Below are 138,614 nucleotides of genomic sequence, written 5' to 3' on the forward strand. Positions count from 1 at the left end.
CTCAGTCATGTTTTTCAATATGTTGCGGTTCATCAAAAGTATAAATAAAGAAGAAGCCCAACAGCCAAATTTTTTATTTATCAATTAAATATTACTCTATGCAACATACATATGTTAAATCCCCTCCCTTTATTTTCTTTTATTATTGTCTCATGAACATTATTTTCATTTATCAATTAAATATTAGTCTATCTAATATTAATAAGTAAATCCACATTTGTTTCAAAAAGAAAAATAATTAGTCTCCTATGGTATTTCTGTCTTCTAAAATTGATGCATCCCACTAGGAAACGTTAACAAAAAGAAAAACAATTAGTCTCCTATTGTATTTCTGTCTTCTAAGATTGATGCATCCCACTATAAAATGTTAATTTATATTTCTCTCAATCCCCATTGAGCCACCAACAATGGAAGAAGCACTCCTTCATCCACCTTACTATGTCTCTTCATTTCTCTCATGTTTGTAACTTGATCATCCAAGCTGTCATTTCCTTAAGTCTCTCTATCAAACAATACACTACCAATACCACCCCTTCCACTTCTCATGATCTGTAGAACCCAACGCTCTATATATTTTGCTTAGTCGAAGCCATCGTAGCGTTACACACACTCTCGACTCCGTTATTCCATTCGGTTCTGGTAGCTCCTTGCCTTCCCCAGCTATTTTTGCTACTCTTAAATTTTGTTTTGCATCACTGTGGCATGCAGTAAGAGCACAGTGAAGGATTGTTCCAGGTCTCTTCTCTTCAATATTACACATTCACTCATTATGTTCTGATATTGACACTATGTTTGGTTCCTCCTTAATATTTTACTGTTTGATACAACTATATTTGTACAACTATATTTCCAATTATCAACATTTCACACACAACTGCATTCCTCACATTTCATTTTAAAAAAATATTTGCATAAATTTCGCTTAGCCAAAGAGTCGATACAAAGTCGAATCACTTCACAAAATGATGCAAACTTTTTCCATTTTCTCCTAGAATAAAATTAAAGCGATTTTACCATATCAATTACGATTCCTCTTTTTATCAGTTTCATCAACTTGAATTCTTTATATGTACTTCAATTTTAGTATTTAAGCATATCTTAGATACAACCATGCCATATATCTCCAATGCTAAAATTGACTACAACTTCATATCTCTATCTTTTCAATACACTCAACTTCAACATTTTTGTCCACAAATCCCGCAGCAACGCGCGGGGTATTCAACTAGTTTGATTCTACATGCGCGCACACACACGCATGCACATGCAATGGAAACGGTCTCTTCCTGACCTCGCTCAGGTCGGGGCGGCATGCCCAGTGCTGGAGCTTGTCCTTGTTCGAAATGTAGAGAGACCCGAGAGCGCACAAATTAAAGCGAGGTCTCTAGAGCCTCTGTTATTTGCAGAACATTGCAGCTGTTGCAGACGAAGGAAGCTACTAGCTAGCACTACTGAGCAAGCTCCTGCAAGAAATATTTTTTGAGCCAGCAATCAATACTCCCACCGTCCAAAAAAAAATGTAATTCTCGCTTCCTGAAAGAATTTATACAAAATAGTATTAATATTTGTGTTACAACATAAGTAGCTTTAGATTAATCATGTAATATATTTTTGTACTACGTCTATTCAGAGACACAAATGTTAGAAATATTTTAAATAAATTTGGTCAAAATTAAAATTATTTGACTCCTCGAGAAGCGAAATTTGCATTCTTTTTTAGAGGGAGGGAGTATGTTTTCTTTTGGGGGTGGGCATGCAAATTAAAATTACAGAAATAATGGCAGAGCAGATTTGCAGGCTGCGGCTGGAGATTACAGGATGGCAGAGTAGAATGGCTTAAGAGTAGCATCTAGTACCTTGTGATTACATTTTTTCCCCTCTGAAGCCTGAGCAGCCGCATGCAGCATATGCATGTATGCTGCCATGCTGGCCCGGCCTCTGCAACAGCGATGGGCCGATGCCACTGCCGGAGCTAGATTCCATGTCCTTCCGGCCGCGGCCGCTAGCTCCTCGACCACGCAGCTGGTCCCCGTAGCTATACGTGCACGTCGTCCGTGCCACAGTCCACGGCTAGTACCCTCCCCGGCCCTAGCTAGCTCTCTCTTCCTTCAATTGTTCTCGGAGCGGAGGGAAACAGACGAGAAAGAAAAGCTCGGCGCGCCCGATCGATCGAACGAGCCAGCCAGCCACGGCCACGGCGTCGTCGTCGTCCCTGGCGTGGCGTGGCGCCTGCAGGAGGCCGGGAACCAACGCGACTGTTGGAGCTAGTGTGCGCGCATGTGGCGCGCCGCTGCGGCCGCGTGCACTCGTACTGGGGCACCGCGCACCCATGTTCCCAGCGCCATGCAGGGAGGAGACGACGCCGCAGATGCCAGAGGCCGGCCGGCATGGGCGCGTTGCGATGCAATGCGAGAGCGTGGCGCGTGCGTTCAGATGTTCAGTGACGACCACCCCTGCTGCATCTCCATTTGTAGTTGTGATCTCTCTGACGACTTGGAAAAACTACCGGCATCAGTGTGTCGATTTGGAAACCAGATCAACCAATGATACTAGTTGTGCGGGCAGGAACCTGCAGGAAGCATGCATGCACGATGCAGTTCAGCAGTTGGCAGTTGCTTGGCTTGGAGTCTCGTTGCTAGCTGAGAGCTGACCGAAACGGCGTAGTAGGCTGCTGGCAGGCTGCAACAAGCTATGCGCGCGGTGCCTCTCGCTCAGAAGTCAGCGCTCAGCAGAGCGCGGCAGCAAGGGCGTAAAGGCCACAGGCAGAGTGCTAATCGAGTAAACAAACCAAAGGTTGCGCGCGGTAGTAGTTTACTATTATAGGATAGGGATCCAGAAAAGCCACGCGTGCATATGCAGTAGCCGTATGATCGGCTAGATCGCAAGGTCAACTTAGCTGCAACCTACGGATGCAGGAGCCAGGAGCCATTCCTAGCTTGAGCTCGATACATCTCTATATATAGACAGTTAGACAGGGTGTAGCTGACGGGTAGAATTAAGCTACAGATAATTGTAATATTTTTTTAGAGGTACAGATAACTTTATAAGGAGCTTCTATTCGTCATGATCAACGAATGGATCGATCAGACTGCGGGCTGGCCGCCAGAGCCTGACCGGGATTCAGAAATGAGTTGACAGTGGCGCTGGTGTTGGAGCAGACTATGGGGTCAGATTGGAGATTCCAATCCAGAGGTCGACTCCGATCCGGCACTCCGCGAAACACGAATTAAAGCTACCTAGCTAGCTTATTACTCCTACATACAGCTAGCGATCGAAAGCTAGCTCGCGGCGGCCGTCCGTACCTAGGTTATGTGCAGCATCCATCAATCCATCATGTCTGCGTCGTCTAAGGAGACATGCATGTGTGAGGCCACAACAAACACATCTACGAACAAGTGGCTATAGCTGCCCGGCCGTGCAGTGCTCCGATCCAGATCGCAAGTTGCACAACGACACATCAGGTCGGCATCGCCATTCCTCAAGTTGGATGCTTCTGGAGTTGGGCGCTACTCCGTACCCAACAAAACAGAACATATCAGGTGCAAACCTCCAAATGCATACTGCAAATGGTTCTCTCATGCTTTTCCCAACAGACATGATGATTATATTAATTAAATTAATTAATATAACTATAGTAATTTTGAAAATTTAAATATGCAACTTGTGTAATTAAACATTTTGTCACATTTTACAGGCCCCAAGTAACTTAAATATGATTTTCTATAACTGTAACCTTTCTTCGCGCACCACCCGTTAGGACTTTAGGGTTGGGCTTGCACGAGAAGCCCACTAAACTCATGAGAAGCCCACTAAGGCCCAAATGTAACACACCAACAGCAACGGCTCAACGATAAAAAAACAGTAACGGCCCAATATCTGCTGGATTTTTTTTCTCTTTCCGTTCAAAAACTGGCTAAATTCAAATTTCAAACTAAAACGGCAGTTCAAACGGTTTCTATCGATTAGCCGACCGGTTAGGTCGGTAAACCGGTCCGATTTGAATGGTAACCGGTCAAATTTAAAAAAAAATAGTTTAAATTCAAATGCCCGCAAAGTATAGTAAATGAACGAATATTTAAACAAAATTGACACCATTAAAATCGTCACAACTTGAAATATTTTAAAAATCTTTTAGAATTTTTTTATTTTTTAAATTCGAATTTGAATTTTAAATTTAAACCGATTTAAAACCAGCCGGCCGGTAAAAAAATCCTGCCCACCATCCGTCCCATTCCCCCAGTCCCCACCTCACCCAGTCTCTCTCTTCCTCTTCCCCACACTAGCGGCCAAGGGCCACCGCTCCTCGCCTTGAACCCAATCGCCGCCACCGCCATGCCTCTCGCATCCACCTCCCCTCTCGCAGCCGCCCCCGCCCTTCCCACGAAGCTCCCTCCCTTCCCTCGCCGCCCCCCTCGCCGCCTCCTGCGCGTCTCCTGCCAGCAGGCGACGCCCGGGCCCGACCGCCCGGCCCGCGGGGGCGGCAATGCGTCGAGCGCCCCGCCGGCGCCGCGGCAGCCGAGGTGGCGCGCCGCGGTCTCCGCTGCGCTCGCCGCGGCCGTGGTCGCCGCGGCGGCGCCGGCCTACGCGGACCTCAACAGGTTCGAGGCCGAGCAGCGGGGAGAGTTCGGCATCGGCTCCGCCGCGCAGTTCGGCTCCGCCGACCTCAAGTAGGCTGGCGACTCTGCTTCTTTCGAGTCCCTTCGTCATGCTCATTCCATCGATTTTTTTACCGCATTGTGTTGCTGATTTGGTTGTTTTGCGAATGGTTTTGCAGGAAGGCCGTCCATGTTAACGAGAACTTCAGGTGCGGATTCTTAATTTCGCTTGTTCAATATAGAATTCCTCAATTCTTCCATGACAACTTCTGCTGTAGCTGATAGATGTTGCGAATAGTCGATGAAAAGGACTCCTGTTTCTCAACTTCAATATTGAACATAAGTTAGCAACTTTGGCTCTCTGAATTGTAGGCATTAGCATACTCCATACAGCTTCACTAGTTCCCGGATATAATTTTGAAAACTGTGTCTCTATAAATTGCTTGTCACCAAAATTGTTAAGCATGTTAGTAATTGTGCTTTTTTTAGGGCCATGTTAGTAATTGTGACTTTCAGAGCACAATTACTAACTACATGTTAGTAATTGTGCTCGGAAAGTCACAATGTGTCGGTATGCATTTTTGCTATTTTCTGAGTGTTGCTTTAACACATATTTCTTGTTCTATAAAATGACCATGTATGGAGAAAACATGGAAAGAGATATGGTACAAAATTACTGTAAATACACCAAAGTTAAACACTATTTTAGGAGAATAGTTATTTGTGATATGTGGAAACTAAAGAAATAACAGATTTGTTATTCCTCGTCTCTTCTTTACCTAATGCATCATTTATTGGTATAGGCGTGCCAACTTCACATCTGCTGACATGAGAGAGTCAGATTTCAGTGGTTCCACATTCAATGGTGCTTATCTCGAAAAGGCTGTTGCTTACAAAGCAAATTTCACTGGTGAGCAAAATAGCAGCTTTTCATTATGCAGATATGCTGTATTCATTGTCTAATTCTCGTATATGATGTGTGTAGTGTGCTTGATGCACATAATTACCTTTAGTGGTCAGTGGTCCATTTGATGTACCTTATCAGGGAAGCTACTCAACAAGAGATATCATAGAATCCATCTTAACTGCTACTTCAACAAGCACCACACTACCATCACAGTATAAAATCACAACAGGAAGCTAGCTGCATTTTGTTTTTGTTTCAAGTTGATTCATCATAGTACTATTTATTTTTATAGTTTGGTAGTACTTCTGAGCTTATGGCATTCCCTTAATGGGGGAATTGACTCAAATCTGGCTATCTGGGCTCTCATATTTGTGTGCTTAAAATAATGTCTAGGAGATTATTGAATCGTCATTAGAAACCTCTCTTATTGTTAGCCAAAAACAGAGTAAATTACAGAAGTGGGGCTCTGTATCTGAATTTTTGTATCCTAGTCCTAGTGATGTATTTTTTAGTTCATTTGAGGGTATGACCTTAAAATTCAGTTATTTTGTAATTTATTTTTCTCAGCACTATTATTTTCTCCTTTTCAGGTGCTGATTTGAGTGATACATTAATGGACCGCATGGTAAAACCTGAATTAATACTTTTAGTCTATCTTTGTCATATTGTTGCACTGTACCAACATTTTGTCCAAATCAATGTGATATCTTGTGTTTGTTGAAATATATGGTCCATATTTCCATTGATTGTAGGCATAGATGGAGCATACACAGCTAAATTCTAGGTCAGCATTAAACGCTGCCCCTATGCTTTCTCCTTTTTAAACGGAAAAAGTCTATATAACCCCCTAACGTATCAATGGTGGATCACATTACCCCCTGAACTATAAAACCGGGTTTCTAACACCCTCACCTTTGCAAAACCGGACATTTAACCCCCCAGAGTGGTTTTGCAGCCCGGTTGCTACAGTGGCGCGGTTTTGTTTTTTTCCCTTTTTTATTTATTTTCCCTGAATCTTTAAAAAATTATAGTAAATCACATAAAAATTATAAAATAGAAAATCTAATTTTGTTGGACTTCATGTGAGTAGATCTACACAGTGAACATATAATATGGTATGCTTTAGCACAAAGTTTTTATTGTAGTTTTAGATCTATACTTTACTGCAATTAATCGGAATAATCCATAGATGCATTTTTTGTGGTCCAACTGTGGTGAAATTTTTACTGTGAGAGAATTATTGTATTATTGAACTGTAGTAAAAATTTCATACTCATTGGATCATGTATATCTTAGTTATAACTTTATTTAGGTTTATGTTTGTTAAATCTATGCTTTATCTATAACTAAGTTATACATGATCCAATGAGTATGAAATTTTTACTACAGTAAAAGCATACTATAATTAGTCCACCATAAAAAATTCACCACAATTGGATCATAGAAGCTGCATCTATAAATTATTCCATACAGAAAAGCATAGATCTAAAGCTACAACAAAAAAATTGGTACTAAAACATACTATATTATATGCTCATTGTATAGATCTACTCATGTGGAGTCCAACAAAATTAAATTTTCTATTTTATAATTTTTCTGTGATTTATTATAATCTTTTAAAGATTCAGCAAAAATAAATAAAAAATAAAAAAATAAAACCGGGCTACTGTAGCAAAACAGGGGTGTAAAACCACCCTAGGGGGTTAAATATCTGGTTTTGCAAAGGTGAGGGGGTTAGAAATCCGGTTTTGTAGTTCAGGGGGTGATGTGATCCACCATTGATACGTTTGGGGGTTATATAGACTTTTTCCCTTTTTAAACTATAATAGCGATAATTCTGTCTGATTTTTAAGGTAAAAATATATTGGAATAGGACCCAAGTTGGTGCACATGTTATCCACTTTTAGTTCTAATACTAATAACTGTGTGTTGGCTTCCTCTGTTTCTGGTATCATTTCAGCAAATCTTTTAATAGCATGGAGAAACCTACTTCACTGGCAGTTCAGAGTTTCAGGAGTTGTAGAATGAGATAGAAAGTACAGGATGTTAAAAAAAGAATGTAATGAAGCATAATCTTGGTCAGAGTTGGTGTACTTTTTTTATTTTTTCCAGAAATTTATATGTAGCAGTGCTATCCACATAAATATGGCCAGATGAAACCAGGTGTAGTAATAAAATCTTATACTTCTGCTGGTGTTATATAGTTAATGCTTCCATTGTTAGACCTGCAAAATGTCAATTTTCAAGATTTGAAGTGCTTTATACCATGGCACCTAGTGGAGTCTATACTCCTGTTCTGAATTTGTTATAGGAAGTTGTCTAAATACATATTTTCCTGAAAGATTTGCAGTTCAAACAAATTGTGAGACATTGTATACCGCTGACAGGTTCTCAATGAAGCCAACCTTACAAATGCTGTTCTTGTACGGTCAGTCCTCACACGTAGTGACCTTGGAGGAGCGATCATTGAAGGGGCTGACTTCAGTGATGCTGTTATTGACCTACCACAGAAACAGGTATATAATTAATTAAATGGCAATGGAACACGGTCGATTTTTGTGTGAGATCTTAATTTCTGACACTGTTTTTGTAGGCATTGTGCAAATATGCAAGTGGGACCAACCCCATAACAGGGGTAAGCACCCGAAAAAGCTTTGGATGTGGCAATAGCCGTCGAAATGCATATGGGAGCCCTTCATCCCCTCTTCTGAGTGCCCCACCACAGAAACTTCTTGATCGTGATGGTTTCTGTGATGAAGCTACTGGTATGTGTGATGCAAAGTGAGAGATGAATGATCCAGCATGGAAACTGATCATGGATGTTTATATACATTGGAGATCGAGTGAAAGAGCAGAATAGTGCAGAGAACTCGGTCGTTTTTCTTCTCCTCATGCAATTGTTGTAAGTTTGCAGCGGAATCAGGTAAACTTCAGGATGTAGATGAGAATATGAGATACAGGCGCTGAGCACTGAGCGCCATATATAGCATAGTAATTAGTAAGTATATGAAATAGACTATGTCATGTGTTTTCAGAAGCCAGTATATCCAAAACAGAAGTCCAACACAGGAGTGTCTCAGTAAATAAACTTTCCACTCCATTTCACAAATATTGCTGATGCATCGGCAGCGACCAGAGAGCTGCCGTTTTGGACGATGGACCGCACAAATAGAAGTCCATCGACAGCTTGACCATTTTTACAAATTGTCAAGTCAGTTACTGAAGCTCCTTAGCTTCAGCTTTCAGCTAGCTACATACCTTATTAACACCAGATCCTGAGACCTGATGTCAAACAATTTATATAACCACTTTGGTTACTTGTTTATTATGCATAGGTATATCTTCATGAGCCATGACATGTATTGCCTGCTATATATGTTTGTACACTATAAATCAGATTTGGGAGGTATATATGAACTGTATGCGGGTTCATGTACGTTCTTCAGCAGCTATTTCCACATATCAGCCTCGCTGCCGCCGCCACCACCATTGGCAGACGTGGAGGCATAGTCCAGCGCCTCTTCTCTCTGCTTGTTCCTTCCGGCCTGAAACACCTGGGTGGGGTTGGAGTAAGCGGCCTCTTTCGTGGTGCCATCGCCGTGGCTGAACAACTGAGACGCGACGAACTTGTCGAGCACCCTCCAATCGGTGACCGAGTCGTCGTCGCCTGCGGCGGCCATGTAGGCGGCCTCAATGTCTGGTTGCTGCGCGGCGGTGTACCTGATGGAGGCCTCGTCGGAGGACTGGAGGCTGGAGCTCCCTTGGGCGATGTAGGCGGGAGGCTTGGGGCTCTCCAGCTGAGGAAGCTGCTGCAGGAAGGCTGCCTCCTGGCTGGGCAGGAGGTGATGGTACTCCAGCTCCGGCTTGCAGTGGTAGAGCTGCTGCTGGCCGCCGTACGCCGCCGCCGCCGCCGATGTGCTCGGGTGGTGGTGGTGTTGCATCATCAGCTGCCTCGGCGAGCCGAGGTCCGGCATGAAGCCGGCGACGTGGTCGTCGAACCAGCACGGCGCGCCGTCGGCCATCCTCCGCACGGTCGCCACTCGCTTCTTGAACACCCGGCAGACCACCCATCCTTCCTCCTGAACCATTCACGCACGGGCAAGCAGAAATCATCAAGTGCTGTCAGCTGAATGGCGTGCTCGATACGATCGGGTACGCAGGCGAACGTACAGGGGTGGTCCCGTTCTCGGCGGTCTCGAGGCGGTACTCGTGCATGATCCAGTCGGACTTCTGGCCGTTGGGCGCGCGGCCGCGGTAGAAGACGAGCGTCTTCCTCATCCCGACGAGGCAGTTCTTGGTGTAGATGGGCTTGTCCCGCCCCGTCGCCTTCCAGAACCCGGCGGTGGTCGCCCGGTTGGTGCGGGTGCCCGTCGGGTACTTCTTGTCCTTGTGGCTGAAGAAGTACCACTCGTTCTGCTCCTCCATTCCGATCTTGCACTTCTCTGCCCATTCCAAATGTGAATGTTGTGTAAACTGAATGTGCTTTTTTTTATTTAATCTCGATCTGTACGTAGTATGAAGTATTTCTGTCAGAATAATGTATTATTTCTTATTACCTTGGAGATCCCAAGGCTCAATTTTGTACAGATCGATGTCTTTTATGACGTCGAGGTCGATCTTGTTCGACGCCACCTTCTTCCTCAGGTAGTAGTCGACGAGTTCCTCGTCGGTGGGGTGGAAACGGAATCCAGGGGGCACATGGGAGAAAGTGTCCATCCTATTCCACCGAGCTCCTGTAACTGCACGGTATCGCATAACAAAAAGTTCAGTACAAGAGTTCATCAGCAGCAGCAGCAATTTAACGTCCCATTGCCATGCAAAGCCACGTAGTAAAAGGTTGTCTGTCTAGTCATACGCCTTATTAGACACCAGTAATAAGAAGCACGCATACATGTCAGGATCGAGCACAAACCTAAGCATTATTTCAGCTCTGAGCATACTATACAGCAATGGATCAGAAGTCTTCTTTCATTTCCATTTGGACGATATTTTCAGGAAAAGTGAGCAATCATGGCAGTAGATAAAAAGTACCATACTTTCATCCTGCATACGATTACCAGATTAATTCATTGGGCCGTTTGGTTCCTTTTGTGCCAAGGAAGCCAGCCTAGTAGTGCACATGCGGACCTTTCTGCTGAATGAAATATATACTAGCTACTACATGCATGATCTAAACAGCATGGATATGCATCAGAATGGATAGATTATATGTCTAAATATTTCTTAAAAGATCAATTATATATTAATTAGGAATATTCGTTTTACTACATTTTGTACAAAGGAAACTTAAACCAAATGTACCTACTTATTAGCCTCCCCACTGTGCAAAAAACCTACACATTTACAGAAGATGAGAAGATAGAGGGTCTAATCTGGCATAAAATAACTCATTATTACTATGCCATCATAAACTGAAACAGCCTTCATATGAGACAAAATTTCACAACTAAATAAATAAGAAAGAAAGAAAAAGAGTGGGGGCGGGTTTCCTTAAAAAAACTGAAATTGTTCGAATTTCAAACAAGAATTTGGGATATTAAACTTGTGTTCAATTTTCAATTCAAGGTGCATGTCTATACTTGCGTAATTCAGAAATAAGGATCTTAACTGTCTAACCCTAGTCAGTTTTATGCAGAAAACACATTAAACACTAGATCGATCTTATTCAGATGCCCGAGTTCGGATTTTTGGAATACCATATAGCCTTGCCGATGGCTGACGATGTTTCCGAATAAAATTCCTCAAAAGAATGTACCGATACAAATTAAAACCTAGCTCAGTGCCTCAGTGTTACCGGGGCAATGGCAGTGTCTGGCACAAACTTTAGGCAAGCGAAAGAAAGACGAAAAGAGAAGAACGTTACTGAAGGAGTGAAGGGAAGATGAGAAGAGAAGCCTCTCTTACAGTATACCGCAGGAAGAGGGGAAGCCTCGCTCACAAAGCTTTGAGCACCAAATCTCTTGTTCGCCGGCCCAGCTAGCGAGTCCTCCGAGCAAATCACAGACCAATCAGACCTAATAGAGCACAGTCCCAAACGCACAACTCCTCCGATGATGCTGCTTCATCAGCTAGACAACACGCAGCACACCTCGCCGAACTTCCTGTAACCTTCGGCTTCAGCTAAGATGGATCGTCAGGGAGAGAGCTGGAGAAGAAGAGAGGAGAATAGAACATGTATGAGACTACGAGAGAACGGGGCTTACCACCAGTCTGCAGCCCGCGCCTTCACTTTATATACCAGCGGAAGCTGTCTAGGTCAGGGCGGCACGCCCGGTCTCTTTCACCGCCGGAGGGGGAGGAAAGGAAGGCCGGAGAGCGACGACACGGCGGAGCGGGGGTCGACGCGGACCGGTGGGGCGGAGGGTGCGCCCGCGCGCGCGCGGAAAGCGCGGATGGATTGCGGGCAAAGTCTGGGGCGCGCAGAAATCCTGGGATCCCTGGATCCGCCTGTGCTCTTTCCCGATTGCCCCCCCCCCCCCCCCCCCCCCCCGGCGCGCGTCCCCTTTCCCCCACTGTAACCGCCACCACCTCCACCCGCCACCAACAGCGACCGCCCTCGAGCGGACCAGCAGCTGGCTAACCCCGGCTTCTTCCTCGTCCGCGTCGTCGTCACCTCGCCTGCGATCGATAGATCGGCGCGCGTGATCGAGGCGCCGGCCCGGTCGGCCTGCTCGTCTGTGATCTGTGTAACCCTAGCTAGCTAGCTACTAGAAGCCGCGCCGCGTCCCTGTCCCTCTCGCGAGGGGGAGAGAGACTGAGAGAGAGACAGCAGGCAGGGACGCCGGCCGGCCGGGAGCCCGGGACTCCGGGAACGCGGTGGGATAGATGGAGTGGAGTGAAATGTAACGGGGGACGCGCCCACATATATACGGGCCGGGTGGTGCGGCCGCTGGAAGCTTAGCTGGAGAAAGGAGCACCACTACTGCTAGTGCTCTTCCGGCCTCAGCTCGTCAGTAGGGCACACCACACCCTGGCCGATCGAGGCCAGCCAATGCAAGCTTCTGTCTACTAATAGATAATATAATTTTCAATTCCATCCTGATCACGGTCGCTCTGTCGATCTGCCTGGACACGATCGGTCCATTTCCGAGACGACGACCGACCTAGGAGCATTTCGATGGCGACCCTTCTCCAAATGGAAAATCCAGTGTAAAGGAAGCCAAATTAAACACCCTGCTTATCCCTGTCGATCGATTTAGCCTTTTAATTAATCAGATCTGGCGCCGCAATTAATTTTATCATAGTAATCAAGTACCGGGATAATCAGTGTTGCAATAATTATACATACATACAGCTAGCCTCCGGTGCGACAAATTCTAGCAGGTCCACTGTGATGCGCTGCTGCCCCGGCTGGGCATCAGTGCGTGCTGAATAATAGCAATCCAGCCAAGTTGGTGAAAACTCTCGCAGCATGCGCCATGCATGCAGTCACCTACCATGGCAGTCGAGTCGGATCTATCGATGACTAGCTATAGCCAGGGTAGTTAATTATGAACGAGTCGTATGCATGACACAGAACAAAAGAAAGAAGAGAGCTGAATCAGAAGCATGCCCTGAGTCGTATGCATGACACAGAACAAAAGAAAGAAGAGAGCTGAATCAGAAGCATGCCCTCTCAGGGCATGCTTCTGATTCAGCTATATGCGAGGCGAATCGAAGAGGCCGCGCGCGTCGTTCGATCGGGTCGGGCGCGCGCATGCCGAGGCCAGCAGGAGGAGTCAGTCAGGCCGCGGCGGCGGGTGGTCCGGCGTGGGCTCGACCTGATCATGAGCTAACCTTGCTTTCCGTGGATAGCTTCCTTCAGCTTCTCCTACAATACTGCCCTGATCTGCTACTGCTAGTTCTGAGCAGCTGCTGATGAACCCTGGGCTCCACCCGCACGAGGCTGACTCCGATTGTCCCTTTTGCAGAACGGGAAAGATTAGAAGCGGGTCTTTCCGGCCCTACTAATCCGGCGTCGCTAAGTTTGCCAAACTGATCCATCGACCGAGAGCTAGCTTTGGCTTCAGAGATTTGTGATGAGCAAAGGCCAACAAGCATGCATGTGTCGAATGTCGATATGATGATGATCATATCGTACGTTGGGAGGAATGGATGGTCCTGATGATATGAACAGAACAGCAAATCTAGTTTAACATCAAAATTAAATGTATACAGGCGACTAGTAGACGCAGTTCAAGGTGGGAACCCTATAGCGAGATAGCACTCGATGCAAATCTTTGTGGGCATGCATGCAAATATTTAGATCGATCGAAGCATTATAACTGTTGTTTGTGTAGTGTGTGGTCCTCAATGTGGCATGCACGCGCTTTGTTCGCACGCAAATAGGAAACAATTAGGACGTCTAGATGGCTGGAAAGAGAGGTTTTGTTGCACATGCATGTTTCTTTCTATCTCTCAACGATGGATGGGGTGGAACAACTCACACGCGGGGCTTTTTTTTTATTTTGTTATGACTATATGTACTCTCACGTGCACGACTGTTGCTTAATAGTTCAAGCCACAATCCAATGCTTAGATATGCCGCAAGCTCTTTGTGAGACTTAATGGCCTCATAAAAAAGCAGGACTTGATTATGCGCTCTTACATGTGTAATATACTTAGTAAATCTAATTTAATGCTACCTAGTCAACATGCATGACTAGCTCCGCCATATATCTTTAATTTGTTGGGGGTGGGAGGAGATCGACATGTAAACCAGATAACGTATAGGCTCAAATATGCGCACGCACACCCCCTGTGACTTGTTGACCTGAACTTGGAACCTAACCAAGCAAATATTGATTTTGATAAGGTTAACTGAATTATATGAATTTAGTGCACTTTTTAAATAGCTTAGTCACTAAAAAGATCCCATATAGTATTGTAAAAAAGTATATTACACATGTAAAAGAGTAAAATTCATATGAAACTTAATTCCCGTAGACACTATCTAGTTTTAGATGTTAACAAAGTTTCTTGCTAGTTAGTAGGATCCTAGCTACTTACAGAACCCTCACATAATATAGGATCTTGGTACTATATATACGAAACTAGGATATAAGATGGGATCATGGTCATTTCGGCATCATATAAAATCGTTAGATTGAACTTCAAATGATTTGCACACGTCGGGATCCCGATCCAGATAGCCTTGATCATGTTATTAGTACCAAGATTCAAAAATCTTACCGCAGTTTTCTTTTTTAAAAAAAAATCACATGAGTTAGGGATGCAAGTTTTACCCCTCTTGGGTCATTGGTCCATCCAAAACTTGATAAAATAAATCAGAATGGCATGCGGCCTAATTAATTTAGGAGAAAAAATAAACTAAAATGACAAACTCAAAAAACACCAATAATAGCTACCCACTTGCATCCCGACGCATGACCCATGTGTGCTAGTGTGGTGGCTCAAAGGTAGCACACGTAGGATATTTATTGTTACTCTAGAAATCGAAAAAAATATGCAGACACGCATAATGCTGTCATTCATTAATCATCATACATTCCATTATCCTAAACTAGTACCGTGCCAACCGCATGACTATAGCTAGCTAGGGCTATCTATTATTGGGTCCGCTGCAAGTTGACGGATTAAGAACAGACTAAACACTAATGTTAGTGTCCACTCGTGTTCCGTTCGACACGTACGAAGGGGCGCCCGCCTCGACCGTGCGAGGCTCGGCATGATGACGATGTCGGGAGCAGACGACGCTGCCCGCGCGGCCGGGTAGCTTTTCGGAACTCCACGTAGCATTGACGGACAAGGGACCGATCGATCAGTCGACGATCAAATGGATATATATAGATCAGACGACGCATACGCCTGGCTGCTGGTCTGACGGCGACCGAGTGTTCTATCGACCGATCGAAGAGGCACAACATATATATAGATATACATATAATATAGATCACACACACACACACACAAGTTGTATTAATCCTCGGAATCGAAGCATTTGGGTGCACGCTAGCTAGCTATACTATATTGGAAGCATATATGCACTAGTATATATCTATATATATCGATCTCCTTGGAGAGAAGTGAAGCAAAAGGGTCGGATCGTATCTCGGTCTCTGTTGCTGTGTATACGTACGGTGTCAAAATGTCAAATTGCGTCATTATTTTAATTTGGATTATTGATTCGCCAAACTGCCGAAGTATGTCGGCCGTTTGATCTTCCTACGACTCTGTTTTTATATAAAGAGCAACTCCAACAGATTAATCTTCCCCTTTCCACTTTTTCTCAATATAGGGGATTGATGTTGAAAAAACCTACTCCATCAGATTGATTTTCCATCTCCCTCTTTCCTTTATTTTTTCTCAATTCCCAATAATTTCTCTCCAATCCCCAATAGAAAGAGGATACATCGCATCTCCCTTTCCATATAGAAAGGGGAGGAAATCAATCTGCTGGGGCACTTCTTCCATATATGTTGAAATTGAGAAAGGGGATTTCCCTATATGTTGAAAAAAAAGGAAAGGGAAATATCAATCTATTGGAGTTGCTCTTGGAGAAGATCAATCTGTTGGAGTTGCTCTAAGGGCTTGTGATTGTCGAACGGTTAATTAATTAGGAGCTTCGTGCCTTTCAGGAAATAGTAGCACGAGATGTATGTTCGCTGCTGCCCTTCCGGCCGGCGGCCACATGCCCGCGCGCCGTGACAGCGGCGTGCTGTCAGACTGGATTGGAAGAAGCGGCCAGCAGCCAGCAGCAACGGCCGGCGGGTGCCAAAAGTGTGTAGCAGCAACAAGCGTGAGGCGGCGCCGCCCGGCGGCCGGCCAAGAATTCTGCGTCGTGCTATAGCTAGCTACTTCGAAATTTATAGCGGGCTATATATATAGGCTACCGGTAATGATGACTATGTTTCGTCCTGAAAAAAATGCAGGAAATGTTCAGGCTTCGTTTGAAATGCAGTAATTTCATATAAAACTTGCCCAAATTAGTTTAGGAGCAAGGAAGAAGCTTGCGAAATACTACTAATATACTATCATTCTAGATGGGCCTCGTTGAATACATAGGAAGCTTCTAAAGGACGAAGAAGTATATTGCTTGCAACTTCGTAGTACCATATGTTTGCATTGTGATTTGCATGACCGATGGCCATTATTGCATGCTCATCACTAATTTGCCTCGATATATTTGTGATGATCGAGTAGAGTGTAGTGTTTTGTACTGATGTTTTTCAAGGTTGTTCGCGATTTGTATCGTTTGGGCCTATTGTAACAGAGTGCAATACTTCGCCACTTATATAGCTTCATGGCACATAAATTAATTAGATCAGTGCAACCTTCCTATGCTCTTCTAATTGATGGATTGTTTGTGTTGTATATGTTCTAAATCCTTGATAAGTACTCCCTTCATTTTTAGTGGGTGCAATATAATGACTATCCAAATTTATTTTTACAGTAAACTTTTTCTATATATTTATTTAAATATAAAATCACAAACATTGTAAAGTTCTCAATCTACAAATCCAGTGGTTTCAATTTCATGATATACAATTATAATATTGTTATTATTAAACTAATTGTTTGCCAAATTGGCCAAAGTGTGATTTTGATAGTTAATTTAATTTACTGTTGCCGCTAAAAACGGAAATGTGGTTAGAGAATTTTCTCCGAAAAATAATACAGATGGAGATCTTATAGCCATCAAAATATATGTATCATATCACACCATATCATATTAAATACATTATTAATGTGCATGTAACATTTTTTGCTGATGTTATGTATATGATTAGATATCAAATCAAAAGCGTTTCATTAGCTTGAGTGGATGGCTGTCATGCCGATTTATTGATCATCTTGAAGACATTTACATTGCTCCATTGATATGATACATTGTATATATTGGCTCCGTTTGGATTCTCAAATGCTAATTATTTTCTAGAGAAAATGGATCCAAATGCTAATGGGTGATGAAGTACAAAACTTTAGCAATGATCCGTCCATACAGGAGTGCTAATGAGTGGGCTAAACTTTTGGCAAGAATATAAGTGCTAATATGTGCTAAAGTTTAGCACTCAACTTTAGTTCATCTAAACAAACCCATTATTGTCTGCCTTTCTTTTCCATCCTAGAAACGTGGGCCCAGCACAGACACAACATCTTATCCACTTGTATGCAAAATTATAGAAAGGCCGCCCATGAAGAGCACAAGCTGTAACTTTCACTCCCTTTCTTCTACCTCATCAAGTGCCACTCGCTGTAACTTTCGTCATCAGGTAAGAAACGAGATCACACTGCCAAAAGCGTCACACCGCCGGCCAACGCGCAAGGATCACCAGCACCCGATGCAATGCCACGAACCGCCACTCGTTCCGGATCGGAGTAGTAAATCTTCATTTGACGTGGACGTGGTACAACGAAAGATGATCTTAACATTAATTTGCAGCTTCCGCGGTAAAAAAGAGAGACGATCTCCTAGAGTATCATTGTTGGAGGTGGTTAAGCCCAATGATGCTAGGGCATCATGGTAACCCCAGAGCAAGCCGGCTAATGTTGTGGAAGCAGAAAAGCAATCCGGGTAATTACCGTGGGGCAAATCACCCATGGTCGGGCCGCCACAAATCATTAGCCGGTCGACGTGGCGCTCCCCGGTTGGTCGCGGCGGGCCCCCGACGGGCCAATGGGGAACTCGGGAAGGGGACGTTGCGGGCTGGCCAATCCTCCTCGGGCCCCACCCGAGCTGCGCTGCACGCACCCACCACCCACCTGCTCGGCGTACCCCATCATGGCGGCCTACGGCTCTACGCCACCAACTATACATACCGGATACAGTACGTGTACGCACATGTAAAACTGGCGAGGTAAAGCACGCGGAAAAGGTAAAAAAAAAAAGGCTGCGGAACCCGCACCCGCGTGCCCGCAGATATTTACAGATCTATTTCCTGGCCCGCCACGCAGTAACTCTGCGGCCTCCACGGCATCCGGGTCCCACATGTCATCGAGAGAGATCACAGCAGAGCCCAGGGGGGACAGGCGCGTGCAGCGGTGCAGGTGCAGGCGCAGGGCACGCAGGCCAGAGTCAGAGCAGTGTGCTCATGTGGGCTCTGATTTCTGGCGCCGTACGCCTCTGGATAGGGCCGTCTCCAGAATTTGTAGGTCCCTGTGCGAAACGCAAATGGGGGCCTAAAATATAGTCTCCGATGGCGTGGCGTGGCAAGCCAGCGACGGAGCAGCGACGTCACGGCGCGGCAAGCGACGGTGCGGCTAGCGGCGCGGCGACCGGCGACGGCACCTCTCGATCTCGGCACGGACGGGCGTCGGGCTGTCGGCCGTCGAGCGACGCGGTCACCGTGTCAGTATTCACGTGGAAGGAATCGACAATGGGCCACTGCTACTTCATTTCCCTCTAGTCCCAGCAGGCATGCTCCATTGATGCTCTAAACTACCATTTGCTATGAGTCTTGGCAGAACAATTTGGAGGCCCTGTGCGATCGCCCACCTCGCACGTGGGCATCGACGGGCCTATCTCTGGAGCCTGGCACGTATTTCTACAGCCTTTTCTTGCGCCGAGCGTATTTGTACAGCTTGGCACGTACAGGCTTTGCAAACTGTGGTCCTGTACGTATCATGGAGGAACATACAGGCTAGCTGCAGCCTGTGTTCTTATTTCAAAAAAAAGCTGCAGCCTGCAGCCTGGTCGATGGAGCCAGCTAGGTTTTCCTCTTACCACCTGCTAGGCTAGCTGCTACCAGCTGCTGCTGCAAGCCTGCAAGTGTTTCTGTGTGGCTGCCATTGGTCACTTGGGAGAGCAGCGATCGAGCTTGCAAAAAGAAACCCAAAAAAGATGTTTGGTACGAATGTCTGTGGGGGTGCGTACTCATGTAGCTGCTATAGGGTGTGTATGCGTCTAGTGTACAAGGCTTGCTCGATCAGTATACGGCTTGTGCATTTCTCTGTCAGGAATTCAGGATAGATTATTGTATTATTTTTAGTTAATCTGATCTGCCTTTTTGTGGTCCTGTACGTGCCTTAGCTTCCCCATTTGGGCGTGCCATACATTAATACGGTAGACATTGACATGATATGGTCCTCCAATAGGGCAGGCCAATTGAGCTAATGAGTGATCCAACAGCAAGTGATGTGTGCAGCATGGGAGTTGGTTTGGTCTTCAGCTCCAGCAGGTGATGTTTCACTGAAAGATATTTGGCTGCTACTAGATACGATGTGTACACTACTACTAGTATACAGATGGAGAGGTTTTGTCGTCGTCATTGTAAAGGTAAGTTGGTAAGGGTGAAATGTTGACATTCATTATTGCAGGAACGACAGCTGTCGATGACCTACTGAGATCGACGATTGCAAACTTCAATCATAGTTTGGTATCGCTGTCAAAATCATTAGAAGCAACCGGCGAAATCTGCAGGCTTGATGATCAGAAACAACTGGAAACGCCTTTTTTTTTACCTAACAACCTTGTACACTGACCTACTGTATCTAATGTAATGATGAAATTAACTTTAGTTGATCATCATCAGGTGCCATATATTTGGTTTTTCTTTGAAAGGGGATGTTTAGTATTAATAAGCTACAAAAACAGTAGTGCAAAGTATAATGCGTTCAACAAGAAAAGACCCGGCAGGCCGGCTCAATGTCCAGGGCTCCAGGCAAGGGGAATGCACCATCACTCCATCAGGTCTTTAAGGTTATTTCCAGCAGCTACCGTATCTCGTTGCGGATGCGCATTTTGCGTGCTCGCGTGCTACTGTAGCCACTCCAGTAGGTGTCGTATCCCGCATCACATTTTAGGAGAGTATGAGAGAAGCAGCAGAAACTCACGGACTTTCGCTCCTCTGTGCATCTATCTCACCAGGGCTCCAGCTCAGACTGTTGGTTGAGGAGAGAGAGAAACGAGGGAGAAGTTGGTTGATGAGATAAGACTGAGGTAGGGCCCACGGATATTTTCTATTCAGATGCGTATTGGGGTACGCGACTGCTGGATATGACCTCTTTTTGCGTTGCAAGAACGATTCGCATATGGCGGAGAATACGCATCCGCATCCGTTAACCAAATAGCGAGCTGGCAACTGGTAAAATTTTTGAATAAAAAAACGTGGTAAAATTTCAAATGTAAAAGAGAACTAACAATTCGTGGGCCAACATCCCTCAAAGCCTACGTTTGTGCTCCAACAAGAGACGGAACCAAACGAACAAGGCCCAATTGTCTACAGAAAGCCCAAGTTTCTGCCCATCACATTGCATAAAAGCCCATAGTTACTTTTCAAGTTTCTGGCCATCACGTTTTCTAGCGGTTTGTGTGCAAGTAAACTGATCGGCAAGAATCTTTCAAAAAAAATAAAAAGGTCGGCAAGGATGCTGCAAACTGGTTTAACAAAGGATGTAATGCAACTAAACTCAACCTTTACATTCGTGTTTACCCATAACAGTATGTATCCGTATCGCCTGAGAAATTTTCTGCAGCGTAAACAGAAACCTATACAGAAATGGTGACGGAATGAAAATCTCAGTGAGAGCACGTTCAGTCACAATCACACAAAACAAAACCTGATGGAGATGGAGGCGAGGCGCAGACAAAAGATGGGGGGCCAAAACACGCCATGAAGGGCGCTGGTTTACTGGTCTGTTTCGAAATAACTGAGCCGCGACGCCGACGCCGAGTGCGACGGCGACAGAGGAGGAGGCAGGCAGGCAGGCAGCTGACGCGGCATGCCCACCGGCACCGAGCAGAATCACGAGGTCGCGTCGCGGTCAGCAGGTCGCCCCCTGCAGCAACTTGGGACCAGCAAATTGGCAAGGGTCAATGTTGTGTTGACCGCATTATCAGAAACTAATGAGCTCAATAATTGAGGTCTACGTAACTGAAAGGGCAAAGTATGGTACCCTCAGTTCAGACTCCATATGCCTTCAGATATTATTAACTACTCCATCCGTTCCAAATTATAAATTATTTAACTTTTTTATCTTAAATTTGATCATTCGTTTTATTCAAAATCTTGTACAATATATCACTTCTTATGTTGTGACTTGCTTTATCAATACAAGTTTTTCAAAAATAACTAAAATTTGACTATGTATTAATTTTTTGAATAAAATGAATGGTCAAACTTAGAGTTAAAATAGTCAAATGTCCTATAATTTGGAGCGGAGAGAATATATAAGGATGCAAATTATATATATTTCGGTTCATTGTCGATCCAAAAGGTTGACGAAATAAACTAAAATAGCATTCTGTGTAAATAATTTGGAAAAAAATAAATTAGAGCGACATACCATCATAATTAATTAGCTTACCCACAAAAACACTATTAGGCTTGCATCCTTAACAGGAGAGCATAGTCGCATAGAGACCATGAGGAAGCTCCGATGTGAAGGCACGACTGCGATTCGCGCACTGGTTGCCCTTGCCGCGCAGAAAAGACCAGGCAGGAGCACGGCCTGTTACATCCAACAGCCGGCCTGCAGGAAGCATCGCTGACTGAATCCGACCTGAGCAACGCGATCCCAACGGCATTCAGAGGGCAACGAAACGCAAACGCACCGCGGAATAATTTAGCACAAACATGATGTAATTCTTGCACTGCGTGTGGTGGTGCTTCATATCGTGCTGTTGTGTGCGTCCTTTATCAGCCAGCAATCCACCATGGTTAGTCGCCAGAATGGGCCACGAAAGGCCAAATTAAACCCAAGTGCAGCGCTTGAAACGGAGCACAGATCACTGGCCTTCCAAGCTCCATAGAGTCGGGGGGACAAGGATGCCTGACAGGGGAACAGGGCACTAGCCGGCACAGGAAGACTGAACAGAGTATTTGATAATGTTCAGTAGCAGGTTACTAGGGGAGATTTGAGCTGTCCCCGCTAAACAACAGGTCACTGTTGGGAACAGGTGAGTTGGAATCGCCGGTGCGATCTCGGCAGATCTCTGCGATGCAGCTGTGGCATCGTTCTGGCTTGGAATCATTCGGTGGCCGCGACGACCGACTATGCATGGATCCTCGTTGGTCCCGCTCAGATTTTCTTTTTTCAGCTCTGCTCGTTTTACTGTTACTCAAGAGTCAAAGTTCACAGGTACCCATTTTTTATTAAAAAAAAACCTTGGTTGTAATCAAGTACCAATAATGCCTAACCGGTCAGTGCTTCGTTCAAAAAAATTGTCAGGGCATCCGAATGATATAGAGTACCTTCCATAACTGATGGTCCATGATACTTGGTTTTCAGACCTAGTACACTACATTTCTGGAACAAAATAACATACGATCTTTATAGCAAACAACGATATCCTAGATATTTTACTTTATCTTGGAAGAGTAAGAAGCACTGTACATGGTTTGCACTAGTCAAATAATTAGCTTTTTGAGTAAAGTAGTAGTACGGAAGTATTCTGTTTCAGCTTGGCAACTTGAAAATTCAGGAAGACGACACCTGCCTGGCTTATGAAGAAATCAAAGAAGCTGACCGTCTCTTCATTCTCCCATTTCTAGACTTCCTGCCGGTTTTGCTCAGGGAAGGCTGCAGCTGGAGCTAGTTGCTTTGCTTTGACTTTGCATATTTCAGACATCTTCTCCAAGTTCAGGGGCGGTTCTCAGGCCAAAATTTTCTCCTGCAGAGATAGCGCCTCCAAGAGCTTCGTCATTATCTAAGACTATGAAAAATATTTACCAGGGAAGTGACTACTGGTACAGTGAGTTCGTACATGAGGTCCTTTCGAGGTACATAGGGCCAGGCAATTACCTACTAATTTTTCAAGATAACCCATCAATGTCACTTTAGCATGCATCCAAACCAAATATGACAGTGGTGTGCCACGCTTGCACGCATGGTTCGCCCTTGGATCCTAGTGCTGCCACTTTCATTCATCACCTTGCCCTGGGCCCATAGGGAAAGTACGTAGCTGCAACTACAAGTCTTCTCGTATGCTATCATGTTGATTAGAGAACAAATAAACAGATCAGTTTTCGATCACAGCTGTATAATTAATTAGAGGTAACAAAGTCTTTTCTCACTACTAATAATGTATCTGGAATTTTCTAAACAAACACTATTTATAGAACGGAGAGAGTATGTCTCACTCGCAAGGTTTTTTGAGATTACACAGTACAACTCAGACACTCACAATGTACGCACACTCACACTTCTATGAACACACGTACGCAAACCCTACCTTTATGAGCATCTTCGAAGACTGAGTCGGTAAATCCTCGAGATTGACGAAGTCACCACAGACGTATCGCTGTCGACGGGAACGTTGTCTACCACTTAATGCATAACGCCTCGCTGTCTCATTCGTAAGGTAGAGAAGAAAACCTTTAGCGGGCCCTTGATTGCTATTTGTTACTGAAAGTGATCGGGTGCTCTAGCCTAAGAGGGGGAGGGGGTGAATTAGGCACTAATAAAAACTCAGACCTATGGCTCCAACTAGTTTGCACAAAACTTAAACTAAAACAACTATCAAAAAGTGCAACTAGGTTGTTCTAGTGAAAAACCCCTATCCCAAAAGAGTTTAGCAACCTATAGTCTTTCCTACCAAGAAACTATTCTATGAAAGTAAAGGCATACAAATTACTAGAAAGAAATGCGGAAGCTTAAAGAGCGGGATAGGAGATAGCAAACTCTTGACGCGGGTGTTTATCCCGTGGTTCGGTTAGCCACAAAGGCACACCTACATCCACGTTGTTGTAGCACTCACTAAGAGTATTGCTACTCGGCCACCAAGTCTCTTCCGTGAACACAATCACGGTCACCTTGGCCCCGTGTTCCACTAAGGAGCTTCTCCACAAAGGATGGGGGTCTCCACGTCCCCCGCACAAAGGTGTCGTCGCCGCTCCACACCAAGTCGGAGGGTCGATGACGTTGCCGGCGAGCTCCACGCTCCAAGGTGCCGGCGCACCAAGCTCTTGTTTTGGTTCACTAATGAACCACAGCACAAAGGCTCTAAGCCTTGCAAACTCACTCACTAAGAGCTAATCCTTTACACAACACTCTCAAAGTGTGCTAAGGGCTAAGGATATGATCTTGATGCTTTTGTATGGCTTGGAGATGTTCTTGGGTGTGTGTGGGATGTCCAGCAACTCCAGCAATCTTCAAATGGCCGGGGTGAGGCGTATATATAGGCCACCAAGTCTTGTAGCCGTTGCTCCAACGGTTAGCTGAAAATCTGCGTACCACCGGAAGAACCGATGCCTCTTGGCAGGGTAGCGTCGGTTCATCCGGTCACTCATAACACGAAGTAGCCGTTGGACTCCTGATGGCTGACGCAGAGACCACCGGTTGAACCGATGCTTTGCACCGATGCCTCACCGGTTCAACCGGTGCTGAAAGAATCTTCTCCTGGACGCTGACGTCATTACACCGGTGGTATGCACCGATGCACCGTCGGTTGAACCGGTGCTGAAGAAACTTCTTCTGGGCACTTGACATCGTCTCTGGTACAAAGGACGGCCATTGCACCGATGCCCTATTTTAGACCGTCGGTTCAACCGGTGCCTATAGGCTGACTTGGCTTCGATTCCCTTCTGCACCAAAGTATCAAGGCGTCGGTTCTTCCGACTACCATCGGATGCTCCGATGCCCTGGCGTCGGTTCTTCCGGTGCTCCTGAATCGAAGAGCTTTCAGGGCGCTGCCCTGAGACCCGCGAGGGGCGGCTCCCCCTCGACCCCCGTCCGCTAACCGGGTAGCGGAACCCCCGTAGGGGCAGTCCATCGGGCCTTGCTACGCCTATCTTCTCTTTCTCTTTGTCATCACTTGAACCTAAAAGCCTGAGAATGATTATCTTAACAATCATACTAGTCCAAGTGTTGTGTTGTCATTCGATCACCAAAATCACTCGAAATGGCATCAATGGTGCCATGTTCGTTACAGTTACTCTCATAAAGCAACTAATTGTATGCACGGGCCCCTTCAATCTGTTTAGCCCGTAATCCTCGTCAGGTCAACCCAATAATGACTCAGGATAAGCAAGCACTCCAATCAACGCACCTCAGCTTTAAGCCATGACGCGAGCCATTTGCCGGTTGTCTTCTCCCTTGTACGCTTGTTTAATCAAGTCGCGCTTTGTTATCCCGTTTCCACACTCCTTATCTACGCGAAAGCGGCAGAAGCCGCCGCCCGTGACCATCCGTGCTCTTTCCACCGTAAGTACGGCCGGGGTACGGCTCTAAAGTATCGGGGCGAGCTCGGCGCTGTCGCGCCGCCATTGCGTCGCCGCGAGCTGCCACCCACTTGATGATCTGGGCAGTTGGGCTGGGCCACCTCCATCCCCTTTCCGCTATGAGCCTATGATCGATCAGCTAGCTGCTGATGACGATGATGCGGCTGCTCTCGGGTGATTTTTTTGCGCGCGGCGTGTTGGATGGTTGGATGGATCATGGCTGGATGCTGCGTAGGATATCACCACGGGGGCAGGGAGAGGGAGAGGTTTTCTATTGAAGTGGTTGGCTCTCTTAGGTCAGCGGCGAAGCGAGAACTCCGTCGTCGACTCCTCGTCTCCCGTTCGATCTACTCCACACCGGTAGCACTTGCCACCGATCTCGAGTTGTTGAGAGAGAGAGAGAGAGAGAGAGAGAGAGAGAGAGAGAGAGAGAGAGAGAGAGAGAGAGAGAGAGAGAGAGAGAGAGAGAGAGAGAGAGCTGACCTTTTGCTCGGTAGGGCGCCGCACGTGCCGGATCGAGATGCCGTCATGGCGATGCCCACCAACCGACGACGGTTAGCGAAGACGAAGGTAAGCAGAACGCGCCACCGATCATGCTGATCGATCCGTTGTGCATGCAAGGTGCGTGCCGCTCCGCCAGCAGTTGGCACCGAACAGACCGGACCCGCCATTTCTGTTGCGATTCCGCCGCCGAATGATCTCGACGGCGGCTGACCGGCCGGCCGGACGCCGGCGTCCTCACCACGGAGTTTGCATCAATCAAATCGTGTTAAATTAGAAGAAAGATCGCGTGCCGTACGGTTCGTCCTCGGCGACCTTCCTTCTGATTAGCCTTTGACGGATTGCGTCTGCCTTCAGCGGTTGCGTCTTCCACTCTCTTGAGATAAAGAAAGCCTAGTCCGCTGTTGCGTTTCTACGCGGGCACTGCTGGTCCGTGAATTGCTGCTTGTTTTGCTTTGGATAGAAGGAGGAGGCAGAGCAAGCCACGGAATTCCGAGGTCCGTACCGTGCCGTACTGCCAGGCCCCTACTGCCACCCCGTTGATTGGCACACGATGAGGCTTTGTGGACTAGTGGTGGAGCAAAGCAAAGGGAGTGGACACGCAAGTCAAGCTCCACCTCTCTCCGTCCGCTTTAAAGCTGAGCTTTCTTGGACCATCCGAGAGGCTGAATTTTGAGCGCGTTTCGCCGATTTGATCAGTTTTTTGATTGACTCAAATAAAAAGAGAGACCCTATACAAATGAACGTGGAATGTACTTGTCAAGAAAGCGTGGAGAGCTAAAATGTTTGACCAACCAATTGACGCTCCGGTGAGTGGTGTCCATTAGCACCTACCCTACCCCCATTTGTTCTTCCAGTTGATTATCCACCTCACCAACAATATCCATAGCTTCGATGCTGCTCCTACTTCGGACCCTCGGTCAGCTTGTCCCCGGATTTTCCCATCGAATGGCATAACCAGAGGTGGGTGGCAAATCACGAACTCCTTCATGCATCTATTCCTCCAATTCAGTGATCATCTTAAAACTTTTCATCCCCCAAATAAAAACTTCAGCTACGACTAGCTTCCAATAGCACTGATCGCCACGATATCATATTTGATATTCCTGACAGAACCTTTCGATTTTATTTTACATGATCTGTGCAGGGACAACCCCGAGCCGGGCACTGAGAAACTTCCTCGTTTTGGCATGGCCACTTCTCCTCCGAAACGGGGAAAAAATAAAGAGAAAATGCCGTGATCAGAGTACCTGACACGCACTCCCCAGGTGTCCCTGCTGCCATCGCTGCTCTCAAAATGTGCTCGGAGCTGTAACATCCAAAGCGAATCCACATTTGACGCGCGGAAACCGAATCAATAACGGATCCACCCACAGCCTTCTCTTTTTTTAAAAAAAAAATCCACCACAACCGGAGGCAAGCAGCAGGCAGCAGAACGGTGGAAATCTTTCGTGCCAGCCGCTGCGCACGAGCCCGGCGGACACGGCGGCGCTGCTGGGATCTCCATGTCGATCGCCGGCAAGGTTGGTGATCACGGGTCCTGTTTGGTTTAGTTTGTGCTAATAAATAGTGTTACTTTGATCATTAATTACGAATATTAATGAAATCTAATTACAAAATCACTTTCAGAACCATGTACTACTTCGCGAGACGAACCTAACGAGGTCTTTGACTGCATGATTAGAGGTCGGTTACTGCAGCATTACTGTAGCCAATCATGGATTAATTACCGTCGTTAGATTCGTCGCGAAAAGTTACACCCATCCGTGAAAAAAATTTACAAATAAATTTCGTTTAATACTCCATACATACAAGATTCTGTCGTTGCGCTAGACGCAACCAAACAGGGCCACGGAGGCGCGCTGGAGGCCGCGCCGAGAATCAAGCACGCCCGCCGCCCGGTGTCCCCGGCCGGCCAGTGGCCTTTAGCTTTTAGCCGGGCAACATTTTTGTCCCGGCATGCACGATACACGCCCGGTTCCGTGCGCCAAGTCGGGGGTTGGGAAATCCTGGAGCGGCGGCGTACGGGCACGCCCTTGTCCGGTGGCTGCCGGTCTTGGTAGGGGTGCTGCTGCAGGCCGGTCTGCGCGCGTGTTAGAATAGCCTCGTGCTCATCCCTTTGTGCCGACCTTCCCCAGGCGTCCCTGTCCGCCGCTTGCATAGATGCTGACGTGCAGCGGACTTGTATAGTCGTACGTACGTACACGCGCAGGCGCAGGCGCAGGCCGTAGCTGAAGCTCGCAAGACGTTTTCCTTGAGAGTTACAGGTTACCCCTCCTGTGATCTGTGCTGTTCAAGACTTCAAGTCAAGAGGTTACACGTTACAGGCTTACAGCACCACTGTACAACAGAAACAAAATAGTTTTTTTTGGGGGGGGGGGGGGGGGGGGGTTAGGAGGTGTTAAGAAATCGGACAGCTGGGGCCAGCCTGCTGCCTGCATCTCAGAACGGTCTTCCAGGAAAGGCATTGGCCCAAACGAAGCCAGCCAAAGTCAGTTTGCGCAATGCAATGCAGCAGCAGCAGCCACTTGCGGGGATGGTGCCGAGGTGGGACCGGATCCGCGTCCTGCGCTCGCTCCGTTTCGCATTTTCGATGGGGCCAACGCAATTTCACCAAGGACTAGTGTGTATATTCTAAAAAAAAGATCCGACGAAATGTGCTTGGAAGATTCATTCGGGGCCTGCAACTTGCCTGCTCGCGAGCCGAATATATTTATCCTCGCTTTTCGAATTTTAGGCTCCAAGTTGCTCTCGCCTTTGGTGACGATCGAGCAGCCAGTCGCGTGCTTTACTGCTGCACGCTCTCCTCCTCCTTTGTTGTCAGTGGCTTGTTCTATCGTCCGCCCATCAACTGTGCTTTTGCATCCACCGGTAAGGTTGTGGTTGTCATTAATTTTCTAAAGTGAACTGAGGAAAAGAATCTTTAATTTCGAAATAGACGGTGAGACAGGACACCAAAACATACATGCGGTGTCTGTCGTCCGTTTTGTGAACAAGCTTTTCAATGCACTCTCAAAGATATGGTAGAGTTGAGGTCGGTATTATACAAGGGCACCATATACATGTCAAAGTCAATCAAAGAAAAAACATTCAATCAGAATTTCTTTAAGTACGCGTGAAATTTGGCAAATGCTCACTGGAACACGTTAGCCTTACTGATTTCCCCTGGCGAGAAAACAAAACCCCCCAACCGACTAGGTTGACCCGTCCCGCTTGGTCGCACGCGGTGCGCATCCCACCGTCCAAAACCACCAACCGGGGAGGAGCCCCCGGAGGTCGCCACCTCGAGGCGAATCTCGCCATGTTCCGCCCAGCGCCCAAAACCCCGCTGGAATCACGCCCGGGACGATCAAAATCCCGCACGGGCCCGGCCCGAGCGCGCAGCGCGGTCGGCTCGCGCGCCCATGCGGCCCCGGCGCCGCCCGCGTCGCGCCCACACGCTCGCTCTCAGGCGGGGCGCCCAGGCCGCGCGGGCTCCTCTCCTGCTTCCCTATAAGACAACCCGCGCTGTCGCGCTCCCTTCGCCACTAGCCATCAGGATTCAGGGCGTCGCTTCCACTCGTCGTAACGGCACGACACGAGCAAAGGAGGCAGCAAAGCGGAGGCGGCCTTTGCGCGAGTGCGCTCTCTTTTCTTAGCTCGGCCTAGAGGTGGGATGCCGACGAGGCGGCGCGGGGGGTTCAGGCTCGGCCGGAAGCTGCTCAGCGTCTGGCGCTGGGCGCTCTGCCACCGCCGGCGCGGCCGCGGCCGTGGGTACCTCCGCCTGCGGCCGTGCCAGGGAGGCGGTGGCAGCGACGGCGGCAGGTCGCCCCTGCTGGCGGCCGCCACGGTGTGCGCCGCCAGGAAGCACCAGCAGCAGTTGGTGGCGGGGGCGCGCGACGACGGGTACGCCTCCTCGCCGCGGATGCTGACGTGGGGGCGGTCGCTGGCGCGGCGGATGAGGCTCCTGCGGCGGGGTGGCGGCGGGAGGGAGGACCGGCTGCTGGAGGACGCGGCGGCGGAGGCCACCACGCCCAAGGGGCAGGTGGCGGTGTACGTGGGCGGCGCCGAACCCGGGGGCGAGTCGATGCGGTACGTGGTCCCCGTGGTGTACTTCAACCACCCGCTGTTCGGGGAGCTGCTGCGCGAGGCCGAGGAGGAGTTCGGCTTCGAGCACCCCGGCGGGATCACCATCCCGTGCGCGGCCTCGCGGTTCGAGCGCGCCGCCGCCGTGGCCGCCGCGGGCGGCGGCGGCAAGAAGGTTCCCTGCTGGTGGTAGCAGCAGCAGCGGCAGCAGCACGTGGCCGCCCCAGTGGCCGGTGTACATACACACATGCCCCTCAGGAGAGGAGGATCCCGATCCAGGCATCCAGCCCATGGCCATGGGGATCATTGATCCTTTTTTAGATCTTCTTCTTCTCAACTTAGTTTTGACCTTTTTTTTTTGGTTCCTTGCGCCCCGAGCGACGCCCCGTTTCCTTGTGTGGATTGAGCATGTGCATGGGATGCGAGGAGGCATAGCTAGTCTGATGAGAGATGAACAAAGGATATTATTTAGCTGTTAGGGTCAGCATGCAAAAACATGTCCTGATTCCCCCCAACTTGCAAGTCCATGTTAGAAAGCATCAAAATTTGTACGTCAGGTGTGTGATGATATGGTGACTCTCTTGCTTGTTGGAACTAACCCACACCCACACCTCCATCTCTAATTTCTTTTCTTTCTTTATTTACATATGTTGAAGTGAGGTTAGTTTGCACTGAAAAGGGAACAAACAACTGGAGCCCATGAAATATCTTCTTGTTGCTATTCAGCTGCTGCCCTGGTGTTCAATCGATCAGTTAGACCTGCTGTTCTCTACTGTCCCCAAAATCTATGCTCCACCTAAAGGGAACTAGGGGTCTTTTCGAAAAAAAAAGGAACTAGGGAAGCTGAGACTAGTAGTAGGCTAGTGTACCAAGTCGTCCGTACAAGGTATTGCAAGCAACCACGGCGGATCACCTGTCCCTCCAGAGTCCAGAGCCTTAGCTAAAACAGTTCGCTGCCTTTGTCTGATGCTGCAACGCAGCGGGCCCGTATCCGAGCCTGAGCTGCTGCACCCCGGTATGGGATCACCCGTCGTGTATATGGGGAGGGGTTGGTATCCGTAGCAGGGGTCCTCAAGCAAAGCGGCCATACCGTGCCATGGGCTCAAATATAAAAAGATGTTGGAGAGAGCTGTCAGAGCTGAGGTTCTGATGAGATGGCCCCATCCATGATCCATCCTAGCTAGGGTATTTCCGTGTATCCCCAATGCGTGTTTTGCATCGAACTAGGACGGGTTCTCGGATTAGCTATTTGTTCACATGTTGGAATGCCAAGACTGAAAATTCCAAGTGGGGCATGCAATCAATCAAGCACGCCGGTGTCCATCTCTGAATGAATGAGTGAATGAAGGAGACACCGGGGGGTCCTTTCTGTGGCTCTCGCTAGTTTCCACTGAAGCTGACTTCGCCGTGCGCTATTCCTATTCTCCTCCCCCGTGGCCGGGGGGGGGCTCCACGACGGCGCCACGCAACCGGAGGAGGAGGAGGCTGGGGCGCCGGCGGCGGCTAAGGTGTCACCTATCTTCTACTTGGACCGCATCAATGGGATGCTGGATGAACGGAGCGGAGTGGCGTCGCATACCGTCCACAGAGGCCGCCAGAGAGGGCTTCCAAATTCCAATGGCTTGTCTCTTCAAAAAAAAAAAAAATCCAACGCTTTGTTCTCTTTTACTAGCAGCTTAGCGGTAGGTAGGTTCGCTCGCTCCGCCCTGGATCGTGGTACTTGTGTACTTGTACTTCGTTGGACTGATCGAATTGCCGTGAAAGGTACGGGGAAAGCGAGCGATCGGTCGAGCGCGACCGCAGGCGGCAGTGGGAAAATATCGTAGTACACGGCTGGGGCTTGCCAAGCTGCAACTGCATAGTTGTGTGGCGAAGGGTGAGCGGACTGCCAGAGAATCATATGTGGAGCAACTTTCCAGCGGCATTACTTGCTCTTGTTTCAGAACGGAACAGGGGATGGAAGATTCTTCAGGAATCTGGAACTCTGTCCACAGTTACAACGAGTGGCTAGCTCATTTGCCAGCATTCATGGAGTAGGTGGTTGATATTTGTAATTTATGGAGTAAGATAGGGCACATGGTCCTAACAAGATCGGCTAATTGAAGAGGTAGGACAGCGGTCATTCTCGGTTTCCTTTCCATCTCGCCGAGAGCTGGTGAAGCCAAGTCTCTGCTCACACCTGCAACTCTGCAATTCATGCAGCGAGGACGTAGGATTAGTTGGGCCTCGAAGCAGACTGAGCAACGACGCTTCTTGACTTAGCTGTCGACATGTACTCTTAGTCTCTTATTACTATGCGCCCTCGAGGGAGAGCCACGGGAGCAGTCGGGCGCTCCCTGCGCGACACGTGTCGGGGAGAGGAAGCCCGACGCGGCTCCTCGATTCCTCGTTCGCTCGTTTCGCGGAAGCCGCGCGGTGCCTTCTGCGTGTGGTCCTCGCTGCTCATGCCCGACGCGGCTCATCGATTCGGCGTTCGACTGCGTGTGGGCTTCGCTGCTGCTGCCGCGCCTCTCCTGCGCGCCGGCCCCCCAGCTCGCCTCGCCCTCTGCGTGCGAGCCTGCCTGCTGCCGCACCGCCTCCCACTGTGCGCGGGCCCCGCCGGGCTCTCTTCTCCCTGCCTCCGCGGGACAGCGCCCGTTCCCACTGCGTCTCCTTCTCGTTTTCGTTTTCCTCTCGTGGAGGCGGCGTAGGGTTTAGGGAAGGTTTGGGGGAGGGCGGAGTCTTGGCGCCGTGCGAGGAGGGCAGCGGCGGAGGAGTCCGGCCGCTGTGCGTCGGCGCGCCGGGGCCGGCCGACGCCGCCGTGCTCCCGGTGCGGTTCCGCCGGCCCGCAGTTCTTCTCCTGCATTGCCTTTGTCTTCAGGCCATTGGTGAGTTCCAGATCCACTCGATTGTCCGGCTCCCTCCCAGTTCCTGATGATGCTTGTCCTCCTGTTTTGTGTCCTCCCTATGCGTCTTCCTCTGCTCGCCGGCGGCCGCTGCCTTCCCGTGGTCTCCACGCCGCCGCTGTTTCCTCCGTCGTTAGCTTCTTCCCTGGGTCTCCCAAACGAGTTCGTGTTGCTGCTTCCACCACTTTGGTCGCCGTTCCCCGCCTGCCTGTGCTGTCTGGATTGGGTTGGTCCTGTTTCTTTGACTATTTTGTTCTGCGTTTCTTATTTTCTGTTCATTTACTGTTTGTTACTGATGGTGCGTCTGCTATCTCCAGATGCTCTGGTTGTGGGGCGCATTGTCAGCGGTGAACTCCTACTGCTGCTTGTCAGGTGACTACTCTACGCGTTGTTTAATTTGGGTGTGTGCAGCTTATAGATCCTTGGTTCTTTAGAATTTGCTCTTATGTGCATATGTGCACTGCGTCTGTCATTGCAATGTTGTCTGTGCTTCCACCTGCTCTGTCTGTTGTTTAGTTTCAGGGTATGTAGATTGTAAATCTTTGCTGCACTAGGCTTCCTGCTTTTTTGTGTAGAAGCATGGGCTGTGCTGAGAAGAGCTTCAACGACTTAGAATCATCACATTTTGCAGGTTTACCAAGCGCAAAATGTTGATATGTTTGTGTAGAAGCATGGGCTCTCCCTCTCCACGGTGTATGTTGATCCAATGATCCTTAAGATTCTAAAATCAGTTTCCCTTTTTACAGCAGTTTTAAAATCAGTTGAGAATATAGCAGTTCTGAAATGAGTTGAGAAGTATCATGCTTGAATAAATGTTAAGGTATCTGGCAGATGGACCTGGGACAAGCAACATATACATAGGACAAAGTTGCAATTATATCTGTAGCTTAAGCTTTATGAGAAAATCCACTTACTCTTTTCTTTACTTCAAGAAAATATTGCAAAGTATGCTTGGATATATCTTGCTGCCCTCTGTGATACATGGTGTTCTAGGTTTGCCAGGATAGGAATAAGAATGACATTCAATTTAGTTGCTACTAGACATGCTGACCACATGCCATGGAATGAACAATTCGCTTGCAGGGACCTTGCTTGTGTTAAATACCACTTTATTTCAAAAGTGTGTTACAAAACAATAGTTTTTTTTAGAAAAAGGATTACAAATCCGGCCTCTACGTTCGTGAACGTACAAAACAATAGTTAATACATCATATAAATATGTAGCTGTCGGTCTGGATAGTTCTACTATGATCATCTTATAGTGTTGCACAGTATACTGAATTGTTGTATAGGATACCCCTTTCAAACCAACGTGGAGCCTTCCATTTTCTCTTTTTCCCTTCTCTCTATTTTCGTCCAAAAGAACACTCATGTGCATATACTTCCAATATTACTCACTGATGTACAACTGAGTCAAAAATGTATTGTCGATGCACTTAGAAAAAAAACAGAGACAAGAACAAAAGAATTTTCAGCAGGAAATAATCATGATTCAGCAATGCTTGCAAGCATGTCTACATATGCACTCAAAAAAACAAAATTAGCAGAAAGACTACTGGGTGATTATTGCTAACTCATTATATCATAATATGTCAAGATATTATCCTTCTTTCATTTCTTTTACATGTTGAAGGGAGCATCAGTTGGAACTATTTTTGGAAATTGCAGCTTTCATGACAGATCAGGTAGTAGAAATTATGTACTTGCTTCGTCAATAACTTATTTCTCAATACTTCTCTCATTTTACTCAAACCTGATCACCTGGGTCAAGATGGGATGTCAATTGGTCACTACACCTTTAGGGACTCCATAATTTGAACTACAAAACTGTAGAGCTCCAATATGGGTTTCTATCACAAGTTAATAGTTATGTTCTACATCTTCTCTTGATATACTTGAGATGGAGATCCTATCCAATATTGATTTGCATACATCTCAAACCTGTGCTGCTGTGCACATTCAGATATATGGGTTCCAATATGTGTCGTGTCTCAGATTAATACGACTTTTTTTTTGCGAGGAGATTAATACGGCTTATTTTAGTACAATAGTAGAATTTTAGAAGATATGAAGGTGAAGTCACTTCAGCCTAAGCATAATAGACCTCTCATTTTAAGCCATAATAAGTTTGGTCTATTTTTATTTCCTCTTTTTTTTGCAGCATTTTCTTCCCCTGGCAATAGCGGATTATTTGTTCCATTGGATTTTGAATCGATTCCTACTTACTTACAGTTATGTTGTTTCTAATGTGCATTGCCAATCACAGATTGTCTGATTAGGCACATACTAATATCCTTTGTTCATTGACAGCTTCAACTAGGGAAGTAAGCACGCAACTTTGTACTAATGGACTTTGAGATGATCAGTATAAAGAGGAGACAATAATATATCATCGCAGCTGGCATCATTTTTGCTTAAGTGAACCTCCAGTGTAGATGTACTTTTACTTCATGCCTATAGTGCCGTTCCTGCTTATGCTTATTTTTTTCCTTCAATTATTTTGGTTGACATTCCTCATAGGATATTCATGATCTGTGTACAAGAATCCATGATCTTAATGCCAAAAGGTAGATATGGAAATCATGTTTCCTTATAGTTAATTTTTTTGGTCATGTTTCCTTATAGTTAATTGATATGACGATGATACACTGATTCGCTCGCCCAAATTAATCAGCATACTACCAATCATTTGTTTGCACAGCGGAGCATTTAGCATCATCTCGACGGGCGCGGCGAAGCGCGCTGATCGTCCTAGTAACCATATATATAGCCTGCGTATTTAGCTGCCTCCAGGATAGCAAGATGACCAGGAGAAAGGTGCACTGCGTCAGAAACTGAGGATATTACTCTTACCCCAGCTGTTTGTCTTGATCCTTTTTCTTCGTTCTTCGTTCACGGTTTCGTCATTACAATTTGGAAATCTCATCTCTTTCTTGGTACCCTAGTTTTCAGCAACTACTACAGTATTTCAGTTGAGTTAACCTCCAAGCACAATGATTTGGTTTGGGTCCTGACGAACATTTATGCCCCTTGTACCCCGGCTGGAAAACATCTTTTTCTAGGTTGGCTTAAAAATATTCAGATGCCACAAGAGGTTAATTGGCGACTTGCAGGCGATTTTAATCTAGTAAGAAAGCCAGAAGATAGAAATAAGCCAGGGGGTGACATAGCAGAAATGTTCTCTTTCAATGAAGCACACAACACTTTAGGAGTAGTGGAATTGCCTCTGCATGTTAAAAGATTCACTTGGTCTAACAAACAGTTTTCGCCTCTCCTGGTCGGATTAGACTGGTTTTTCACTTCACAGGTCTGGACCAATGTTTTCCCAAACAGTTCGGTCACCTCCCTAGCCATGGAAACCTCAGATCATTCTCCCTGCCTGATTTCCATTGGTACTACTATTCCAAAAGGGAAAAATTTTCATTTTGAGAATTATCTTATGGAGCATGAGCACTTCTTCAGTATAGTTCAACATGGATGGTCTTTGCCAACCCCATAGACTGATGCAGCCAAAATTATCACATAAAATTTAAGAATTTAAGAAGAGTGATTAAGTCCTGGCAATCTCAGCTTTCAAGTTTAAAATCAAACATTGCCAATGTTAAGCTCATTCTCTCTCTCTTGGGTTTGCCGGAGGAATTTAGGGATTTGACTTTAATGGAATGGAACTTCAAAGCCCTTCTGGAGGCAAAATTACTATCCCTTCTCAAACAGCAAAAAATATATTGGAAGCAAAAAGGTACTATTGGATGGGTAACTAAAGGGGATGCAGGCACAAATTTTTTTTTCATGCTAATGCTACTATTAGACATGGAAAAAACTTGATTACATCACTGGAAGACTCATCAGGAGTCAATCATACTGATCATCATGCAAAAGCAAGCATCCTTCTTGAATCATATAAAGATAGATTGGGCCAAACTGAATATGGGGCCATGCTTTTAGATTTGGAGACACTCCTGTCTCAATCACCTCCAGTGGACCTGTCATTCCTTGAGGAGCCCTTCACTAATGAAGAAATTGATCAAGTCATTGCCTCCCTCCCTACAGATAAGTCACCAGGACCAGATAGTTTCAATACAGACTTCATCAAGAAATGTTGGCCAATTATAAAGCATGATTTTTATGCTCTCTGTCATGCCTTTCATGGAGGAAGAATCTGCTTACAGAGTTTGAATGGATCATATATCACCTTGATACCCAAGATTGATGGGCCAAGCAAACTGAATGATTACAGGCCTATCTCCTTGCTCAATATCTCCATGAAAATTATCACCAAGTTACTTGCTAATAGATTGCAGAGAGTAATTCAGCAATTGATCCATAAAAATTAGTATGGTTTTATTCAAACAAGGACAATTCAAGATTGTCTTGCATGGGCCCTAGAATACTTGCATATGTGTCACCACTCAGGAAAGGAACTCATCATTTTAAAATTAGACTTTGAAAAGGCTTTTGATAAAGTAGAACATCATGCAATGAAAAGTATTATGCAGCATAAAGGATTTGGCTCTAAATGGCTTTCTTGGATGGATCTCATTTTCTCCTCTGGCACCTCTTCAGTTCTCTTGAACGGGGTACCTGACAAAGTTTTTCATTGTAAAAGAGGAGTTAGATAGGGTGATCCACTCTCACCACTCTTGTATGTGCTAGTTTCAGATCTTCTGCAAAGCACGATCAATTCTGCTAGAATTCAGGGCCTGCTGAATCTGCTAGTTTCTCTCCAACATAATCAAGATTTCCCTGTATTGCAGTATGCAGATGATACTTTGATAATAATAGAGGCTTGCTTACAACAACTCTTAGCACTTAAGTCCATCCTACAGGACTTCTCTCTCTCTACTGGGCTTAAAGTCAATTACTTAAAGTCAATGTTAGTGCCAATCAATCTTGAAACAGATAGAACCACTTCACTTGCTCAACTATTTGGGTGTATGGTTTGGTCTCTCCCATTCACCTATTTAGGCCTACCCCTAGGGCTAACAAAGCCTAAGGTGATAAAATTCCTTCCTATGGTGACAAAATGTGAAAGGCGTTTGGCATATACATCTGCATTTCTTTCACAAGCTGGTCGGGAAGTCACAAATTCGATTTTCTCTACTCTCCCAATGTTTTTTCATGAGTACTTTTCGGCTTCATAAGTCTGTCATCAAGCAAGTAGACCTTTATAGAAAGCATAGCCTCTGGAGAGGAGCTGATTTGCATGACAAAACTCCTCCAAAGGCAGCATGGGAACTAGTTTGCTTGCCTAAATCTGAAGGTGGCCTTGGTGTGCTCAATCTTCAAACTCAAAATGAGGCTTTGCTTCTGAAATATCTCCATAAATTTTTTAACAGGCAGGATATTCCTTGGGTTAATCTTATTTGGGAAAAGCATTATGCAAATGGCTCACTGCTTGCTTCATCAAGTTTGAAAGGCTCTTTCTGATGGAAAGATATACTTAAATTGCTTGATTCTTTTAAGGGTTTGGCTGCGGCAGAGATTAAAGATGGCAAGACCTGCCTTTTTTGGGATGACCTTTGGCTCAATAAGGTTCCCCGTATTCATTATCTAGAGCTCTATTCATTTGCAAGGGTGAAAGATATGACTGTTCATATGGCATTAAATGCAGAAGAACCTGAATTCATCTTTCATTTTCCACTCTCACCAATTGCTGCGCAACAACTTGTAGAAATTGCAGAAAGTCTTGAATCTCTACCTGCTTCGGATGATACAGATATATGGACATATATTTGGGGGTCACCATTGTTTTCCACTTCCAAATCCTATGACTGTGCTTGTTGCACACTTGACGTGGAGGAAACGCTATCACACTTATTGCTTTCATGTCCATTTGCTCAAGTTTGTTGGTTCAAGCTAAATGTGATTTTCGTGGAAACCGACCCCTTCGCAGCGTTAGAAGAAATCAAGACTCAACTTCATGTGCCTTTTTACATGGACATTATCATTCTTTTCTGCTGGAGCATTTGGATGCAACGAAATGACTTTATTTTTAAAGGAATTCCGCCTTCATCAGACAGATGTCTTCAACACTTCAGAAAAGAGTTTGCTCTTGTTTTGCACAGAGCAAAGACAAGATGGAAAACATTGATGTCTGAATGGATAGATACAATAATGTAACTACCTTTATTTTCCATGTCTCCTTTTTTGTTTCCTGAATACTGGTTGTAAACTCATTTTCTTCCCCTTTTTTATTTTTAATTAATATAATCAGTAGGGGTTAACTCCTCCAATTTCATAAAAAAAAATTAAGCATACTCCAGTGCTTCATCGACCTAGCTGCTCCTACGGCTATATCGTCAGTGCATACATTCAGGAATTTTTATTTTTTTAATACAAAATTATAATGTAATTATGGAATAATATTGTGGATTTGTGGAATTTCAAAACTATACCCCTTTCGTCTGCCCAGCAGACGAAATCTAAATTTCGTCTACCCGGAGGATGAAAGTACAATATTTTCGTCCTATCGTCAGACGAAATCTAATTTCGTCGAACCAGTAAACGAAAATGGATGAAAAGAACAATTTTTGTGGGGCCTGCTAATTTTCATCTATCCGTTGGACGAAATTTATAAATTACAAAATTTATAAATTTTGAAATTTATAAATTTCGTCCAACGGGTAGACGAAATCCAATTTTCGTCTACCCATTGGAAGCTCTGAGTTCCTGTTTTTGAATAGATATTTAAACACATTTTTTATGTTTTGCACAAAAATAAATCATACATTTTTGTAGTCCAATGTTCCATGTACTTAGTGGTAATTTTTTTCTCAAATTTTTTGCATAAAGTAATTTTTTATATACTTCCAAAATGAGTCATTTGTAATGACATAACATAGACTTAGAATTTTGCCTAGTCTATGTTCTGCCATTACAAGTGGCTCATTTTGGACATATATAAAAAATTATTTTATGCAAAATTTTGGGAAATTTTTTTACCACTAAGTACAGGGAACATTGGACTACAAAAGTGCATGATTTATTTTTGTGCAAAACATCGTTAAGGTGTTCAAACATCTATTCAAAAATAAGAACTCAAAGCATCCAATGACAACTAAATTTTGTCCAATGGGTAGACGAAAATTAGATTTCGTCTATCCATTGGACGAAATTTATAAATTTCATCCAATGGGTAGACGAAAATTAGCAGCCCCCCACGAAAATTGTTTTTTTCATGCATTTTCGTCTAGTGGTTCGCCAAAATTATATTTTGTCTAACGATCGGACGAAAATACCGTATTTTCATCCTCTGGGTAGACGAAATTGCTGGGCAGACGAAAGGGGTATAGTTTTGAAATTCCACAGATCCAGGGTATTATTTCGTAATTACAGTATAATTTTGTATTAAAAAATATAAAAATTCCATACATTCAGAGGAGCGGTCCACACATGCGTGCAAGTCAGTAAGTCCTAACCTGAATGGATGCGAACAAATGGCATGAGAGGCCTCATGGGGACCTTCAGGCTAGGAAAATGATTGGACAGGAATTCCTCACAGAATGAGCGTAGATTGAGGAGCGACGCCAGCAAACTTGCTCTGTTGCAGTGGCTCGCAGTAGTGCACTCCTAACATGGTGATGAGGAGGAATATCCTAGCTTGCTGTCATATGGTCATGTGATTAGTGAGAAGCAAATCAAAGCTGACACTACAGGGGCAAATCCTGCGCTGCTCGTTGGCGGATGGAAACATTTTCATCATTGAATCTGATAGGTGTTTATTTAAAAAAAAAATCTGATTGGCGCATCGATTGGCTACGGAGACATTTGCACTGAATCAGTTGCAGACTGTTCTCTTACACTCTAAATACTATACACCCTGGAGGCGAGGCGCTGGGAACGACTGGCTGCCGACAGAACGCCGCGTGTCCCTGCTGGGTGAGAGCCGCCCGACGCGGGGCGTGGAATCGTCCTCTCCTCTCCCCTCCCATTCTCTCTCTCGCGCGCGCGCCAGGGGGCCTCCGCCCTCCGCTCCGCGCTCGCCGGCGGCGCACGCGCAGACCGTGGCAGCGGCGCGCGTAGGCCAGCAGCCGCCTCCGCGAGCTCCTCCTACTCCTCCAGCTCCGCTGCCTCCCCGAGCACCTCCTCCTCCTCTAGCCCCGCCTCCACGAGATCCACCGCCCTCGACGGAGCAAGGCCCCGCCCCCAGCAGCCGCGGTGGGGCGGCTCGTGCACGGCGGTGCGGCGGAGCGGCTGCGGCGAGCCGGCCCACGCGCGGCGTGTTGGGGCAAGGCCCCGCCCCCAGTGGCGGCACGATGGAGCGAACGCGAAGCAGCGGCGGTTCGGCGCGCGGCGGTGCGGCGGAGCGGCCTCGGCGGGCATCCTGGCAGCCTCCGGCGTCGGGTTGGGCGCAGCGGGGGGTCCCGTCTTCTCCTTCCCTCCCTCCCCTGCCCCGGCAGCGGCGCGCGGGCGGCCGCCCCTCCCTGCCCCGGTGGGTGGATCTGGCGCTGGCGAGGAGCTCGAAGACGGGGCCCATCGAAGGCGCGGGGAGAGTTCCTACGGCATGGCACGGGCGGTGACGACAAGGTTGCCGAGCTCGGGGTTCTGGTGGGCCCAGAGGCGGAGATGACGGAGAGGACGAGGACCGTCCCAGCAGCCAGCGCAACTCAGCTCCTCCCTGCCGGCCGCGCCGCGTGCGTCGGCCATGGGCGTGGCCGTGCGGGCCAAATCCGTCGGTTGTGCATCCTCTTCTGTGCTTCGTGCTCGCCTCTGCACCTCAAACGCCGGCGGGATCCAGACTGAATGGACATTGGTAGCTTGCGGCCCATGAATTCCGCAATTCGAACTGGGCGCAGCGGAGCGCGCTGTTGTTTCCTCTTATACGTGGAAACGCGGAATGTACAGTGGGTCAGCAGCAACGTTACCAACGCCATTTTTGAGCAGCTAATGCGTCCAGCCCAGCCCAGCAGAGTCTTCACCTATCAGCAAGCCCGTTAGGCCCATGTACTAGTGTCACCAAATACAGCCCAGAGTCTTCTTCGATTATGATCAGTAAGCGGGCTAGGCCTGTTAATCCCACATACAACAAATGTCTCCAACATAGCCCATGATATATGTGACGCATAAAGCCCAAATATAGGCTACTTTTTTTTTTCCGGATCGAGGTTTTATCCCATTCCCATTAAAAAACGGAAATACAACTATACAAGAGTTCAAGTACCACCCGAACGGACACAGAAATAGAGGGAAGACAAAAGGGGAAAACCATCATCCCCTCCCCTCCCTCGCGGCCTAACTTGATTCAAGGTAGGCATCCAGGGGTTAGAGCAACAGACTTAGGCTTCCTAAGAGAGTGCCCATAAAGGAGTCAGAAACAGTCGCCAAAAAAAACCCAAGCCATTATAAGTTCAAAACGACCATCTACTTAACGCTCCTTTTTCTTTCTTTCTTTCTTTTTTTGCGAGAAGGCTACTTAACGCTCCTCCTGGCGTCTGTCCGCAGTCCGCGAACTCGTCAAAACGGGCAACTGTTGCTCGCTTGCTCTGGCTGCCTGGCTCACACCAAAGTTGCCACACCCACGAGGCCACGAGCGCGCGCCCACCAGCTCGCCCCCGGTAGGCCAGTACCCTACCCGAAGATGGAGTTGCTTTTCGTCGTGACGGTGTACAAGAATCTCTGATGCGAGCACCACTGCACCAACCGTCCTCAGATCGACGATCTATGTATGTACAGTTGTGCACCCAGTCACCCAGAGCACGCCATGAGCCGCACAAACTTCCAGAGAAAGAGCTCGCCGTAGAAGCCCACACGTTACACGTACCTACGCCGCAGCAATCGAGAACCGAATCAAAAGCTCACACGAGTTCGCATTTTCCTAGCCTCGCCTTGTCCAAGAACAAGCAGCTTCTCCCATGTATCCGATGATCAGCAGCCTCCCGGCAGTCCTCCTCCTCCTGCACGTCTGCGTCGCGCCGGCGGCCAACGCCGCGCCGGGCACGTTCGTGTACGCCGGGTGCTCGCCGTCCAGGTACGCGCCCAACACGGCCTTCGAGAGCAACCTCAACTCCCTCCTCGCCTCCATGGCTTCCGCCGCGTCCTCCGGCGCCACCTACAGCAGCTTCACCTCTGGCGACGGACGGGAGGAGGCAGTGGCCGCCGCGGCCGATGGCGCGGCGGGCCCCGCGCCGGCGGCGTCGTCTGCCGCCTACGGCCTGTACCAGTGCCGCGGCGGCCTGCGCCCCGGCGAGTGCGTGTCGTGCGTGCGCGACACGGTGGCGCGGCTCGGCGCCGTGTGCGCCAACGCGCGCGCGGCGTCGCTGCAGTCGGACGGGTGCCTCGTGCGGTACGGCGCCCGCGACCTCGCCGGCCGCGCCGTCGACACCTCCGTGGCGCCGTACCGCCGGTGCAGCGCCGGCGAGAGCGGCGACGCCGGGTTCCTGAGCGCCCGCGGCGCCGTCCTGGCGGAGCTGCAGCGGGGCGTGGAGGCCACCACGGGCGCGTACAAGGTGAGCGCGTCGGGCCCCGTGCGCGGCGTCGCGCAGTGCGTCGGCGGCATCCCGGCGGGCCAATGCGCCGCGTGCGTGTCGCAGGCGGTGGCGCAGCTCGGGGGCACGTGCGGCGCCGCGCTCGCCGCCGACGTGTACCTGGCGCAGTGCTCCGTGAGGTACTGGGCGGCGGACAGCAACAACTACCGATCGTCGCAAGGTACGTGGATGCAAAAATGCGATGATCACACATTCACACTGTTACTAACCAGCAACCTGACTGTGAAAAAATGGAAGAGACAAACTGCACTACATTTTCTATTAAGCTGAAAAGGACAAAGTTTGGCAATTTTTATCATTCTTTTACTGTTTTTTAATACAAAAGATGCTATTATCGCATTCTTTGATTACTAAATTTGGAGGCGCACGGACTCGAATCTGTAGGACTGAAACATGTTTGACGTCAAAAGTTCAGATCTTAAAAATGGAACGAGAGAGTAGGGGTCCAATAGGCGTGCGCATTAGTCGCTGGCAGCAACTAGTATGAGTGAGGCGATAAGGAACTGAGAATAGATTCCGAACTGGTAAATTTCCAAAGCTGCAAAAGAGGACAGGGAGAATATATGCCAAGGACATAAACTTTGCGGCCTTTTGGTCGATGTTGCTAGCAAGCACACTGTGCCACTACTCCTGACGAGCTTCATTATTTGTTTAGCTTAGCTGGCACTTGCGAGTCTTTTATATATTTTGACCTGCCATCTTAGAGCTATCTAGATGTTAGTTTTGATTGCGTGCATTCTCCTGATGCAGAGGCCAGGAATCCTAGCTTAGTTGAAATACTAAAACATATTTTTTTCTTTATTTATTAAAAGAATTAGGAAGATAGCAACATCATCGGAAAAGTAAATGATGGGGCGCTAGCTGATCAAGGTTGGTAATTGGTATTGTCCCGTGGCTCGGTGGGAAAAAAATATTCTGGGTGCTTTTTTCTAACGAATACAAACTCCGAATTTTTAAGGGCGTCCAGAATGTATAAAAATTTAAAATTAGTCTACATAGCATTGCATATAGATACTAATAAATACTGTTAAATTACTCCATATCACAGTCCATATACTTAGCTACGCAGGTGCATATGGACGCACCACAAAGACTAAAAAGAATATGTACCCCACCCTCCCCCTGGCAGGCAGTTCCTTTTATTTTATTTTAGGAAATGACTTAAATACTGTCGCAATTGCAACGAGCACTAATACAGAACTCATCTGATCCATACATGCCTGAGGATTTTTCTCGGTGGAATTTTATGAGAAGTTTTATGGGCATTAAATTTTACGCCACAACAACAAATTTACTGACATGACAGAATTATTATGAGAAAAAAAAGTTCTATGGGATGTGAGAGAAGTTTTATTGTCATAACATTCATCTGGCTTGGTTACAAAGTTTGTAGTCTTGATAACAGTACAATAAAATAATACACCAAGACTGGTCTAAGAGGAACAAATGCTTTCTCGATGGGTTGGTAGAGGCCCGTGGAGCAGCGTAAACAAAGAGGGCACTTCATTGATATGTTCCGCTTAATTTGTACGCAGTTATGTGCTAGTCCAGTTTTCTTTTGCTATGATATGAGACTTACATTTTCGCTTCTGTTTGGTGACAGATAATTCGGGAGATGACGTTGGGAGGACCGTGGCAATAATAATCGGTATCATGGCTGGGCTAGCGCTCCTCGTGGTGTTCATCTCCTTCCTCAGAAAAGCTTGTAGTTGAACCCCCTCTGATTAAACTCTCTCTTCTTGCCTTGCTCTGGGCCTTGCTAACCATGGAGCTCGTAACTAGCCACCACGCATTTTGTCGGTCCCTGACATGGATTCAACATCTTAGATTCTTCAAATTGTTTGGACAGCAGTTATGTTCTGTTTGATCTTAAACCTGGCCTGCGGATTTCAGCCTTGCAGGTTGCATCAGCATTCATCCGTTCCGTCTACTTTCATATTCTCACTGTCGCACCGACGAAATATAGACACACATCATTAGACACTACAGCTTATGGTACAGGCACAATAAGGTAGGTTTTGCAGTGCTTTACCGACGAACTAGTCCTACATACACTGATACACATACGTATTATACACACATCCATATAAGTTGGGCCTGGGCAGACTAAGCAAGGTAAGCAGTAATAGTCCTTCACGCATAGCTTCCCAGAACTTGTGTAGAAGATCATCAAGCGCTGTAGCCCTGGACCAACGGGCTCCATCTCGCCGAGTTGTAGCTGCCGCAAGCACTGATGCTCGCTTGCTTCATCGAGGTGGCAGGAGTACCGCTGTTGCAAATGTTCGCGAAGGCCCGCATGTGCTTCATACCGTACTGAGTGAGCGAGCCACAATGGGATTCGAAGATCCGTACCTGTAGAAGCTCGTCAGAAAGAGTTAGTTCACTTCAGCACAAGCAACGACAGCCAAGATAGCTCTCATATAAAAACGAGGATGATTCGAGTTTTAGAAGAGAACTTACCATTCGCTTCAAACAGTCCCAATCATCAACGAGTGGCTGACCAGGAGCTCTAACGGCTCCAAGCGTGGAAGGCCCATTTTCAACCCCAAAGAGAAGCTTTCCGATAAAATCAATGCTGCTGTCGAGATGCTTCCTATGCGTTACAGTCCCAGTGATCTCCCTCAGAACTTCCAGCTTCTCTCTAGATTTTTCATGTAACAGCTCGTACTGAAACCAAAGCAAGAAACTGTAATCATTCACCGGCTGCATGATGTGAACCCACTATGTGATCCCACCGACTGCAAGATGTCAATGTTAGGGTGGTCCAATGCAAACAAATTTTTTTAACTAGTTGTGAGGCTGAAAATATAGTTAATTTCTTTTTTTAAAAAAGACAAAATACAATAAATGAGTTTGTTGGGCTGGATCTTAGGGTGGGCCGCGGCCCACCCGGTCCACCCTCTAGATACGCCACTGCTGCTAAGTGCTAACAGAACACCAATAATCAAAAAATCCAGAGTGTAAAAAAATCCTAATGCAGTGTGTCCACAAAATAAGCACAAAAACGATATGACATTGTCAGGCTTAGTTGTTTTGTCAGTTGGGTAAGAGCTGAGTCGAGGAGCTGTTTTCAGTCATGTTTTAGCCTTTCTTTGTAGGGTGCTTTGTACTTGACCCTTTTTTTATTTTGCTCGTCTCATAAAACCTGCAGCAAATCTTTTTTTGCCGTCCTTTTGGAAAAGAAAGGATATGACTGCCCTGCTACAAGACCATCCAGAACTACCCAGATAATCCATGCAAGTAGCAACTTCAATCAGAGAAAAGTGGTAGGATGTAAACAACAATCATTTGAAGATATAGATGATTATAAACACGCCCCTTATTTTTGTCTGTGAAAATATTTGTCGCACGAGGGGAAAATGCGAATGTAACAAACAGGAGCAAACACATTGTCAGAGTACTAGATAAAGTACATTCATATTTCAGTAAGGAATGGAACAGGCTAATTGAGTTACTGGTATAGCAAAAGAACTTACCCTCTTCCAAAGGAATAGAATATCTGCATCTCGTTGGTTGACGACAGCCTTTTGGCCTCGCCAAAGTAGCTTATTTGTGGTGTTGGCATTTGCAGGATCGAAACCTTGATAAAGGTAAAGCTTCTCACCCTTGAAGGTCTTGTCTCCATACTCCATGACATGAGAGCCTGCGCCATAGCTGTTTGAACCCGAAGTACGCTCCTTCACCTGCGTGTGCTGTGACTAAGTTCGGTTTCATCAATGCAAATAAAATGCCTAGAAGGCAATTTGAGACTCACCGCTTCATACTGTTCCTTTATTGTTTCCTTCTTCAGATTGTGAGTCTCACTGTCATGTAATATCACGGTTATGCGTCATGATACCCAGTGAAGACTTCCAGACTAACAAAATATGCTTCCAAACTAACATAAATATGCTTCATGAATCATGGCTAAGCAATTAACACATGGAAAGTTCTACATTTATCCAGAATTGGTACCATATTTTGATCCGGAGAAAAGTTTCAATGTTTTTAAAATAGTTATTCTAATGTACCAGTTCCATACTGTACTCAGCAATTGTAGTATTGTACTGATTCTATTTGCAGACATACAATATAACCGCAAATGCACAGCATGCCATACAGCCATAGTATTTCCTACATGGACTTTGCCAGTGACTCCCAAACTATGAAACTAAATTTCAGGTAAGATTGCCCAACTAAAACACTAATTGCTAACAAACGGCTACCAAAGACAGCACCCATATTATACCTACCTGTCTTCCATCCAAGAGACGCTATAAAGATCACCAAGGCAGGTAATGTACTCAGAAGGAGGTGATGGTTCCATTCCTGGGCAGTATGTACCCCAGCTACTTTCTTCTGCATTGGATGCCGTCGTGACATAAATATTCAGGTCCTCTGGCATTAAGCCCTCAAAAATACTGCCACTTTCACACGCTTCGACATATATAACCTGTCCACATGATTATGTTCAGAGAGGCCAAATTTCCTGACAACAAATAAATGAGAAAAATCTTACCATTTTTGCATAGCTGTTGGAAGCATGTTTTTCTCTTAACACCTTTATGAAGTCGCCAGCATAAAGATATGGTAGATTGGGCATACCTGCCAATTACAAACGTCAATCTATATTACAACAAAATTGATTGGATACAACAAATCAATTAAGTAATGTACATACCAAGAACACCAGGGCCCCCGTGATCTGAGTAATAGATAAAAATATGGTCATTCGGTTTGCTATCGATAACCTTCCTGCTACCTCCGGTGACTGCAGCTTTGTCACCCAAGAGAACCGCATAGAAGTTTTTAGTGGTGACTTGCTCCCCAGTGTAGTCCTGGTATTAGAAGCTATGTTAACAGACCAAGATAATATTTATGCATGAACCCTAGTCTAGCAAGTCCTACGCAGCTAAGCGAGAAATTGTGTTGAACCACTAGAAATAGAACACCTTAAAACACATGGTAAAACAATAGGGCCTCATGCCATGGTTTCTGTCTAGAGCACTTGCATATTTATTAATTGAAAAGATACTCAACCAGGTTTGAAACATGCTAAAACTTGGTTGGAATAAAATGTTACAATCCAAGTACATCACAGTAGTCTAAAAGTATGGCAAGCAATTACGCAGGAAGATTCCCTTGTAGAGGGTGAGCATCAACGTTCAAACTTTCTTTATAAGAATATGCATACTGCGCACACGACTGCAATTTGAACTACTTTAACTTATGCTGTGTTATGTTGATTGCCTATGCAACACAATCGTAAGGAATATGCATGAATCCTACAATGTTTTCATTGTGCCCACCCAGAAAGATGCTGTACAATCCTAGTTAACGCATCTACAGCTAGAAACTAGTAGAAAAGTAAGTTTGGCCACAGAATGATCCCAATGGTCCCATCTTACAGTTGAGAAAAATCCACAAATACCTTCGGCACACCAGCATAAACATCTTCACCCTCTGGATGGTTGATGATAACCCCTCGCCTTGGGTTGAGTGCACTATTGGCAACATCATCATACATAAACACTACAATGTTCTCCTCTTTTAGCCCTCCGTTCTGCAGTATCTGGTATGCATGGCATATATCAGCCTGCAATACAACAAAATCACATCAACCCGTAAGCAAATGCACCATGGAAAACAATTGGTTGCTGATATCTGCTTCCAGCTACTAATGAGACAAAACAATGTGAAAATAGTGAAACATCTGCTGAATCAGCACGCATATTCTGACAGTTTATAGGTACAGGCGCATAATCATAGTAGAAGTCACAGTGTGAAAGTACAAGTACCAGCCAGCAAATATGTTGGCTGTTCTTTCAACTCTTAGCTCAAATTTTTGTAACACTTCAACCTTGGTTTAGAAATTTAGAAGCAAAACTTGCGAAATTCCAGATCTCTTCCTGTTTCCAAATCATATCGCTGCTTATACATTTTTGCTTTCATGAAAACGACTACTTGACAAAGACTACTTCCTAAAGAAGCAGGCAACCTAGCTTGATGGTGATGTGTCATTAGACCCTGAACCATCAGTTGTCACAACTCGCTGCACAGTCACATGATCCTTAAACCCATCGAAAACCTTTGAGCCGAGCACGAGCAGTTCTGCCCCCCAACTCCGCTGAACCGACAACTAAACCAGTACAAAGGACCCGAGATGCAGTACTAATTCGAAGCAACCTTTAGCTCAGAACCCCACAATTTGAGCACCTAAAATCCCAATTTCACGGTTCCAGAATAGTTTCCGAAGCGCCTTCTGAACCACGCAACAAACTGACAAACAAGCATAGCAATAAAATCTCGCACCGTCCTTTGAATCCAAGCTAACGAACCCACACGCGCACCGCGCACGGAAGTGAAGTAGTGAACGGCCTCGATACCGCGCTCACCTGGTGCCTGTAGTTGCCGTAGCCTGAGGAGCCGGCGACGAGCACCGCCCACCTCGTCCCGCCGCCGCCATCCTCTTCGCCTCCTCCCCAAGCCGCGGCCGGCTCCTTGTCCCCTGGCATCCGAATCACGGGGTCCCACTCCACCTCCTCCGCGCCGGCCCCCGCCGCGGCCAGCGCCACCACGAGCAACGCCACGCAGCACCACCGGGCCGCCATCGCCACTTGCGCGCCTCTCCTCACAGCTACAGTCCAGCGGCGGGCCGGCGGGGAGGAGGGTAGGAGTGCAACGTGAGAGCGGCGCGGGGGTTCGGGAGGGGCGAAGAAGTAGGCGCCGCGCGCATGCCGCCATGCATGGGCGGTGCGCCCTGGAACGCGGACGCGTGGGGCGTGAGCTGGTGCGGCGGCTCGTCGGCTCGCGCGGCCGGCCGGTTGCACGGTGCAGCAGCCGTTTCAATGCTTCGGCGTCAGCCGCCGCCGCGGAGTGGGAGTGTGAGGTGGGCCGGGTTGGGCTGGCTGGGCCATGGAAATTTTTGTCTCTAAAATCCACGACCGTTCTTGGGCTGGACCTCGAGATCTTTACCTATCGCGGCCTTTGGCCCATTTTAGTCGGCCCATCAACTTAGCGAAGCCCACACATTCGGGCTAAGAGCAGCCCATTTATGTGTCCGCTTTCCACTTCAGGAGGCGTAAATTTGTCCGAGTATATTTCGACCGGGTCTTCTCCTACGTTGGCCTAATCCTCCTGCTCGGCCACTCCGTGGCGGCGGAACCTTCGAGAACTCTTGAGAATTAGGGGATCCAACGCCGCGGGGCTCCTCCCAGTTTTATAAAATCTCAACTGGGCTCTCCCCCTTAATCCCCATCAAACCCCCAGACTTTTCCGCCAGCGCCATCCTCAGTCAGCCGCCAAGCCTTCGAGAACCCTCCGGAGCTCGCTAGATCCGATCGGACCCGGCGCGGGCTGCCGCCATGGCGGACGAGGCGAAGGCCAAGGGTAATGCGGCGTTCTCCGCCGGCCGCTTCGAGGAGGCGGCGCGGCACTTCTCGGACGCCATCGCGCTCGCCCCGGGCAACCACGTCCTCTACTCCAATCGCTCCGCCGCGCTCGCCTCGCTCCACCGCTACTCGGACGCGCTCGCCGACGCGCAGAAGACCGTCGAGCTCAAGCCCGACTGGGCCAAGGGCTACTCGCGGCTCGGCGCCGCGCACCTCGGCCTCGGCGACGCCGCCAGCGCCGTCGCCGCCTACGAGAAGGGGCTCGCGCTCGACCCCACCAACGAGGGCCTCAAGGCGGGGCTCGAGGACGCCAGGAAGGCCGCCGCCGCCCCGCCGCGCCGCGGGCCGTCCGGGCCCGACGCCATCGGCCAGATGTTCCAGGGCCCCGAGCTGTGGAGCAAGATCGCGGCCGACCCCACCACTCGCGCCTACCTTGACCAGCCAAACTTTATGCAGATGCTGCGCGAGGTGCAGAGGAACCCAAGCAGCCTCAACATGTACCTCTCCGATCCCCGCATGATGCAGGTGCTCAGCCTCATGCTTAATATCAAGATCCAGAGACCCGAGGCCTCCGAGCCGTCGCAGTCTACCCCGCCGCCGCCGCCGCAGCAGCAGCAGACGACGCCTCCTGAGACGAAGGCGAGGGAGGTTGAGCCGGAGCCAGAGCCAGAGCCGATGGATTTGACTGATGAGGAAAAGGAACGGAAGGAGAGGAAAGCAGCTGCTCAGAAGGAGAAGGAGGCAGGTAACGCAGCTTACAAAAAGAAGGACTTTGAGACGGCGATCCAGCATTACACCAAAGCCTTGGAGCTTGACGACGAGGATATTTCCTATCTGACCAACCGAGCAGCAGTCTACATTGAGATGGGAAAGGTGAGGCTATTCTATTTCACTGGGTTCATCCAAGTTAATTAAGCATCTGATTATGAGCTCCCACCGTTGTTACATTCATTTGCTTAGTTATGCAATGCGCAAATCAGTAGTAGACCAGTAGTTGATCTTTTGAGGGATTAAGTGCTTGGCCTGATACTATTGAGTGGCCATTATGATGATAAATTATTTTATTGTCATGCACACGCATGCTAATTGTACAAAGTCCTTAGTTCAGAAGTAGTTGTATAGAGCACATTGCTAAGTTTTAGGATTATATAAGAGTGCAAGCCTTGAATCCAACTTTGAACTTCTGCCAGGATTTAGCTGTGTGGCTTGTGCATGAAATATGTTGGCATATTTGGTTACTTCATACTGTCTCTAGCCTTGCCGCCTTGCCTCACTTTTGGTAACCAAAGTTATCTTAGGAATGTACTAATATTACTTTTTACTTGCAGTACGATGAATGCATTAAGGACTGTGATCAGGCTGTGGAGAGGGGGAGAGAACTTCGTGCTGATTTCAAGATGATCTCAAGGGCACTGACAAGAAAAGGAACTGCTCTAGTCAAACTTGCTAAGAGCTCTAAGGATTTTGATATTGCCATTGAGACCTTTCAGAAGGCTCTAACTGAGCACCGGAATCCAGACACACTTAAAAAGTTAAATGAGGCTGAGAAGGCAAAGAAAGAGTTGGAGCAACAAGAGTACTATGATCCAAAGTTAGCTGATGAGGAGAGAGAGAAGGGTATGATAAGCATTTTAATGTCATCTCCAGTACCTGCTGGTGGTGATAGTCTTTCTACTATAGTTTTGTAATTTGTCTTATGATTTGTAGGTAACGAGTTCTTCAAGCAGCAAAAATACCCAGAAGCAATAAAACATTACACGGAGGCTCTTAGGAGAAACCCAAAGGATCCTAGGGTAATTTTTCTGCCTCTGTCTCTTAATTATTACTATCTGCCTTTGTTAGAGTAACGTATGAAACATTTGGGATTGATGTTGGGAATTAATGCCTTGTCTTGAAGAGGAGGGAGAGAGTAGAAGGGAGAAATGTTACTGATTGAGAATAAGAATGATGACTAGAAGATAGGTGATTTATTTAATTGATTGATCTTTGTTCTTCTGTGAAGCTACTTAACACCTAGCATTTGGATTTCAATTTGGATTATGCAAGCTGCTGTTACTCTTTTCTTGCTTGTTGAATATTTAATCTTCTTCCTCTCATCTACTTTCCTAGTTTGACTCCCTTGATTCAACGTTTTAACTTTAATGGGATATTTAATTTTTTGACCCCCTCAAATAGTGGTAAAAAAATTAAATATCCCCAGGTTAATCTTGAACCATCTGCTGCTGAAGTTACACTTAATAGCTGAAGTTACACTTAATTTAAACATCAGTGTTTGCAAAATTGGAATGCAGCAAGTTGCAGCACATGAGTTCTCTATGGGTTGCTGTACAGCCTTTCTGTTAATTCTAGGTTACTGTTACTTGTTAGTTGATTCTGAATTAATCAATTAATACCTGATCTATGTAATAATTTAATCCATAAATATGTATCTTAATTGTTCTATACATATTTGATCTGTTGTCACTCTTCGAGTCTTTGTACCTTTGTTTAATCAGCTCATATGTGTGCTACCTGTGGCCTGTAACTGACCTTGAAATGTTATTTATCAGGTATACAGCAATAGAGCTGCGTGCTACACCAAGTTAGGAGCCATGCCTGAAGGTCTTAAAGACGCAGAGAAGTGTCTTGAGCTAGATCCCACCTTCAGCAAAGGGTACACACGGAAAGGTGCAATTCAATTCTTCATGAAGGAATATGACAAGGCCATGGAAACCTACCAGGCTGGCCTAAAGCATGATCCTAATAACCAGGAACTGCTTGATGGTGTTAGGAGGTAATGAAGCTATGCAATACCAGTAGCTGAATTGTTTAGTATATGTTTGCATAAACTTACAAACCAGCATTTTTAACCTTTCTTTTGGTGGAACATTTGCAGGTGTATTGAACAGATCAACAAGGCCAACAGAGGAGAAATAAGCCAGGACGAATTGCAAGAAAGACAGGTACCATATTGGAATATGCTTTCGTGCTCTTTCTGTATCTGCTGCTTCAGATTCAGTGTTGTTAACCAGTCCTCTTGGTGTTTCTGCAGAATAAAGCTATGCAAGACCCAGAAATCCAGAACATCCTTACAGATCCTATCATGCGACAGGTACCATCGAATCCACATGCTTTGTTGGAATCCTGGAGTCAAGCTGATTATATATGTTTGCTAATTGATTTCCTGTTTCGCAGGTGCTAATTGATTTCCAGGAGAACCCCAGGGCCGCTCAGGAGCACCTGAAGAACCCTGGAGTTCTGCAGAAGATTCAGAAACTCGTAAGCGCTGGAATAGTCCAGATGAGATAATGATGCGATTGTACCCACCTGTTTGTGTCTTGTGCTGGGCTTGTTAATTCACATGCCCCCGTTCGTATCTTTCAAAAATGTAGCCGCGGCAAAGGTTCATCAACTTATTGGGGGCTAGTGTCGTCCTCTTCCCATTGGATTGTAAGGGCAGTTGTCATTGGATTATTCATGTTTGTGGTGCTGAGTTATAGGCGACGTCGTTTTTTCTTGATCCTAATCATACATCGCCACCCTACATGAACCGGAGCTGGGTTCCGCAGAATTTGTAACAAACAGCAAGTCCCTGCTTTGATGGCATATTCCAATCCGCCATCCGTATCGTTTTTTCTTGATCCTAATCATACTGTAGCAATTTAGTGTCTAATCATAATCATAATTTAATTAGGCTCATTAAATTCGGATAGTGATTTACAAGCAACCTATACAATGAGTTTTTTATTTCGTATAAATTTAGTGCTCCTGCTAGTTTCGAAATTTGGAATTTGGAATTTTAAGGCCCGAAGCCACTTTTGCGTGCCGTGGATAGCACGGTCTGTGTCGAAACCGGTGGTATGGTTGGTGCTCTGAAAACATCAGAGGGCAAATTTCCCGGCATGGTGGAGGAGGCTGATTTACAAGCAACCTATACAATGAGTTTTTTATTTCGTATAAATTTAGTGCTCCTGCTAGTTTCGAAATTTGGAATTTGGAATTTTAAGGCCCGAAGCCACTTTTGCGTGCCGTGGATAGCACGGTCTGTGTCGAAACCGGTGGTATGGTTGGTGCTCTGAAAACATCAGAGGGCAAATTTCCCGGCATGGTGGAGGAGGCTGCTGGAGTGCCGAGTGCTTGTCTGGATTTCTGTAAATGTTAGGAGTCGTTTGGGCTACTAACAGTTAAATCATCGTACAAGGCTCAATAACTACTATTTGTTCTAGAATAAATTTGGTTATGGACAGTTTGTTGAGTCAATTTAAACCCAACAACATAAAATCTACAGTGGGTGATAAGTCTGTTGGGTCACCCGCGTGACCCCCGCAGCGCCCCCGTTTCCCCAGCGTGGCTGGGTAGTTTTTTATTTTTATATTATTTTTTTTTCGATTTATAAAAAATATATATCAATTTTTTTTGCAAAATTGTCACCATGCCGCCGGTTCATCTGGCGGTAAGCGCCACCTACCGCCGGACCAACCGGCGGTAAGACCCCCATTAATCCGGCCCGGCTCCTCAAGCGCCGCCGCCCACCCGCTCAGTCCCCCGCGCCGCCGCCCGCGCTCGCTCTCCCGCGCCGCCGCCCGCCAAGCGCCGCGGGCCGCCCGCGTCGCGCCAGGTCAGGGCCGCGCCTCGGCCGGAGCGCGGCGGCCTGCGCCCGGCCCCCGCGCGCCGTGGGTTGGCCGGCCGGCGCTCCCCCGGCCGAGCGGTCGCCACCCTTCGCTCGCGCGTCCGGCCGTGCGCGCTGTCAGGTATATTTTACGATTTAGTTTTGTTAAAAATAATTAGTAGATTAGTATTAGTAATATTAGTGATTTAGATATAATTTTAGACGTAGAAATAGTTCTAATAAATATTAGTGATTTAGAAATAATTATTTTTAATATAAAATCGTAGAACAGGAAATTGAAAATATTAGTTTACATATGAATATAATTTCATATATAAATATTAATGAGTTCAAACAGACATATTAGTCTCATAAAAATATTATTAATTGATATTATATTACATAGAAAACCTACGAATATATGTCAGTAATAGAAATTGTAGAGAAACAATTAAGATAGATGTAAAAATAGGAGAAATATTTATTAGCGTTGATTAAATTCTAAGGACGAGTAATTATTGTCGTAAATATTGGCAGGCATGTGAGATGATTTGTATTTTCAAGTGTTTTATGGGTCAGGAGAAGTTAGATATGGTCCTGAAGGGGTAGATTTGTCAGAGTTTAGCTCGATCACAAAAAAGTACCCTGAGCTAGAGAGAGGACTTGGATTTCAATATCCAATTGGCTATTTAAAGCTTTCGGTCTTAGTCGAGATGAACATGAAATCTATGTCATGGTAGTGGTCAGTCGAAGGGAACTAGTATTTTGGGAGCTATTGCCGCTTGAAGGGACGCAAAACTGGAGGAACTTTGTCAATATAAGTAGTAGCTGAGGCTTACCGCTTGTGTTGTTTGTTCAAGCATTCGAGAAGATTAGTTTTAGAACTGAAGCGGGTGGGGATCATGAAGGGCAGGGAGATATAGTATCGGAAGAAACCGAGACGATGCATGAACCTCATGAAGAAGGTGGTGAACTCGAGATTTTAGAAGATGATAGACATGCTGCACACGAACCTCGTCAAGCAACTGGTCAGGCTGATGAAGGGGAAAACATTCCAGAGATAGTTGAAGAGTTTCAGAGGGAGGGTGAACAACAGCACAATGCAATGAATGATGACTCCTCGGATGATGATGATGACGACGACGAAGATTATCATGTCCCACACAACTGGTTCGGGTATGATTTTTCAAAATTAAGTGTAAATGAAGGTGAAGCGGTCCCTTGGGAGTACAGGCAAAATGAGGTATGCATCGGTTCGGTGTATGCCAACAGTGACAACATGAAGGAAGCTATAAAACATTGGTCGACTCTCTCTTTGCAAAGACAGTTCAAAGTTGTCAAGAGCAGTCCGAGAACATATGACGTGCGTTGTGTGAGAAGGCAATGTCCTTTCAGGGTGTATGCTTCTATGGGCAAGTGTGACATTCCGAAAAAAATCAACCAAATTAAAACACGTGCTAAAAATATAATTTTTCAAAACTTTTCGTCGTTGAGCTCAAAACTTCCTAAAACCCTGAACCCTAATTCCCGGAATCTTTTCTTGGTCCCGAACACCCAATTTCCAACACCCGATTCCATTAGTCGATTCCACCTTTTCTTTTTACCGTACCTCACTCTCTCTCTCCTCGCCGTCGTCCCATCCCGTGCACGCGTGACCGCCGACCGCGATTATCGCCGGCCGCACGCGCCGCTGCCTCCCCTGGCCCACGCGTCATGCCGCGCACGCCTCCTCTGGCCCGCGCACCCCGCAATCACCGCCGGCACGCACCTTCTCTCCCTCTCCCCTTTTCTTTTTTTTCGCATTCTTTTTCTTTCATTTTTCCTTTTCTATTTCCTTTCCCCTCTCTCCTTTTCTTTTTCTTTTTTTTTCCATTTTCCTTTTCTTTTTTTTCTCTCCCCCTCCTCCGGTCTCCTTCTCCTTCCTCTGCTCCGGCACGCCCCCGGGCGCCGCGCTCGGCCCGCGCACACGCCCGGCCCGGCTCACCCTCCCCTCTCCCTCTTTCCTTCCTTCCTCCTCCCTTTCCCTTCCCTGTCCCGCTCCCGCTCGGCCCACACTCACAACCAGCCCGGCCCCAGAACGCCGCTCGCCGCCACGCCCAGCTCGCCGCCACACACGCGCGCGCTTCCGGGCCGCACGCGCCGCGCACCCGCCTGCCCAGCCCGCGCTTTCGCGCACCTATGCGCGTGCACCGCCCCGGCCGGCCCGTGCGCACGCGTGCGCGTGCACGCGCTCGCCGCGCCGCGGCGCACCAAGCCGCGCTCGCCCACAGCACTGGCCTGCCTGCGCGCACAGCCGTGCCAAGCCACCCGCGCGCACACACCACCATCGCCTTTCCCCTCCCCTGCGCGCACGCGCACCACGCTGCTCGATGCTGCCGCCCGGTCTTGGCGCCGCTCCCACGTGGGCCGCCCCGCCATCGCTGCCGCGCCGCCCGTCGCTCCGTATGCAGAGCCACGCCGCGACGCTCGCCGGCCCGCGCACGCGCCGCACGCCCTCGCCGCACGCGCCGTCGCCCTGTACCGCACAGCGCCCCCCACGTGCCCGTGTCGTCGCATCACCACAGTGCCACCTCGCCACTAGTGCCGCCGCATCGCGACGCCATTAACGCGGCCGCACCGCTCGCCGGCCTCCGCCCGCGTCCCTCCAAACCCCGCACCGCTCCACCGACCTGCTCTGCCTATAAAAAGGACCTCCCCGCGCCGCTCCTCCGCCCCGCAAACCATTCCGCCGCCGCAAGCCCCTCCCTTCGCCTTGCAGCGCCGCCGCCAGGGCCACCTTCGCCTGTCGCCACCGGCCCGCGTGGCCAGACTGCCCCGCTCCACTTCAGCCCGAGCTAGGTAGGGCACCCGAACCCCCTCATCCCTCTCTCCATTTCCCCTCACTTCCCGGCCGCCACCACGCTCCACAGCGCCACCGCCACAGCGCCGCCGCTCGCCACCCGCTGGCCTCCGTGGCGCCGCCACCTCACCGTGCTCCGATTCAAATCAAGGTGGGGGACAGGATCCCCACGCCACCCTCCTCCTTTCCCCCTCCTTCCCGGCCGCCACAAGCTCCCAGGGCCGCCGGCCCAAGGTCGCCGGCGCCCTGCGCCTCCCCTCCCCTGTTTCCCGGTCGGGAGGAAGGAGAGAAGGGCACTTTTGCCCGGACCCCCTCCCCTCTCTTCTATTTAGTTAAGAGTTCCCCCCTTTTATGCCATTTTTGCGAAATAAACCCCCTCATTTATCATATTTCAAAATAAATCCTCCCCTCATATAAACATATTTCTAAATGAACCCCTGACCCTTTTCAGAATGACCTAGATACTTTCTAAAATGCAAACTAAGCCCTTGCCCCTCAAAAATATTTACAAACAAGTCCCTGGACCCTTATTTAACCCCTAAACCTCTATATAACCTATCATTTCATGCGCCAAACAACCTCGGATCTACCTTAAACTTTACCACGCCTCTCATGACATAGTTTTGGCCATGCCATTAGGAAACCACCCAAAAATATCACTTCTATCTCCATATCTTAATTATTTCCGATTCGAGCTCAATGATAAAACTTTTATTTCTTTTCTTGATTGTGTGTTTGTTTGTGTGCGTCGTAGACCACGGTGTAAACGAAGGAGAGGCCGTTGATGAGCAGTATTGCGAGCCAGCGATCGAGGACCAGTTCCACGACCCCGAGCTCGAAGGACAGTGCTTCGACCAGGACCTCCCCGAAGGCTTCGAAGACGGCAAGTTCAATCCCATCCTTTGATGCATGCTTGTGTCCCAGTTTTTATAAACACAACCCATTGGCCTGTTTTACAAAATTGCATATTTTTTGCTTGCATGAAAACACAGTTGGATAGCCACCCCTTGATTTGTTATAACCATTCCTTGACCACCTAGATTAATGTCTGAATGTGTTTTGTTTGGACGTTAATCACTGCTAGAACGCTACGCTTAGGACCTTAAATTCAATACAACTTGTTTTATAAAGAAAAGGTGTGTGTGTGGGAAGGGATAAAAATGTGAGATTTCGAAAGATGTGTCTAGACGGGATGGATGGCATTTTTGTGTGATTTGCCGATTGGTGTGCTCGTGCCTGTGTGGCAGGGCAAGGAAGGGAGATATCCATCTTGTCACTCCTAAGGACCGAGTTGGTGTTACATCTCACCTAACTCAACTTTCGTGCAAACCACTCGACCGTTATATGGGCAACGGCTTAGCATAAACCCCATTAGTTAGTCTAATAGCCATCAGGAGAGCTGAGAGCAACGTGTGACCAAGGAGAAGGGATATGTTCTGTGTGACTTAGGCCCCAGTTAAACCTCAGAGATAGGTCAATGGCCCCTTGGTGGATCCCGTGGTGGCTAGTCAGGTCTAGCTAAGGTGGGTTAGGGGCGGAGCTACATAGGAAAGAGTGGGTGCGAATGCACCCATGGCAAAACCTATTTCTAGTGCTAACCATCCTCGTTTGACCACATACGCACCCCCCTGGGCCAAGGCCATGAACCCACGAGCTAGGTCGGGTGGCCGGCAAACTAAGCCGCGCCTGAGCAGCAGCCTCATGTTAAGACCCAGCAAACCAGCAAGCTTCGTGTCTCCGGTGACTAAACAGGCCAAGTCTAATTGAGCTGCATTGATCCACACAGTAGGTCACACAACCATTTGTGGCATGTCAGTAAGGCCAGATTTAGTTCGTGAAATTTTTTGGATTTGGATACTGTAGCATTTTCGTTGTTATTTGGCAATTAATGTCCAATTATGAACTAATTAGGATTAAAAGATTCATCTCGTCATTTACAGTTCAACTGTGTAATTAGTTATTTTTTCAACTTCATTTAATGCTTCATGCATGTATTTGAAGATTTGATGTGATAGATACTATAGGAAAATTTTTGGGAAATAAACAGGGCCTAAGTAGGCCTCACGGTGTAACTCATCGTCCATTTAATCCCCCAAAACACCATCTATTCGACCGCTTTCTTTGCTCAACCTCGCTACTTTTTAGTCGCAGCTCTCTCCTCGCAAGCAATTTTTCTAAAGGCCCGTGTAATTTATTGTTATCTCAAAACTTATTAGCACATGATGTATTTTATATTTATGAGGTCACTTGTTAAAAATTCAATCACTTACTCTAAAAATAACTTTTCATGATCTATATATGCTAATTAAATTGATTGGACAATTTTGTTAAAAATCAGAACATTTTGTTTCTCAATAAACCCATGAGAATTTTGGGATCCAATGAGTTATTTTGACCACCCAAACCAACTTTTATTTGTAAATTTGACCTTCTATTCTTCAAACCTCACCAGAATACATTGATAAATATTATTAATTATTTTTTAATTTGGTAAACAATTTTATCACTTCGCAAAATCACAAATTAGGAGTCAATTCACAAATATACGAGAAAAAAAACTATGAGTTGGTTAAGCCACCCATTTTACTTTACCGTAAGTTTCTCCACTACTGTAGCAAGGAGCCAGTTTGAGAGTTCTCTGAAATGTGCCTTAAAGGTGTGCAGCCCCCAAAGTTTTGGTCTAGCTCCGCCCCTGAGGTGGGTAAAGGCTTTGTTGGGATCTGCACCGACACTAAGGTGATCGTGTTGTGGTACCCCACTTGTGGGTAAAGTTGCATACCTCTGCAGAGTTGAAACCTATTTGAATAGTTTGTACCCACGGTACTGGACGAGTTACGGTGTGGTCTCACAACTAGTGTTTACTTTGGGATGGGTTGGCGTGAGTTGTTTAGGAAAAGTGTCCGGCAGTTGTGCCGTGTGCTACGGCGGATGAGGAGTCCGGTAGCAGCTTAAAACTTGGATCCTGTGTGGATCAACCCCTCGTGTTACTCGGTATAAGAAAACTGGTTTTGGAAAATGCTTTCTTTCAAATGAACCCCTGCATAAAATAATGTTTTCCACAAAACAAACCCTAGCCTTATCCTTGATTTACCCTGTGCATTATGTTCTGTTTATACCACCTCCGTGGGTGTGGTTGGACTTGCTGAGTACGTTTGTACTCACCCCTTTCTTAATTTTTTTACAGAGGAAGACCCAGACTTCGTTCCAGAGGACGTTGAGTAGGGTACCGTCCTGCACCCAGCCTTGCCTGTGGATTAGGGTCACCCGCGGGAGATTCCGCATGGCGCAAGACTCTGATGACCTTCTTTTTATATTTAATATCGTTGCGTGTGTGTGCATTGTAATCGTCGCGATAGTGGCGCTTCTCTGCTCACTACCGCGGAGAGTTGTACGGTAATGAACCATCTGATGTAATAAATGTGTCATCAGCCTCATGGGACTGATGTTTGTAACACATTTAAGTCTTCTCTTATGAGGGGACGCTTCAGCAAGTGGCAGGATTTCTGGGAGGTCAAAAAAATTGTGGAGCACACATGCCTACTTGAGCAATTAGAACCACAGCACCGCAACCTCAGTGCAGGTTTCATAGCTAACTACATGTACCCTTTGATCGTGGACAATCCTAGTTATGAACCTAAGTCAATTATTTGTGCTGTTGAGGAGGAGTTTAAATATAAAATTAGCAACAGCAAAGCTTACAGAGAGAAACAGAAAGCGCTGCAGATGAGGTGGGGGACGTATGAAGCTTCATATCACAATATGCCGGCATTGCTGCACACCATATGTCTTAGAAATCCTGGTAGCTACTACGACTTGAAAACGTATCCATGTGCCCAGAAGCCTGGAAAGCAGGTACTCCAACGGTCGTTCTTGGCCTTGGGCGCTTGCATTGAGGTGTTTCTGCACTGCTGGCCAGTCATTTGCATAGATGTGACATTTTTGACAGGCAGGTATAAAGGCACAATTCTCACAGCTGTTGCAGCTGATGGTAACAGACAATTGTTGCCTTTGGCAATTGCCTTTGTGGAGAAAGAATCAGGGGATACTTGGTATTGGTTTTTGCAGAGGGTGAAGCAGATGATTGTCAAAGATGTAGAGAACGTGTATTTGATTCATGATAGGCACAAGGGTATATTACAAGCAATCGATGACATACAGAATGGTTCTACTGAGCGTAGTAGGACTGCACTTTGGCCGGACCTAAAGAGTAGGTGGTGCATGAGGCATATGGGGGCAAAATTTCATAGCCAGTTCAAGAACAAAACCCTTATGAAGCTATTCAAGCGGTTATGCAGCCAGAATCAGGAAAGGAAATTCAACTTCCTATGGAAAAAATTGGATGAGCTAACAAAAAAGCAAACGGCGGAGCTAGCGAAGAGATTTGTCAATACAGAGGAGGACGACCAGGTCTCACTTGAAGACATGGGCTTGGACGGTCCGAATGTCAGGCGCAAAAGGAGAAGGGCAATTAAGACATTCTCGGAGTGGATTGAGCACGAACCAAAAGAGAAATGAGCTTTACTGTTTGATGAAGGAGGTGCTAGGTACGGTTTAATGACTACGAACCTAGCCGAGATATACAATTGGGTGCTGTGTGGTGTAAGATCATTGCTACTTGTTGGGATCGTGGAGTTCTTCTTGTATCGCACTTGCGAGTACTTTAGGGACCGTTACGCTGTGGCATAGAAAGATATGGTCGATAATCGCAAAGTTTAAAGATACAAGGTTACGGAGTATATGGAGGCAACTTTCAAAAAGGCCCGTTTACATCGGGTGACTCCAGTTGGTTCTATGGAACGTCGGTACGAGGTGATATGTAGGGACAAATGCCGAATGGGGGGCCGGCGTGAGAAGCTTGTGGAGGAGTGTGTTCTCCATCCTAATGCTTGTATTTGCTCATGTCATAAGCCAAAGCGCTGTACCTGCCATGCACACATGTCATTGCTGTCTGTTTTGAAGCTGGTGGACTACAGCCTCGTATGTATGTCTCAAATTACTTCATGAAGGAAACTATTTGGATAACTTGGAGGCATAAGATTTATGGATTCCGCATCCTGGGAGACTTCATAACTGATCCTGAACACAATGCAACTTACATTCCGGATCCAGATCCAGAAATGTTTCAAGGGGTGGGCCGACGCAAGAAGAAACGTATTAGAAATAGCATGGATCGATCGGAGGCTGGTCGAGACATCCGCCTCTGCTCGAAGTGCCATGAGACGGGTCATACGTACAAGGATTGTACGGCATTGAGTTATGGTGGCCGTACAGATGGAGCGGGCCCATCAGAAGCTGCTCCAAATCCGGCAACGGGACGTCGTGGCCGCCTTCCGAACAACGATGGCCTTATGTGATCGATGACTATTGTCATCTGTGTCATTCGCTATTGAATCATGTTCGATGTTAAATTATGTAATATTAAGAACTAATATGCCGTAAACTGATTTCGTCTTGGCATACGAATATTTGTTGTAATGTGTGGCGCAAACGTATGTTCAACTTTGTTGCTGTAATTGGAAATTGAAGTTATATGATATGTAATTTATTGTGCATCATTTATTAGTTTATTACGTTATGTTTTATTTAGTATTTTATTAAGTATTTGTTGTATTACTTAATGTTATTATGCTTAATATTGTTATTTATGTTCTGAATTTTTTTTAATAAATCTTATTATACAGGTATGGCGCACGAGGAAGGAGCCACCCCTGAGTTGCTCGATGCTCTCGTCGACAAGCGCCACCGGTCGTACATGTCTGCGGTCCGTGGCATAAGCTTAGGGACGTTTCGGGCTCGTGTGCCCATGTCGACGATGCCGATACACCGTCGCTGGGTTCCTAGGTACGGGTTACATTTGTCACATATTTTAATTGTTTCCGTAACCGTTTGTTCTAACTTGATGTTTCATTTTCGCGATGCAGGCTACGCGTTTCAGGTCTTCTCCCGATTGCGCGACTTGTGGAGGGAGATATGGCCGACCCTGCACGTCGACCTAGGGACAGGGCTCCACGGTTTCAGTTCGACATGTCCCTCCTCACGGCACTTCTCGACCGTTGGCGTCCAGAGACGCACACGTTTCACCTCCCAGTCGGTGAGATGACCCCTACTCTTCAGGACGTGGCGATGCTTCTAGGCTTGCCGTGTGCTGGACGAGCCATGGGTGCAGAGGACGTGGGACTCTCGTGGCGCGACGACCTTTTGGCTCGGTTCGCCGGGGTTCAGCGCAACGAGCTAGCGTTTCCGTACCGGCCCTTGCCTGCGAACCACGCACACGGACCGACAAAGAGGTGGCTCCTACAGTTCAGTGTGAGTACATAAATGTTGAATCTTTCCGTACTTATATTCATACGTATTTGCATTGACGACTCGTACCATTTTGAAGGTGGACTACATGAGGGCAGACGCAGACGACTTTACGGTTGCCAGGCACTTCGAGACCTACTTACTGTGGCTGTTCGGCTGGGTCATGTTCTGCAGCTCCCAGGATGACTCATGCCCCAAATAGCTCATTCCTTTGGTGAGGTCGATAGCTGATGCTCCACTTCACGAGGTCCCATAGTTCAGCTGGGGTTCTACCGTTTTGGCTGCGACTTACAGGGGTCTTTGCACGGGCGTGACGGAGGTCTCAGCAGAGGAGCCCATTTTTGTTGGGTGTCCTCTACTGTTACAGCTCTGGTCGTACGAGCTCTTTCCCGTCGGTAGGCCAGAGATGGACTTCGAGCCATACGTCCAGCTGTCCGCAGACCACGACGACGTCGACAGACCTACGATGGGTTCGTTGTGGTGCCTCAGGAGGGTACGTTATATCGTTTGTTTTACTTATTGTTACATGCCTTCACAACTGTACGATTTAGCGGTTAACATATTTTTTCATTATGCAGCCTTCTTGGGTCGGCGTGCAGACGAGGAAGTCGTACCACGACTTCGTGGGACAGTTTGACGCTCTTGTAGACACGGACGTGAGGTGGACTCCGTACACTGCAGCCGACATTTACGCCCGGGCACCGAGCGGTCTTTCTTCCTTATGCCTGCGAGACCACGAGTACTGGATGATGAGGAAGCCGATCCTTTACGGCATCCACGTCGAGGAGTACCACGTGAACCGGGTCATGAGGCAGTTCGGTCTCTACCAGCAGACCCCGGTCCCGATTGTGCACTCAGTGGAGGCCCACGTCCATAGGTACCGAATAAATAGTTCTGTTAATAATTCATCTTTTTTTATAACCTACCATTTAGCATTGAATCGCTCAAGCTTTGTATTATAGGTGGACAAGGTCCGTCCTTACGTCGACTCTTGGGCCGCGGCCCTCGACGACGTCGTTTTCGAGGATCGGCCGCACAGCGACGAGACGTTCGCGGACTACCTACGGTGGTACCTGCCGAGGACGCGCACACATGTCGTGCACGTTCCACCAGATACTCGGATCGAGGCCGCAAGGGTGTCCGAGACGTACCCCGTAGTTCGAGACCAGAACTTCGCCATAGCGGTACGTTTCTCTGATTGATTTTTGCAGTCTACAAAACTGATTGCATATGATGTTACTACTTTCTCGGTTCAGTACGATGTCATACGAGCGATTGAGTCCGAGGCTTCGTCGAGCATGGACGATGTAGGCAGCCCTGCGTGTATAAAAGACCACCTTGTGGTTGCCGAGAGCACCGACTTGCAATTTAGGTTCCACTTTTTTTAATTAGCCCAAACAAACAGCTATGAGCTCCTCATTCTCCCGGGCAGCTTTCCGTCAGGAAATGGAGGCTAATTTAGGATCCTCTCCTAGCGATCCCAATAGATGTATTACAAATTGCAAGGTATGGCCGAAAGGTGTAGAGCCACCCGATTGCTATTGCCAAATGCGTTGTGTTCCGAACATATCTCGTGATTACGAGACTTTTGGCCAGAGGTATTGGTGTTGCAAGAATATCGAGGAAGTCCAAAAAAGAGGTGCAACATCACAGGTATAGATTAATTTGTAAATATGCTTTTGCTATTTTTAATAATTTTGAATCGTTTCTTGTTTGCAAAAGTATGCTGGTGATGACACGCATACTCATTGGTGTCATTTCCATGAGTGGATTGACACGTGGATCACTCGTCGTGATCAGCAATATATGGAGTGGTTGAAGAAGGTGAATGAAGATTTACGCAAATGCGAGCGTGCAAAAGCAGACATGGCAGGATGTGATAAGGGTACTGCCCGTGAATAATTGATGTTGTACTGCTCCGTCTGAATAAATAATGTAACGTTTGTTCGAATTACCTAAGGCATGTTAGGTTTAGTCTTGGACCTCGTTACCGTAGCTTGCAACAGGTCCTGACATGCCATGTCATGTGTTGTGTGCGTTGAATTGTGTGGATCACTATTTTATTTGTGTTCAATGTATGAACGGTGATTGTTTTGTTTGTTTTTATTGTGTGTACTGGCCGATATATGCCCATGGAGTTGTCATCACGTCGGTCTGAAAAGTTTATTTGTAGAGCAATGCTTCTGAAAAATCTAGTTGTAGCTCATGTTTTATGAAATGTGTACTTGTAGTAGAAAGTACACAATGCAGATTAATTAGACATTGAAATTACAAAAACAATTGCAATGGCATGTACATGGAACACGCTAACGTCGTGTTCCATCTAGACCTAACATGCCTTAGGGAATATGAAATTCGAACATTACATGATAGTCATCTACTGAGTGCACCGAGGATACTTCCCCTTCCTAATAGCCTCGGGTCCCGCCTCCTTCGCACGGCGGGCCCTCTCTCGCTTCCTCTCCCTATCAGCTTCACGCTCCTCCGCCTGCCGACGTTCCACATCTGCGAACCTCTTCTGGATCTCTTCTTTATCTTTCTTGCGTTTCTCCTCCATTTTTTCCTCTTGCAGCATTCGCTGCCACCTTTCCGCAGCCCACCTTGCTTCGCGCTCAACGTGTTCCTGAGCTTCGGTCGATTGCTACGTGTCCAGCCACTGTATGAAATCACAAAGAGGTGGTGGACTCTATTTCCAAACCGAGTTAGAATTAACTTACTGAACTCCGAAGGCGCAAACTAGATAGTGCGAGGTGATACCTTCGGTTTGTCCTTGCCGTAGCGCTTTGGCGGATTGTACTCGTAGTTCTCACACATGAAGAACCTCCTGCCGAAGTCATCGCCCAAAACTTTGGACTCCATCAGCTTGCACAACGAACCGCAGAAGCACATTGGAACCTGCACGCCTTGAGGCACAGGTTCTCTAATCTTGTTCCACGGAATGTAGGTAGAACCAGAGAAAGACATGGTGGTAGTGCGGGGATGGCTAGTGACTTCGTATGAGATGGGGCGATGTCCTATTTATAGATGGAGTTATTTGGTCTATAGACATGGTTCACGCATGTCTATAGTGGGGGTGCAGAAGAATCTGATGCAAGGTGACAGGACATCGAAATCGTAATTGAAACTCATGAATATCTCATAAAAATATATTTTCACATTCTATTAGAGTTAAATCTAATTTGTATTAATTTTTTTAAAAATATTTCCCTAACCTCCGCTATCTCTATTATTTTCTGAAATATCTCTAAACGTAAAGAAAATAATTACAGATAGCCTATAAAATAATTAAACAATTAATTACAGCACTGAGAGCATATAAAATAATTAAAAAATGTGGGAATACCTACCGCCGTTTCAAACGGCGATAAGACACTGGGCGTCTACAGTCCGGCTATAGCCGCGCTGTAGCCCGGCGGTAGCACCTACCGCCAGTTCATCCGGCGGTAGGTAGCTACCGCCGGATGAAACGACGGTATGTTTGATGGGCCGTGGGCCAAGGAACTTACCGCCGGTTCATCCGGCGGTACCTTCCTTCCGCCGGATGAACGGACGGCTGGATGACATATTTGCAAAATAAAAATTACGACATATATTTTTGATAAATAAAAAAATAAAAAAAATAAAAAAAATCGTGGCGGGGTTCCCGGTTCATCTTCTGGCTCCAGAGTACTTGCCGCAGGGGCCGGAGTATCATTGGAGGCTGCTCGTCCCGTGCTTGATGGGCTTTTTAAGTTCCGCAGCCAACCTCTCTTATGGGCCTAATGGCTAGTTCCGCGCTTAGTCCCATAGGCTGGGCCGTACCTAGCCTGCTCTGGCCATGGGCTAGTGACGAGCCATGCTAGGGATGGTAATGGGTCATGACACTAATGATATTTTTACAATCCAATAAATATTTTAAAATTATTTAGTTTAAAATTATATAAAATTTGAGTCCGATTCTTTTAGAGCTTGGTCTTTAAATTTTTTAATTTAAAATTTTAAGCCCTTTACCACCCCATGCATGGTGTGGTGGTCGTTGCATTTGGCATCATCTCGCTGACGATCGTGCGTCGATCAGTTTGTGCATCTAGCTGACGAGCCATGCATGGTGTGGTGGAGAGACAGCCTTGCGCGGATCCGCGCCCGACGCAATCGCTTGTGATGGTAGCTTACCGGTACCACAAGCAGAAACAAGTGTGGACCTGAATATCCGCGCGCGCGACATTAAAAAGGTGGTTTTAACTATTAAAACCAGATAAGTTTAGACTCTTAGTCTCTTTTTTTCTTTTTTCTTTTTGAGATTACACAGTACAACTCAGACACTCACAACGCACGCACACTCACAGCCTATGAACACACGTACTCAAACTCTACCTCTATGAGCATTTTCGAAGACTGAGCCGGCAAATCCTCGAGATTGACGAAGTCACCACAAGCGCCTCGTTGTCGACGGGAATGTCGCCTACCACTTAATGCACAACGCTGTTAAATCCCAGAATATTCGCTCCCATGGAGAGTCGAACCTAGGACCTCAAGTGCTACCGAGACTCTTATAACCACTGTAGGAAAACGGGCGCCGAAAAACAAAATTTTCTACCCATACCCAGGAACTACTGCTGTTATAGATCACGGGATTACCACTAGACGCGCGGGTGCGGAACTTCTGTAGCGCGTCGGTGTAGTGCAGATGGAAGCCGGCAGTGCAGTTGCGAGAACCTCCTCACGTGCGGCTCGTCCTTGTGCAGCAGATGCGGTACCTCCAAGGTATCCACACGTACTGAAAGAAGAGTCGCGCTCCGGACTACTAGATCCGCGAGAGCGACCTAGGTCTTCGGCGCGCAGGAGGGGCGGCAAGCAAGAGGGGGCGGCGACCAAGGAGAGGGGATAGGGTTAGACCCGTTGGTCGTCCTTTAGTGAAGTCTTTATGGACTCAAGCATAGAAATATCATTTACAATCAGCAATATGTCATCCACATACAGGATTAGAAATGTAACAGAGCTCTCACTTTCCTTCTTGTAAACACAAGCCTCTTAAGGTAGTTTCAAAGGTGATTTTATATTTTTTTAAATAAAATTGTACTTAGGTCTAAAATTTTTTAACTAATTTATTTTAAATCAGAAAAATATGAGATAGGTACCAATTTTTTTAAAAATATTATCAAATCTATTATTAATCTATTTTAGTTTTATTTATTCAAAAATAGTAGACATAACAAGAAGCAAATAAATGCTAGAAATATGAAAATAATTGGATCCAAATAACCGAGAAATAGAGTGACAATAGATAGGTTACATTTTTGAAAAAAAAAATTGATACTAGTTTCATATTTTATAATTAAAATGAATTGGTAATGATTTTTTAGTTTTAATTTGAATATTTTTAATTTTTGCAAAATGAAAAAAATTACACCTTTGAAACCATATTCCAAAGAAAATGCTTTCGAACGACAATCTTCACAAGAAGTCTAGATCGAAGTGAAAATAAAAGAATTGGCAACGAGGAATAGGCACGTCTTAGGCCATCCTTGCACGAAGATCGTGATCGATTTTGTTTCTAATAAGTAGCTCAGCGTACAATGTCCACCACCCACATTACGCACAGATCGACATGTGGCATTCGGATTAAGGTATTCCTAATCAGATCAACTGACTGACAAGGCCGCATGCAGCAGTTAGAGCCGTGCTATACTCAAGATCAAGATGACATTCAACGATGCAACATTGCCATCGCATCGATCGAGAGATGCATCTTTGGACCATTGCAGCGTAAAACTTTTTGCACGATAGCGTGTGGTGTGGTATACAGGGGTGGTAAAGTGTTTTGGAATTTGGCTTAAAAAATCTAAAGACCGGGTCTTAAAAGGATCGGACTCTAATACTATATATTTTTGAGCTAAAAAAATTTAAAGATCAATTAGGCTGTAAAGAGGCTATTGGGGTCATGGCCCATTACCACACCCGGATATACTACGTCTGCAGCCAACTGAAGCGACCACCCCCTACTGGTCTAGGGCACTGCAGGCGGGTCATTCCGCCAAACCAAAATTAAAGAGGATGATTATACGGCGTTGATGATTATGGGTCACTTGTCGTGTATGTGCCCTTGACGTCAGAATCCATGCACGTTTCTATTCGATATGATCGAGTCGGTCTGGCTCCAAATACTGTCTTTCAATATCCTTGTGAGACATGTCATTTCGTTCTGTCCTTCACGCCTGCATATGAATCGGATTAATTCGCGCAATTATCCACTTAGTTTAATATAAACCTCAATTATACTTCCATCTGAAGCCAAGTAGTTGGTGGATTAAAATATAGGTAAAACAATTTTGGTTCACTGGATGGATAGTAGTTTAGAAAACATAATAGCTTCGGTCGCCTTTATAGCTACTTTCATAAAAAAAATAGAGGTGGGTAATTTTTCTAAAAGAAACGTAATAAAGATCCAACGACTATATTTATCAATGAACAATGGTAATCTCAGAAGAGAATGTAAGCATCCGTGCCATGTACGAAGACTTATATCAAAAGCGCGTGATTGCTCATCTCACACTCTTTTTCCACTTTAAACGGGCATGTCGTTCCTAATAAACATTGCAAGCCGTCGCAAACAATAACGAGTCATTTTCTACAATTTATTTGAAGTAAGTGTAAGCCGGTAATTATACGTACTCTATCCGTTGCAAATTCTAGTTGCAAATTATAAATTGTTTGGCTTTTTTAACCTCAAATTTGACCACTCGTGTCTTATTAAAAAAATCATGCAAACATAGTCAAATTTAAGTTATTTTTGAAGAATTTATATTTAAAAAAAGAAGTCACAACAAAAAAGTAATATTTTTGCATAATCTTTTGAATAAGACGAGTGATCAAATTTGAAGCGAAAAAAAGTCAAACGACCTATAATTTGAAATGGAGGGAGTAGTTGCCAAGATATTGTGCATTCTCTTAGTTGTTGATGATGGCACGTACTAGGCTGTCTTTCTTGCCCGAGCCGCGCACCTGAGATGCGCGCGCACGCCAGAGATCCATCGAGTCTCATCAGTAATCTCATCCATGAACTCTCTGCTTTGGTCACACACATTTGGGAGATCCACGTTTCCCGGGAGAGGAGGAACTCCATCACGTGCTACCTCCGTCCCCATCCTCTACGATCATCGGTGGTCTCGCCACCCCCAATCTTTTTAATTTATCCGAGTTCTCGTGCTCATCTCTCGCATGGAGTTTTTGTTTTTTCCTTTTTTGATCTCACCTCACACATGGAGCGAGCACCTCGGATGCTGCATGTTCCCCGGCAACCTCGCGCGTTGCGCGGCGGATCCTTCCTCGATCTCGATCATGGTTGCCACGCCACGCTCGAGACGGGCTCGCGTGGTGGCCTTGCTATGGTGTTGCCTGATGCGCCACGCACGGCGCTGGCAAGTTCTAGGCTGATTGAGAGAGATCTCCCCGTTTCGCCGGGGGGCTTCGGTTGCAGCGCTGTTTGTTTGTGCGACGACGACTACACGCGACTGAACAAAGACAAACCCATCGCCGCCGCGCGACGGAGTGGATCGAACGCCCGATGAGGCCGGCGGCGTTGATCCGAGCGCGCGCGGCACCGTCGTCGGCGCGGCTCGCGCGCGTACGCGAGGGGAGGGCGCGGGGCGCCCGCCGGCCGCCGCAGCCGTGGCGTGCGCGCTAGGTGGGTGGTGCTCGGACTCGGAGGGAGCCAGGGCGCGAGGACCGGAGGAGAGGGTACGTGCTCGCTCCAACACACGTCGTGCGTGTGCCGTGTGCGTGCCGGACTGCCTGTGCCGCAGTTCCTCTGCAAGTGCACGTCAATACAGCAACAAAAATGCGATGGCAAAGATTAGACATCACATTCATAGGACAAGTATGTATGCTGATGTTAATCGCACATAAGCTGTCGTCAATTCGTCATATCCTCAGTAGTAGTCAGTTCAGTGCAGCTTGCCAACTACATGTCCCAAGTCAGACCATGGACAATGCAACAAGTTACCACCACAAGTTTTCTACTAGCATCTAACGATGTATTGCAAGGGCGTGACGGGGCCGTACCAGACCAAACCCCGAACGTGCCCATCGTCGACATACGGATCGCTTTATTTACTGACACGGACACGATTGATTTACGCGGCGGACATGACCTGCGTCTTGAACGCCAGGCTGAACATCTTGAGCACCGCGAAGGTGACGGCCATGGCGAGCCACCCTCCCAGGAGCACGCGGGCCCCGGAGCGGACCGGGCTGGCGCCACCCAGGTACGCGCCCGCGGCGCCGAACCCGGCCAGGCCGAGGCTGCTGGAAGCGCACACCGCCGCGACCCTGGCCGCCCTGTGCCGGAGGAACCCGCCCGACAGCAGCGGCAGCGCGGCGCCCGCCGCGAACGCCAGCGCCGACGCGGCCGCGGCCTGCGCCGGGCTCGGCAGGCCCTCCTCGGCTTCCTCGCTGCTGCTGCCGCCGCCGTCGCTGCAGGCCCGGGCGCGCTCCGAGTGCGCCACCTGGATGTCGTACTGCGCGTACACGGACACGAACTCGCCGATGGCCATGCTGCAAGCGCCGGCCACGAGCCCCGCCAGGCCCGACACCAGCATCGCCCGCGCGCCGCCGTTCACGGCGCCCACGCCGATCATGAGGGACGCCACGGAGACGAGCCCGTCGTTGGCGCCGAGGACGGCGGCGCGGAGCCACTGCGCGCGGGCCAGGTAGCCGACGCGCCCGGCCGCCCCGTCGTGGGCCGCCGCCTCGACGTCGACCTCTCCGTGCTGCGGCTTGGAGGGGAGCTGCGAGGCGAGGTCGGAGCCGAGGTTGGGAGCCATGGGATCGGCAGCACGGTCGCGCAGGCGCAATGGGATGGCAAGGAGCAGAGCTGCGAATCGAGAAGAAGGTAGGCGGAATGTGGAGGCCACACGCTCCGATCCGGTAGCGGTATTTATAGGGAGAAGGCGAGGGCGCTCGGGATGGAAGATCCGCTTCACCGCTTGTGCGGGCCACACGCCGGTTCACAACGACGACTGCAAAAGTGGGCGTTTCGATTCGATTTTCCCGGGCCCTGTTGAGCCGGGGTGCATGGCTAGTGGCTTGCAACTCCAGCAAATCCTAGCGCTTTCCTTCATCGCGAGTAAGAAACGAGAGGAAAGAAATGCCCCAAGTTTGTATGGAATAAAGGAGCCACTCCGACGTTCCTCCTTTACTAGCTGGGACTAGGAGACAGGTGTTGGGGCGCTCGGTGCCCGCCGGTGGACCGTGGACGGCGGCGGGTGCTCGGCTGTGTGCGCATCATGCCACCGCCGGCAACGTGCCAAGACCAGCTCGCCACACGCGCACTACGCCATGCGCGGATGCGGTAAGTTTGTAGTAGTGTGTGTTTGCCGTGTGTTCTTGGAGATTGTTTATTTGTGTTACCAAGCAATGCCGAAAATTGTGTCCAAGTCAACCTACTAATGGTCTAGGGTGAAACCAGTTTCAACGGTTTGGACTTCGCTTGGTATGCTATTGGTTTGGTTGGAAATGAGGTAATTTTATAAATAGTTTGGTTGGGTTTGGGTTGCTACAAAATCTGGTTACCGGTTTGGTCTGGGCTTTAGCGAGCTGGAGGCCACGACTAACGTAGACCTCGAGCGTGTACTTCTTATTCCTTGCGTTTCGTTTGTGTTGATCAGAAGCTAACTTGTCTTGTTAAATAGAGATCGATAGGTAAGCATTGGCCTGTTTCGCTTGGCATCTAGATGCAAGAAATATCTACGTTCTGAGTAAAGCAAGCTAGCGCAGTCAGTATCTGTGTGCTATAGAAGTAGAATAGCAAGCAGCTAATGGGTAGTCAGATCATTGTCTCCGGTTGAAACCAGCTAATGTTTATGGTTCGGTTTGGTTTTGGTTTTAAAAGACCGATATATTGGTTTGGTTCAGTTTCCAAGGTATACAGTTTGGTGTAGTGATGTTTGATTGGTGAGCAAAACGGTAAATAATTTGGTGCGGGTATGGTGCGGTTCTTAGACCATTAGCACGTTGATGTCCAAGAAGTGGCACCCGGTTGAAGCAGTGTTATGATTTCGTAGGTTCTGCCTCCTAAAATAACTCACTATTACTACACACGTATAATCCATGGCGCAAGCTATTATTCGTGCCTAGTAGTGTAAGTAGCTATCCAATGGCGTGTGTTTTAAGACTCTCTAGGTACATTAACTTTTACGTGTATCCTACTTGGAGAGGGCTCTCTATCTACGCTTATCGCAAGACCCCTCCTAATCGCCATCCATCATATATCCCACGGGCTGTGCGTTCCATGCGAGCCCCGCGGCCGTGGACGCGAGAGCTGGCCCCAAATTATTTTTGAATTTTTGGGAGTCGCGCCTGGTGTGTCGGTCGCAACAGGGTGGCCCCACCTGGAAGTGGCAACGCACCGCTTCAGCGGCGGACGCGAGCAACGGGTTCCAAAATGATTTGAATCTGGGGAGTCGTGCCGAGGATAGAGAAGATCATTTCTCTTCTCTCCCCATCACTTTTTTCTCCCTCCCCTTTGTTTCTCTGTTCAGTTGCTGCTCTGGTGCTATTGGGGGCGATTTCGGCGGTGAGGGAGGCGAGGCGTGACACCACGGCGGAGGGAAGCGACGCGCGGGCCGGATCCACGGCCGAGGGAGGCGTGGCACTGCCCGGATCCACGGCGGAGGGAGGCGAGCCGCAGCCCGGACCCACGACGGAGGGAGGCGAGCCGCGGCCCGGACCAACGGCGGAGGGAGGCGAGCCGCGGCCCGGATCCACGGCGGATTCAACGCGCCACTGCTACTCGGCGTAGAGATAGGCGAGGCGTCAGCAGCGGAGGCGAGGCGGCCCGCGGATTCGGCGCAGAGGGAGGAGAGAAATCGGCAGCGGAGGCGCGGAATCAGTGCGCCACTGCTCATCGGCAGCGGGATTCCACGGGCCGCCTCGCCGGGGTGAGTCCACGCACTCCGATCCAAGGCGGAGGGAGGGGAAGGTGTGGCCAGCCAAGCCGACGCGCCGCTTCTCGCCTGTTGGGAGCCCACGCGCTGCTCCTCGCCAGCGATCCTCCACGCACCGCTGCTTGCCGTTTGGGAGTCGACGCGCTGCTCCTCGCCAGCGGTCATCCACGCACCACTGCTCGCCGGGGGAGTCCGCGCGCCGCTCCTCGTCAGCTATCTTCCCCCGCGTTCTCGCTTCCTCGGTGAGTCCACGCGCCGCACCTCGCCGACGGAGGGGAGGAGACGCGCCGCAGCACGGGCCAACGGTTCCACGCCCTTCCTGTCTTTGTCACGCCACATCACACGGAGGTGAGGCGAGGCAAGGCACCACGCGCCAACTGTTCTTCTTTCTCTCAGTCTTTCATGTGTTTACAGAGGACATTGTCACAATTGCTTGTAGTAGATTAGTTATACTTGCTTTTTATTTGACTGCACATTAAACATTGTTTCACTAGGCAGGGTGATCCTGAACTGGCGACATTATGTTCTAGTAGTTCAGCACCTAGCACTCATACCTTTTTCATGTGGATTTTAGGTTTAAATTGGACTTTCATGGTCTGTGGGTTTACCTGGGTTTACTATATGGATCTGTTTTGTTTCGTGTCAATTAGTATGAAGTTTCCACTTGGTCTACATAGAGTTATTTTTGTGCTAATCAAACTGGATTGTTTAGTTTAGCTACTAATGCATCGGTTGTTATCTCCTATAGATTTTCTATCATGTGATTCTTATGTAATTTTTTTGATTCATCATCTGATTATGTATGGTTTTAGAATTTACAAAAATCTTATCAAATTGTTTTAGCAATAGACTTTTTTGTTGTTGTGTTTTTTAGTCCCCTGATCTAACTAAAACATCATGTATCTTATTCTTTTATCTATTTTTTTTTCCAAATAGCATGCATTGTGTCACTACAGATCTAGTTTTGGAAGTACCTGGTCATTTATTGACACGAGTTAGAAAGCAAACTTGCCCCTGATTTTGCAGCACATGAGATAGGGAAGTAACTTCTACATGATTTGGAACATGTAGGAAGTAACTAAACATTCATTTTCATCAGATAGGAAGTAACTTGCCCCTTATTTGAAATTGAATAGAAAATAACTTATCAATTAATGTACAAGACAATAAATTAGCTTTTTATAATAACTGATGTTTTTTATTAATATCTATTTTTCAGCAAAGCTGCTTTTTAAAGAAATACTTTTTTGTTCGCACCATGAAGTCGACCTGTAATCCTGCTTGCAATGCGGAAGAGCAGTCCACCAGTAAAAATCAAGATAACAAATTGAAGGGAAAGCTCTGGCCAATCCCTATCAGGATGAAAAAAGTAAATCAAGGTACTTCTACTGTTGGTGATGAACAAATGCCGAAGAAGAAGCTTCAGGTTTGTTCCTATCACATGTTGCCACTTTTGTCTTTTAAACTTCACACCACTACAGCTAGTATCTCATGTTTGTATGGGTTGTTATCCAGTTGTTTTATTTTGCTGGTGTGTTCATTTTTTTAAGTTACTAGTATTCACACTGGTGTTTAACGCTGCTTGTCGTGCACACACACATGTGGCTGCCACACTACTTTTAATATTGAGCAAATTGTCTTACATGATGCAAATGACAATCCAAGTTATATTCTGGTAGCATGATTTCAAAGACCAAATTCAACATATAATTTTTTTACATGGAAATTCAGGACTGTGATGTATTTTTGCTAGTTTTTAGGTGCTTGATTTATTTGTCTGATTGGAAAAGTTTGTGAAACTCACTAACTCAGAGAATCAAAGCATTTTTATTTTCATTTCTACATGCATGTTATTTTTGTTCTGATTTTTGAAGCCATTAGAGATAGACCAAACTTAACATTATCCATTACTTTTTTGTAAATCCATTGCTAGATACACATTCACTCCTTTTTGCTTGTGTTATCATGCTTATTCCTTTATTATATTTTGTAAGTTTAGCATGTAACCTGTCACTACAAATCTGGTTCAGGAAGTAATTTATTATTTATTCACATGAAATAGGATGTACCTTGCCAGACATGTGCAGCACATAGTAAGTAACTTATCCATAATTTGGAACATATCAGAAGTAAACATTAATTTGAGACTCATCACGAAGTAATTTTTTCCAATGAATTCCTTGAGACATAAAGTAGTTTGACCTGATTAGGAAGTACCTTATCAATCAATACATAAGATTGAAAGTAACTTTATCTAGTCTTAGTTTTCAATTATGTGCATTATATTCAGCAAATCAAATGACTCTCCCATCTTTTTCATTTCTAGATACCTTTTTTCATAATCTGCTTTTTATGCCTCTAACTATTTTGTACCATGCATTTTTTCACTCATATGCAGCAAGAGAACAACCGTGGTTCCCCAATGATGCTGGTGAAGCTATACTCTCATATGTCTAATAATCAACGTCGATTGATTGATGATGCCGGCTTTGGGGGTCTACTGAATTGCAGGTGCTCACAACTTTTTCCAGACCTGTGCCAGTGGTTATTGGATTGTTATGACCCTGAATCATCAAAATTGGTGTTACCTGGAAGAGGTAGAATACTTATTACAGAAGCAATTGTGCACGGGTTATGGGCATTCCAAGGGGCAGCAAGTTAATAAAATGTGAAATTGATGCATCTGCAAGCTCTTTCATGCAAAATGAGTTTGGTTTTCCAAAAGGGAATCAACCAAAGATTTCAGAGCTCCTCAACTCACTGAAGATGAATAAGAGTGCCAACCCAAAGTATCTCAAGACATGGGTTTTTTTGCTGCATGCTCGGTTATAACTCCAACTTTCAGTACCAAGGTCAGCCCAAGACTGTATTCAGCTGTCGTTGATTCAAAAAAAAAATCTGTGAACAAAATTGGTGCGAGCTAGTGATCCGGAATTTGAAGCTAAGCCGTTCATCTGATCCCAAGAAGCACACATTCAAACCATGCCTGACATTCCTAATGGTAATATTTTTCTTATATTTTCCTTTCCATCATGTAGCAGTCCAGTTCAGTAGAATTGTATTCTTTTCCAATTATATGCCCGTTGATCTACTGATGTGCCACAGCATTAGTTCTATTTCTTTTGAGTTGGTGTGCTGTATTTTTTTTTATATATATCCTTGCAGGTCCTTTACCTAGATTCATTGGATACTGGATTCAAGAGGATATCAACGAGAGGGTGTCGTGTTTCTGTTTGGACAACCAAGCTTGTGAGAAAAGCGATTGCCAAAGATACTAAACCTGATGGAAGTTTTGGGGCCTTGCAGGTTTGTCATTTTGTCAATTACATTCATTTTCCTTTTTTCTCTTTTTAATATTTTTCATATTGTGTACTAAACCCTTTTATCAGCTGAAATCGGAATTTACTGGGCAAGACAACATCCTTTTCGGCCACCATGTTCCTCTAGAAGATTTTATCAACACTCATGTCCATGAGAGTTTTGGAAACCAGGTATGAAAAGTGTGCTTTCTTATTGTACTCTTTCTAGTTTTTTACCTTTTTTCTTTTTTTTTTCTTATACCAATGCATTTGTAACTGCCTTTGGGTTACATTTTTTCTAGGAACGTATGAGAGCAAAGCGAGCTGTACAACAAATATGCAGTGGCTTTTCAAATCTTGTTAGCAAATTTCTTCTGGAGTTTTACCAGCCACATGGCGAACAATCTGATGACAATGCAAATGAAATGGAAGATGCTGAAATTGTTGAAGAAGTAGAAGATGATGAAGAAGAAGAAGAAGAAGAGGAGGAGGAAGAGGAGGAAGAAGAAGAAGAAGACGAAGAAGGACAAGGAGGAGGAGGAGGAGATATCGATGAAGAAGATTGCGAAATTCATGCTGCTGCAAATGCTAATAGAGATCTTGGCTTGCACTGGGTATCTGAATCTAACAAGCCTACAAACTCTGAGGACACATGTGATTCTTTTTTTGGATTGTTTTTTCTCAATATCTAAACTCATATTTTGCATTCTTTGTGTTTTTTTCAAACATTGATATTATTAGTTTTTTTGGTAGCCAACAAATGACAAGTGTGCAGATGTTATCTGTATAAAAAACAACTCGTTTCTTTTATCCATTTTTGCACCTGCAGGAAGCAGTACATTTTGACTCTTAGCAAAATTCCATATTTTGCCAGATGGTGATGCTTCCATATTTTCTACACCAGAGCTTGTATTAGGGGGAGGGGGGAGGGGGTATGGGGACATGATAGACTTGTGTGTGCGCAGCGTGTGTGCGTGTGTTTGTGTGTTTGTGTGTGTTGCATGATAGGTGTTTGCTCACCAAGTGTGTGTGTGTGTGTGTTGCAGGGTAGTGATATGTATATATTTTGCTGTTTGGATGTGTTATATTAAACTTTTATTATTCCATCAAAAGCATTCGTGTGTCGATGTAAATTGTCTATTTCAGAAATGTTGAACTTTTATTATCACTGCCCCCAACCTTTCTTGCCCAAAGTAACTCCTATTTTAATACGAAGTAACCTTCCTGTTATCTTACTTCATAGCAAGTAACTTTTATGATTTTCATAATTATGAAAAGTAACTTGACATACTCTCCATTCTATTTTTTATATGTGCTAGGTGTTGCACCAACTTTTTTGGACAAGCAGAAGAAATCTGACTTTTGTGTGCCTTTGGACAACGAAGAGCAACAAAATATTAGTGTTCCATTGGACAATGCAAACCAACCAAACATCAATAATCCTTTGGATAATTCAAGTATTTCAGTCAATGATGAAGATCAACATACATGCACTATCTTATATAAGTGTAATAGCACAAATTTTTTGCACCTTCTAATATTTTTTTCTATATGTACCTCTTTTTTTCTTTTCAGGTGTTGATAAAGATCAGTATACTCAAGATGAAGTACCAGAAACACAAGATATTGAAGCTCAACAAGGTAAAAGAAAATTTGTTGCTGTTTTTTTTCTGTAGTGATATGTATCTGTTTGCTGTTTTTTGGATGTGTATCTATTTGCTGTTTGTTGAACTTGTATTATCACTACATAAATAGTAAGCAATTTTTCTTGTCGAAATTAACTCCTACTGATTAGGAAGTAACCTTCCTGTAGTCTTACTTAATAGCAAGTAACTTCTATGAATCTTGAAAATGATGAAAAGTAACTTGACATATTTTTTACCCTCTATTTTTATATGCGCTAGGTCTTGCCCCAACTTTTTTGGACACGTTGAAAAAATCTGACAATTGTGTGCCCATGGACAATGAAGACCAACAAAACATTAGTGCTCCATTGGACAATGCAAACCAACCAAATATCAGTAATTCTTTGGAGAATATAATGGAATTAGGTATTTTTTGTTCACTAATGAAGATCACCATACATGCACTATCTTATATATGTTTACTAGCACAAATTTTTTGTACCTTCTGAAATTTTTTCTATCTGTATCTCTTTTTTCTGTCAGGTGTTGATAAAGATCAGTATACTCAAGATGAAACACCAGCGACACAAGATGCTGAAGCTCGACAAGAAACAGGGGCACATTTTGTTGAAGAAGATCCACTTGTTGAAGATAGCACTCAAACCTCAATTGGTAGTTTTATCAGCTTGGCTGATCCAACATAATTAACTCAACTTGCATCACACTCCATACATGACCTAAGTGCAGGTAATTTACTTTAGTTCTCTCACCCCATTTTTCATCTTTTTCTTGCACTCAACTTCCTTTTTTACATTTTCAAATATTTTTCAATAGGAGTTGGACATCCTGTACTTGAAGTTGCTGCCAGCATTCAGTCAATAGATTTACATACAACCCTTGTCAATAATGTTCTGACCCCAGATTTTGGAAGCCCTCAAGTTGCTGGCATTGATTTAGCAGAAACAATACCTAAGCTATCATTGCACAAGAGAAAAGGAGAGGACACAACAATCATATCATCAGCAGGTACAAGTACTAAGATTAGAAGGGCTCACGGGCAATTTGAAGGATGGACCTCACAGCAACAGGACATGGCCGAGAATGAGCGCAAGAGTGCTGCTGCTTGTACAAACGAGCCAGCATCTACATTTGATGAGAGAGAGGGAAACTGTGGTGATAATTGGGGTCGGATTCTTTCGTTCAACACTTCTTCTGATGACAACACAAATGTCAATGATTCTATTACAGTTCAGCAAAATATTGACACTTTCGATGCAAAGTTCAAGAGTTGTGCAAAATTGTCATTTGATGTGCCTACTTTTGACTTGGGAATTGACGGTTCATCCCAAGAGAATAACAGTCAGCAACTTATCGCCCCAAGTAAAAGGTTTAAAAGGACACTACAGTTACACCCTCGCCCTGGCAGTTCTGCTGATCAAAGAACTAAACCAGTACCTTCTCAGCCTCAACATCAGAATGAAAGTATGTCTGCTGCTGCAGCCAACATTTCAGTTGAAGAGGCAAAATCTGCTGCTGCTTTGGAGGAGATAGTAGAAATTGAATCCTAAAGTCAGGGTAATATAAATGCAGCCGGTCCAATTCCCATTGGTTCTGAAAGTCAAGAAGAGGGCATACAAAAAAATCCAGTCACTGTTGATTCTTAAGCTGAAGATAACCATGAAGGTTACATATCAGATGAATCTTTGCTTCAGTTGGAAAACTCTATCAAACTACAGAAGCAAAACAAAGTAGTGAGCAAGAGGGCAATGCTTCTGGTGCTATTAGTGTGCTGAACAGCAAAAGTACCAAGGAATCCCCCTTCTAGTGCATGATGGTATCACACCAGTTCCTCATGTTCGGCATCAAAGGATCACAAAGCCAGGACTAGCTAAAAGGTCACCATACATTGATTACACAACAAGGCAAGCTTTGATTGTCACCAAACTTGAATGTGACACATATAATCAAATTATTCAGTACAGTTCTACAAAGAGATCAAAGAAAAACACATAAGTGAAAATAATTTTTAATGTTTATTAGTTCTTTACTAGTGCCTACATTTCATGCTTTGTTTCTTTTTTCTTTTTCTTTTTTTTCTAGACGCATGATAGTTAACTATGGGGATGTCAATACCACGCTTGGTGATTTTGCTGATTCGCTCAAACCAAGAGGACGTCTCTCCAATTCAACAGCAGATTGTATATTGCATATTATGAGAGACAACCAAAAGTCAAAAGGAAAACTCGTACTACCGTACAGAATTGCTATAAGTTCTTCATTTACTTCAACTTTTTGTATGAATGTAACTTTCTCCTATCTTAATCTGTACATAATGTAAGTGCAACATGCAAGAAAGTAACTTTCCCCTATCTTAAAATGTAAATAATGTAACTTTTCACCAGTCTTTTACTGCATACAAAGTAACTGCATTTTTTGCACCCATGTAGCTTTTCACCAATCTTGCACTGCACGGAAAGTAACTGCATCTTTGCAACAATGTAACTTTTTTCCTGTTTTGTAGTGTAAAGGAAGTAACTACATTGTTGCAAGAATGTAACTTCACCATTTATCTTGCAGTGCACAAAATGTAACTCTATATTTTTGTGTGATTCTAACTGCTAAATTTTTGAATAGACCTTCGCCATGAGTGGAGAACTAGACAGAACTGAAATGAAAAGCAATTTTAGTTTCTCCAAGCGCCTAGATCACTTCAATCTTGTGAGTATATTCTCTCAAACTTTTTTCCTTGTTCTCTTTTTTGTCCGATACACTTTTTTATAAATTTCTGATCTCTTTATTCTTTTTATCATTAAAAAATATAGATCATGTTTCCAGTGCTTGAAGTTAAGGAATACATTGATGATAGCCACTGGTTCCTGCTGTGTCTGAATTTGCGGGCACAAAGATTTGAAGTTTTTGACTCAATTAGGGGTCAAAGTGACAAGGGCTTACTACAAACTTCAGACAAGATAATTCGGGTCATCAAGACTCTATGGCAGCGTCACCATGCTGAGTCACGGGTTGACATCAGCAAATATGAACCTCTGTACATTGATGCTCCTAAGCAGGAAACAACGTAAGGACAGGCAACTTTTGTTGTTTACTTTTCTTTAACGCAGTTTTTTTATGCCCAAAGTTGAGTTTTATTTCACATTTTCTTTCTTTATCTGCCCTGTCAGCTATGACTGTGGGTTCTTCATGCTGAAATATCTTGAAAGCTGGGATGGAAAAACAATGGCATTGTTCAGTCATGATGATATACCAAATATGAGGATCAAGTATATGCTATCCATGCTGCACTATTCCGCGAACTTCTTAACATGGCATCAAGTACTAAAGGGTTAACAACGTAAGTTTCTTTTACTTTTCAGCAACTAAGGTTGCTCTTTTTTTACATCAAAACTGTTCTTACATGAATCTGCCGATAGAATGTAAGTTCTTTGTGCAATAACAAGCAATAAAATAACATCCACATAGATCCCGTTTTACATGGTTGTCCATCTTACTTTTTGCCCAACCTGTTATCACATTTGTTTGTTGTGTGTTCATTTGAACCACAAATACGACATTTGATATTCTTTGGCTTCCCTTGGAGATTAAAACCTGGCTTGATTCTAGTAGACACTGGCCTTCCTTTTGGTTTAGAAGCAGGGGGGTCATTCACATCTAAACATGATGCTTGGTCTTGATTGGTGTTACCCTGTGTTGCTACGATCTTTTGTCTCTTCGAATTTTTTTCCTTGAATGCAGCCACATCAGTTTTGATCTCAATCAAGTGCTTTCTCACAATTTCTGTAGTCTTCTCATTTGTGCTAGCTTCCTTTGCAATCTTCCCAAACTCATTGCACAGGTCAGCGTATCTGATAGTTTTCAGTGCTTGCTGCTGCTTGGGTTGTGCACTCCCATCCCCTGTTTCATTCTCTGGTTGCTTTTGTGCTTCATTTGTAGCATATGCATTAGGAATCATTCCAACCTCATTAGACCACCTTCGCAGTAGGTATTCTTGTGGAATCTCATCAATATACACGTGTCATAATTTTCAGTATACGACAGCAAACAATCCCATCTCTCTTCATCTTCGAGCATTCACAAACATAGCTTTTGCTGTCCACATCTGCAAAAACTTTGTACTCTCTTGTACCATAACCAAACACAAAACCCTTGGTAGGTACAAGTGTGTAGGTATATCCTGACACATTTGTGATTTTGTAGCTAGTCGAAAGTTTTAGCTCACGTTGGAACTTGAAGTATATTGATCTTGTGTAAAATTTGCACACTTGCTCTTCAAAAGGATATCCACTGAACAACCCACTTGGAACTTTCTCTGATGATGTGAATTCATTTTCATCTTCAGCGCTCGTTATCTTTTCTTGAATATTCACATATTGTTGCACAAAATTCAGAATACTCATTTGAGGATTCACATACCGTTTAAGTACAGCATTAAACCCTTCACTTCGAGCAGTGCTTTGCAAGAATGGGAAGAAGGATTCCATGTAGTATGCTGGTATATACAGCCTCCTCAGTTCATATAGAAACTGCAGATGCTTATTCTCATGTGCTTTGTACTTCTCTATTACAGCTGCCCACCTTGCCTCATACTCAGCCTCGCTCACACTATAATCCATACATTCATTCAGTTATGAAGCAAGCCCAGGTTTGCTAGTTAAGTAAGACCCCAGAGGCCCCTGGACTTTGTTGACTATATGCCACCTACAATTTCTGTGAACTGTATTAGGAAACACTGTAGCAATTGCTGCGCCCATGGCTTGGTCTTGATCTGATATTATTGTGGAAGGAGATACATTTCCCATTGCATCTTGGAAATTGTTGAATAGCCATGTGAAACTCTCTATTGTCTCATCCTTCATGAAGCCACACCCCATCTGAATCGACATCTAATGATTATTTATGCCAATGAATGGAGCAAACGGCATTTTATATCTATTAGTCATGTATGTCGTGTCAAATGATACACAATCTCCAAATTCCTTGTATGCTGCCCTAGCTGCTCCGTCAGCCCAAAACAGATTTCTCACTCGATCATTTGCATCTAGATCGATCTTGTAGTAGAAGTTTGGATCATTCTTCTTCAACTCCTCAAAGTAGCTCAGTGTCTCTGCCATATCTTTGTATTTTGTTCCTCTCCCCAACTTTGCTTTGTAGTTGCTTATATCCTTGCTGTTGAACGAAGCAAACTTATGCCCCCCATAAATCTCTGCCATGATTTTCATGACCCTGCCCGACGAAATGTTTGCATCATGAAGTAACTGCACAAATTTCTTCTCTTCTTCTGGGATGCCTCTATGAGATCTCAGAAACCTCCTCAGCTCAAATTTCTCGCAAAGGGGGTGATTGTGGTCTTCATTGAAAGTTGTAACATGTCATTTCAGCCCTCTCTTTTTCACTGTAAGATGTGCCATGCATCTTGTTTTTTTAGTTTTATTCATTTTCCTTTGTTTGACAACCGGGCCTTCACTGACCTCTTGGTTTGAGCCATTTCTGTTGCACACAAACATAACTTTGTCCTTTTCACCATCCTTGTCATTTTTTGAGCCTCCAATCTTGATCGAGAAACCAGTCTTTTTTGCATACTTGTTGTAGTAACTTCTAGCCTGCTCACATGAATCAAAAATCATTGAGGTCAATTCAAATGCATCCTGGGGGGTACAACTCACTTCTTGAGACTGAATTTCATCTTCATCATCTGTGTCTTCACTTGCAATTGTCTCACCAGTGCCAGCTGTGTGCAACATTGAACTACATGCATTGCTTGATGTGGTAACCGGAATCAATCTTTGCTCAAACATAGCCTCAATAGCATTCTCTCCAAATTCTTGTCTCCCCCATCAAATTCTTGTGCAGCAACATTGAGATCAAAACAAGTTGAGTCCTGCAAATGTTCAATGTAAATGCAAATCAAATTTGTGTGCTACTCATTCTCCTATGTGCTTTTTAGTTACTGTTTTTTATGTTTCATGTGTTTTAAAAGTACTCTTATAATGTTATGCATTACTATCACATTTTCTTACTTTTTGGAAACTGATATTGCTTTTTCTGTTTATCTCCTGTTACAGATCATAAACATTTTGAACGCAAAGAACATCTTTGCTTCGGAGTGGAGAAGACATGCATAGGCATACAGTGCCTCTTTTTTTTTTTGGTGAAATTCTGAAGTACATGGGGCACATGTTAAACAAGTGAATTGCGTGTGTTTTTCTCTTGGAAGAGATGTACAAAGTCAGTCAACTTCGAATGCATCTGAAATAATCCTAATCAACAGAACTGGACAATGAATCTTTTTTCTCTATGGTGCCTGAGTTTTGATTTTTGTACCTTCACATGCTTTTCCCGTTGCTGATGCATGCATCTTGTAAGGATCACCGGGGTGTCCGACCCTAGAGGGGGATGGGTGAATAGGGTCGCTAATCGCTTTTTAACCTAGGGCTCAATCAATTTGCATAAGATAAACTTAACACGTCCTATACATGCTAGTTATGACTACAGTTTATCTATGCTACTCTCTACTTACCCCTAAAAGACTTGCAACCTATAGCCAATCCTATTCAAACTAACTAGGAAAGTAAAGGCACGCAAGATAGAGTAAATGCGGAAACGTAATACGGTAAGTAAAGAGGTAAGGGAGAGGATATGCAAACTCCCGTGAAGACACCAAGACACACGATTTAACGTGATTCGGTTAGGACACCAAGTCCCTTCCTACGTCCACGGCCACTTGTCCAACACGAACAAGTGTGATGCCAAGTCTCTTCGCTTGATCACCGTCTTGCGTTGGCCACCAAGGCACCCGGCAAGCAAAGGCTAAGTGCCATCAAGTCACCAAGACGAGGTCACCGCCACCGTCTATCTCGAAGCGTCACCACGGCACCGTCTTCACTATTGGAGCTTCTCACCAAGAGGGGTCTCCTTCCCCGCACAAAGTGTCGTTGCCGCTCCACACCAAGTCGGAGGGTCACACGACGAGTACACAAGTTGCTTGCCGCAGCAAGACTTTCTCTCAAGTTAGTTCTCTCAAGAACTAAGCCTAAACAAGCACTAAGCACTCTCACAAGTGTGCTTAAGCCTATATGATGTACAATGAAGCTCTATGGTGGTTGGAGATGATCTTTTACTCTTGTATGCTTGTATGGTCTCCAGCACTCTCAAATGACCCGGCCTTGGGGGTATATATAGGCAGCATAAGCAAATATAGCCGTTGGAGAAAAGATGCTAGAAAACTGCGTAACGCCGGTTAATCCGACGTACCCCAAAAGCCATCATCGGTTCAACCGGTGTATGTAAACTGCTATTTGAAAAACTAGCCGTTAGCAATCAACCGGTGTATCGCCGGTTTAACCGATATAATCAACCGGTGTATGTAATATTAGCGTCGGTTTAACCGGTGAGTGTAACTTCTTCACGTTCCTCCAAAAACCACCTCTCTGGACAACTGAACCGATGCAATTGACCGATGCATCATCGGTTCAACCGGTGTAGGTATTTTCCTCGGTCTTCATCTGCCAATGCACCGACGTATATAACTTCCGTAGCGTCGGTTCATCCGGTGGAACCCCCGTAGGGGCGGCCCTTCGGGCCTTGCTACGCCTCTCTTCTCTTTGTCATCACTTGAACCTAAAAGCCCGAGAATAGTCATCTTAACAATCACATTAGTCCAAGTGTTGTGTGTGTCATCAATCGCCAAAACGTTATATTGAAATATGGCATGAGAGGCCATTTTCGCTACACATCTCCCTGTTCTCAACTCTCGTGGCACTTGAGTTGCCCTCTTCTTCTTTATTCTTGGCTAGATGTTCCTCATCCATGGCTGGATCTGCCATGTCCTTTTTTCCCTGTAGCGGCGATTTCTGCAGCGGCGGCGACTGGGAACGTCGACGTCTATTTCTCAAATCAAGGGTTTTGGCTTCATTTTTTTGTGGGCTGGATTTTTTGTTACTTTTTTCCTTTTCTGGGCCTTGTTGGGCTTTTTCTCCCACGCCTTCTCTCCCGCGCTTTTTGCATCTGGCGCCATTTTTGGCGCCCCCCACCCCGCACGCGCGCGATTAGTTATTCGATTTTTTTCCAATTTTGGGCCCCGCGTACAGATCATAAATGAAAATTGTCAGGGCTCTCCGGTTAGCACTAAAACCAGAGGGCTCTCCACGTAGCAGCCTCCTAACTTTTTTTCTCCTTAAAATAATTACACGACAATGTCATTGTAGTTTTTTTTAGAAAATTTCATTGCAGTTTATTTTAGAAAATTTTGGATCCATTCAATGTACCAAACTCTAAAATGTATGAATATTGTATCCCTACTCGGGCTTCTCACTTTCCAAATTAGATAGTAGTGTTTGTGGAACTTACTGGAGCTCACAAAACAGCGTGTCTCATGAACGATCTGTTATGTCATAGCAAAGTGCGTTTTTACTGGCAACACGCGAACGGGATAGAAAATTTCGGGAAGTAAAAAGATGCGTGGTGGCGCTTTATTCTGAGAGATGTTTCTTCGAAGGAAGTCACACGTCTAAAGAGAGAATATAAGAGGATGCTAGTAAGAATTTGCAATGAGCAACAAGCTCTTGGCTGCATCTCGAACCTTCGCCCTGGAATGAAAAAGGAGTAACCTAAACTGCGATTGATCACACGGGATATGAATGTAGAAGGTGAAAGATGGAAATCAACATCCAGAGACAGTTAATAATTTGATGCTTTTCGGGGGCACTCACACGTCCAAAAGGAAAAAAAGTTCACCAAGGCTCCACTCAACCGAAAGGAGAATAAAAAATTGGATAACTGTATGTACGGCTTTTGCATCGGTTCCAATCACAATGAGCAAATCCCAGTGCCACCATGCGCATAGCACAGTCCAAAATTTATCAGCACGACACAAAATTTTTCAGATCAGGTCATCAGAGAGTACGAGAAACAGCTTGATAAATTGATGGAAGAAACACAGAGATTTCCGACAGAATCAATAAACAGTTAAGTCTAGTTATACATGCCAGATGATTTCACACGCCTGAACTCTGTAGCAGTCACAGGTTCCCAGTAACAGGCATCCAATCTGTTCTGCTTGTATACAAACACTATGAACAAAGGTTGGCAGTCGCCATGCTTCAGTTTAGGAATGAGAAGGAATTTCCACAATAGAATCAATGGCTTGGATACTCTACTTCAGAAACAAGCACCAGTTGATTAGTTATTTACATTGACAAGTCGAGAATAAGTTGCCAAACCTCACCATGTAATCAAATTCTACAGTTTGGATTCTTCACCGGTAAAAGAATATGGAATCAAGGGCAGCATTGACGCTAGGGTTTATCCAATGAATCCTGGAGCCTAGATCTACTCCGTGCTAGCAGGTTCTCCTTTATTTCTCTGAAAGATTCAAGTTCCTCGAGCGCATCAGATGTCTTGCGGGACATGACGGAACTTGTGCTTTCTGCTTCAATAGATTCAGCTCTTGATGTATGAGTTGAGTAGCTAGAATCTCGCAGTGGACGTGCAGACTTCAGCAGGTGGACAAGATAACCGACAGCAGCGTCTTGTGATTTATGGGACGAGGAACCTGCCTGATCACCTGCGTCCTTCCCACCACTACTGTAAAGTGCATGCAACAGAATCAGAAAGATTTACTCATGAGGATTGCAAAGGTTCCCAAGCAATATGATCATTGGACATATATTGGCAGCCCATGTTGCTTAAGTGTGACATCGAAAATTTTTAAAATACTAAGCAAGAAATAATAAACACAGAGTCATGCTTAATAAACAAGAACAATTCAAATTATGCATTTCTTTTGGGAAATAATATATGTGTGTGTTTGAATATGCATGTGTAGGTGTGTCTATGTGTATATGAAAACAGATGAAAAAATGACGTTTTGCACATGAAATGACGAGTTCTTCAAATCACAGTTTTTAAATATTTAATTTATCTTTCAAATTGTAACAAATAGGTTTTCAAAATAAATTTTAAACCGATGCTTAAATGGACTTTTGCCCAAAACCAATGTTATAGGTTTTCGAATGACGAACAACTTTCGTGTTCAAAGTTTTTCGAGTTGCCACACAAAAATGGGAGAAAAAGTTGAATTCCGAAGCGTATAGGACATTTTCAAATGCACTCAAGTTTCAAATTTGAAATTTCAAACCATTGCTCAAAGGAACTTTTGACTAAAACGAAAGTTGTAGATCTCAAAATTTTGAGCAAGTTTGGTATTCAAAAGTTTTTCATTTGACCTTTGGAATAGGGAGAAAAATTGAGTTTACAAAATGAAATTTTGAACTTTGCTTTAATTACGAAATTGCCCTCACCACCATCTCCCTTCTCCTCTGTTTCACGTTCACGGCGTCGCCGTCTCGCCGCCTGCGCGGCCACCTGGCCGGCCACGCGCCGAGCCCTCGGCCAAACCCGCCTTCGCGCCCCCGGTTTCGCTGAAAACCAGCCCTCCCTGGCGCTGCGCGAGCGTGCCACGCGCCCTCGACGCCTCCCTGCCCGACATGCCGACGCCGTGCGCCGCTCGTCGACGTGCCTTTGCCGTCGCCCCTGCCCATCGTTCCCCAGCCCAAGTGCACCTCCCCTAGACGCAGCGCAAGCCTCAGCACCCTCCCCTCACCCCTCTCACCGCTAGGAGCCGTGCCCCAGCTTCTCCCTGCGCCAGAGGCACCGCCGCCTCCGCCATGGCCGCCGTTCCCTAGAGCTCGCCGCCGAGCTCACTCCTCCGCCTCTCCTCGGCCCCAAGTAACCCCTAGAATCGCTCCCCCGCCTCCCAAGGAAACACACCGATCCCATCCTCGCCGCCCGGGGCCGCCGGCGTACTGCCGCCACCGCACCCTATTGCCGCCGCCGCCCCTGCACGTTGACCTTCCCTCTCCGGCCATCCTCCACCCGGTCTGACCGGCCTACGAGCTTCCCCGACCTCCACTTGAGCTCGCCGACCCCTAGTTCCGCCGCCACAGCCGCCGGAGCGCCGCCGTCGCTGCTCGCCGCCGCCGGCAAACCACCACTCACGCCGGCGACCTCTTTCCTGGCCGTCTCCGACCCCAATAAGCACACCCCTGGTAGCTCTTGGCCCCCTCCTTCTTTTCCCCACCCTAGCCCTCACCGCCGGCGAGGCTCCTCGCCGGAAACCGGCCGGCCGCCGCCCCCTGTCGCCCTCCCCTGTTCTGTGACCGGCCAAGGGCCTCCCTGTAAGAAATAAAAGATTCCAGCAGTATTTATGCAATAATCAGGGACCCCTTTGTAATTATGTGTCTAGGTTTTCTCCAATTTTTCAGTGAGCTTGTATATTCATTTAAAAATTATAGAAAAATCAGAAAAATGCAAACTCAATTGTTCTGAGTTCATTGCAACTAGATCTACAAGTTCTGTTACAGTCACTTTTTCTTTTGCCCAATAGTTTTTGCTCTATTTAAAATACAAAGAATAAGTATCTTTTATTGTATCTCAAGTTGTATGCATGTGCTGGTTCTGATTTTTGGTCAGTGGTTTGTATACCAGTACAGTGGTCTTGTGTAAAAATTTGGTAGTCATTAGACATGTTTAGCTATAGGTTTAATTAAATTTGGATTTATGTCTAGGATAAAGTGATTTATTTAATACAGATTCTACACTATGTATTTTGGACTGAAATTTTTACAGTGACCCTATTTTGTGTTATAGATGCCATAGAAAAATTTAGAGAATTTTTAGGCAGGACTAACTGACCTAGCCAATTTATGGTAGGGAGAAATACAATAAATCATGAAAAATAGTTTCTATGCCTGGAAAAATCTCATATTTTTGTTGGAGTTTCCACTTGAGGTTAGAAACATGCTAGAAGAATTTGAGCCTCGGTAAATCAGTAGTTTAGCCTGTGGAAATTCATCTTGATCCATGCAATGGATTAGTATCTTATTTTTCATGCCTGTTATATAGCTCTTTTAGTTCTGAAAATTTTATAGCAAGCTCATATTAAGGAATACAATCTTCAGTTAAAAGATCATTACCAGCACTTACATTCCCTAGCCTGGAGATTTATTTTTGGGTAGAAATGCTTTTTCTGTACTAATATAAAAGAAAAGCAACACACCCAGCTCTTTTATTAGTATAGATAAAATTCCTACTCTATAAATGACTGCCTAACAGGATGAAAAAGAAAGTAGTAGCACCCTCCAACTTGAGTTTGGTTGATCTCCATCTATGTCAAGAAATAAATACATTATATTCGTCTCATACATATGCATTCATATAGAGCCGACGAACCTATCAGACGGAACATACAAATTGGTGTCTGAAGCCGAAGAAGGTCCTGGAGAAGCTCAAGTGAACTTCGCAGACGCCGTTGAGAACCCGAACCCGACTCCAGAAGCCTCTAACTAACACTGACCTAGTGTTAATTCCAGGCAAGCCCCGGAGCATGTCCTTCTATTTTAAATTTATGCAACTTATTATTGTTGCTACCTACTTGCGCATTTAAGTTTACAGGAGTTGCTTGGAACCTTAACTGCATGATCCTAGGTACCTATGCTTGAACATCAGTATGTGTAGGTCGCTAGTTGGCTAGGCTAATGGTTCGGTAGAAGTCGAGTGATTTCCTGTCGCTCGCGAGAATTATAGGAATTGAATGTTTATTACATGCTGCAACTATAAGGCTCACGGGCGGGGCTGTGGTACTTGTGATGCCCCGTCTGTTTAGTGAAAGATGATAAGGCCGCAGTATGTGGTAGTGGTGGTTAAGTTTTTGAACGTACTAACCTCATACCGAGAAATATGGTAATCGGTAAGCTTAAGTACCTGATTGGCCCGGCGAGTGGATTTTACTTTCACCCTCTTTGAACGCTGTTCACATGCGGCCACATGCGGGTGCAAGAAGGCGCACGCCAGGCGTGGATTCTTGTAGTCGAGGTGGGTGACCCTGATCCACAACCCGGAAAGAAAGGGAAAAGTCGTGTGGGTGACTCGGTTCTCATACGTGTGTGTTAGGTCTGCTTGGCCAGGTTAACAAATTCGATTCGAATCGTCCACTTCTCACGGTTTGGGACTGCTTAACCATTTTGCCACATAGAGTAAGAAGTGAAAGATGATGATGATGAATATGGTTGGTTGGATGATGAAAGATAATTATTTCCACCATGTATGCTATTGGATAGATGCTCACCTAGAATGGTTAATTGAACTAGAACCTGAAAGCTAAAATCTGAAATTAAGAATATACTCTTACTGTTTTTCGGCAAAACAAACCCCTCAAGCCAAAAGCCTTGCATGTCTAGATAAAGGGCTAAGTATACCCTTAGTCGGGTAAGCCTTGATGAGTATTAGTATACTCAGCCTTACTTGTGGCTTTGTTTTTCATGTGGTACATCTGAGGATCTAGTTGACGTCATATACGAGCTTCATCATGACGTCTGGTTTCGTCGCTAGACTATCGTTCGTTTTCTGTCAAACTTGAACTCTGTTGTACATTTATAAATTCAAACTTGGTTTGTAATAATAATTCAGTTTCATACTCTGTGCTGTAAAATTTGCGGAATGTTGTATTCTCTGAACTGCTTTGTCGATCTGTTTCAAGTGGTTTAATCGGGATTTTACCCGACAGCACTGCCGGATTACTCCGTTTTAAGTGTGTGTTAACCCTGGTTGCCGTTTCGGTGATGGTTAGCGCACTTAAGCCGGATTAATTTAGACGGGACTGCCACATTAAGTAACACATTGGATAACCAAGTAAAAAAAAAATCAGTTTGCACATGAGTACATAATGATCCGGGAAATATGAAGTAGGAGCCGAAACATACCCTGGCCGGGAATCTGGATCAACATCATCCACAGCAAAAGGAAAATCAGCATCATCAGTATCATCCTGCATAGACAATCTGCTTGAACTTCTCGAGAACCCGAGTCGTGGTGAACCACTAGAAGAGAAGACACCAGAGAACCTGCCACTGCCAGATTCATCCCTACTGTCTCTAATCTGCAGACAGACCAAAAGTATTAAAGCTAAAAAATTCAGTGAACATGTAATACAATTGAGGCACTCAGCATTACTTTGTAAGATGCACTAAATGATTTTCCAATACATCTTGGTCAAAATATTTGATCTCTTGGGCATGCACGATCTCCGATGAGTACCTTCAACCACTATTTTCTACAAAAATATATTTAGAAAATCCAATAACATTTTTATTTTCATGTAACTGCTGCATTTCTTGCGGCCGTAGCACCTACTGCTCTAGCTGCTTAGCGGCTACAACTGCACCACTACCATCAACGGTTGCAGCAGCTGCAGCCGCACCACAGCCGCAGCTACCATTATTATTAAAAAGTATGTTTCAGGACAAATATACACCTAAGATTTTCATGTATCTATTAATATATACTATGCTTTTTTATGGTCAAAGATTCTCAAGTTTGACCAGATCTTTTCAAAATGTAAAGTGTTTGTAACATGACGTAGTAGATGAAATGCATGGGGCAAAGAGTAAAATAAGCAGCTATGCCAAATCACAATTCAACAGGAAACAGTTGCAAGAACAGGTTGCAGAGCTTGCAAGAAAAAGCAGGATTATGATAGTAATCTAAAGGTATTGTCAAGGCGTAGTTTGTCAATTAGTCACAACTCGCAAATAATATTCTGGTTACAAGTAAACAAGGATATATGGAAAAGAAAAGGATATAGGGACAGTCAGATGCACAGACAAGGCAAAAGGGTGCCTAGCCGGATTGATTAGGTGGCCTCATTAGTACTTCTCAGATCCCGAGTTCGACTCCCGATGGGAGCGAATTTCAGGCTGAGGTTAAAAAAATCTCCTCACCTGCCTACATGCCAAAACACATGAAAATAGGTCCCGCCTCACCCCAGCCCGCTCTCACTCGGGTTACGGTATGGGTTACGGCGCCCCTGTGTAAGGGTGGAGCAGGGGTTCGGGGGTTTTCTTGACTTGCGTGAGAGGTCTTCTTACATTAATGCCCGGCGGCGGCTTTGCCCCTTATAGGTCGAGTTTTTTTTCCAGATGCACAGACAATCTCACTAAAAAGCGTACCCAGTGTGAATATTAGTAAACATTAGTATGCCCCATGTATACTTATTTGAATATTAGTATGCCATGAGGCATCTTGTCAAGAATTAAATCAGCTTCATACATTGCCATGGCAACAGTTTGGCCATGACTTCAAATTGTTTCCACTATCATAGGACCCTGACTAAAAAGCGTACCCAGTGTGAAAGCTCCCACACAAGATAGGGTCTGGGGAAAAGAATTCCTAATATTCAAGCAATGCGAAAATAACAACTTCAAAGGCATATTTTTCCTGTTTTGCCTTTTTCCTAATCAATAGAGTAAACATGTTAGGAAATTATAATTCCTGTGCCTGAGTATACATGGACTTTTATTTGGAGTCGTAGGATTTAGCAAGAACATGGAAAATAACACATTCATTGGCAAAAGAATACCATTCTTTGTCCAATTTGACAGTTTAAATTCAATATGTCTCTATTCCTAGCAAATCATGCAAGCTTGGCTTTTACATTTTAAAAAGATCAGGTCAAACTTGAGAATTTGAGCTGTAAAAGAATACATATGCATTTCTTCTCTGCGTGTCTAAAATATTTGAGAATTTGAGCTGTAAAGATCTGGTCAAACTTGAGAATTCAATGTCTGTAACACAGAGAGATAACAAAATTGAGTTGAGACTCAGTCGATTTCAACACTGAAATTTTGTTCCTGGTATGCATAAAATATTTCAAAAAAATCTTTAACCTTACCAACAGCTAGGGAGAGCAAACTAAGAGCTCATTTACATGTGACTAAGAGACAGAAAAAAAAACTAGTAGCAAGGCATACAGATGGTTCTAGCAATCAATTCTGAACATGAACTGAGGCACTCAATTAGTCAAGTATACATAGAGCCTAGAGGGCGTCATCGAGAAACTAAATGTCGATTAATTCTTTAAGATTTATCATGTTGCTGCATACTGCCTCCCCATATGAGATATGAATATCGTACTAAATGGCCATTGAACCGAATTACCAGCTAAACTTCAAAACAATTGCATAAAAAAGAATGTGTCATTTGTTGCTAGCAGGACCTTAGAATCATAACTATGTTATACGCATGCTGGGGTTAATCAGGTGGTGTAACAGTATCAACAAAATCTTTTTTTTTTGAAAGGAACAAAATCAAATTTGGTAGACCTGGACAGGGAAGATCTAGCCCACAAATCAGCCTCGCAGGGGGGCCAAAATACACTGCACTCTGCCTGGGAAAGCCAAATCATGGCTTCAATCCAAACATTGTCCTCACAGACCACACGTATGTTCAACCACCAAATTTTGACCAGGTTGCTCCAGGTGCACATCCAAACACAGCCTAAACCTGTGGTGGGTGAAATACGGAGAACCCTGGCAAATTTTTTACATGGATCGAATTTTACAACAGTTAATAGGATCCTAACTACGGATAGTCTCATGATAAGGGGAAGGTCCAATGAGTCTGTATTACTGTATTCACAAGTAACTACAAAGTTCTGAAACTTGACAGAAAAAAAGTTTGGTTTCAAGCATACCAGCAAGGCAATACACACTGCAAGACTGCTAGTTCATGGTGACTAAATATATATATCCAAAGAAAGATGGTGGAATTTCAGAGTGCCTATCATCTACACTTGGTGGAACATTTGGAAGGAAAGAAACATAAGTATCTTCCAAAGTGGCGCAAGAAGTGTCCTTCAAATAGCAAACCAAGTTCAAGACGACATAGGGCTAGTGGAGACGTAGTTTAGCTGCAATAATTTTAGCATTGCCTAGCTTTCACCTATTGCCAATTTGGCAACAGGGGTCAACCTCTGCTGTTGCTTTGGTCTTGCTATCTCTTTCATATCTAAAATCAGTACAGACCTTTCTAGATAAAGAAAAATGCTACACTTATTAGCCTCCAACAAAAATAACAGCCTAAATTGAAGGTCTGATGAATGAAGAGAAGAGTTCATTTTTAACAATATGCCTTTCTGATTTTGCATAGCTATTTTCTCTACAAGTCTTCCATTAAGAGCTCAAAAAATAGTGATAGTCGAACACTCACGGCACTATCATATCATATAAACTCCAAGGCCTCATTCAATTGTTCAGATATGGTACTTCTTTAGAGTCCATATGCTTCCATCTAAGCAAATAAACAACATCAATTAATGTTAAGGACAAAAGCAAGCAAGCAAGCAATCACCTTAGAACCAGACGGCAAGTTAGCATAGAGATCGCCCATCCGGATGCCATCCACCCTCTTGAACGACCGATTGGCCTCGGTGGGGGACTCCTGCATCCCTGCCTCCCCCCGCACACTCTTGGGCGAAGGTGGAGGAAACATGAAGGCTCGAGTGGGTTCCGACATGTTCCGATGGTGCACAGGGCCCCTGCCACCGCCCGCCTGCGGTATGCTTATTGGCGCAGTCTCGCCGCTAAACCGCGAGTGCAGGTATCCAAACGTGGGCGGCGAGGGCGTGGGGGACGCGTAATGCGTCGGCGGCGGCGAGAATTTCGCCTGGTGCCCCGGCGTGTGCGGCCAGGGCGCAGGCGACGCCCAGCTGTTGGGGCGCCGCGAGGGCTGCGGGAAGGCCGAGCCGGCGTGCTCCGTAAGCGAGGCCGGGAAGGCGCGCATAGGCTCGGCCGCCGGGCTGCCGACATAATCCATGATGATCGCGGCGGGCGCGAGGGAGGTGACCTCGAGCTTGAAGGCGGCGAGGGTGTGGCGGTACTGGACGGAGATGAAGAGGCGGCCGAGCTGGGTCTCGACGGGGGCGAAGCGATTGGTGCGCATGGCCGTCTCCTCGGCGCGGGTGAAGGGCGCGGCGAAGGAGCCGACGCGGTGGCCCATCTCGTAGTTGTAGACCTGGCCGGAGGACGCGCAGAGCGTGCGGAAGGCGCGGTACGCCGGGAGGAAGCGGAGCGCGGCGTAGAGCGACCGCAGCAGCGTGATGCAGCGCTTGTACGCCCGGTTGACCGCGAGGCCCTCCCCCACCGCCGCCGCCGCGGCGGCCGAGGGCCAGGGCTCGCACGCCACGGTCCACCGCTCCACCACCACCTCCTCCGCCCCCCCGCCGCCGCCGTCGCCCGACGACGGGGCCAGGTACACGTCCACGACGAGCGGCTCCCCGGGGGTCGGCTCCGGCAGGTTCTCAGCCGCGGGCGGCGGCGGCGGCGCGTGGAGCGGCAGGTGGAACCACCGGTCCCGCCTCCGGAACGCCGCCGCCGCCGGGGGCGGCGCGGGCGCCGACGCGTGCGGGCGCGGCGACCGCACCGCGAGGATGGCGTGCAACGCCTTGTGCAGGAACTGCGGCACCATCAGCTCCGCGCCCGCGCGGCCCCCGCCGCCGCCGCCTGCGCCCGCCGAATCCGACAGGCTCGCCATTGCCGATCCCGATACCGGTCCCTCCCCAACCCCGCACCAGCAGCAGCAGCAGTCAAACTCGGCCGCGTGCCGCCGCTCTGCATGGCTGCATAAATCTGGGCACTGCGGGTGACCTGGAGCGCGATCGAATTTCGGACGGAGGGAGGTAGGAGAAACAGATCTGCGAGAGCGAGACGGCGTGGGGGGAGGGAGCTCGTGGGGCTGCCGGCCGCGGCCTGGGATCGGACGAGGAGGATTTGTGATGGATTGGGGATGGATTCCGCCCCGGTTTTGAATCCGGCTAACGAACGGGTCGCTGTTGGTGCCGTCACGGCACCCACGAATTCTTACTGGTAGTAGTAGTAGGAGTATTTTGGCCTTCGAATGATTTGGCGTCTACTCTAGCTGCGATGGATTTCCAGCTTCGCTATCGCGGACCAACCACCCTGCGATCCCGTTTGAACTGCACGTGGTTTCTCCGGATTTGAGAAGTTTTTGCATTTTTTGGGTTGGTGAAATTGCGAATGCGAAGGGGGTTTCAAAATCAAATATGGGTCGGCGGGGCCTGGCGTGCGTCGTCCAGGCACTGTCCTGCGCGGACGTTTGTTTGCGATCTTGGACTTGGGTTGTTGCCGGGACGACGGGGAGGGAGAGGAGGATGCTTCCACGGGAGTGCACGATCTGCGAGGGAGAAAAAAAAAAGAAAACAAATCCATCGATTCGCTCGTTATCCGCGGCGGCCGCGCTTGCGTTGGCGTGCGAAGAATCGCAGGACGGCAAGAGCCCAAGAAGAGTGCTTGCTTGCTTGTCCGTCCGTTGGAACGGGCGCCGTGTGCTCGCGTTGGACTTTTGGGCGGCATGGAGATGGAATGGAGACATGGAGTTGAGTGAGCTATCCGCACACGTATTACTTCAAATCTATTTTTAAATGTAATATTTTTGTCTGGTCATTAAAATTCTATTTTTTATATCAAGTTTTGCTACACTTATTCATTCTATATATCTACACTCTATACCAACTACCACCGAGTGGGGCCCACGTGTCAGAATTCTTTTTTTTTCTTTTTTACCCCCACCCTCCCTCTCCTCTCTCTCGCCTTGGTCTCTTTCGCGGAGGCGGAGCAGCGGCCGAGCCATGGCGCAGGGCGCGGCGGAGGCACGAGCTCCGGCGGCCGTGGCCAGACCTAGCCCGCCGCTGCCGCCTCCATGCCACCTGACGAGGACCGCGGAGCTCCGCTGGCCACGCCCTTCCCCACCCCTCCCGTCTCCCCCATCCCCACCCACGCCGCCACCGGCCGGCGCGCACCCTCCGCCCCTCGACTCCAGCTCTGCGCCGGCCGGGCCTCTTCGCGGGCGGGCGAGCAGCGCAAGCCGGCCCCCCTCCCCTCCCCCATGACTCTCTCTCTCCCCCCGCCAGCCACCTCCGCCCCTCTCCTCCGGCCATCCCCGCGAGGCCGGGCGGGGGCGAGCTTCCTCGAGCTATTGTCGGCACCGGCGCCCCTGCTCCCTCGCCTCCCTCCTCTCTGGCGGCGAGCAGGGCCGCCCCCCCCCCCCCCCACAAATCTGGGCAGCGACGAAGCCCACGTCGGCGCGGCGTGGGGAGTGGGGCAGAGCTCGGCGCGGCTCGCCGGCCCTCCTCCCTCGTTCTCCCCGGCTCAGAGGGGAGGGCCGGCCTCCCTCGCTCCCTTCCCTTCGGGGTGGCGCGCGGCCGTCGACGGCGAGCTCCGCGGTGCAGGGCTGTGGCAGCGGGGGAGGAGGCGCGGCGTGGCAAGCCGCGGGGCCACGACGCCCCTTACCTGCTCCTCGGCTCCGTGGCGGCGGTGGGCGGGACGCGCCTCCTCCTTGCGGCCAAGCTCCCTCGCGGCGGCGGCTGCCATGGCGAGGCGGAGTCCGCAACGGCGCCGCGGGGCGAAGGAGGCGAGCAGGGGCCGCGCGTGCCGGGCTCCCTCGCGGCGGCGGCGGGCGGGACGCGCCTCCTCCTCGCGGCCAAGCTCCTCCCCTCCCTCTCCTCTTTGCTCCCCACGGCGGGGCGCCTCTCTCGAGCTCGACGGCGGCGGCGGCCATGGCCAGCAAGGGCTCGAGCTCCGCGCGGCCGAAGCGGCGGGACTGCGGCCTGCGCAGCGGCAGGGCAGCCCTGTGCAAGGCTGCGTTGGCCCCTTCCCCTCCTTTCCTCCCTTCCCCTGCTCTCGTGGCGGAGCGGTAGCCGGCGGCCTCCCCTGCTCCCTCCGCGCAGGGCCGGCGGGCGAGGAGCTGCGGTGGCCTCCCCGGCGCCGGTGCAGGGCCTCCTCCGGCGCCCGCTCTCTTTCCGGCCAGCGGCCATGCCCCGCGCGGGCACAGGCGGAGGCGTCGGGCTCCGGTGCTGCGGAGGCAGAGGAGGTGGTGCAGGTAGGGATGGCAATGGGTACCTGAAATCCGATGGGTTTTTGCTCCATTAGGGTGCGGACATAGATTAAATTCTATACCCGCGGGTTTTTTAATGGGATAAACTTCGTACCCATCGAGTTTGCGGGTGCGGGTTTGTTCTTCAAGTGCCCAAACCCGCAAACCCGTGGGTACAACAAACCCGACAATATATAACCTAAAATACTAATGTCACAAGGTCTTGTATCAAAATAAGATCCAATCACATGCTAAGAGAGACTTAGTGTAACGGCCCGGGTTTTTAAATAGCCAATTTAGGGTAATTAGAACCAAATCATGCATCATATGCTTGAATTGCTTGAAAAAGGATCTTTTTGTAAATATAAAAAGGTTCTATGTGTAATTATGATTTTATGCAAGGTCCTTTCTGTAGTTTAATTGAATAGAGTATGCATTTATAGCTTTTGTGGAGGGTGCTTTTGCAAAAAATTCAGTGCATTTATTGCTTGGCAGGAAACTTTTCAAATCAGCCCAAGTTTGAAGTGAAATTTCATTGAAAAAGTCAAGTTTCCTTTAAATTCAAATTCTCTTCTATGTTTTCAAATTTAGCTCTTGAATCTTTGATCAAATAATTTTTTGCTCAACATCAATGTTGTAGATCTTGAAAAACTGAACAACTTTCATGTTGGGCACTTTTTCATTTGAGCCCTAGATTAATAGTTATCAAGGCTTTATAGTTTGGTCCCTAAAATTTTTGGAAATTGCGTTTAGGTCCCTGTCTTCTTCCTTAGCCTGCCTGCTCCTCTGTTTCCCGCCGACAGCGCCACGCTGCCCGCCGCCGCGCTGGACCGGCCGCAGGCCAACTCTGACTTTGCCTTTGCTTCGCGCTGGCACCTACGCGTCGCCCCGGAGCCGCCCCACCGCCCTCCTTCCTCGCGCTGGTGCTCCCAGGCTGTGCCACGCACCCTCGCCGCTTCCAGAGCCGCCGTGCCGCCGCCACCTCAACGCCGCGGTGGCGAGCCCGCTGCAGTACCCCAGACCACCAATTCGCGCGCGCTTGAGAACCCAGAGCACCGCAGCCTTCTTTTCCCCCACTCCTTTGCCCGCTCGCTGCTCCGAAAGCCCCAGAACGCTGCTGCCCCCTCCGTGGTTGCCGGCGAGCTCCGCTCGGCCGCCGCCGACCCCCTTCCACCCTCACCTGGCTCAAACCCGAGGCACCACGAGCTTCGCCTCGCTCCACTGAAGCTCCTAGGCCCGGCTTCTCCTCCCAATCGCCACCAGAGCGCCGCCGCCATCTACTTGAACGCCGGCAAGCAAGCCGCCGCCGCGAACCCACCATTTCAGACCCGATCCGCCCCCACAGACCCCGCCATTAGCACCACACGAGTACTGCGCATCTCCCAGGCATCTTCCCCACCCCAATCCGCCGCCGCAGAACGGTCGCCGGCGAGCTACCCAAGCCGCCGCCGCACCTCGCCGCGGGGAACCCCCAATCCGACCACCCCGAGCCCCAAAAAGACCACCTTTGGGTTCGTCTCGTCCTCTTCTTCGTTTCCCCCAACCCAGACCTCGCCGCCGGTGAGCCGAGGCGCCGGTAAAGGCCGGCCATCCTCCCTCTGTTCCTTTTTCCCACGGCCAGGGACCTCGGGTTCAAATTCAAGACAACCCGGGGGGTTTTATGCATAGCCCAAGACTCATTGCAATAGTGCCTTAGGGACTTGTTTGCAATGGTTTTCAGTGATCTTTGAAATTCAATATCAATTCGTAGAAAATTCCTAAAATAGAAAATCTTGATGTTTTGGAATCCTCTTGAAGAGCTCTATGCAGTAGAACCATAATATGTTAGGCTTTAGTTGCAAGTTTTTGCTGTAGATTTTGATTTGTGTTTCTAGTACATAAATGTTAGTTGTTTTCATCTTTTTCTTAACTACTGCATAAAGCCATGTCTTGTAGTGAAACTTTTATGGAAGTTTAATTGTGTAACACTAGCTTTGCTATAAAAATTTCATGATTAGTTCTCTTGTGTAGCTATTTATTTGATTTAATCCTTGTTTATTAGACTTTATTTATGATAAATAGTTTCTGTTCTTGATAAATCCTGAATTTATTCCTGAGTGTTCCTATGGAGTATCTTAGCTTGTCTAGGAAGTTTGAGCTTCAGTCCATGAATAGAACAGGAGATAAAATTTAATCTTTCTAAATTGATGTCTGTTTTGTTTATTTTCTCAGAATTAATTCTGTGTAGGTAAAATCATGAAAAATTCACAGTAGCTATATCCTCACTGTGTAGATCTCCTGTTAAATTTTGAGCTTCTACTTTGCTATATTTTAGTCTGTGTAATTCAATCTTGCTCTAGGTGTTATCTGCATGAATGATTTATTGTGATTAAATGGCTACATGTCTTGGCATGATTTTTGTAGGGTAGCTTAGTCTGTTCATGTTCTGTTTAGGGTAATTTTTGCTAGATTTATTGCTATTTGTGATCTAAGTTGTTTAGTTATTTAGCAAACCTTGAGTTAAGTGCTATGGGAATCAACCCCCACTTGTTAATGAAGTTAGTTAACTTCTTTTGTGCTGTTGATCATGATGTCTTGTGTAGTTAAATTTGTTATTTAACTACTCTATAAACGATTGCCCATGTTTGTTTATAATGTTGTTCTTGCATTACATATAGACACGACTGCCTTATCGGACGGGACATACGAGCTGATTCCGGAGTCTGACGGAGGTGATCTCGAAGCTCAAGTAAACACCGCCGTACTAACTGAAGCCCCGGACCAAAGTTCGGAAGAGCCTAGCGCTGAAATAGTTAGCAACTATCGAGAAGGCAAGCCCCGGACATAACCTATACTTCAAATTATTATCACTACTGTATTACTTATTTGTGCATTTACAGTTCATAGGATTTGAATTGAAACCCTAGATGCATGATCTTAGGAACCTATGTACTGAACACTAGACCTGAGTTCGACTACTTGCTAAGCTTATAGGACCGGTAAAAGTCGAGTGATTGCCTGTCACTCGCGAGCTTTATAGGGATTGATTGTTTACTTTCTGTTATCAATATAAGGACGACGGACGGGGTTGTGTTCGATATCATGACCTTATGTGATACCCCGTCTGTGTTGATGAACTTGCTAAGGTCGCGGTGTGTGGTAGTGCCGGTTAAGTTTTTGAAAGTACTAGCCACATGCCGTAAATATGGTACGCGGCAAGCCTAGTAGCCGATTGGACCGGGGAGTGGATATACCTGACACTCTCTCTTAGAGATAGGTTTTATTTTTATGTTGTGCAACACTACGACTTCGAGGGACAAGGGTGGACCGGGCACGGGTGGACCTTGGAGCCCTGTAGTCGGGGAGAGTGTTCCTATCCACAAGCCGGAAAGAAAGGTCAACGGTTGTTTGGAAACGACCCGACGGTGTTCCAAACGTGTGTGTTAGGTTTGCCTTGCAAGGTTGAATTTCGATTCAGAATCGTCCGCCTCTCACGATGAAATGAGACTGCTTAATTGATCTGCCACACAGAGTAATAAGAGCAACAATATTCTTATTAATCTTGATGTTTGCTTAGAAGTTCCACCATGATTGGATAGTAGCTGCTTACATAGAATGGTTAATCAACTAGAATCTTGAAGCTAAAACTTGAAAGTAAGGACATACTCTTATTGCTTTTCAGCAAAAGGAAAACCAGAGCCTCACAAAACCTTGCATAGTCTAGTTAAAGTGGGCTACTTATACCCGTTGACGGTTAAGTCTTGCTGAGTATTAGAATACTCAGCCTTGCTGTTGAAACCCTTTTTCAGGTATGAGTTTTGAGGATCAGATCGCTAGCTTAACCTATCCTTGCTCGTTGCCTCCTGGCTGGTCCGTAGATTGGGGTACGTCTTCGGCCGGCAATGACTATGACGAGTGATACCATGCTTGGGCTAGCTTGGTATACTTTTGCGACGTGTTGTAGTCATCGTGTTTCATCTTCCGCTGTTTAGACTCTGAACTTATAATCATAGCTTGTATAACTGTTATTTAAGTTGGCTTTGTAATAATGTGTTTAACTGGTTTGTAATCATTATTATGCCTGAGTTGTAAAATTATGGTTGTAATATCTCTGAACTCGCCTTCGTGCGGGGTATGCTTGTTCGATCCGTGAATCGGTGGTTGTATCGGGACGTTACCCGACAGACCAAAAATTGTTCCGTTTGAAGTGCGTTTAAGCTAATGTTGCCTTTATGGTAATGGTTTACGCACTTGAGCCGGGATAATTTAGGCGGTTCTGCCACACTTAGTCTCATGTACTTCCATTCCCATCGATGATTACCTATTCATAGACTCATTTGGCTATAATGCATTGTGTATTTATTTATGTTTTCTATTAAATTTTGTTGCTTCTTCTGTCGGGTACGGGAAACCCGCGGGTACAAAAAACCCGCACGGTACGGATACAGGCATGAAATCATACCCGCGACGGGTATGGGTTTTTTAACGGGTACGATTTTATTCTGGCGGGTGCGGGTTTGGGTTAGTGATACCCGACGGGTTTGTACCCGTTGCCATCCCTAGGTGCGGGGCGCCGAGGTGGTTGGAGCGGGCCCGGGCCCCGCGCCACGTCACTGATGGCGCACGTTCTGTGCCACGCTAGGAATTGCGGACGCGCTTGCCCGCGGTATTTTAGCGCATGGGATAGCGATCCCCGCTGCAGTGATTTTTTCACAAAAAGCAAACTGGAAACGGCCTACCGCGTGAGATAGAGATCCCATTGCGGACAGCCTAAGGCTATCCGCACTCGTGGTACTCCAAATCCACTCTCTAAATAGAATATTCCATCCTGATCATCGAGATTCTCTACTCTATATTCAGTTTTTCTGCACCCATCCATTCTCTATATCTACTCTCTATACCAACTACCAGCCGCGGGACCCACCAGTCAGAATTTTTTATACCCCACGGACGCCTCCCCTTGCCCATTCTCTCTCTCTCCTTCTCCACTGCCAGCTCCCCTCCCCTATCTCTCTCCCCTCTTCTTCCCCACACGGCCGACGACCATTCTCCCTCCCCCTCCCCCTCCCCCTCCCTCGCCGGCAGCCGCCCCCTGCCACGGCCGCCGTGTGCCGCCCTGCTCCAGCTCGGCTCCTCACGGCGGAGGCACGCGGAGCAAGGGCGGACGGTGGCGCGGGGAGGCAGCGGAGGCCCTCACGCGCGGGGCGGCGTGCGGCGCGCAGCCACGGCGGGGCGGAGCGCGCGGCCATGGAGGAACCCCCTCCATCGCCGGCGCCCTCCCTTCGCGGCGCGACAGCGAGGCGGAGGCGCCCCCCTCCTTCGGCCTTCCTCCCCGACACCGGCGCCCCCTCCCTGGCATGCGCGCGGCGGCGGCCAGTGAGCCGCGGCAGCCTCCTCCCTCCCCGCCCCGGCCCTTGCCTGCCGGCCGCCAACCTCGTCCCTCCCTGGTGGCGAGCTCGCGCCCCCGATTCGGCCGTGGCGACGTGGCGAGCAGGGACGGCGAGCGCGTGGCGGACGCGCCCAGGCGGCCGGAGCCCCTGCTCCGTTCACTCGCGGCTGCCAGGGTGGCGTGGCGAGCAGGGGCGGGCACGCGCGTCGCCCGCGGCCCCTGCTCCTTCCGCCCGTGCCGAGCTGGGGCAGCCGCGGCCCCTGCTCCCTCCGGCACGGACGGCAGTAGGCGCGGACGGACCGAGGCGGCCGGGCCTGGCGGCGGCGCGTGGAGACGCCGGGCGTGCTAGGCCCTCTCCGCGGCGGCGAAGGCTTGCAAGAGCGGCGGGGGCAGAGGCCCACCCGTGCGCGGGGCGGCGGCGGTGGAGATCTGCGCCGGCATGGACCCGAGGCAAGGGAGGGCCGCCATGGACCCGGAGGCGGGGCGCGGTGCCCCCGTCACCGGAGCCACTCCTCCCCCTCCGCCCCCTTAGCTCCGGTGCGCGGGACGGCTCCCTCGGCGGACGGCGGCGCTCGAACGGGCTCGAGCTCAGCGGCAGGCCCCTCCTCCCTTGGCAGCGGGGCAGGGGAAGGCCCGCGCGGGGCGCCGGCAGCGGAAATGCGGAGGAGCACGGGGCGGACAGCGGTGAATCGAGGAGCGGGTCTCGAGGCGAAGGAGGAGCGGGTGTCGCAGGCTCCGGCGGCGGGCCTCGCACTCCTTCCCCTGCCCCTCCGCCCCGTCGCGAGCGGATCCTGGCAGCGCGGGAGAGCCGCGAGCGAGGCGTGCGGAGTTGCGGTGGCTCGAGCTCCCCTTCCTCTCTCTTCGTCCACGGCGGCCTCGAGCTCCCCTTCCTCTATCTCTCCTGGCGAGACGGCCGCCACCTCTGCTCATGGAGCTCGACGGCCGCGGCGGAGCGCTGCGGCGGCAAATGCGGGAGGATGACGGGGGTGCAACGGCCGGTGGCGGGCCCCACGCCACATCGCCGCGTTGCGGATGGCCGCTACCGTGCTAGCTTTTGCGCGCGGGAGTCCCGTCCGCAACCATAGCGCGCGGGGTAGAGAGCCCCGCTGCAGCAGAAAAAATGCACTATGCGTGCGCTACATCTTTACCGCGCCGGGTAGAGAGTCCCACTGCGGACAGCCTAAGGTCTAGACTCTAGAGGGTGTGTATGAGAGAGTGTGACGACCCCAATTGTAATTCCTGTGCTCTTTGGAGTTTTGTGTTGTTTGCAACAGTTTTGCAGTTTTTTCCACTCTTCCGCTACATGCTGTGTTGTCGTGCAGTGGCGGTGTTGACTCCGTTAGTTATGAACTCTCCAAGCTTGCCTTCGAAGCACAAATTCGCCAGCCTTTCTCACACGGTGACACTTGTTCGATCGAGAATTCTTCTGCCTGTTCCAGCTCATGGAGCCTACTACTCCAAATAAACGGCACTAGAACTAATTCACGTCATATAAAAAAAAATACTCCCTCAGTTCCAAATTATAAGTTATTCCAAGAATCTTGGAGAGTCAAACAATCCAAAATTATAGAGAGAAATATAAAGATTTATGACATCAAATAGGGGCACTATAAAAATATAGCTAACAAAGAATCTAATGATACTTAATTGATATCATAAATGTTATTATTTTATGATATAAATTCGGCCAAACTTGAAAAACTCTCCAAGATTCTTAGAATGACTTATAATTTGAAACGGAGGGAGTAAAGAAGAGATGGAGTGGACTAGTTTGATATTGCATTAATGAGAAACTGAGAAGCATTTCCAAACCAATATCCCATCGGCTCCCCAAGAATGCAGTAACCTCGCGGGAGCTCACTAAAAAAATGAGTTCTACTAGCTCTTGAGCTAGGATATTTAATTCCAACTCTACGGAAGAATACCAGATTGATCCGACCGATGAGTACTGAGGTGTTGGTAAGCATTCACGCAAGGCAATTAACACCCCAAACTGGTTAGAAGACGACGTGTGTTTGGACAGGTTAAACAGAATCCTTATCTCTCCATGCCACTAGCTAGCTCGAAATGACACTTTCCTCCGTTAAATATTCTTTCCCGCCTATCCCAAGCCTCCCCCCAGCTCCCTTATGCCAGTAGGAGACGATCCCATGTCATCTCTGACAAGGAACATCAGTCATCAAATTTTAGGTAGTATGGCAGAAGGATCTTGTTCGTCATCAAAGAAAAGATGGGGAAGAAATGGCATCTCCGATCTCAAGTTCTCGACGCGCGCCTCATGATCCCATCAAAGACACCCTGCCGCCAAATGTGTGGCTGAAGAAAGACACCGGACCCAATCAGACGGGCGCGGCTTTACCTTCCTTTCTGCGCCTCGCGTGTCAGCTACGTGTTGTATTTGTCGATCGTCGAGTGATTGTTTGGTCCAGCTGCTCCAACCATTAGAACGCACCTTATGTCCTTATCTATGAAACAATTTCTTTATCAGGCTTTTTTAGGATGTACTCCAGCTAAAAGATTTTTTATTCGATGATGCACTGCCGCTCTGTTTCATTGGCTTGCATAGTCAAATCCTTCAGGTTTCGTATGCCCATGCCACAACTGATGATTGAACTGAAACCGGGGAAAGGACGAGGAATGTTGAGTACCTTCTCCTAGCTGTGATGAGTGAATTGTCAACCGTGCGGTGTGATCGTGCGCTTGGTCTTTGGATTGCAGGTACACGTGCGTCAAGTGTCGACGGAGAGCTGCCGTGGAAGTGCTGTGGCCGATGGACCGTGCGGTGGACGGCGGTGAAGGGCAGCCGGGACCGGAGCTCATGCCGGGCGGTAGCTGTGGCGTCCACTCCTGGATCGAGGGCGCAAGCGGCGACGGAAGGCGGGTTTCTTGGTTTGCGCCACAAAACCAAGGAGGCGGACGGCGGTTGAAGACGTCAAGTCGTGGAGGCACGGGCGTCGGTCTCGGGACTGACGGAGGCGACGGGCGTCGACGGCGTCTAGGGCCTCGCTGCGGGCGAGGAGGTGACGGGCGTCGGGCGGCGTCTAGGGCCGTCAGAAGGCCGAAGCGGGAACGGCGTCTAGGGCCACGGCGTGGAGGCGGGAATCTTCCCGCGCGTGGAGTTTTGGCGGTTTTCTCAAAACCGGCCACCTACCCGGGTTTCGCGGACCCCCCCCAAACCGCGAACCGGATCTTCATCAACATGGCGGCATCGCGGAGAAGGCTTCGAGTCGAAGAAAGAAACTCCGTCGTCGGATGAGATCGTGTACATATTTCCGATTTTGCCCCTACGGGCGTTTTAGTGTCTAGTTTGAGTCGATGGTATTTTGGACTCCTGCATGGGCACCTTAAATACCTCTCACCCTCTCTTCTCTTTGGGGGCGCTAGACAGAACAGACCAGCCCGCTTCCTCCCTCCTGGCGCCGTCTCCTTCTTCTCTCTCTTTGTTCTTCCTCTGTTCTTCTCTAGGATTAGAGGTATGAATTCTTGAGACTTTGTACTGAGATTGTGTGGGAAAGGAGGCCCTTTCCTCCATGTGCCCTTGGGGCTTTTGAATTCCCGTTGTTTTCGTGCCTAGTTTTGGTCGAATTTCGATTTTCCTTCGTTGATTCTTGACCACGAGATGACGAGGTGTTTCTTGAAGATTGAGTGACTCTTTGAAGTGGTTCTAATCCTTCTATCTTAGTGCTAAAACCCCCGGGATCACGAGTCTACTCGAATTGACGTTTTTGCGTTTTTGAGAAAACCCCGTTCTTGCTCGGGAATTCCTCGATTCCTCCCAAACCTTGGAGTGATTCGTCGATTCCTTCCGTGGACATGGTCACAAGTCCTTTGTGATCGTGCCTGCAAATTTTGGTGAGGTTTGGACTCGATTTGATCTTCAAATCATCGAGTTTTGGATCAAGCCGAGAAGAAAAACAGAGTTTCTGGACTCGAGCAGAATTTCTACCTAACACCGGTTAAACCGACGCTCGGGTTCGAGATCGTCGGTTCAACCGTCGGTGAGTAGGTGTTTCTCACGTTAGGGTTTTCTGCTTGTCGTCTGGTTGCACCGGTGCTTTTCCTCCCAAGTGCATCGGTTCAACCGGCGAGTGTCTTTTTGCTGCTGTTCTGCCCGTTTGGCCGGCGTATAGACTTCGGTGGACGTCGATTCAACCGGCGGGTGTTCAGTTCAGTCTTGTTGCCTCTCTGGACAACTGCACCGGCGTTTAAATTAGGATTTTGCCGGATCATCCGATGTGTAACATCGGTTGAACCGACGCAGTTCAAACCATTGCGTCGGATCAACCGGTGCTTGCTTTCTCTGCTGCCGGCTCTGCTCATCGGTTGAACCGACGCTGTTCAAATCAGTGTGTCGGATCAACCGGTGAATTATACCGTGCTGTCTTGCTGTTTCTCGCGTTGCTTTTCGGTGTTTGCTTTCGCGTTGGATCTTATTTGTTCCTAGGGCTTTCTTGTGTTGGTGTAGCTTCTCCATAGTTACTCCACACTGTGTCTAGGACTCTAGGGTTGGACGTGTACTTCGGGACTAAGCCGATCTTTCCGATTGCAAGAAATTTTAATCGACTCTCGTTCACCCTCCTCTGGTCGCTCCTTGGGTCCCTGAAAGCAGCCGTGACAGGCCTGAGGTCGGAGTGCGTCTAGGATGGTACTGGGCGGGGCGATCATGCCACGGGGGCACGCTGTTTTGAACCGGCAGACGACCTGCCTATCGTAGACGTGTGGATAAATAAACCAACACCTCTACCAAGGATTATACTACTGTCAACTTTCGTATCTGCGGACGTGCGGCGCTAGCAACCTTATTAGACGGCTAGATGATGATGACTTGCGACCAAACTAATAAAATTGGGGCAGGGCGTGGTTGCCTTTTTTCTAAAAGAACTTGCGGCCAAACTTGTGACAAGGCCCCGCACAGGCATGAAGCATGATGGCTTTGCATTGGTGAGCTCGATCAGAAATTCAGAAATCGAAAACCCGGTTTGTTCATGGACCGGAAGTGTGAACAATCGAGAGGCCCACTATCTGGGCCTTGCTCCTCCGCGCGCGTGTCCATTTTGGTCCAGAGGATTTCCTCACCACGCTCCATACACGGGCTGGATTATGAAAGACGTCAAGCCACCAGAATTTTGAAGCGCGCCGCGAACGCCAGAATTTCACCTGACTCCAGACACCAGGACCGGTGTTTCCCACCCAGCAAGGATGCAGAAGAAGAACGAAACGATCACCGGAGTCGTGAGAGAAAATGGATGGACGGGGAATTGCAGAGGACAGCCCATTTTTTTTAAAAAAAAAAGCAGACGAGGAGGAGGGGTGGCGGCGCGCCCGAGCACGAACAGGGCCCTGCGCCCCTGCCTGTCTGCTAGGCTGCTACTGTAGGCGAGACTGCCAGAGGCGCCGCGCCCGATGCGAGTACTACGCCGGACCCCCTGGCGCCCCTGCCCACGGCGACACCATCGCCGGACTCCGATGCTTCCTGCCGCGCCGGAACCCAACCGCGCCCACACCCCGGTCGTAAAGCGGGGCGCGTGGTGTCCCACCACCACCAATATTCCCCGCAGCAGCAGCAGCCCTAGGCCATTCCCTGCTTTTGTCATCTTTCCAAGCTCTCGTCGTCACCCTCCCTCCCTGTCTGTCCCCAGGGAATCCGGGGCGGCGGCATGCGCTGTCAACTCCGCACTGAGGGACGGAAACGACGACGAGCTTAATTGGTGTGCGTAATCGCAGTCAATTTCCGGTAGTACAACGACCTAAGTCTGTTCGGCTGATGACTTATCTCGAGTTATTTCCTCTCACATAATACTATTCATTAACACTATTCATCAGATCACACCAACAACCTCCTAATCCCGCAATGCGAGCTCCGCATGAAACACAGATGACTCGATCCGCATGCGGCAGCAAGCAGCCGGTGGTGAATTTGCATTGGTTCTAAGCGATAATGAAACGAACGCCATGGATCGGAGGCGCCGGAGCAGAGCTTGCTCCAGCGGAACGTACTCGCCGTCGCTTCTTCTTGTCTGCGTCGCCGACGGAGGCCCGTGACGGCGGCACGGCGGCGGCCTGGCTACGGCTCTACCGCCCGCGGCGGCCGGGACGGCGCGCGGCAGGTGGGGCAGGACGCGCGCGCCGCGAGCCAGCCCTCCACGCAGGCGCCGTGGAACCCGTGCCCGCACGCCGGGAGCACGCGGACGCGCCCGCCGCCCGCCAGCTCCGACAGGCAGATGGCGCACTCCGCCTCGGCCCACGCGCCGGGGGCGCCGGCGCCCCCGGCGTCGGCGGCGGTCGACGGGAGCTTGGGCTCGTCCGCCCGCGCCCGCGCGGCGCGGCGGCTCGCGAGGCAGCGGAGGACAAGGCGCGCCGCGCCGTGGAGGGCGAAGGCGAGCAGCGAGACGCAGGCCAGGATGATGAGGATGGTGGCCACGTTGGAGAAGAAGGCCCGGGAGCTGGCGTAGGGGCCCCCCGCCCCCGCGCCAGCAGCCGCGGCGGGAGGCGGCGGCCGAGGGGGAGACGGCGACGAGGCGATCACGGCCGCCGCCGTAGCCTTCGTCATGGAGGGCGAGGCGGTGTGGTTGCTCGGGCGCGCCATGGCTTCCTGCCTTCCTCTGGGCTGGCTGGCTGGCTGCCGTTCTGGTGGTGTGTGTGGAGGCAGTGTGGCAACCCAACTGACACCCGCGATCGCGAGCGGGCGCCGCTGTCCGAGTAATTCCTTTGTCTTTTATGCAGGAAGCGGGCAGAGCGAGAAAAAAAAACTAGATGGGTGCTTCATCTTCCTCTGGTCTTGGGAGAGTTGGTACTTGGAAACCAGTCAAACCACTACCACAGTGCATCATCTAACACTCTATCAAAGCAGCATTGCTCTCAGAATACGCGCAAATTTTACGTCCAAAAAATGGAACAAACTGGCTTTGAACTTTGAACAACATGACAAATTGACAATCACTCCGTCTCGCTGGTTTTCGGTATAAAACTAGCGTAAGTTGGTTATGAATTCGGCTGCAGGACTCTTTAGAAAGAAGATTTTGCTTCCCTGAAGCAGCAAGTGACAGTAGGTTAACACCGGTCAATGTGTGCATCCTCCTGTACCAAGAAGGTCCCCATGGGCCACAAGGTCTCGAACTCCTCTATCCAACTTTGAGGTCCCTCCCCTCGTCCTCATCGCCTTATCGAACGCATCAAACAAGAGGAAAAAGAAGGGCAGGCTCTTTGGCCCGGTTCCCTACGCTTAAAGTCGCGAGCGTTCGGTGCGCCGTGCGCGTGGCCGCGGGGGCTGTTACACGTCGCGATTGCGCCACCAACGGGCGGTCACGTCGCAACGGCGGGTGACACGGAAAAAATATTCGTTGCATCATCTGCATGATCTGATAATAATAAACTTTAAATTCAAAAAAGTATTTTCGTGCACTTCTTCTTACGCTATATATATCTTGAAAATAGGATCAAAGTTGAGTACATTTCGAGTAATATTTTCTCCCCGGGGCACATGAGCTGGTACTCCTTTTTCTTTTTGAGAATAAGAATCAAAATCAGTTGGAGCTCAACCAAATTAGCCCTAAAGGTTGCTCCGTTCCAAATTATAAGTCGTTTTGACAAATCTAGATACATAAGTTTTACCTTGCGCCTAGATAAACACGATATCTAGATATATGGTAAATATATGTGTTTAGATTTGATAAAACGACCTATAATTTGAAACGAATGGAGTACCACTTACCCGCTGCCGTAACTGTGTACCTTGTGGTGTACTGTACTACATATTCAAGATTTTTGTCAATAAAAAATAATATAGTCAAGATGCAACGGAACTGCCTCTTCGGTACACCGAGCTACATACGGCGCGAGCAGGCTTGAAAAGTAGATGCGACGGAGCATCGACGCTGCACGACATGTTGGCATAACTTGCAGTGTAGCTCTGACGGGCGGCAATGAAATGAAGTTGAGGGAAGATCTACGTACGTGACACGGATACCCCTCTACAAGTTCACGATTACTTCTTATATGATCTGGCAGCACTCCTGCCATATTTTCAAAAAAAAAACCACGGCTACGGTACTTGGTGTACCGTCCCTACTGACTGCAAGACACCCACGCACCACTCCAGATCCTGCTCCTCCGCACCTGCCCTGATGCCCCGTCGCGAGCGTGGCTCGCGGGGCTGCGAGAGCACGCGCAGGATGCACAGCAACAGCAGACGGTGGAAACGCGTGGGCAATGCGGCGTTGGGCTTTAACTTTCCGCGCAGCAAAGGCGCGAGCTCATCATCACCGCCGGCCGGGGCTCACGGCTGTCGGCGGCCGGGGGCCGGTGACCGGCAATGGAATCGAGGACGGGAGGGGGGGGGGGATTCGAAGTCGCGGGCTCACATGGCGAGGGGCCGCGCCGGCACCCGCCACCGGAGGCTGAGGATCATGCAAAGTGGCGGCCGCTGCCGGCACGCCGCGCCCTACTCCTCCTGCAGCTGGAGCGAGCGTCTCTCCCCGCCGGCGCTTTCCCACCCTGTCGTCGTCTACGGCGTCCAGATATGAAGGTTTCTCTGCAGCGTCCAGTGTTCCGCTCATGGTCCGCGGAGAAACTCTAAACCCTAAAGCACGTTCACCATTAAGCACGTTGCGCTCCGGCGCCCGCTGCTGTTCCTGCTGGCAGTGGCGGCGGTTGCCGGGCTCGACCCAACCGAGCGCGCGACACATCCTTCCGCTTCCGGCCCACCCCGCCGGGGCAGGCCACGCGGGGTCTCGAACCACATGCGGGACACAGGTCGGGAGAGGATTCAGGGGCACAGCCGCACAGTCCGTACGGGCACGGGAGCAATCTCGGCCAAGATGGCACGACAGGTTACCATTGCACCACAGGTTAAAGTTACACAACAGCGTCCGGAATTACGGTCGTAGGATGGCGTCGTCAGCAACTGGGGCCGAGGCGGCAGCAGCGGCAGCGGCTAGGCAGAAAGATACACCAGCCAGCCAGCCAGCCAGCCACCGGAGCACAAGCGAACGGCCCGGCGAATGGTTTCCTAAGATCCTACTCAAATCAGAGGCAGCAAGTTACACCACCACAAGAGAGCGGGAAAAAAAAGAAACAGAAGGGATAAAAGTTACATCTCTCTGGTCAGTCGTCGCTCGCGCCGTGTCATCTGTTATCGTCGTGAGTGGGTGTTGATCCGATCAGCCGAACGAAGGTAACCCGTATTTCCAGCCGTTGGAGGATCGCCGGCGAGGGGGCGGCTGCTGCTGCGGGGCGAAGCTGAGCCCGAACATCTCCCGGAGGACCTGCCCTGGCTCCTGGAGCCCGATCAGCCTGGCGACCAGGGAGGCGCTCTCCCTGACGTGCTCCAGGTCCTTTGTCTGCGTCCAGAGGCGGCGAGCCACCTGCAGCTTCCTCTTCTTGGAGTCCAGGGAAACGCCCCACTTGGTGTACACGTGTTCTCTTTCCACTGCCGTGAGCCGCTTCTGCATCTGCCTCGCAAGCATCTCCCGCTCGCGCTGCAGCTTCTTAGCACTGCGTGAAGCAGATCAATGGATCAATACTTCTCATACTGAGAGGCGGCTGTGTCCATTCTCAGCAAGTCATGAAAAGGGAAAGTGTTGTTTACTCACCTCGCAGCTGGGGAAGAGTTCAAGCTACCTACTACCACATTGCTAGGGGTGCTTCCCCGAGAGTAAGTATCTCTGAGGAATGATAGCCTCCGAAGCTCCACTTCCATGTAGATTGAGTCAGCCTGATCTCCCTTGAATAGCAAGAAAAAATAGGTCCTGTGTACTAAGGAAATACTGCATGAGTGCCAAAGCTCGATGATCTCCTGCTGTTTCTTCTCGAATTCCAACGGCCAGCGAGACGGTGATTGTGAAGCATCAGCAATCGGGTCCAATCCAATGCTCTTTATGGTCCCCTCTCCAAAGTCTCCATTTGCATTCTGTAACATGGATTAACACATTATTAAATATAATGAGTCGAGAAGAAAAATCAGCAGATTAGTACTAGTGTTAAGTTTGTATTGAGTTTTCCAATAATAGGTTAAGTACTAAGCTCACTGTACAAAGAAAAGATAGAAAAAGCAACCCTTTGCCTACTATTTTTCATGGGCTTCAGTGACAAGAGCGAGAAACCTATTTTATGATAATCGGACAGTTTTGTACCTGACCACCATACTGTTTCTGATAATGAACCTGAGCCATTTCCTTCAATTCAGCAACAAATTCACCTATACCAGTGAACTCTGCATCGCATGCACCATTCGTCTTGGTTGAAACTATTGATCCTGCTCTTGAAAGAGTTTCACTTTCTACATCATAGTTCAGTGCAGATCCCCTTCTATGACCCCCTTCAGGCCTTCCTGGGAAACCAACCAAACTTCTATGCAGCGGGGTGTCATCATCCACCTCTATGCCATCAAACATAGTAGTAGCTGTAAGTGATCTACAGCTCCTGCTTCTACCAAGAATTCTGGAGCCTGATGAGTTACGTGTCGAAGATCCTAGATCTCTGCCAACAGTGGCAAAAGGCCTTCTGATATTCTCCAAATGCTGCTCCAACGTGACAGGAGATTCACCAAGGAGCCTTGAACGCCTTGAATTCACTGATGTATTGGAACCGTTACCACGCAAGCTAGAATTCATGTTTGAACCTTGTGGACTACTGCTTTCACCAGCTGACATATCCAACTGTTCATTTCCTCCTGTTCCACTGGTCTCAATGCATCGCACTTCCTTGTAAAGATCTGAATCATCATGAGAGATCTGAGAACTATCATCCCTGCTGATGCTTGGGGGCATTCCAATTGATGGAGGACTTCGGGCTGAACGCTTTCCTGAGCCCTAAGCACATAAACAAAGCAAATGCATCTGTGAGAAACAATAAATGAATACTGCTAAGAAACAGAAATCACAGAAGTATACCGGGTGCTTTGAGTGGTCCCCAACAGTCTGCAGCAGATTCTGCAACCTAGATTGAGCCAGATCACGCTGTGACTTGAGTTCTTTTATTTCTTTCTCCATCTGCAAATGCAAGTGAACAACATGTCATGGATATGGAAACAAAGCGACGGTGGTTTTCATAACAGGTGGCACTGTGCTCTCGGCTAAAATATTGGAAAGAAGGTGTCTTCATAGGAAAATACAAATAGGAGTCACGTGCCAAAAAATGGTTTTGAGTAATTTTCCATGGATCTACCGTGAAAGAAGAGCAGAAAGGTGAAAACAAAAGGTTGGAAGCAGAACCTTTCTGATTTGGTTGTCCTTTTCCTTTACTAATGCTTCAAGACTGGAATTTGAAGCTGGTTGCCGCAACTCACTCTCCAATCTAGCAACTTCCTTTTGCAAATGTTTAACTAGCGCTTTATCAGACATGACCACATTGACTTTGGCATTTGTAACTACTTCCTTTGCACAGCTCCCAAATAATAGGGTATTTCTTGATTGCTCAATATGACTAGTGGCCGGGCTCAGTGTACAAATGATGGCGGTTCTTGCATTACCTCCCAAAGATGGTTGTAATATGCGTGTGAGCTTTGAATCTCTATACGGTATATGTGCATTACTCCCCATGCTGCACACATAAAATGATCAGACTCAAATTTTATTAACCAACTGAGCATTTAATACTGGATTAGAGAAGCCATTCCTCTTAGCATGCGAACTGAATAGATGTAATGGTCGAGATAATAACCTTAGTTTCCTAATGACAGTGCCGAGGGCAAGCAAACTTCTGTTAATATGACAACCTTCTTTTAGTCTTGTGCCAGCAGACAATGCCTGAGATGCACGCTCACTTCCTGCCAAATCAACAAAGTTCTGCACAGAACCAATAATGCTCATGATTATTTTGATATATAAAAAAAACTCCATCACATATTTGCTGGATGTACGTACGGCACTAGCAACAAGTGTGGTTGACTTGTCCTTCCCTAGGAACTCCCGAGCAGAACTTTCAACTGTCTGAATTAGTACATATAGATTTCAGGAAAAAAGCATACTTCCATACAATTGATCAACATAAACAAGTAGAGGACAAACCAATCTCAGCATCTGATGAGATCTGGAGCTTTTTTCATTTAAAAAGGTCTCCCCTGTCCTTCTTTGAGCTGTTACAATCACATAATGCACAAATGAGACTACAGATAAGCACCAGCTACAATAATTTAAGGCACAGCAAGAAACCAATATTGAACCTTCGCAGACAGAAATAAGCCCCTTGAGGTGGTTCCAGTCCCTTAATACAACCTCAGTAAGATTCTCCACATAGGTGCCCTTCTGTCTCACAAATATTACTGAACCATCAATAAATGCAAATCTAGGAGAATTACAGTCTACAGTGATAAAACGGGAATCTGTTTTTCACCTCTGCATCGTCCCAGAGTCTAAGAGGAGTATTTTCCGCGCTAAGAAGATCCCTTACAACTTCATTATATATTTCGATTGCTGAGAACTTTAGAACAAATGCTCTCTCTTCATGCTGGGAAAAGAAAAGACATGCATCATAGGCGGTATTTTTAAGTTTCTTTTTTGAGGACTTATTATAGTGGCAACGGAAAAAAAAGGAAAAAAAACTGACCATGCAACCTGAGGATGGATAAGGATTATTCTTACCTTACTAATGTAATCATATATGTCTGCTACTGTATACTCTGTTACTCCGGTCATGGTATATGTCTTTCCGCTACTTGTTTGTCCATACGCAAAAATACTTGCTGCCAAAGGGAAAAAAAAAACTTTAATTTACAGCAGAAGCTTTGTCATTTGAGAAATAGATATATGTTTGTTGTATGCACTATACTCACAGTTAATGCCACTGACTACTAATAGAGCAACTTCCCTAACCCCTTCATCGTAGACTTCCTTGGTGCTGCAGTCAGAATGAAAAACCCGATCTGCAACTAGAGCATTTCTGTTAACAGTGATAGATGTGACCAAAGGGCAACGTGTAAAATGATGCCTACTTTTCATCTGTATAGTTGCCAGGATAAGTTTATAATAAGAGAGCGGGGGGGGGGGGGGGGGGGGGGGGGGGATGCAAGATCTAGTATGTCTGGGAGGATTGTTAGGCTGATATGAGTTTATATGATGCCCCAACAACAGAATTCGAAGGTCTCAGATGGTGCAATTGTACAAAATTTATACAGGTAACACCATCGCTCTCTCACATCGCCCAGGGTGGCTTTTGCAGGCAACAGTTTCACCACTTTAATATTGTACATTCTATTTACAAAGAAAAGAGAAGAAAAGGTACTTTAAAAGACTACTGTAACTATTGAAGTCATTCTCGACCATCTGGGTTACTCTCATAGAACTGAGTACATCAAAATTCTTCAGAATAGCAAAAGATGGTGATGTAATATATAGTGTAGTCTGGTGATAATTTACTGGTAGAGTGGTAGGGCCCTTAAATGTAATACAAAAAAACGTAACTAAATTGTTGAAGGGATTAAACTGTTTTCGGCTTTGGGTAGTAATCCTTGGACCAATGGATGTCTGGGTTACAATAATACAAATAATAAGTTTCCAAAAATGTAAGATAGATTAGCTAAGCATAATGAGGCACAAAAAAACAGCCAACTACAGCAAATGTAGCATCAAATGAAGGGACAAGGTCCAACAGACCAAATGTTTAATTTCTGTGGTCTGGTGATAATCTACTGCTAAGGACCTTAAATTTAATATAAAAAAACTCACATTCGCGAACAAAATTATTAGGGGTTTACTGTTTTAGGATTTGGGTATTACTCCTAGAACCATTGGGTTACAATAACAGAAATAAGAACTTTCCTGAATTAGAATATAAATTAGCTAAGCATGCCAAGGCACAAAACAGCAGCCAACTACAAAACAAATGTAGCATCAAAATAAGGGGGGCAAGGTCACTCACCAAATGTGTACGCCGTCGGGGCTGTTGGTCGGTCCGGGAAGGTGCTCCGGAACATGACGGTGGTGTCATTGATGCACTCCCACTCCGCAGGTTCCCCCCTCGCAACCTCCTTCTCGCTCAGCGGCCTCAGCCTGACCAGCACCTGTATCCTGTCCATCCTCCCCGCACCTCCTCCGCCTCCATTAACCGCCTCCGGTCCAGCCATCTTATCCCACTGCACCAGCTCATCACCCCCAATCGCCCCCATTGCCGCTCACCTTACCTCTCCCCCTCCCCCTAACCTTTCCTCTTCTACAACACCTGCCGAAATCGCACCATCATCATAAGATATCAAGACACGAGCAACAAGCAAAGCATATAAAACCTGAACAAAGAGCAACATGAGAAGCTAGGCAGCTGAAACGCACGAATCTGTCCTGTTCCCGTGAATTTGAGTGCCGGGCAAGGCTGTGCAGGGAGCAGGGAGCTGGTGGTGGAGGAGAAGGCAAGGCATGAACTCCAGTGGACCCTAGCCGCCGAACGTAATTAGAGCAGTGGTTAGCACGTCGTTACTACGGGAGAACCGCCAATTAGTCCAAATCTATCACCACCCGAACCCCGCAGCTGCTCATTCCGTTCCGACGCCCTTAACCATCCGCCAGCCCAGGAATTCCTAATTAACAGATCTGTGCGGTGCGAAGGCGAAACAATCCCCCCAAACCTAACAACCAATATGGCGCAGGATCACATCACTAACCACCAGTAAACGCAGCAACCTATCTCTGGAGTAACATGAGATACCCAATCAGTAGCAGCAAGGGAGCGGGCGATTACCAGGGCCGGGCGAAGACGGTTGCTCCCGGAAGGCGAAAGCGCGACTTGTCCGCGGACGGTGCAGCGGCGGCTGAGCCCGGCGGCCGCGGCCATGGTTGCGGTGCAGAGTGCAGCAGACCTACCTGGTGGGGTTTTGAGGCGGAGTCCGCTCTGATAGCGCCGCCTCACCGCGCGCGAGAGCGAGTGCCGCCCACGACGATCTCGCTCGCCCGGTGGTTTGGGAGGCAGGGTCTCTTCTGACTCTGGAGTGCGGGAGACGGCGCCGATCTCTTTTTTTTCTTCTTTTGTTTCGCTGCCAGCAGACCGTTGCGATGATTAGGGCTGGGCGTTCGGTTCTAACCGAACCCATCGGTTCGGTTCTTCGGTTCTTAAAGAAGTTCGGTTCCTGAAAAACAGGAACCGTTCGGTTCTTTTCAGGACTAAGAACCGAGAAATTTCGGATTCGGTTCTTTCGGTTCGGTTCCGGTTATAACCGAAAGAACCGAACTTTGTTGAGAAGGAAAAAATCTCTGGCAGCCAGGACCGGCGCTGCCGTGCGCCGACGGCGGCTTGCCTGCGGGCGCAGGGACGGCCGCGCCGCCGGCGCTGGACTGTCGAGGACCGCCACTGGGCTTGCCGAGGTCTACTGCTGGAGGCCGTCGGGGAGGTCGGAGCCACGGGCCCGCGGCCGGGGAGCCGGGGAGGGGCAGTGGCGGCCGCCTGCCGGGGACAGGGAGGGGCCGCGACGGTGGCCGCCTGCCGGGGACAGGGAGGGGCCGCGACGGCGGCCACCGGCCGGGGAAGGCGAAGAGGTGGTCGGGGACACGGAGGGGCAGCGGCAGGGGCCGCGACGGCGGCCGCCAGCCGGGGAGGGCGAAGGGGTGAGTGGGGCCGCGGCGGGGGCGGGGAAGGGCGAGGCGGCGGCTGGGGAGGGCGAAGAGGTGGCCGGGGCCGCGGAGGGGGCGGCGGAGGGCGAGGCGGCGCGAGGCGGAGTCGGAGAGGGAGGAGGAGCAGGCGGCGGAGGCCCCTGTGCCGGCTGGAGGTGGAGGCGCCATGGGGGGATCCACCGCGGGGGCCCTGTGCTAGCTGCGGTCGTGCTTGGAGGGCGACGCGAGGCGGAGTCGGAGAAGGAGGAGGAGCTAGCCGGCGGCGCATGCCTCAGGCCCGGCCACGGGTAGCCAGCGGCGGCGTTGGCCCGTGGGAGGAGAGAGGCTGGAGGCGCCGAGGCGGTCAGGCGGAGGCCGCAGGGCCCGGGCACCGCGCCCTCCCGCAGCCACGCGCCGTCGATTCGCCGTCGCGCCGGCGGCTGGGCGGGGGGCTGGACCGCCGGAGACGCTGCGCCGCAGTCGTGGTCGCCTGGTCGGGGGGGGGGAGTGGAGGTGGCGGGTGTGCGCGCTGTGTGGAGGCGGCGGGATTGGGGAGTGGAGGCGGCGGGTGTGCTGTTGGGGGAGGCCGGGAGGGGATCAGCTAGAGTTGAAGATGGGTCTTTGTACGCGTTGTTGTTGGGCTTCGGTTAGTTCGGTTAACCGAGCTCAGAAACCGAATTAACCGATCTATTTCGGTTCCTGAGAACTTGGAACCGAATAGGAACCGAAATTCTCGGTTTCGGTTCGGCTCCGGTTCTCGGTTTTTTCGGTTCGGTCCTCGGTTCTCGGTTTTTCGTGCCCAGGCCTAGCGATGATTCTGTAGTGCGTCGCCTTCCCACTGTGGGCTGCTTTCAATTGCTTCATTGTTTACTCAGGGTGTGTTTAGTTCCACCCCGTAAACACAAAAAAGCCGTAAATGTATTAAAGTGAAAAAGAATTTTGCTAATTTGAAGTACTAAATGAAGTCTATTTATAAAACTTTTTGCATGGATGGGCTGTAAATCGCGAGATGAATCTAATGAGCCTACTTAATCTATGATTTGCAACAGTGATGCTACAGTACCCATCCGCTGATTATTAATTAATCATGGATTAATTAGCATCATTAGATTCGTCTCGCGATTTACAACTCATCTGTGCAAAAAGTTTTGTAAATAGACTTCATTTAGTGCTTCAAATTAGGAAGATTCGAAACGCAAAACAAAATTGAGTTTACACCCTACCGAACTAAACATGGCCTCACTCCGCGGTCGGTGGGTGTTTTTGCGTGCCGGCCCTAAGTTTTGTGCTTGGTTTCAACAAGAGGCCTCTTTCGCCATTTGCAGTTGCAAGTTAGACATTTCCACCGGTCTCTCAATAAACATCTTCTAAATTAGTACTAGGTGTTCCTATAACACTTTCATATATTATTATTGGAGATATTTTTATAGTTGCCCAATAATTTTATTCCAATATGGCTAACATATTAGGAGAGCAGAAATTCTCCCACTTTTTTGAGAGGGAAGTTAGAAATAAAATATTGGGGCAATCCAATAATTATTGGGAGAGTGAGGGGTTTTTGATAACTGATAGAGTATTTTCTCAATATTGATAGTTTATTGAGGAGAGGTTGACTGCTCAAGATGCTCTTACACACTGCTAACGGTTCGCGTCAGCTGAACAAAAGCGTGCAATAGGAGTCGTCCATTTCAAGTGGCACTGCATAAGATCATTGTCAACACCAGCTGCATGTTGTTTTCGAAAGAAAAAAAAGGACACTAGCAACACTTCCTCTTCTTTTTTTTTGAGTTTATTAGCAACACTTCCTAACAGGACTGCTGAAGAAGGAAACAAATATTGATGATGAAATGAGGGGGATATGCTCGAGAGGCACATGATGATACATACATGTGACAAAAGCACATGACGCTTCCTCCACGCCTGTCCAAATTCCAAACTCTCTCGTCTGTCAGAATTTGGCATTAGCATTCTGCGCATTGTATTTGCGCATACAGTCAGTTTAGTATGATAACGATGTGCTACACCACCGGCGATGTATACGTCTGTATTCCGGAGAGTGACGACGACTTGCCTTGGAATTGATTCGGTGGCACGCATGGTGCTGGCTCCGAAGACACGTACAAGAAAATCGGAAGAAATGAGAACGAGATGCGCCATAGGTACAAGGGTACAAGAACATTGGATGCCGTGGAAGTAAAGAGAGGCACCGTCCTAATCAGGTTCAATGCGGGGGAACTAGTGCGACGAGAAGGTCCAATCCGACGCCGGGAAATTACTACCAAGCCGTAGAAACGGTCACCCAGGAGGCGAGGACCCGTTCGCCAAATTCCTCCGAAACCAACCGTCGCCTTCATGTCTTCTGTAAACAAATTCAAATCATTTTAAACACACCCGCAGCACCGAAAAGTGCAGTTTAGCCACTAACGAAAGCTCATTTCGCAGCTCGGTTTGAAACATCCTGTGCTGCCTCCCTGCACGGCTGCGCCACCCCACGACAACACCCTGCCAACGGCTGCAATCAGGGCCCCGTTTAGTTGCGCTTCGTAAAATTTTTGAAAAAACATCTTTCAACATTTGAAGTACTAAACATAAACTAATCATAAAATAAATTACAGAACTCGTCTGTAAATCGCGAGACGAATCTAATGAGTCTAATTAATCCGTCATTAGAGGTTGTTTACTGTAGCAATTTAGCTTCTGATTACGGCCTAATTAGGTTCATTAGATTCGTCTCGCGATTTACAGGCAGCAGTCGTAATGCGTTTTTTATTTCGTCTAGATTTAAGTCTCCATGCAGGTGCCGGAAAAAAATTTGGAATTTTAATTTTTGTAACTAAACACGGCCCAGGTGTTCAGTTTGCAGCTTAGCTGCTACTCTGAATATAATTTTTTTATTTTTAACCATTTTTTAATAATATTTTAAGTTTAACCCGTATTGGTTTTTATTTGCAGATCGTAGCCCGTTTGGTCGCGTCATCCCGCATGGCGCGACAGATAGCCTTTGTCGCGCCAGTGCATGTGGCGCGACAGTGTGGCCACGCTGGCGGCCCGAGCCAGCGCAGCGCCGCGATGGCGATGATGTGGCCCTCCCTATCGCGCCACATGCACTGGCGCGACAAGGCCAATTTCCTGGGCCCGCGCCGGCCTCCTCTCCCCCACCCTCCCTTTCTTTCCCACACTCCTTCCTGACCAGAGCTCGTCCCGGGGTCGCCGCCGGCCGCCGCCCCCCCCGATCCCTCCAAATCCGGCCTTTTGGGGGGAGAAAAGTTGGGGGAAACATTCCCCACCCTTCTCCGAAGGTATTGGTCCTATTTTTTCCTCCTTTAACCGTGCACATTTGTAGATATTAGGTATTCTTGGTGATTAGGGTTTGGTTGTTGATTTGAAAAATCATGTCGTAGTTGATAGTTTTCTCATGATTAGGGTTTTAGATGATGCGTAGATGGTACTCTGCTCTCGATTTGGACGTGAAGTAGTACGTGCATGCATCGATTAATATGATTTCTAGGATTGAGTAGTGGGGATGTTAATATGGCTTTCAGTCATGGATACTAGGCACCGTGAAGATTTGTTTTTGTAGTTCATCTAGATTGGTGTTACCACAGCCATCTATTAGCATTGCTACCTGATCCAAATCCTAGTATGAGGACAAGTAGAGTTTTGAGAGAGAAACAATTACTTGTACTCCTTTGGAGTTGAGCTTATTAAATTTACAGTCAGGTTTGTAAAAATCTGATCATCTTGTCATGGTTGGTTCAAGATCCATGTAGTTGTTCTTAGGATAAGGTGCAAGCTCATGTGATGTAATACTCGTAATATTGTTTCAAGATCCAAGGGTTGCTAGGCAAAAGTAGGGTTATTAGATTAGAACATCTACCAAAATCTTAGCTAATAATGGATGGTTGTTTACTTATCCTCCCTCCATTTTTTTACACATCATATTAGGTTTGTACTAAATCAAACTTATCTAACTTTGACCAAATTTATAGGAAAGATATAATAGCATCTACAATACCAAATTTGTTTCATTGAATCTATTATGGAATATATTTTGTCGGTACCCCAGGACTGGGGTACCCCCTCTTGCTGTGTCTAGGCAAGAAGAGCTTTGTAGTTATCCTTAACTATGTCCAGCAGCCGAACCCCTGCGGTCCGGAAGCCCTGTTCACCCGTCAACGGTCCCGGACCCGTCCTCTGGTTGGGAAAAGTCCGGGAGCACCACGTGTTCCGGAAGAGGCAGACGCTCAGCCCGAACAGCCGGAGGCTCCGGACCTCCCGTCCAGGTCCCCGTGGAATCCCGGACCCCCTTTGGGGTCTCGGACCCCCGGTATAGGAACCGGACCCCTCGCCAAGGGAAGGAATCGACACTCCGCCTCGGGGAGGTCTGAAGCCGCCACGTGTCTGCAAGCACAGTCACGTATGCAAAGCCGCCTGGTCTCCATATTAAGGTTCACCTACCGCTGTATTCATTGCGGTAAGAGGACGTCCGCATTGATGTAGCAGAAGCCGAGGCGATTCTTTGACCAGGGGGCACTATTGATCGCGTATTACCAAGATGCATAGTGGGGCTGCTGGCACCGCCCACGACGCGCCTGTCAGTCTGCCATAACAGGTGGATACGACGGCTCGACTTCACCCATTATGACGCCTACATAATAGTCTCAACAGGTCACGCCGCAAGCTACGTTCCCCCAACGGGCACCTTGCTGACGGGACAAGAGAAGACCACCCTTCGTCAGAGGCTAGCAGGGCATGGAAGCGTATCGGAGGAAAGATTCGTTACCACTGTAGCCATTTGACTACTCTGCGCAGTATGCTGCACAGTCACGTTGGGCCCACTTGTCAGGGTCCCAACATCATATGTATCCGCACCCCTTGGTCTATAAAAGGGGGCGCCCGCTAGAAGAAAAACTCAGACTGGGTGAGAGCCAAGGCCCGGCAGAGGATACATTCATACACATCAGAGATCAAAACTTCTCCCAGTGGATGTAGGGTATTACGCTCCGGCGGCCCGAACCACTCTAGATCGCGTGTTCTTGTGTGCCTATCTCAGAGCTAGATTAGCCCAATCGCCTAGTACCTTCCCGAGCACTCCCTCTCTGGGAATAGGCGGGTGCGTTCCGCCACCCGGCTGTGGGTACCCTAGAAATCCCGCGACATATTTTGAGACATATATTTGGTAGTATAGATTTTGAGACATCTATATGAGAATATATAATGAATTCGGTCAAAGTTGGATTGAGTAGTGGGGATGTTAATATGGGTTTCACTCATGGATACTAGGCACCGTGAAGAATTGTTTTGTAGTTCATTTCTTTGTATAAGTGATGAAGGTACTCCGATTTTTTTGTTGTAGATGGACGAATTAGTTCGGGTTTTTCATGGTGGTATGGTTAAGGAAACTGGAGAGTTTGAGAATATGGTAGAGGATATGGAACTGTTCGATAGTCCGGGTTAAAGGATTTGGTAGACCGGGTGGTTTCAAAACATTCATGTGGAATTAATGAAATATCTCTGAGGGGTAGATTTGATTGTGGTAAAGCTAGAGCACATTATGTTTTGATGACATTGGAATGTATGATGCATTAGAGAAAGTATAAGGATATAGTAGCTCATGCAAATGTGGTTTGTTTAGAGGTGGTTGTTGAAATAACCCGTAGAACAAGATTAGAAGAACCAGTTGGGATAGTAGATGAATTTCCATTTCATATTGAGAATATAACTCAAGAGTCAACTGTTGTAGAAGATGTCCCAAATCTCACTTGTCATAGTGAATTTGTTGCGGATTATGATATGGCCATCGATTGCGATCATTTCGAGGAGGAGGATGAGAGGGGTGCTGGAGAGAAGGATGATGTTTCTTTAGGTTCAGAGGAAAATGAATATGATAGTAGTGATGATGAGGATGATGATGAAGGCATTGGGAAAGAAGAACCGGAGGGTAATGCTAGGGCGCCCCAAGCAGAGCAGGAAAATGATGATGGCGACGGATCCAGCCCTAGTCATGAGGAAATAAGTGGTGATGAGGAGTGTAGGGATGGGATAATGGGTCGAGCTGTTAATAATGTTGAGGCACGATTTAGTTATACCGCTGAAGAGTTGCGCATGATGAAGCTAGCCCACGTTGAAGTCCCGGCGGTTTCAAATGATAAGGATCTTAGTAGGATCCATAGAGCAATTTGTGACTCATATGTCTTTGAAAGCGAGTCTGTAATTGATAGTGACAGTCCAGAGATTCGCAATGGCATGAAGTTCAATTCACTTCCAGAGTTGCAGTTTTTGTTAGCTGATTATGCAGTGTGTCATCATCGTCCATTTAATGTGGTTCATTCGGACAAGAGCGTACGGTACGATGTGCTATGCAAGCAGGGGTGCCTATGGGGTGTATGGGCACGGATTGTTAGGGGCACGGGTCAGTGGAAAATCATCAAAGTCAGACAGCCTCACACATGTGCATCCTCCAGACCGAAGCAAGTTCACGCACAGTGCACGGCACGTTACCTAACACATCGCATTCTTGGTATTTGGTATTGTTCGGAAGGACAGCGACACATCCGTTCCTTCGCTTATGGAGTCAATTTTCGCCATGTGTTCTTACAGGGTAAAGTACTCGAAAGCTTGGCGTGCAAAATAGTATGCTATAGCTCTTTGCTGGGGAGATTGGTTTGAGTCATATGCAAGGGTGCCCAGAGTCTTGACGGGCATGTCCCTATACAATCCAGGGATTACATGGTTCGTACCCACGGGAGACATGATGCTTCCTCACAATGGAGTGTACAAACATGTTTTACAAAGGGTGTTCTGGTGCTTTCCCCAGTGTGCTGAATCATTCCAGCATTGTCGACCTGTGATCCTCGTGGATGCCACATTCTTGACGGGTAAATACAAGGGGACACTAATGATGGCAGTTGCCGTGGATCCAGAGAGGCAACTAGTTCCGTTAGCATTTGCTTTGACCGAAGGAGAAAACAACGACATCTGGTTCTGGTACATGAAGCTGGTGCGGCAGTATGTCTTGGGACTGCATTTTTGACTTGGTGGCGTGGCAGGTCGCTTTGGTCGCGCCACTCCGAATGGCGCGACAGAAGGGATCTGTCGCGCCAACACCACTGGCGCGACAAGCCTACTTTGTTGCGCCATTGTGTGCCCAAGACCAGTAGGGACTGCATTTTTGACTTGGTGGTGTGGCAAGTCCCTTTGGTCGCGCCAGTTCTAATGGCGCGACAAGAACAGAATTCGGCCTTGCTGTTGCCTCTCGCTGCTGCTTGCTTCTCATGCTGCGGCATTTCGGGTGAGTTAGAGATTTAGATCGGCCCTTCATTTCAACATGATAAAAAAAAGCAAAAATTGGAACATAACCTGAAAATGAATGTGTTTGGATAGAACCTCCAAAATAATTCTTTGCAACAGGATACATCTTCTTAAATGACTTCTTAGCATAGAGGAGCATGGTTCCAACATATGAGAACTAAGAAGCTAACGCTTGAAATCAATTATAGCCTTGCAGGATCTTTGATGAGAGCATCAATTATAACCTGAAAAGATGACAACCAAACTAGTTTTTAAACTAAAGGCAGATACATTTGTGAAAAAGAAAGGCAAGATATTACAATGTGTACTAATGGAATCTTGGTCACCAAAGTTCGAACCCTAAAGAGATTGTGTAAGATAAAAATATATACACCAATGCAAAGGTATAGCTTTAAACTTTGGCGTTCGAACATGCATGGAAGGTATAACTAGTGGCAGGACAGCTGCCAAGATGCATTAGAAGAAATTTTTTAGATAATGGAATTTTCCAGCCTCTATGATTTAACATACACATCCTTCAATTATTATAATTTTTTCAGCTTCAAAAGCTAGAATAGCAGGAGAACCAAAAAAAATTATTATAATGATACTTAACTCATATATAATACCATCGGTTGAAAACAAACAAACTTAGGCACGCTTCATGCCACAATTTATGCATCCGTAGTTGCGACTGTAATCTAAAATAGTTGTTCAATAATGGAGATGACCCATCATTAAATTGCACACGATACAAACTAAATAAATTCCTAATTTCATAACCATACAATGTTCGAAACTTCAAATAAAGTCTCATACACAAACGACAACCACATGAATAGGTAAAGCACATAAATAGTCCAGCAATAAAAAAATCCGTCACACACATAGTACAATCATATATAGAGTCCATACAAGTATAAATAAAACAAGCTAATCAGAGTCGCCTTCAATCAAAAGCTCTCCCCAACCATCATCATCATCATCTCCATCATCTTTGACTACAGTTTTCCCCTTTCTCACATCAATTTGGGATACTATGACCTCTACTTCCGCTGCATTTATTGCCCATCACTCGTCATCATCTCCATCATCAGAAACATGGTCATGCTCAGAAACACTCTTCCCTTTGTCCTGGGCAGGTAAGTCTCCTACATTTGACTTCATTGCCTCCATCTGAGTACCTCTAACACCCATAACCTCCATGCTCGCGGATGACACATCCTTCTCAACGTTAGGCACCTTGTGTGGCAGATCGGCAACTAGGGCCTGCATTGCCTCCATCTGAGCCTCCTGAGCTAAATCCTCCATCTTTTCCATTTCTTCAATCATCTTGTTAGCCTCCAATTTCTGAAAATATTCTTCCCAAGAACCCTTTGGGTATTTAGCTTCTGTATCAACAATAAAACTTTTCTTTGCTCTTTCCTCCCTTAACCTCTGCCTCTCCATCTACTCCTGCTTCTTCTTCTTCTCATAATTTGCCAAAAGCTCCCTATCTGTGAGGGGCTGTGGGTACTTGCTTCGGTTCCTCCTCCAATAAACAATGCAATCCTCAAGAGTTGCCTTTTCTGCTGCCTTCTTTCCATACTCACGCCGTAGGTCTTGGAGTACAGTCCCTGACAGAAATGACTCAAGGGGCAAAGTAACTTGGTAATCCTTCCTTATCTTCAGTTTTCTATTTATAGTGTCTCTAGATTTCCAATGCTCTTTTGTTCTGCCCAATTGCAACATTAGCTCATACCAGCCTTGGAACCACTCACAATCATATGTCCTTCCCTCCTGAAAAATTATTAAGAGCCAAACATTCAGAAATGTTAATGTACCAAGTACTAGCACAATGACATAATCATAAGCAATTTCAACTTTGACGTTAATATACGAACCCAATACTCTCCGTAGCTATTGCCACAGTAATATCCGTAGCTAAACTCAGAAGGAACTACGCCTTTTGTGGCCAGAATACCACACTTGCATCGAAGACTAGGAGTAGTTGTACATGGCCATGGATTCTTCCCACTCTCAAATTCTCGCACTTCCTCTTCTGTCGGCCAATGAGATCTAGGACCATAAATATACTAATTGAAGTCACATGCCGACCATCCATCCTGCATGACACATAACATTAGCGAGCATCTACTCCTGCAAAATTAAAAAATCAATGCTACGCTACATGACACTTACTCTAGTCTTTAGCGAGCATCTAAAAAAGAGAGTGAACTTTGGAGGGACACCAATATTAGGCCTTTGAAGTTTGGCACGAACACCGCAATGACATTTGGGAGGATTGTTCACACGATATATAGCAGCTTCTTGCTTCTCTTCCTCTGTCATATGTGGTGGATTTGGTGGGGAGGGACTCATCGTCTAAACTCATTGTACACCCACGACTCTGACCGATAATAAGGGAACAGCCGAATTCTAGGATCAAACTTATCCGGACCATCGATCCACTGGAAGAAAAAACAGTGGCAAGGATTCAATGAATCATTCCACTTACATACGTAGAATGCTCTATCGGCCGTCTTGGGATGCCACGATTGCTTCACCTCTGCCAGCTGATTGCCCGGTTCACAACGACAGAATGGAACTGGAAGGGCACGAGGGACTGGGGCATCCTCATCACACTCGGATGGGTACTGTCCACCACCAAGCAGCTTGTACCGGGCATCGCTCATTGCCATGTGCATTGCAGATACATAAATTCAATTGCCATGTGAAATAAAAAAACTTATGGGAACAAAAACAAAATAATTATGGAAACAAAGTATATACTAATTAAGAACAATATACCAGCGCTCAAAATATAATATGTACATTCCTAAACCTATGGAATAAAATTACATGTAATTCATATTAACATCCCCACTACTCAATCCTAGAAATCATATTAATCGATGCATGCACGTACTACCTCAGATCCAAATCGAGAGCAGAGTACCATCTAAGTATCATCTAAAATCATAATCATGATAAAATTATCAACAACACCACCATTTCTCATATCAGGAGCCTAACCCTAATAAAAAACAACAAATAACTACTAATGCACACGGTTAAACGATGAGATATTAGGGGCAATACCTTTGGGGAAGGGCGGGGAACAATTCCCCGTACTTTTTCCCCTAAAAAATCCGATTTTGGGGGGATCTGGGGGGTGGTGGCGGCCGGCGGCGACCCTAGACGCGTTATGGTCGGGGTGGAGCGAGGGAAGGAAAGGGAGGGTGGGGAGAAGGGGCCGGCGTCCCAGTACATTGGTCTTATCGCGCCAGACCTCATGGCGCGACAGATAGCCTCTGTCGCGCCAGTGCATGCGCCGCGTCGGTGATGACGTGGTCGTCCCTGTCGCGCCACATGCACTGGCGCGAAAGAGGCTTTCTGTCGCGCCATGCGGGCTGGCGCGACCAAACGGGTTATGCCCTGCAAATAAAAACCAATACAGGTTAAACTTAAAATATTATTAAAAAAGTTAAAAATAAAAAAAATCAAATATTTTAGCCTATTGATGAGTGTGAGTTGAGCATGCCGCTCCTTCTCATATTGACATCCAAATTCGAAGTCAACCCACTCCACCCCTCGTCAAGTTAAGATCAAAACAAGTTCTTTTCTGCAACAAGAATCAACTTTTTTTTTAAAAAAAACTCTTCTCTAGTGGGGGTAGTTGCTCCAGCATTGTGGTGGCAGGTTCCTTTCCAGAAGAAAGCCGAAAGTCTCCGGATCGAGCTCCACGAAGTCGTGCCGGGACGCGTATTTTCAAAACACCATCGCTGCACGGCAGATTACTAGTACGCGTCTCCCATGTGACCCGTAAGGCCGTAGCACACGCGCATCCTCCGTGACGAGCGCAATAAAGACCAGAGGCACGCGCTCTCGTGACCGGTCTGACAAAATCCCCCGAGCCCAAGGAACCGGCGGCGTCCGGGGACCAGCACGGATAATTCGGAGGCCGGCCGATCATGCCCTGAAACGAGAGAGAGGGTGCAGGGAGACATTCGCATCCGGCGGCGTGGATTCGTTCATCCGCGCTGAGGTTATCCGCACTCGTCATACTTTAAATTCATCATCTAAAAAGAATATTTCGTCCTGGTCAGCAAGATTCTCTACTTTACTTTCAATTTCTCCGCACCCGTCATACTCTATATCTTACACACTATACCAACTACTAGCGCAGGGCCCACTTGTCATATATTTTTATTTTTTCCCTCACTCACCCGGCACCCTCGCTCCCCATTCTCTCTCTGAATCTCTCTCTCACCTCCCCTGCTCGTCCTCCCCGATCGCCCCGCCGTCCACGGTGCCAGTCGTCCACGCGGCCCCCCAGCCATCGGCGCCGGCCTCCCCCCCTCCTCCTCGCCGCGTCTCCACGCGGCCTTCCTCCTTCGGCTGCGGGGCGGGACGATGCAAGGCCGGCCGCGGCAGGACGACGGTGGATGGGGCGGCGGCCGCCGGAGTGGCGGAGCAGGAGGCCCCGCGGCCGCCGGAGCTCCAGCTCCCCACCTCGAGCTGGCTCGCACGCCAGCGCCTTGCCCCTGCCCCCGCAGGCCCTTCTCCCTCCTCCCTCATGATGGCCATGGCGGCGGCAGCCGATAGGCCGGATCGGCTGCGCCCGCGGCAAGGCGGCGGGCGCGTGCAGTAGAGAGCACGGCGACGGGCGCGCGCCGGAGGAGCACGGTGGGGCGGCTCCTCCCTCCCTCTCGTCTCCTCCCAGCACGCAGGGGCTCGGCGAGCCCTCTCCGCCCTGGGCCCTGGAGGACGGACCGATCGAGGCAGCGGTGGATCGGGCGGAGTGGCAGCGGCGGGGCTCTTCCCCCTCCCCCGCGGCAGCGGCGGGGCCTCCTCCCTCCCCTGCGGCGCACGGCGGCGCCGGGCCCTCCTCCCTCCACCGCGCCGGCTCAAGAAGCGCACGACCCTTTTTCGTCGGCCCTGGAGCTGGGGAAGGGGGAGCCAGTGCGGCGCGGCGTCCCCTTCCTCTCCCTCTCCGGTGAGCGGGCGGGTGTGAGCGGAGCTGGGGGCCGCAGCGGCGAAGGCGAGAGCGGGGCGACGACGGAGCTGGGGGCCGCGCAGTCGGGGCGGAGGCGGAGGACGGTGCGCGTGGCGGCTTCCGGCGGTTGGGGTGCGCGGCGGCGGAGGCCGAGCCCACCCATAGGGACGAACGCTACCTCCGCTGGAAATTGCAGATGGCGAGCCGTCCGCGATCTTACCGTATGTGATAGCGTACTCCGTTGCAGCACTTTTTACGCGAAATGCGTACTGTAGGGCGGGGTTGCGGACGGGTAGCGTCCCCGCTGCGGACAGCATGAGTTTGGGCCGGCCCCCGGCCGGGAGCGCGTCAGGTTCAGCGGAACCGCCGCGTTTTTTTTTTTTTTGAGATGTAAGGCAGCATTATATATTAAGATAACCGTTCGTTACACAATATGGTCCAGATCATCTCCGGAGGGTCATTAAACCAGACGGAATCATCAAACTTATCTGCTACCTTAGCTAAAACATGAGCTGCCTCATTACACCATCTACTGACATGAACAAAGGAGATAAAAGGATTAGCAGTGATCAAGTTTTTTACATCTCGAATAATGATTCCAACATGAGATCTGTCATAAACCTTGGAGTTTATCTTTTTTATCACATTTTGACAGTCCGAAGCCACCACCACTTGCTGGAAGTTGTTCTCTAAAGAAAAGGAGACTGCTCTTCTAATAGCAATTGCTTCAGCAAGCTCTGGATCATCAAATCTTTTTACCAGCTGACAGCTTGCAGCTATAAAATCTCCCTTATGATTACGGGCTACAAAACCAACACCCATGCGTGGTGGACTTTTGAATATTGCTGCATCTACGTTTATCATTAACCACCCATCCGGCGGCGGAGTCCACTTTGGAATGGAACAATCAGACTCACACCTATGTGATGTCGGTGGTTTAAATAAGTGCAGCAAGGCCATTTGTACATAAGCTTTCGCCTTCTCCGCAATTATTTTGGGATGAACTTGTTTTTCACCATTGCGAACTGAATTTCTTGCCTCCCACACATGCCACACAGTGATAGTAAAAATTGTTGCTTCGTCTTCAGTTGCAGTAGATAGGAAGTCAAATAGCCATTGCTTCATCGAGACTGGATATCGGATTTTACATTTGAAGCCAAAAGACCTTTTTATTTCGCGCCAAACCTCAGATGCATACTGGCACATTAAAAAAACATGTTCAACAGTTTCTTCCTTGTGACAAAAATAGCATATATTAGGGCCAGTTATATTCCTGTGTTTGAGTTGAGTACCTGTTGGCAAACAGTCTTGAGCCATACGCCAAAGCACAATCTTCATCTTTGGTGGTGCCTGAACAGACCAAAGACGTTTCCATAATTTAGAATTTTCTTTTTGATTTGAACTCTCTCCCCTACCATTGGCACTCATATAGTTATGAAAACTTTCAAGTCTTATTAATGAGTAGGCTGATTTTACAGTATAAATACCTGATTTGGAAAGTGGCCAAGCTGGAAAATCGTCACATGATGTACTGCTCAATGGAATCTGTAGGATCTTTTCTGCATCTTCATTGCTAAAGCATGTTCTAATGATGGCTTCATTCCAATTCTTTGTTTCTTCATCTATAAGGAAATTGACTGTTATATCATCTTGAAGAGAAACTGTTGGTTTTAGTAAAGAGTAGTTTTGAATCCAACGATCATTTTTTAGCCTAATTTTTTTCCCATCTCCAACTCTCCACAGAATACCTTTCTCTAGAAGTTTCTTTCCATGCATCAAACTGCGCCATGTGTAAGATGAGCTTCTTGGCTGAGGTGCTTGCCAAAAATCACAATGAGGAAAGTATCGACCTTTCAGCACCTTTGAACAAAGAGAATCTTGGCATGTGAGAATTCTCCAGCATTGTTTTCCGAGCATTGCTTGATTAAAAAGCTCCATGTCCCGAAAACCCATGCCACCCATTGCTTTTGGTGTAGTCAGCCACTCCCATGAACGCCAATGCATTTTCTTCCTTCCGTTTTCAATACCCCACCAATGATTTGAAACTGTAGTTCGCATCTTATCACATATTCCAGCTGGTAGGCGAAAACAACTCATGACGTAAACAGGGATCGCTTGTATGACTGATTTCAGCATAACTTCCTTACCTGCACGAGACAATGGGCGATCACTCCAACCCCGCACCACTTTCCACATTCTTTCTGGTAGGAAATTAAAAGTATTTGATGGTGATTTTCCTACCCAGGATGGCATTCCCAAATAACTTGCCTGCCAAACTTCACTCTGCACACTAAGGATTGTTTTCACTCTTTGTTTGACATGCACCGGGCAACGATCAGCAAAGAAAAGTGCAGATTTCTGGAGATTAATTCTCTGTCCGGAACCATCACTGTAAGTCTGCAGAACGTCATTTAGTGCTTGCAGGTTCTTTACATCCCCTCTTGTAAAGAAGATACTATCGTCTGTAAAGAGAAGGTGTGATATAGGTGGACCGCTAACTCCATTCTTAATCCCTTTTAAACGCCCCTTTCTTTCTTCCTCCTTTATAAGACAAGACAACCCTTCTGCACATAGAAGAAACAAATATGGACTGATCGGATCACCTTGTCTTAATCCCCTTGATGGTATAAATGCTTGCGAGAGCTCACCATTTATTCGAACAACATATTTAACATTTGTTACACACCTCATAACAGTAGTGATCCATTTACTCGAGAATCCCAGTTTGGTCATGACTCCTTCAAGATATCTCCATTCAACCCTATCATATGCCTTCATCATATCTATTTTAAGGGCAAAAAAAGGATTGTTAGATTTCTGCTTTTTAATAGTATGCATACATTCATAGGCAATTAAAACATTATCTGTAATTAACCGCCCTGGGACAAAAGCACTTTGTTCCTGTGAGATGATAATTGGCATAATAGGCTTTAATCTATTGGCCAACACTTTTGAACCGATTTTATAAAGAACATTGCATAAGCTAATTGGCCGATAGTTAACTAATTTCTCAGGTTTTGATAACTTAGGGATTAAAACAATATTAGTATCACATAGACCATCAGGAATTTGATCACCTTGTAAGAAACCCCTCACAGCAGAGCAGATTTCTTCCTTAAAAAAATCCCAATGGCGCTGGTAGAACAGCGCCGGAAATCCATCGGGACCAGGCGCCTTGGTTGGTCCCATTTGGAATAAGGCATCACGAATCTCCTCATCTGAGAAGGGCTTGTCTAAATCCTCATTGGTGATCTGGTTAACCTTGCATGGGATGGTCTCAAGAACAGCATCCATTCGCTGGCATGGCTCACTAGAAAATAAATTCAAGTAGAAGTCATGTGCCATGCGTTTGATTTCTTCTTTATCTTCACATTTTGTTCCATCTTCTTTGAGGAGATAAGATATCCTATTAGTGTTTCTCCTAGTTGTAGCTCTTGCATGGAAGAAGGATGTGTTGCGGTCACCCTCTTTGAGCCATTCCACTCTTGAACGTTGTCGTGCCATGATTTCTTCACACTCAAAAAGCTCACATAGCTTTTTCTCAATCGATCTTTCTTCTTCTGAATAGCCCGATATGGTACTTGAAGATCGAAGAGTTGCCAGTCGTTTTTCAAGCTTCTTGATCCTATTCCTGACTGAGCCAAAAGTATGCTTACTCCATTGCTGTAAAGAGCATGCCATTTTCCCCAGATTTGACCAAACTGATTGTATGTTTCTTGGACCTTCAAAACCTTCACTCCAACTCTTCTCTACTACTTCTTTATAATCAAGAGCTCTTGCCCACATTGCCTCATATCTGAATGGTCGTGATAAGGATCTATCTTCATTGCATTTTAGTTCCTTACCAACTGAAATCAATATAGCATAGTGATCTGATGAGTAGGTAATAATGTTCTCAACTTGGTACTCAACAAATAGCTCCATAAAAAGTCCATTTGCCACTGCTCTATCAAGTCTAACCTTCACATTCTTATCACCACTTTGCTTATTAGTCCATGTAAACTTTGGTCCTATGAAGCCCAAATCAAGCAGGTTGCAATCTTCAAGACAATCCCTAAAAAGCTTCATTTGTTGTTCTCCCCTTTCCACCCTGCTCAAATGTTCATCCCTGCTTAGTACTTCATTAAAATCCCCAGCACACATCCATGGACCCGCCCACTGCGATCTGATAAAGCGGAGAAGATCCCAAAGTTTGTAGCGTAATTCGGTTTTGGGCTCACCATACACAAAAGTAGATCTCCATTCCCC

The 138,614-nt window shown here is 47.3% G+C and overlaps 11 protein-coding genes and 1 long non-coding RNA gene across 32 annotated transcripts; 4 read left to right on the forward strand and 8 right to left on the reverse strand.

The window, feature by feature from the left end:
* The first annotated feature begins 4,263 nt into the window (after window positions 1–4,263).
* On the forward strand, window positions 4,264–8,848 carry LOC120710666 (thylakoid lumenal protein TL20.3, chloroplastic-like). Its single transcript, XM_039996280.1, has 6 exons — window positions 4,264–4,667; window positions 4,775–4,804; window positions 5,399–5,505; window positions 6,093–6,127; window positions 7,890–8,018; window positions 8,096–8,848. The coding sequence occupies exons 1-6, from the start codon at window positions 4,333–4,335 to the stop codon at window positions 8,285–8,287; spliced, it is 828 nt and encodes a 275-aa protein (XP_039852214.1). The 5' UTR covers window positions 4,264–4,332; the 3' UTR covers window positions 8,288–8,848.
* LOC120710641 (NAC domain-containing protein 7-like) lies at window positions 8,549–11,965 on the reverse strand. Of its 3 annotated transcripts, none has more exons than XM_039996274.1 (5): window positions 11,706–11,965; window positions 11,407–11,616; window positions 10,059–10,241; window positions 9,673–9,944; window positions 8,821–9,581 (listed from the first exon to the last, which is right to left on the reverse strand). In XM_039996274.1, exons 3-5 carry the CDS (start codon window positions 10,216–10,218, stop codon window positions 8,952–8,954), a joined length of 1,062 nt encoding a protein of 353 aa, XP_039852208.1. In that variant the 5' UTR covers window positions 10,219–10,241; window positions 11,407–11,616; window positions 11,706–11,965; the 3' UTR covers window positions 8,821–8,951. The 3 variants fall into 3 exon arrangements, with proteins under 3 accessions (XP_039852197.1, XP_039852208.1, XP_039852201.1); XM_039996267.1 differs by having other exon boundaries at window positions 11,407–11,622; XM_039996263.1 differs by having other exon boundaries at window positions 8,549–9,581; window positions 11,407–11,709.
* Window positions 11,966–22,635: 10,670 nt separating this feature from the next.
* LOC120710677 lies at window positions 22,636–26,686 on the reverse strand. The gene is made up of 2 exons (XR_005689982.1): window positions 26,085–26,686; window positions 22,636–23,369 (listed from the first exon to the last, which is right to left on the reverse strand). It is a non-coding gene; the product is annotated as an uncharacterized LOC120710677 (long non-coding RNA).
* A 2,884-nt stretch (window positions 26,687–29,570) lies between these two features.
* LOC120710687 (auxin-responsive protein SAUR36-like) lies at window positions 29,571–35,647 on the forward strand. 12 transcript variants are annotated; one of them, XM_039996328.1, is made up of 5 exons: window positions 29,571–33,278; window positions 33,370–33,424; window positions 33,684–33,745; window positions 34,686–34,737; window positions 35,363–35,647. In XM_039996328.1, exon 1 carries the CDS (start codon window positions 29,758–29,760, stop codon window positions 30,358–30,360), a length of 603 nt encoding a protein of 200 aa, XP_039852262.1. In that variant the 5' UTR covers window positions 29,571–29,757; the 3' UTR covers window positions 30,361–33,278; window positions 33,370–33,424; window positions 33,684–33,745; window positions 34,686–34,737; window positions 35,363–35,647. The 12 variants fall into 12 exon arrangements, with proteins under 12 accessions (XP_039852262.1, XP_039852268.1, XP_039852245.1 ...); XM_039996334.1 differs by lacking the exon at window positions 34,686–34,737 and having other exon boundaries at window positions 29,571–33,034; window positions 33,190–33,278; XM_039996311.1 differs by having other exon boundaries at window positions 34,686–35,647.
* A 6,898-nt stretch (window positions 35,648–42,545) lies between these two features.
* Window positions 42,546–45,428, forward strand: LOC120710783 (plasmodesmata-located protein 8-like). Its single transcript, XM_039996366.1, has 2 exons — window positions 42,546–43,696; window positions 45,140–45,428. Exons 1-2 carry the CDS (start codon window positions 42,904–42,906, stop codon window positions 45,247–45,249), a joined length of 903 nt encoding a protein of 300 aa, XP_039852300.1. The 5' UTR covers window positions 42,546–42,903; the 3' UTR covers window positions 45,250–45,428.
* Window positions 45,429–45,438: 10 nt separating this feature from the next.
* On the reverse strand, window positions 45,439–50,336 carry LOC120710771 (vacuolar-processing enzyme beta-isozyme 1-like). Its single transcript, XM_039996359.1, has 9 exons — window positions 49,911–50,336; window positions 48,947–49,111; window positions 48,197–48,353; window positions 48,035–48,120; window positions 47,769–47,968; window positions 47,291–47,339; window positions 47,013–47,219; window positions 45,997–46,203; window positions 45,439–45,888 (listed from the first exon to the last, which is right to left on the reverse strand). The coding sequence occupies exons 1-9, from the start codon at window positions 50,124–50,126 to the stop codon at window positions 45,706–45,708; spliced, it is 1,470 nt and encodes a 489-aa protein (XP_039852293.1). The 5' UTR covers window positions 50,127–50,336; the 3' UTR covers window positions 45,439–45,705.
* Window positions 50,337–50,640: 304 nt separating this feature from the next.
* Window positions 50,641–54,520, forward strand: LOC120710795 (hsp70-Hsp90 organizing protein-like). Its single transcript, XM_039996374.1, has 7 exons — window positions 50,641–51,779; window positions 52,235–52,523; window positions 52,614–52,699; window positions 53,456–53,679; window positions 53,782–53,848; window positions 53,938–53,997; window positions 54,081–54,520. The coding sequence occupies exons 1-7, from the start codon at window positions 50,880–50,882 to the stop codon at window positions 54,192–54,194; spliced, it is 1,740 nt and encodes a 579-aa protein (XP_039852308.1). The 5' UTR covers window positions 50,641–50,879; the 3' UTR covers window positions 54,195–54,520.
* An 18,042-nt stretch (window positions 54,521–72,562) lies between these two features.
* LOC120655618 (vacuolar iron transporter homolog 2-like) lies at window positions 72,563–73,437 on the reverse strand. The gene has a single exon (XM_039933532.1). It carries the CDS (start codon window positions 73,435–73,437, stop codon window positions 72,748–72,750), a length of 690 nt encoding a protein of 229 aa, XP_039789466.1. The 3' UTR covers window positions 72,563–72,747.
* A 15,959-nt stretch (window positions 73,438–89,396) lies between these two features.
* On the reverse strand, window positions 89,397–99,391 carry LOC120710807 (autophagy-related protein 13a-like). Of its 3 annotated transcripts, none has more exons than XM_039996387.1 (3): window positions 97,679–99,365; window positions 94,255–94,430; window positions 89,397–90,076 (listed from the first exon to the last, which is right to left on the reverse strand). In XM_039996387.1, exons 1-3 carry the CDS (start codon window positions 98,858–98,860, stop codon window positions 89,791–89,793), a joined length of 1,644 nt encoding a protein of 547 aa, XP_039852321.1. In that variant the 5' UTR covers window positions 98,861–99,365; the 3' UTR covers window positions 89,397–89,790. The 3 variants fall into 3 exon arrangements, with proteins under 3 accessions (XP_039852321.1, XP_039852316.1, XP_039852328.1); XM_039996382.1 differs by having other exon boundaries at window positions 89,397–90,079; window positions 97,679–99,347; XM_039996394.1 differs by having other exon boundaries at window positions 90,041–90,179; window positions 94,159–94,430; window positions 97,679–99,391.
* A 12,872-nt stretch (window positions 99,392–112,263) lies between these two features.
* LOC120657310 (RING-H2 finger protein ATL74-like) lies at window positions 112,264–113,557 on the reverse strand. The gene has a single exon (XM_039935607.1). It carries the CDS (start codon window positions 113,170–113,172, stop codon window positions 112,651–112,653), a length of 522 nt encoding a protein of 173 aa, XP_039791541.1. The 5' UTR covers window positions 113,173–113,557; the 3' UTR covers window positions 112,264–112,650.
* Window positions 113,558–115,391: 1,834 nt separating this feature from the next.
* LOC120710832 (kinesin-like protein KIN-7C) lies at window positions 115,392–121,545 on the reverse strand. 4 transcript variants are annotated; one of them, XR_005690026.1, is made up of 15 exons: window positions 121,254–121,544; window positions 120,441–120,740; window positions 119,356–119,445; window positions 119,165–119,265; window positions 118,917–119,030; window positions 118,747–118,828; window positions 118,592–118,659; window positions 118,448–118,513; window positions 118,245–118,369; window positions 117,797–118,124; window positions 117,476–117,574; window positions 116,717–117,394; window positions 116,177–116,493; window positions 115,679–116,078; window positions 115,392–115,601 (listed from the first exon to the last, which is right to left on the reverse strand). XR_005690026.1 is itself a non-coding variant. In XM_039996409.1 (14 exons), exons 2-14 carry the CDS (start codon window positions 120,685–120,687, stop codon window positions 115,745–115,747), a joined length of 2,649 nt encoding a protein of 882 aa, XP_039852343.1. In that variant the 5' UTR covers window positions 120,688–120,740; window positions 121,254–121,544; the 3' UTR covers window positions 115,392–115,744. The 4 variants fall into 4 exon arrangements, 3 of the variants coding, with proteins under 3 accessions (XP_039852343.1, XP_039852337.1, XP_039852349.1); XM_039996409.1 differs by having other exon boundaries at window positions 115,392–116,078; XM_039996403.1 differs by having other exon boundaries at window positions 115,392–116,078; window positions 118,245–118,513; window positions 121,254–121,545.
* A 13,287-nt stretch (window positions 121,546–134,832) lies between these two features.
* LOC120710865 (uncharacterized mitochondrial protein AtMg00310-like) lies at window positions 134,833–136,823 on the reverse strand. Of its 3 annotated transcripts, none has more exons than XR_005690060.1 (4): window positions 136,608–136,823; window positions 135,854–136,513; window positions 135,659–135,716; window positions 134,833–135,563 (listed from the first exon to the last, which is right to left on the reverse strand). XR_005690060.1 is itself a non-coding variant. In XM_039996418.1 (4 exons), the coding sequence occupies exons 1-4, from the start codon at window positions 136,617–136,619 to the stop codon at window positions 135,536–135,538; spliced, it is 726 nt and encodes a 241-aa protein (XP_039852352.1). In that variant the 5' UTR covers window positions 136,620–136,823; the 3' UTR covers window positions 134,833–135,535. The 3 variants fall into 3 exon arrangements, 2 of the variants coding, with proteins under 2 accessions (XP_039852352.1, XP_039852351.1); XM_039996418.1 differs by having other exon boundaries at window positions 135,854–135,988; window positions 136,115–136,823; XM_039996417.1 differs by having other exon boundaries at window positions 135,854–136,823.
* Between the last annotated feature and the right edge of the window lie 1,791 nt (window positions 136,824–138,614).

This window comes from Panicum virgatum, chromosome 1K (assembly GCF_016808335.1).
Source record: "Panicum virgatum strain AP13 chromosome 1K, P.virgatum_v5, whole genome shotgun sequence".
In the NCBI taxonomy this organism is placed as follows: domain Eukaryota; kingdom Viridiplantae; phylum Streptophyta; class Magnoliopsida; order Poales; family Poaceae; genus Panicum; species Panicum virgatum.

What these genes read in the sequence shown, in the direction of transcription:
- LOC120657310 (XM_039935607.1), bottom strand. Translation starts at nt 113,172, where the DNA reads ATGGCGCGCCCGAGCAACCACACCGCCTCGCCCTCCATGACGAAGGCT.
- LOC120710865 (XM_039996417.1), bottom strand. Translation starts at nt 136,619, where the DNA reads ATGCCATCCTGGGTAGGAAAATCACCATCAAATACTTTTAATTTCCTA. An exon ending in TTGGCCACTTTCCAAATCAG is followed by an intron (nt 135,717 to 135,853) that starts GTATTTATACTG and finishes TGGTCTGTTCAG; the next exon opens with GCACCACCAAAGATGAAGAT. An exon ending in TCAAGACTGTTTGCCAACAG is followed by an intron (nt 135,564 to 135,658) that starts GTACTCAACTCA and finishes TTAATGTGCCAG; the next exon opens with TATGCATCTGAGGTTTGGCG.
- LOC120710771 (XM_039996359.1), bottom strand. Translation starts at nt 50,126, where the DNA reads ATGGCGGCCCGGTGGTGCTGCGTGGCGTTGCTCGTGGTGGCGCTGGCC. An exon ending in ACGGCAACTACAGGCACCAG is followed by an intron (nt 49,112 to 49,910) that starts GTGAGCGCGGTA and finishes GTTGTATTGCAG; the next exon opens with GCTGATATATGCCATGCATA. An exon ending in TTCTATTCCTTTGGAAGAGG is followed by an intron (nt 46,204 to 47,012) that starts GTAAGTTCTTTT and finishes CTTTGGTTTCAG; the next exon opens with TACGAGCTGTTACATGAAAA.
- LOC120710832 (XM_039996403.1), bottom strand. Translation starts at nt 120,687, where the DNA reads ATGGGGGCGATTGGGGGTGATGAGCTGGTGCAGTGGGATAAGATGGCT. An exon ending in ACTGTCATTAGGAAACTAAG is followed by an intron (nt 118,125 to 118,244) that starts GTTATTATCTCG and finishes TTATGTGTGCAG; the next exon opens with CATGGGGAGTAATGCACATA. An exon ending in AGAAACAGTATGGTGGTCAG is followed by an intron (nt 116,494 to 116,716) that starts GTACAAAACTGT and finishes TCCATGTTACAG; the next exon opens with AATGCAAATGGAGACTTTGG.
- LOC120710795 (XM_039996374.1), top strand. Translation starts at nt 50,880, where the DNA reads ATGGCGGACGAGGCGAAGGCCAAGGGTAATGCGGCGTTCTCCGCCGGC. An exon ending in GAAACCCAAAGGATCCTAGG is followed by an intron (nt 52,700 to 53,455) that starts GTAATTTTTCTG and finishes GTTATTTATCAG; the next exon opens with GTATACAGCAATAGAGCTGC. An exon ending in CTGCTTGATGGTGTTAGGAG is followed by an intron (nt 53,680 to 53,781) that starts GTAATGAAGCTA and finishes GAACATTTGCAG; the next exon opens with GTGTATTGAACAGATCAACA.
- LOC120655618 (XM_039933532.1), bottom strand. Translation starts at nt 73,437, where the DNA reads ATGGCTCCCAACCTCGGCTCCGACCTCGCCTCGCAGCTCCCCTCCAAG.
- LOC120710783 (XM_039996366.1), top strand. Translation starts at nt 42,904, where the DNA reads ATGTATCCGATGATCAGCAGCCTCCCGGCAGTCCTCCTCCTCCTGCAC. An exon ending in CAACTACCGATCGTCGCAAG is followed by an intron (nt 43,697 to 45,139) that starts GTACGTGGATGC and finishes GTTTGGTGACAG; the next exon opens with ATAATTCGGGAGATGACGTT.
- LOC120710641 (XM_039996263.1), bottom strand. Translation starts at nt 10,218, where the DNA reads ATGGACACTTTCTCCCATGTGCCCCCTGGATTCCGTTTCCACCCCACC. An exon ending in TGAGCCTTGGGATCTCCAAG is followed by an intron (nt 9,945 to 10,058) that starts GTAATAAGAAAT and finishes TGGAATGGGCAG; the next exon opens with AGAAGTGCAAGATCGGAATG. An exon ending in CCGAGAACGGGACCACCCCT is followed by an intron (nt 9,582 to 9,672) that starts GTACGTTCGCCT and finishes TGAATGGTTCAG; the next exon opens with GAGGAAGGATGGGTGGTCTG.
- LOC120710687 (XM_039996311.1), top strand. Translation starts at nt 29,758, where the DNA reads ATGCCGACGAGGCGGCGCGGGGGGTTCAGGCTCGGCCGGAAGCTGCTC.
- LOC120710807 (XM_039996382.1), bottom strand. Translation starts at nt 98,860, where the DNA reads ATGGCGAGCCTGTCGGATTCGGCGGGCGCAGGCGGCGGCGGCGGGGGC. An exon ending in ACTTGCCGTCTGGTTCTAAG is followed by an intron (nt 94,431 to 97,678) that starts GTGATTGCTTGC and finishes GTCTGTCTGCAG; the next exon opens with ATTAGAGACAGTAGGGATGA. An exon ending in GATCCAGATTCCCGGCCAGG is followed by an intron (nt 90,080 to 94,254) that starts GTATGTTTCGGC and finishes TGCACTTTACAG; the next exon opens with TAGTGGTGGGAAGGACGCAG.
- LOC120710666 (XM_039996280.1), top strand. Translation starts at nt 4,333, where the DNA reads ATGCCTCTCGCATCCACCTCCCCTCTCGCAGCCGCCCCCGCCCTTCCC. An exon ending in CATGTTAACGAGAACTTCAG is followed by an intron (nt 4,805 to 5,398) that starts GTGCGGATTCTT and finishes TTATTGGTATAG; the next exon opens with GCGTGCCAACTTCACATCTG. An exon ending in ATACATTAATGGACCGCATG is followed by an intron (nt 6,128 to 7,889) that starts GTAAAACCTGAA and finishes TACCGCTGACAG; the next exon opens with GTTCTCAATGAAGCCAACCT.